The 144,179-nt window shown below is 38.5% G+C and overlaps 4 protein-coding genes across 4 annotated transcripts; 2 read left to right on the plus strand and 2 right to left on the minus strand.

Moving 5' to 3' along the window:
* Positions 1–29,194: 29,194 nt before the first annotated feature.
* Positions 29,195–45,356, minus strand: LOC145012399 (LEAF RUST 10 DISEASE-RESISTANCE LOCUS RECEPTOR-LIKE PROTEIN KINASE-like 2.1). The gene is made up of 3 exons (XM_078971198.1): positions 44,437–45,356; positions 30,648–30,677; positions 29,195–30,444 (listed from the first exon to the last, which is right to left on the minus strand). Exons 1-3 carry the CDS (start codon positions 45,212–45,214, stop codon positions 29,285–29,287), a joined length of 1,968 nt encoding a protein of 655 aa, XP_078827324.1. The 5' UTR covers positions 45,215–45,356; the 3' UTR covers positions 29,195–29,284.
* An 8,341-nt stretch (positions 45,357–53,697) lies between these two features.
* Positions 53,698–54,654, minus strand: LOC145010511 (LEAF RUST 10 DISEASE-RESISTANCE LOCUS RECEPTOR-LIKE PROTEIN KINASE-like 1.2). Its single transcript, XM_078969043.1, has one exon. The coding sequence runs from the start codon at positions 54,652–54,654 to the stop codon at positions 53,698–53,700; it is 957 nt and encodes a 318-aa protein (XP_078825169.1).
* Positions 54,655–56,252: 1,598 nt separating this feature from the next.
* LOC145010512 (zinc finger BED domain-containing protein RICESLEEPER 2-like) lies at positions 56,253–56,969 on the plus strand. Its single transcript, XM_078969044.1, has one exon. The coding sequence runs from the start codon at positions 56,253–56,255 to the stop codon at positions 56,967–56,969; it is 717 nt and encodes a 238-aa protein (XP_078825170.1).
* Positions 56,970–56,975: 6 nt separating this feature from the next.
* LOC145010513 (zinc finger BED domain-containing protein RICESLEEPER 2-like) lies at positions 56,976–58,281 on the plus strand. Its single transcript, XM_078969045.1, has 5 exons — positions 56,976–57,189; positions 57,326–57,512; positions 57,594–57,701; positions 57,743–58,175; positions 58,246–58,281. Exons 1-5 carry the CDS (start codon positions 56,976–56,978, stop codon positions 58,279–58,281), a joined length of 978 nt encoding a protein of 325 aa, XP_078825171.1.
* Positions 58,282–144,179: the final 85,898 nt, after the last annotated feature.

The following is a 144,179-nucleotide window of genomic DNA, read 5'->3' on the forward strand; positions in this document are numbered from 1 at the left end:
CACCATCAATTAAAAAATGCCCAATATGCCCCTGCTTCTTATTTCTTCCATCCCGATACTGAGAGTCCCCAAACCGCATGCCATCATCCCTCCCTAAGAACTTGCGATTACCGGTCTTGAATAAAAATAACCCAATCGCTTCATCATTTACCAAATTCTCGATCAGCCCCTGAACAAAAAAGAGGAACCCGCAATCTTTATTTCTCAAAACTTTCTCCCGCTAATCCTCCAAACAAGCCATAAATCCAAAAACAATAGTGCACAAGCAGTTCACAATAATTTCTTTCAATTTATTGATGTCCCAAACTTGACAAAAATACCCTTTGGCCCAATTGTTTAATATCACGCTTTTATTGAAATCCTTCCTTATTTTCTCCATAGCAGCACATCTGCCAACCATTCCTGTTTACCAGTTTGCAATTCAAATCAATCCCCATCAGACCCATTAAATTTTTTAATTGGTATGTTCCAGTGTTTACAAATCTCAGCATTCAACCCCAAATAGCCATATTTGAGACCAAATAACTTCAATCTAATATCTTCCATAATTCTATGAACCACAAATTCAATAGAATTGGTTTCTTTACCAAACAATCTTTTATTTCTTTCATTCCAAAGATGATAGACTGTAGCAGCAAGAGCACATTTCTTAATAAAATTCTCAATATTCTTCCTTTTTAGAGTAACTTGTAAATCTTCAATGATCTCAAACCAATTGCCTTCCTTATGGGTGATGTTTAAAATCCTCTTCACTTTACTCTAAACTTCCTGGGAAAAATTACATTCGAAAAAAATATGACAATGGGAATCACTTTGTTTATTGCAGAAAGCACAACTGAAATTACACACAGATTTCCATTTTTCCATTCTGTCTTGAGTTCTAAGTCTTCCAAGAATAGCCAGCCAAAGAATAAAACAGTGATTTGGAATTCTCTGTTGAAACCACACAAGATCATACCAGCCAACTTTCATCTCATGAACAATAAGGGTTTTGGAAACTTGATTCACAGCAAAAGGAACAGGTTCTCCTCTCTTATTTAGCCAAAAAACAGAATCCTTCTTTTCCCTAACAAGTCTAGGGATAGGAAACTCTGCAAGCTGTGGTATACATCTAATCCAATCAATTGGCCAACTCCAATCTTCATTAGAAATCACATCTCTAACTTTATCCGTAATATGATAACCAGCATTAGTTATTTCCCTATGAGTCAAAACTTAACTCAAGGGCCCTAATTGATGCCAATTGTCATACCACATGAAAGTATCTTCTCCATTACCAATCTGAGAATAAAAGAAATTCCGCAAAAAAGGTCTAATCTTCAATAGATTCCTCCAACTCCAACTCATTTTATCTTTTGATCCCACATCCCAAAAACTTCTACCTTCAAGAAGATAAAACTTAACCCATTTCACCCACAGAGAGTCTTGCCCACTAATAATCTTCCAGACTCTACTCGAAAGAAGAGCAATGTTCCAGTCTTTGAGATTTTTCAGCCCAAGACCACCATACATCTTTGGCTTGCATATTTTATTCCATGAGACCTTGGCAACTCCCTTACTACTTTGCCCACTGCTCCAGAGGAAATTCCTCATGATTTTTTCAACTTCTTTAATTATGCCTTTCGGTAATAAAACCACTGGAGCCCAGTAAACAGGAAGAGTTGCAAGAACAGCACTAACCAATTGAAGTCTTCCAGCATAAGACAGGGAATTATTTTTCCAATCATTGACTCTCTTCTTTACTTTATCTATAAGACCCTTGCAATCTCTATTAAAAAGTTTAGTAGAAATCAAAGGAATCCCAAGATATTTCATAGGAAGTTTACCTTCAACAAAAGGAAGAATCCTCAAAATTTTCCTTTTAAAAGGCTCCTTGACATTCCCAAAAAAGATGTGACTTTTAGACAGATTTGATACAAGACCTGCTGAATTAGCAAACTCATCCATAGCCTTCTTGATCACTTTTATCGACCCAGAATTTCCATGACAAAAAACCATCAGATCATCAGCAAAACACAAGTGAGTGAGCTTCTGTTCTTTGCATCTCCAATGGTATTTAAATTCATTACTCTCCTTTATACACCTTTTAAGCATGAGGTTAAAAACCTCCATAACAAGGGTAAAAAGGTAAGGGGACAAAGGACACCCTTGCCTAAGACCTCTCTTTCCTTGGAAAAACCCATGAAAACTTCCATTTATATTGATCATAAAAGAGGAAGTAGTAACACAATTCGTAATCCAGGTTATCATAGAATCATGAAATCCAAACTCTTTCAATATATTACACAAAAAACTCCAATTTACCGTATCATATGCTTTTTGAATATCAACTTTCATGGCACATCGAGCAAAACCCCTATCAATATGATAACCCTTAACAAGTTCTTGAGATAAAAGAATATTATCCAAAATTAAACGCCCTGGGATAAAAGCCGATTGATTATCCGAAACCAAACACCCAAGATGCTCTCTAATACGATTAACAATAACTTTGCTAATTCATTTATAAAGCACATTGCAACAGGAAATCGGCCGATAATCCCCAACCTTGCCTGGAGTAGGAACTTTAGGAACTAACGCAATAACAGTAGCATTGACTTCCTTTAAAATCTGTTTTGACAGAAAAAATTCCTTAACAGCAAAGCAAAAATCATTCCCCACTATCATCCAAGCTTTCTTAAAGAATTTAGAAGAAAAGCCATCAGGACCAGGTGCTTTATCATCACCAATATCAAACAGCGCAGCCTTAATTTCCTCATTTGTAACATCTTTAATCATATCAAGAGCTTGCTGATTGTCAAGTTTTCTGGAGAACAGATTATCCGGCCTAAAAATGGGAACAACATCATGTTCCACTCCAAGGAATTCACCAAAATAATCAACAATAACTTTAAAAGCTTCATCCCCTTCCTTCCAATTTCCATTTCCATCAAGGATTGTTTCAATTCTGTTCCTATTGATTTTTCCTTTAACTACTTTATGAAAATAAGCAGTATTTGAGTCTCCCTCCTTAAGCCAATGCACTTTAGCTCTTTGCTTTAAGTAACTCTCTTCTTCCCAGCTGGCATTCAGAAAAGATTGGAGGTAAATTCCTTCTTCAAATCTCAAATCTTCATTACATGGGTCTAAATCAAGACTATTCTGAACCCGACATAACTCTTCTCTACACTTAGAGACTTTTTCTGCAAAATTGCCATGAGAATTTAACAAATTCCTGAGAGGCTTCTTTAAAAGTTTCAATTTCTGACAAAGCCTGTTCATTCCAAACCCCTCAATTTCAGTTTTCCAGACACTATCAACAATGGGAAGAAAATTGTCTAACAGCACAAGCGAATTAACAAACTTGAAAGGCCTAATCCTGAACTTCTTTTTAATTGGGAACTTGATAATCATAGGACTATGATCCGAATTCCTATAAGGCTGGAAATTAGCAAAAACATTAGGATAATCTTCTATAAATTTAAGATTCCCAAGAACTCGATCAAGTTTCTTCAAAACCCCTGAAGCTCCACGCGGTCTTTGATTCCAGGTGTAATGTAATCCATTACAATTTATATCCTGGACTTCAATACAATTGATGCACTCGTTAAATTCCACCATACCCCTCGATATTTTAGAATTACCAGCCATCGAGTCCACAAGCTCCCTAGTAACATTAAAGTCTCCAGCAATCAACCAAGGACAACCAGCAACCGAACAATAGTGTTTTTCCAGAGAATCCCAGAGTTTCCTTCTGTCTATATAATAATTACAAGCATAGACAAAAGAACAAAACAATCTCTTATTCTCTTTGATGAAAAGGATTTGACAATGCATCACCTGACTATTAGCATCCAACGGCATGACAACAACTTCATCCGGATCCCATCCAATGATAATACGAGTGCCTTTAGGGCTCATGTCTTGATTCGAAATCCACATCCAGCTCCCAAAAACTTTATTACATGTCGTTTGCAGCTTATTAAATCTCAACTGAGATTCAAGAATAGCAAACAAAGACAGATTATTACTTTTGATCACATTCTTTATTTCCTCCTGTTTAGGCCTTAAATTAGAACCCCTCGCATTCCAGCAACCTATATTCATCATCATTGATCAACAATTGGGTTTTCAGTGACTATCTCCTGGCCACCACCAGTTAAAATCTCCTGGTCAATCTCATCTAAATAAGACATATCTCTTAATCCCAAATCAGCAAGAACATCAAAAGGATTTTGTGATAATATCTCATCTTGATCATCTTTTCCTGAAGTAGAACCTATATTATCAAAGTTAGAACTAACTTTAACATCCACTTGCTTCTTAGGAACATACACCTTTTTCTGGATTTCTTCTTTTTTCCCCTGCATTCCTTCTTTTCTAGCATTAAAATTTTCAATTACATTCTTCACTCTTGTCCCCAACTTTTCTTTTGGGATAAACACCCCTGTACCATTCATTTTCCCACTTTTACCCTCTTTTGACTGAAATACCCCTTTCTCTTTCCCATCTTTTTTGAGATTTCCCACAACAAATTTCGAAAAATTACCCCCATTATTTCTATTCTCGGCCCCTTTACTAATTCGATCTTCTTTTTGAGCTCCCTTTTGACTTCCTTGTTCTTCAATTTGCTTGTTTTTATTCTTTCCTTGATTATCCACATCTTTTGAATTTCCTTCATTGTTGCTGATAGTAACTCCTTCACTAGTAGGGATTGTACTTTTCTCCAAGGATTTAATCAAATCCACTTTGCCATCTTCATTAATAACCACATCCGGACTAAACTTCTGTCCTTTATTGTCATGTTTTCTTAAGGTGACAATTATCCTAATTGGGTACAAAATTTTCTTATCGAAAGCTTATGTGGTCATAAGGTCATTTTTACTATTAATGTTGACAAATTTAATATGTCACCAAACTACATGTGTCGTTTTATTGTAACTAGATACTAAGTGACAAAAAACATATTGATAAGGGATATAAGATTACTCCCACGATTAAGAGCAATACGGTGGTTTAACAAATGATGAAGATCATTATATAGTTATAATCGATGATGAAGATGAATGGTTGTCTAAAGTCCTTGAGTATGAATGAGAGCTCTCAAAACAAGCGTTATGGGGACCACATATTTATTTGATATCATCAACAATGTCAACAATGGTAATTATTAATTCATATTGTGATAAGTTATGTAAAAGTTATACTTTATATGTATTAAACTTGATTTGTCTTAATATACATAAGACGTTTGTGATAATAAAGAAATTGATGGTCTTCAAAAACGTATATATGATGTCAAAGAAGCAAAAGATGAAAAAGGAAGTGAGAATGTATGGGTTAATTTATATTATTTCTATAAAGTTAGATTATGTTTTTGTGGTATGCTTCTTATTATGGCGATAAATATTTAGAATTAGGTTGGTCATGATAATATTGAAGATCATATTTTTAAAAAGCCTATCTATATCTCTACTTTCAAGATGGTGAAGACATTCAAGTAAGTTACAATATATTGTTTAAATTTTATATTTTTCTTACAATGTGGAAATATTTTTGCTTCAACTGTTATTGTTAGCTATTCTTTTACAGTATATCATCAATAACACTAAAGAAGTGTCGGCTTGCACGATTGTGTGAGGAGTCTACTAATGATGATACTACTAACCGACTTTAAAGTAATTAAATAATAGATTTTATTTTTTTGTTTTGAACTTAAGTTCATTTAATTGTGTTATAATTAATTGCTATGCCTTCTATTTTATTGTTTTTTAATGTTTTTTTTTTTTTTTTCATTCATATGTTGTTTACTTTAGTAGCTTTGTCATTATACAATGCATGGTAACAAATTACATAATAATATAGAACAAAGTAAAATTAATATTTTATTTATTATACCAGTTAACCGTCCATGGGACATAAAACTAATTCTTTCTTGCCAAAAAGTTAATTCGAAAACACTTTTGAAAATGTCAAACATTTTTTATTTCTAAACTCCCATACACCCGGAACTGTCGTCATTCGTTTCTCATTGTTTACCTCCTTCCACTCCCTAACCGTCACCAACCATCACTTCCATTTGGAATTCACTATCGACTTGATCGGTCTTGCCGGACAGCCGTTTAATGGCAACTTTATATGGGACGGTGGCTTTAAAAACGAGACAGAATCCATCACATCTAATTTCTTCTGGGTTTTTAACCAAAAGAGCATTCGTTGGAGATCAAGACTCAAATTCCATATAGGTTTTTCACCAATTTCTTCCCAAACGGTTCCTTTCTTATCGGTCTTTCTTCCATTTTCTGGCGAGAAGTATAGTAAGAGAGATTCCAGGTCCTATAACCACGATGTGGGCCATGGCATTGTCGTAGTCTCAATGGCTACAACCGGTCAGGGGTGGGACGTGAAGTTGATAGATGGATTGAGACATGGAGAATTAAAGAAACTAATGGGGCTTGATGTATATGCGGAGTTCATCATTCCATCAACAGCGGTTAATCTTTACTGATATCAAACCTTCCACTAAATCTTAGTTGGTGCCCTGGTAATCTCCTATAATTAGTTCGATAGCTTTGTAATTGTTTGTCGATCATGCCTCCTTTGATCTACATTTCTCTTTTTCACTTTGACATGTGATTGCAAAATAATACATGGAATTCGAACTTGAATGGGGTTTTGCTATTGACTTGATCATTGTAAAGTTTAATGTAGTTATAAGTTAATTTACCCCAAAAAAATCCAATAAGTTCATACCAAATTTGGAATTATATGATCTTTCTACTTCATTTTGATGAGTATGTCCGAGACCTTTTGCTGAAAATTGAAGTACAAATGGGAAAAGTCAACAATAGCCATAGAAGATTAAACCCTAATTTCCTTTCACTCAGACAGATGATGTCACTTGGGTGTCACGAAGATTAAACCCTAGTTTAATGAGAACAAACAAGAAGAGACCGATTCAATGGTATCCTTATAGGTTTAAACCGTGAACCTCAATGACCTCTCCGGTTTACCCCCACACACCACAAGTCATATTTGTGTTCTCCCTGAGCGCTATTATGGCCATGCGCTATAAATCCTTTTCATGACCCTTTAGAAGATAAACCACTAATCTTCACTTGAGGCGGCACCACCTCTAGATCATATATGCATAGTTTTACAACATCTTCGTTGCTTAGATGTCTCCAAAACTACGTTAAGAGTCGTAACTCAACCTCATTCTCGGCAACGACGCACTATCCTACCTCACATGGATCTATCATGAATGATAGTACCTTCTATCGTTAGTGATTTCGTTGTTACCCTTTAAACTTGAAAATTAGGAGCACTAATGTCAAGTTGGGTTTCCATCACTAAACGATTCTATTGTGGTTTTAGACCCATGACTCTCATGGTAGATGTAACCAAATCTCTCGTCAGAGATTTGGTAAACGGATCTGCCAAGTTCCTACTTGTCTTGACATAGACAACCTTGATGGTACCACTTTCAATTAGTTGTCTCACAAAATTCTGACGCAGACCTACATGTCTTGACTTCCCATTATATACCGCATTATATACTTTAGACAGTGTGGCCTCACTGTCACAATACATGGTTATTGGAGGCATCGGAATATCCCACAAACGTATATCCATAAGTAGATTTCGAATCCACTCTGCCTCTTTGCCTGCTGCTGCTAAGGCAATTAGCTCAGCTTCCATCGTTGAATGAGCTATGCATGTCTGTTTCTTGCTCGCCCAAGAAATAGCACCACCAGCTAGAGTATAAATCCAACCACTTGTGGACTTTGAGTCACTGGTGTGATCAATCCAGCTGGCATCAGAATAACCTTCAAGTATTCCATTAGATGACGAATATGTCAATTCAAAAGTACTTGTCCTTTTCAGGTATCCTAGTACTCTACCCACAGCTTTCCAGTGCTACGTCCCTGGATTAACTGTATACTGACTCAACTTACTTACAGCGAATGCGATGTCAGGTCGCGTGCAGTGAGTAGCATACATCATGCTCCCAACTGCACTAGCATATTCTAGTTGGGCCACAGCTCGACCAGAATTCACCTTAAGTTTCACACTTGAATCAAAAGGAGTGTTAAATTCCTTAATGTTCAAATGTTGAAACTTTGTCAGAATTTTCTCTATGTAATGAGATTGACTCAGAGAAATCTGACCACTTGTCCTCTTCACCTTGATACCAAGAATAGTATCTACTTCTCCAAGATCTTTCATCTTAAAGTTCGAGGATAGGTATTTCTTTGTCTCAAGAATACCTTCTAGGTGAGTGCCAATGATCAACATATCATCAACATAAAGACATATAACTACTATGTAATCAGATGTATGTTTAGAGTAAATACATCTGTCAGCACTATTGTGCTGAAAACCAAAGGCAGTCACAGTTGTGTCAAATCTCTCATGCCACTGTTTAGGAGCTTGTTTCAACCCGTACAAAGACTTAACAAGTCTACATACTTTGTTTTCTTGTCCAGGTATTACGAAACCTTCAGGTTGCTCCAGGTAAATCTCCTCTTTGAGATAACCATTCAGAAAGGTTGTCTTCACATCCATTTGATGAATATACAATCCCTTCAAAGCTGATATTGCTATGAGAGTTCTAATTGAACTAATTCTAGCAACTGGGGAATAGGTAGCAAAATAATCGATCCCTTCTCGCTGCCTATAGCCCTTTGCAACCAACCTTGCTTTATAAGCAGATATGGATCCATCAGGATGATATTTCTTCTTGAATATCCATTTGGATCCTATGGGTCTTCTCCCCTTGGGTAGATCAGCTAACTCCCAAGTTCCATTACCCATAATTGAATCCATTTCGTCATTGATTGCTTCCTTCCACAGAGGAGCATCCCGAGACGTTATGGCTTCAGTAAAGGTCTTAGGATCATCATCCAAATTAATTGAAAAGATGACCTCTCTCGTCACTTTCTTTTGTGTTCCTTCGACCAAATAAGAATAGAAATCATCTCCAAAGGTTTTCTCAATTCTAGGCCTAGTACTTTTCCTTGGTTCCTCCACACTGGGAGGAGGTGGGAGTATTTCTCGAGAGGTACTTGTAAGTGTTGTATGACTAGAGTTTTCTTCATCCTTAGAAAATGTGTCCTCAAAGAATTCCACATCTCTGGATTCCACAACAATACCAGAATCAATATCTAGTAATCGGTAAGCCTTCTATTTTGAGCATATCCAATAAATATACTCTTATTAGCTCGTGCTCCCAATTTGGTTCGCTTAGGATCGGGAGTCCGATAATAAGCAACACACCCCCACACTTTCAAATAGTCTAGGTTAGGCTTTCTACCTTTCCATAACTCATAAGAGCTTGTAGGAATCACACGACTAGTGATCCTGTTATGAACATAACAAGCAGTCAATAGTGCTTCCCCCCACAGATTGTTTGGTTGACCCGATTGGTTCAACATACAGTTGACCATCTCACAAAGAGTTCGGTTCTTCCTTTCAGCCAAACCATTCTGTTGAGGGGTGTATGGTGATGTTCTCTCATGTTTGATTCCATTCTCTTCGCAGAATGTGTCAAACTCTTGGTTGAAATATTCTCCGCCTCTATCCGAGCGAAGAATTTTGATGTGTCTTTCAAGTTGATTTTCGACCTCAGCTTTATATCGTTTAAATGCATCAAAAGCTTCATCTTTTGATCTCAGCAAATAAACATGTAGATATCTACTGAAGTCATCACAAAATGTGATGAAATACCTTTTTCCTCCTCGAGTAAGGATTCCATTTAACTCACATATATCAGAATGAATCAACTCAAGTAAAGAAGTGTTTCTCTTAACTGATGGAAATGGTTTCTTAGTGAACTTTGATTTTACACATGTTTCACATTTTTCAAAATATTTTGAGTCATATTTTAACATACCTTTAGTTTGCATTTTTTTCAATGTTTTTAACATTAGTGTGAGCTAAACGTTTATGCCATAAAGAAATTGAACAAACAATATAACAAGAAAAGTTCACTGTTACAACCCCAATCCAAGGATGGCGGAAACGTCCGGGGGTGTAGAACTTTATGTATAGTATCATAACCACAATTTCAATAGTAATTTAAGCAAACACAACCAACATATATATAATTGAAAAAGTTACATCACTTGTATGAATTACATGTTTCAAAATCAATTACAATATGTTGACAAAATATGAAAAGTTTGATGCCTTAACGTCCCATCCTCAAAAGCACTTGATTACCTGTTTAGTGTTTTCCTAAGAATACAAGTTGTTTGAAAAGTGTCAACACAAAGGTTGGTGAGTTCATAAGCTTTTATTAATAAACTTAGTAGAAGTCTTTCACATGTAAATGTCGCGTTTGTTTCAGAAAAATCCGATATTTTCCTTGAAATCCGTAAAATGTAGCCTTATAACCAAAGACCAAAATGTATAAGAAATCATCATTACTTAGTAGAAATGTCGTGAGTTTAAAATGATATGGAAAGTAAATTTTTAATCAACCTAAAACCTACTTCGGTTTTATGAAATCCCGTAAACTTTATGAATTGTTAACTCCCTAGGTGAGTCGCTATAATCATACTGTGAGTATGTAAACCTACCACAACGTTTCTCAGGCGTCGCGAAAATGAAATGACATTTGTCACCCGTAGACCTGCAGGTCCCACTGTAGCTAGCAGCAAGGTGTGGGGTGTCAAACCCAATATAGATCTATATACAAGTATCACGTTCTCCTTCAAGGAGATTCTGATTATAACTACCAGGAATTATATCCCGCACTCGGACGTACGGGGAGAGAGAGAGTCTCACAACATAGGTTAACAAGTTTACGTGGAATGTGTGTGGATATAAATCTTTCTTGTATGAATGTACCCTTTTTGTACGAGTGTGTTGAGTGATGTATCATAAACTATACCTATTATAGTTTATCTAAAATGTATGTAATATATATGAATTCGTTTATGGAAATGTATTAGTGTTGTGAATTTATCAAACTATACTTTTTATAGTTACATAATACGTGTTCTAAAATGAATGGATAATATTTAATATGAATGACTTAGTTTCAGTTCATAATGATAAACTAACAAGGAAACACATTCAAATATTAGAACTTATGATTATACACTTTGCTCAACATAATACAAAGTGTTATGATATTTACATGCTGTTGGCTAACTTTAGCCATTCTGCCCTGTTTTGGAAAAATCATAGAAAAATCATACGAAGTCGAAAACTAGATCCGTAAACTCTGAGAGTTCACAAAATGTGTCTAGTTTACTCATAATTGTTATCACGATTTTTAATGACCTCCAACTTGGGTGAAAAAGTCCATAATCACAGACTGGTCCGGATTGTTGTTTGAAATGATAGGCAGTTTTGTAAAAATCACCATAAATTGTAGAAAAATCGTATGGAGATGTGCAAGTAGTCATTTTAAAGCTACAAACTTGAACTATTTGCACCTTGTACATTTTTGAAAACAAAAATGTTTAAGATGCCCAAAACAGTTCGTGAATGGAGTTGAACTTTTCTGATGAAGGCTGTTAGAAATATTTAGTTATGTTCTTGATGTTTTAACTTGTATCCCCCCCCCCCCTGAAAACTTGAGAAAACATGAAAATGTAGGGGTATGAACTCACATTAAGTGATTTCAGTAGATGATTGTTGAAGAACGGAAGTGTTTAATTCAAGAACACTTGGAGATGCCTTGAAGGTTTTCGAGAATCTAACATTATAGTTATGGAGTTTGTGTAAGCAATCAAAGATTTGAGTAGAAGGAAGTGAAATAATAATAGGGAGGATGAATTTTTACTTACTAAGAGTGGAAGAACACTTGAAATCAGCCTTGAATCTCGAAAATTTGTGTAGAAAAAGTTTGAGAGAAAAGTGGTGTTTGTTACTTAGTGGAATGAGAGAAATGAGAGAAAATGAGGAGTGTGGTTGTTTGTTCCAGCTCAAAAAACGTGGGAGTGAGTGAAATTTGAGTGTAAGGGGACATTGAAGTGATATAGGTAAGGTGGGGAGGTATGGCTGGTCATAGAGTGGGTGTGGGGTGGTTGCTTGTGTCATAAGTTAAGGCAAAGTCAACACTCCACCTTAAATAAATTCCCCATTAGACCTTTATTATTTAGATAATGATTTTCATAAAAATATGTTTAAATTATGAATATTTAGAGTTTATTATGTTAAAATATGATTTTGGGTGACAATCCCGCGTTAAAATAATTAAAAACGGGCCTTAAATGCAAAACTACGCGAAAACCGGGAAGAAAGGCATTCCCAGCGAGACCTCTCGGTCCCTAGGCCGAGGTTCGGTCCTTGCTGGGGGCTGTAGCCGGAAACGAAAGGAATAGAGGGAAGCAAAAGGGGCGAGGAAGCGAGAGGCGAAGGCGAGAGGGGGTTCGGTCCGAAGATAAGAGGCGACGCGTCCGACCGAAAGGTGCCGAATGAACAGTGGTGAACAGTACCTTCGGGTTCGGTTCTTCCAGGGCGAGGTTCGGTTCGGTTCCTCTTAAGCGGGGTTCGGGTTCGAATCTTCTTAAGCAGGGTTCGGTTTCGGTTCTTCCAGGGCGAGGTTCGGTTCGGTTCCTCTTAAGCAGGGTTCGGTTTCGGTTCTTCCAGGGCGAGGTTCGGTTCGGCTCAGGAGGGTTCGGCTCCTCCTTGCTCTCAGTCCCTAAGAGGACCTTCGGGTCCTAAGAAGCTTCTCTCTTCTTGAGAGGTTTCGGTTCCTAATGTCTATTTTTCTCGTTTTTACCCCGTTTTAAGCCGTTTTTGACACGGTTAAGCGTCGGAATGACCCGAATGATTCTAAAAAGTTACGGGAAACTTTGGAGAGGGATTTGGGAGAGATTTTACATACTTGGAGAGATTTGGGAGAGATTTGACATTCTTGGAGAGATTTCTCATACAAAGAGATATTTGAGAGAGATTTCAAGTGTGACATTTGTGAGTGTTTGGCTCCTCTAAGCAAGTTTCTTGAGCCCCGTTAAGTCATGGTTAAGGATCCCACACACTCCCAATGAGTATGCAACATGGTTTTTATCAGTTTAGTTCATTGATTAGCACTAGGGCTTAGGAAATTTTTAACACAAGACTTTTCTCAAGTGATGTTTTCCCATTAATATAGCAAGTTATACAGTATGAACATAACACAAACCCTAATACACAAGGTTTAATCGAGTTGACCGGCTTGACTTGATGACTTGACTTGACTCAAGATTGACGATTGTCACATCATTCCCCCGTTAGAGGGAATTTCGTCACGAAATTTAAATTCGACTGGGAACTTCAAGGGTTTGGGAAAAGATGTGGATACTTTTGCTTCATTTGATCTTCACGTTCCCAGGTAAACTCAGGCCCTCGTTTCGCATTCCAACGAACCTTCACTATGGGAATGCGACTTTGTTTTGTTCTCTTGATCTCTCGATCCATGATCTCGACGGGTTCCTCCACAAAGTGGAGATTTTCATTAACTTCAATTTCTTCGAGTGGTATTACGAGTGTCTCGTCAGACAGACACTTCTTTAAGTTGGATACGTGGAAGGTAGGGTGTACATTACTAAGTTCTTGTGGTAGTCGGAGTTTGTACGCCACAGGACCAATCCTAGCAAGGATTTCGAACGGACCGATGTACCTTGGGTTTAGTTTCCCTCGTTTACCGAAACGTATCATCCCCTTCTAGGGGGAAACTTTTAGTAGTACCCGGTCTCCGACCTGGAATTCTAAAGGTTTGCGTCGCTTATCCGCGTAACTCTTTTGTCGATCACGAGACGCTTTTAGTCTTTCCCGAATTTGAATGATCTTTTCTGTGGTTTCCCTTATGATTTCAGGCCCAGTAAGGGTGCTATCAGGGACTTGCCCTCTGGCTAGCTGAGTATCTCCAACTTCGGCCCAACACAGTGGTGATCTACACTTGCGACCGTAGAGAGCTTCGAATGGAGCGACTCCAACGCTAGTGTGATAGCTGTTATTATAAGAGAATTCGATAAGCGGTAGATAGGTATCCCATGCCTTACCAAAATCTATCACACAGGCTCTCAGCATGTCTTCCAATGTCAGGATGGTTCTCTCGCTTTGTCCGTCAGTTTGTGGATGGTAGGCCGTACTCATGTCTAGCCTGGTTCCCAGAGACTTCTGTAGGGACTACCAGAAACGCGAGGTGAATCTACTATCTCGATCAGAGATAATGGATGTTGGTACACCATGTAGTCGCACGATCTCTTTAATGTACGTCCTGGTTAACTTCTCCATCTTGTCTGTTTCCTTTATTGGCAGGAAGTGCGCGGACTTGGTCAATCTGTCCACAACCACCCATATGGTATCCATCCCACCTGATGTCTTAGGCAGTTTGGTTATGAAGTCCATGGTTATTCGCTCCCACTTCCACTCGGGTATATCCGGTTGTTGAAGTAGTCCTGATGGCTTCTGATATTCCACCTTGACCTTGGCGCAAGTGAGGCACTTGCTCACATAAGTAGCAATTTCAGCCTTCATGTTTGGCCACCAGTATAACCTTTTGAGGTCTAGATACATCTTATCTGACCCAGGGTGAATGGAGTATCGAGTCTTGTGGGCCTCGTTCATTACAACGTCTCGGTACCCACCGAACTTCGGTGTCCAGATTCGATTCATGAGATAACGAGTTCCATCCCCTTTGACTTCTAAGTTCTTGTCCATCCCCCTTAGTGCTTCGCTTGCCATGTTTTCTGGTTTCAAGGCTTCTAATTGGGCGTCCTTGATCTGGGTGGCCAGTTGGGAGTGGACGGTCATGGCTAGGGATTTTACTCGGCGGCCCGAGTATTCTTTCCTGCTTAAGGCATCGGCTACTACATTGGCCTTGCCCGGGTGGTAGCGAATTTCACATTCGTAGTCACTCAGTAATTCCACCCATCTTCTTTGGCGCATGTTAAGTTCTTTCTGATTGAGAATGTGCTGAAGACTTTTGTGATCAGTGAAAATGGTGCACTTGGTGCCGTAGAGGTAGTGCCTCCAGATCTTCAGGGCGAACACCACCGCTCCCAGTTCAAGGTCGTGGGTTGTATAATTAACTTCATGTGTGTTCAGTTGCCTTGATGCGTAAGCGATGACTTTTCCCCTTTGCATGAGCACACAGCCGAGGCCTTGATTCGAAGCATCGCAATACACCACAAAATCATCGGTTCCTTCTGGAAGAGACAAGACTGGTGCGCTGCATAGGGCTTGCTTTAGTGTCTGGAAGGCGGCTTCTTGTTTATCTTCCCATTCGAACACTACACCCTTCTGAGTCAAGGTGGTGAGAGGCTTAGCGATCTTGGAGAAGTTTTGTATGAATCTTCGATAGTAGCCTGCGAGTCCTAAAAACTGTCGGATTTCTGTTGGCATTGTAGGTGTTGACCAATCTTCGATTGCTTTGATCTTTGAGGGGTCCACATGTATTCCTTCCTTGCTTACTACGTGGCCAAGGAATCCTACTTCACAGAGCCAAAATTCACACTTTGAGAATTTGGCGTAAAGCTTCTCGGTTCTTAAAATCTCCAGAACTAGTCGTAGATGTTGTCTGTGCTCTTCTTCGCTCCTCGAATAGACCAAGATATCGTCGATGAATACGATGACGAATTTATCCAAGAAGGGTCGACACACTCGATTCATCAAATCCATGAACACCGTAGGCGCGTTTTTTAACCCGAATGGCATCACTACAAATTCATAGTGCCCATAGTGAGTTCTGAATGCCGTCTTGGGGATATCCTCTTCCTGAACTCGTAGTTGATGATAGCCCGACCTCAGGTCGATTTTTGAAAAGTAGCTGGCTCCTTGGAGCTGGTCGAAGAGGTCATCTATTCGGGGTAGGGGATAACGGTTCTTGATAGTGAGTTTGTTTAGTTCTCGATAGTCTATGCACATGCAAAAAGACCCATCCTTCTTCTTTACAAATAAGACTGGTGCTCCCCAGGGCGAGAAGCTTGGCCTGATGAACCCTTTGCTCAATAGTTCATTCAACTGGCTGGATAGTTCTTGCATTGCTAAGCGATATGGAGCCCTGGCGACGGGGGTAGCTCCTGGGATTAAGTCGATTCGAAATTCGACTTGTCGTGCGAGTGGTACACCTGGCAGATCGTCTGGGAAAACATCAGGGAAGTTGCATACTTCTGGAATTTCTTTGATGTCCTTCACCTCCTGTTTCTTGTCTACGATGTGGGCTAAGAAAGCACGGTATTACTTTCGGAGGTACTTTTGGGTTTTAACACAAGAGATGATTTGTAGGTTCGCACTAGGTTTATTGCCATAAACGGTGAGAACGTTGCCATTCGGCAGATTGAGGCGGACGGCCCTTTCGTAACATAGAATGTCGGCACGATGAAGGCTTAACCAATCCATACCAATGATTATATCGAAGCTTTTTATGGTGATCGGCATAAGGTCAATTTTGAACAAATGGTTGTCTAGAGTGAGAGTACACCCTATGTAAATATCATTAGCGCGCTCAACCTTTCCATTTTCCATTTCTACGATGTAAGAATCTTCTAGTGGTCGGGTTTGCCATTCGTGAAGTCTTTGTAAGAGCACTCCCTCGTACACCCCGTGCTGTCCCCATGAATGCAATTGGTAGCTCCGGATCCAGAACCGCCAGAACCATTGGTTCCCATTTGCGACATTGCTGCCACCACGGCTGCCGTTACTGCAGCCTGGAACATTGCAGGATCAAACTGCGGAGGTGGTGGTGGAGGCGGCACTGTGTTGTTGGAAGGCCTTGGTCTTTTCCTTGGTGGCATGGTTCTGTCATAAAAAAATGACCAGTCGGTAAGACTTCAATAGTGATAACGAGTCGAGTGTTACTGGTTTCATCCCTCTTGTATTTTATCAAAACTTTATTATTCGTAAACTGTTTGTGTGATCAGGTTATGATGTATAGTGCCAAACATTCAATAAATAAAACACATGCCAAATTTCATTGATAACTTTTAGTACATAACGTTTAGAGGGAAAAGTTTGACCTCATAAGGGTCTACATTACATCGTTACAAAAGATAGTTTTGGCATTACAAAAACCCTTTGAATAGTGTAATCACATAGTCGCAGGGTCGACCTACATACAAAGAGTAGCACCAACGCGTACTCATAAAATTTTACTACCAAGACGTGAGAATAGCAACGAGTTCTAATCACTGCGACCCTTCTTTGACGGAGGCTGTGATGATGTCGATGCGCCCTGTAGTTCCGCCAATCTGCGTTCGGCTGCAACCATTCTCTCTTCGAGTGCCATGTATCTTTCCCGATACTCTCTTGTTTCTGCTTGAGCTGCGAGAAGGTCTTGAATGATTTGGTCTCTGTGGTGGGAGTCTCGTTCCAGGTCTCTGGTGCGATCAGTAGTAGACTGTACGATGGCACTTAACTCCCGGACCTGATCGGTCGTCGTCCTACCACGATCATCCATACTTGCTATTCGTTGTATCGTGACGGGGAGAGCTCTGTCAGCCGGTCCACCATGAGTGAGATCATAGTAACCTTGTTGGTAGCCATATGGTGACCGCGGGCGTTGTTGTCGGCTCCATTTTCGATCGTTGTTACCCAAGGGGGTTCAGGTCCGTTGTATCCAAAACGGTGCGCGGGTACCCTTGCGATGTAGGGAGGGTTGAATACTTCTGGTGGTTCCTCTGCTTCGTTCCCAAACATGACTATCTCATCACCTTCCTCTTCTTCCTCTTCTTCCTCTTCGTCTTCCTCTTCTTCTTGGTCGTCTTCCTCTTCTTCTTCTTGTTCGTCTTCCCCCTCGGGATCCTCCTCGGGATCCTCTTCGGGATCCTCCTCGGGATCCTCTTCGGGATCCTCCTCGGGATCTTCCTCAGGATCCTCCTCGGGCTCATCTTCGATCCATCCCGCGTTTCCCTGATTGGGAAAATAGGGGTCCCCGGGTATGTGAAATCCTGCCATGTCGTCTGCACGAGAAACGGGGTTAAGAAGCACATATCGGAAAATAATAATCTGACACTATAGAAACGTACAAATACTCCTATAGTATTTTTAAATGTTTATATTTGGTTCTTAGCGTGTTCTTTATGGAGTGTAATTAGGTTATCAGATTTGTCACTCATTACGACTATTCCTTAGTGTGCGTAAGTTACTTCTTGGACGGATATAGTTGATCAGGCTATATCCCTCCCAGAACTGATTACACATGCTAAGGCGTACTAATAATGTTCGACTCCTCCTCTTTCAATTTATGTTCTCCTAAGATATGACACCATGCTAGTATAGAATGCATGTAAGTATACTTTAAAACAAGAAATTATTTGTTTTCTAAAAGTACAACTCGTTAAAGCATTTTAAGAATCAGAGACCTCTAGTCCCAAATTTGTTTATAGTTTGTATATCTTATGTGGTTTGACATACTTAATTCACTATAAACCGTGCTCTGATACCAATCTGTCACACCCCCAAACCAAGGATCGCGGAAACGTCCGGGGGTGTAGGACTTCATGTATAGTATCATAACCACAATTTCAATAGTAATTTAAGCAAACACAACCAACATATATATAATTGAAAAAGTTACATCACTTGTATGAATTACATGTTTCAAAATCAATTACAATATGTTGACAAAATATGAAAAGTTTGACGCCTTAACGTCCCATCCTCAAAAGCACTTGATTACCTGTTTAGTGTTTTCCTGAGATTACAAGTTGTTTGAAAAGTGTCAACACAAAGGTTGGTGAGTTCATAAGCTTTTATTAATAAACTTAGTAGAAGTCTTTCACATGTAAATGTCACGTTTGTTTCAGAAAAATCCGATATTTTCCTTGAAATCCGTAAAATGTAGCCTTATAACCAAAGACCAAAATGTATAAGAAATCATCATTACTTAGTAGAAATGTCGTGAGTTTAAAATGATATGGAAAGTAAATTTTTAATCAACCTAAAACCTACTTCGGTTTTATGAAATCCCGTAAACTTTATGAATTGTTAACTCCCTAGGTGAGTCGCTATAATCATACTGTGAGTATGTAAACCTGCCACAACGTTTCTCAGGCGTCGCGAAAATGAAATGACATTTGTCACCCGTAGACCTGCAGGTCCCACTGTAGCTAGCAGCAAGGTGTGGGGTGTCAAACCCAATATAGATCTATATACAAGTATCATGTTCTCCCTCAAGGAGATTCTGATTATAACTACCAGGAATTATATCCCGCACTCGGACGTACGGGGAGAGAGAGAGTCTCACAACATAGGTTAACAAGTTTACGTGGAATGTGTGTGGATATAAATCTTTCTTGTATGAATGTACCCTTTTTGTACGAGTGTGTTGAGTGATGTATCATAAACTATGCCTATTATAGTTTATCTAAAATGTATGTAATATATATGAATTCGTTTATGGAAATGTATTAGTGTTGTGAATTTATCAAACTATACTTTTTATAGTTACATAATACGTGTTCTAAAATAAATGGATAATATTTAATATGAATGACTTAGTTTCAGTTCATAATGATAAACTAACAAGGAAACACATTCAAATATTAGAACTTATGATTATACACTTTGCTCAACATAATACAAAGTGTTATGATATTTACATGCTGTTGGCTAACTTTAGCCATTCTGCCCTGTTTTGGAAAAATCATAGAAAAATCATACGAAGTCGAAAACTAGATCCGTAAACTCTGAGAGTTCACAAAATGTGTCTAGTTTACTCATAATTGTTATCACGATTTTTAATGACCTCCAACTTGGGTGAAAAAGTCCATAATCACAGACTGGTCCGGATTGTTGTTTGAAATGATAGGCAGTTTTGTAAAAATCACCATAAATTGTAGAAAAATCGTATGGAGATGTGCAAGTAGTCATTTTAAAGCTACAAACTTGAACTATTTGCACCTTGTACATTTTTGAAAACAAAAATGTTTAAGATGCCCAAAACAGTTCGTGAATGGAGTTGAACTTTTCTGATGAAGGCTGTTAGAAATATTTAGTTATGTTCTTGATGTTTTAACTTGTATTCCCCCCCCCCCCCCCTGAAAAATTGAGAAAACATGAAAATGTAGGGGTATGAACTCACATTAAGTGATTTCAGTAGATGATTGTTGAAGAACGGAAGTGTTTAATTCAAGAACACTTGGAGATGCCTTGAAGGTTTTCGAGAATCTAACATTATAGTTATGGAGTTTGTGTAAGCAATCAAAGATTTGAGTAGAAGGAAGTGAAATAATAATAGGGAGGATGAATTTTTACTTACTAAGAGTGGAAGAACACTTGAAATCAGCCTTGAATCTCGAAAATTTGTGTAGAAAAAGTTTGAGAGAAAAGTGGTGTTTGTTACTTAGTGGAATGAGAGAAATGAGAGAAAATGAGGAGTGTGGTTGTTTGTTCCAGCTCAAAAAACGTGGGAGTGAGTGAAATTTGAGTGTAAGGGGACATTGAAGTGATATAGGTAAGGTGGGGAGGTATGGCTGGTCATAGAGTGGGTGTGGGGTGGTTGCTTGTGTCATAAGTTAAGGCAAAGTCAACACTCCACCTTAAATAAATTCCCCATTGGACCTTTATTATTTAGATAATGATTTTCATAAAAATATGTTTAAATTATGAATATTTAGAGTTTATTATGTTAAAATATGATTTTGGGTGACAATCCCGCGTTAAAATAATTAAAAACGGGCCTTAAATGCAAAACTACGCGAAAACCGGGAAGAAAGGCATTCCCAGCGAGACCTCTCGGTCCCTAGGCCGAGGTTCGGTCCTTGCTGGGGGCTGTAGCTGGAAGCGAAACGAACAGAGGGGAGCGAAAGGGGCGAGGAAGCGAGAGGCGAAGGCGAGAGGGGGTTCGGTCCGGAGATAAGAGGCGACGCGTCCGACCGAAAGGTGCCGAATGAACAGTGGTGAACAGTACCTTCGGGTTCGGTTCTTCCAGGGCGAGGTTCGGTTCGGTTCCTCTGAAGCAGGGTTCGGTTTTGGTTCTTCCAGGGCGAGGTTCGGTTCGGCTCAGGAGGGTTCGGCTCCTCCTTGCTCTCAGTCCCTAAGAGGACCTTCGGGTCCTAAGAAGCTTCTCTCTTCTCGAGAGGTTTCGGTTCCTAATGTCTATTTTTCTCGTTTTTACCCCGTTTTAAGCCGTTTTTGACACGGTTAAGCGTCGGAATGACCCGAATGATTCTAAAAAGTTACGGGAAACTTTGGAGAGGGATTTGGGAGAGATTTTACATACTTGGAGAGATTTGGGAGAGATTTAACATTCTTGGAGAGATTTCTCATACAAAGAGATATTTGAGAGAGATTTCAAGTGTGACATTTGTGAGTGTTTGGCTCCGCTAAGCAAGTTTCTTGAGCCCCGTTAAGTCATGGTTAAGGATCCCACACACTCCCAATGAGTATGCAACATGGTTTTTATCAGTTTAGTTCATTGATTAGCACTAGGTCTTAGGAAATTTTTAACACAAGACTTTTCTCAAGTGATGTTTTCCCATTAATATAGCAAGTTATACAGTATGAACATAACACAAACCCTAATACACAAGGTTTAATCGAGTTGACCGGCTTGACTTGATGACTTGACTTGACTCAAGATTGACGATTGTCACATTCACTTCATTCACATTAGCAACCAATCCATCAATTACATCATTTCCAACGCTAGACACACTAGCAACACCACTCTCAACACTAGGACCACTCATATTACCCTCATCACTAAGACATAAACGATACATTCCCGAAGTGTTGTTAGCCCTCCCAACATATCTTCTGCCTTTAGTGATCACAATTTTGCCTCTCTCAAGCACCATCTTGAACCCACCCTTGTCAAACTTGTCCGCAGAAACCAGACCCTTCGAGATAGTAGGAACATGAAGAACATCTCGAAGAGTCACCCATTCACCACGTGTGAACTTCAACCGAGCATCACCCCTTCCTAGAACTTCAGCTCTATGGCCATCAACACAGACGACAATCGTCCCATGAGGCATGGGTTGGTAGGTGCGAAAGCTCTCTCGTTGCCCACAAACATGCACAGTGGCTCCAGTGTCCACGAACCAACCTCGAGCATAGATTGCTCGAGTAAGAGAGGAGATCATGAAAATCTCTCCAAGGTTCACACTAGCCACCATGTCAGTTACCTTCTCGACTGCATGTGCAACCGGTATGGATTTGCGATCTTTGCATTCTCTTGCATAGTGCCCAATCTCTCCGCAGACGTGGCAAGGACCGACCCTTTTTGGCTTTGAGTTAGAATTTTGATGACCCGGTTTCTTGAAGCTTTGTTTCTTGGGCCCAAAATTCTTCTTGTTCTGTCCCCCATATTTGCCTTTGTGGCTAGAACTCCCACCTGACACATGATGCACACTTTGTCCAACTTTACCTCGCTTGTCCCTAATGCGAGTTTCCTCCTCAATGCGGAGGTGTTTCATCAGATCATCCAAGGAGTAGTCCTCAGATTTGTGCATCATTCTCTTAGAGAAATCTTTCCACGAGGGTGGCAGTTTTGCGATTATCGCACCAACCTGAAAGAGTTTTGGAAGAGAGATGGTGAGTGCGTTCAACTTGTTGACCATGACTTGGAGTTCATGCACTTGCTCCATAATTGGTTTGTCATCGACCATTTGAAACTCAAGATACTTGGACACAAGGTACTTATTAGTACCTTCTTCATGTGCCTTATACTTGAGTTCCAACGCACTCCATAGCTCTTTAGGATCTTTGACCGGCGAGTAAAGATCATAGAGCCGATCAGATAGGGAATTCTTGATGTGACCCACACACAATTTCTCGGATTCTCTACACAGAATCCTTTGTTTTTCCAGTTCTGTAATGACCGCTGGGTCTACAGATTCCCCTTCCTTTGGAATTGGATCATCAGGAATTGGTGCTAGTTTTGGGTCCAACAAAAAGGAGAGCTTCAAGACATGAAGCATGAACTTGACCTTTTCGGCCCAACGAGTGTAGTTCTGACCATCGAATTGGTCAAGTTTGGCAAACTCTTGGTTCATGAAATGGAGGCTAGCAGTAGAGTCCATTAGTCTGTTGATTGATCACAAATTAAAAACCTTTAAGATTGTTGTTAATCAAACTAATAGACGCGCAAGGAAACCGAAAAATAATATTGAGAATTATATGTCGATTAGTTGCGAATAATAGATCCAATTATTATTATTATATTACCGAGTTTCGTCCAGAAACCAGATCTATCCTTCTCGATTAGATCCGATTATAAGAAAGGTAGAAGAAGACTGTCCTGTTATTGGACGAATTAAACACAAGACAAAAAAGTAAAACCGACCTGTTGATTGCTGACTTGATCTTGAAGCAACTGCACGGATCAGATTCCTGTCCTTAAAGGTTTTTTGTTCGCTTGTATTGGCTGTAAGCAACAGAGTAAAACCCCAGGATTTAATGCAGTTAGATCGATATTCCAACAGCACTGGAAATCGACAAACACAAAGCGACTACTCGGAAACTAGAAGAAAAAACGCAGCGAGAGGGAGAGCTTTTAGATTTTCGTGAGTTTCTATATGGCTCCTAAGGAGCTGTATTTATAGGTATCGTAACCCTAGAAGGCATCAAACGGGCCCCCATAGGCCGGCCCCAGAAACCCTAGGGCGACAGCTTGCTCTCCAAGCAAGTTGTTTCTTGATCCTTCTAGAATACTCTGACTTGGCCTCCATGAAGTCAACGGTGGTCAACCATTTGACCGAATCGGTCAAACCGGCTTGACCCGAACTCGTCAAAAATAAAAGCTCCTCAGCTCCCAGCGACCGATGCGTCGTGCGCCTAAATCGCGCCATTTCGCGCACTCGCGGCGTCGGCTAGTGCTAGGCTAGGCTAGGCGCGCGCATGGGCTTGGCCCATTCCTTTGATCCACTAAAGACTTTGAAGGCTTACCAAGGGAATAGGCTTATAAACCCACAAAAGTTTCTTCCCCCCCCCCCCCCCCACCAATGTGGGATACAAAGGAAATTGCCAACTTACAATTCCTTTATATATAAAGTTCCAACACCAAACATCATGGCTAATCATGCTGAAAGACCTGAAAAATTTTCTGGTCTGAACTTCAAGAGGTGGCAACAGAAGATGCTGTTCTACTTGACCACCTTGAACCTGGCTCGGTTCCTAACATAAATTGCTCCTGTAATTGCTGAGGGGCAGGCTGATGCTCAATCTGTGACTGCTGTGGATGCATGGAAGCATTCAGAATTTTTGTGCCGCAACTATGTGTTGAATGGGCTAACAGATGCACTTTACAATGTTTATTGTAAAGTTTCAACTGCTAAGGAACTATGGGAGTCGTTGGAAAGGAAGTATAAGACAGAAGATGCTGGAACTAAGAAGCATGTTGTTGCTAAGTTCTTGGAATACAAAATGGTTGACTCGAAATCTGTTATGAGTCAAGTCCAAGACCTTCAGGTCATCATACATGATAACAATGCAGAAAGGGTGGATCTTAATGAATCATTCCAAGTTGCATCAATGGTTGAAAAACTTCCTCCTGGTTGGATAGACTTCAAAAATTACCTTAAGCATAAGCGAAAGGAGATGTCTGTGGAGGAACTGGTGGTGCGTCTTCGCATTGAAGAAGACAATAGAATGGCCTTGAAGAAAGGCAGTGAAGTTGAATCTTCTAAGGTTCATATGGTGGAAGCTGGTCAAACTTCCAAAAGCAAAGGCAAGGGAGCTCACAAAGGGCAAAAACCTAGGCCCTAAGGCAGGAACTTTCAAGAAGAAGTTCAAGTGCTACAATTGTGGCCAACCGGGTCACAAGGCTTCGGAGTGCCCTCAACCTAAGAGGGTAAACCGTCAAGCAAACATGGTGAATGATAACATGGAGTTGGTGGCCATGATAACTGATCTCACGGCTATGGTTTCTGAAGTGAATCTTATGAATACAAATTCAAAGGAGTGGTGGATTGACACGGGAGCTACTCGTCATGTGTGTCATGACAAAAGCTCTACATGGGAAATGCTGCTACCACGGATATCAAAGGTGTTGGTGATGTCATTCTAAAAATGACTTCGGGGAAAGAAGTGAAGCTTAGGGATGTCTTGTATGTTCCTGAACTTCGTAAGAATCTAGTGTCGGGTGGTTTGTTGAACCAATTTGGTTTTAAGCTAGTGTTTGAGTCCGACAAGTTTGTTTTGTCCAAAAATGGTATGTTTGTGGGAAAAGGATATGCCTTGAATGGCATGTTCAAATTGAATGTAATGGTGACAAACAAAATGAATAATGAAAGTTCTAGTTCTGCTTATTTGCTTGAGTGTTCAAATGTTTGGCATGGTCGCTTAGGACATGTAAATTACAATTCAATTAAGCGATTAATTAAACTAGAATACATACCAAAACTTAATATTGACTCAAATCACAAATGTCCCACATGTGTTGAAGCTAAACAAACTAGATTGTCTTTCCAAACAATCAAAAGAAACACCGAACCTCTTGATTTAATTCACACTGATGTGTGTGATCTAAAGTCAATTCCTACTCAAGGTGGGAACAAATACTTCATTACATTCATCGATGATAGCACGAAATATTGCTACATATATTTACTTAAGAGTAAAGATGAAACAATAGACAAGTTTGTCTTGTACAAAAATGAAGTTGAGAATCAACTCAACAAGAGAATTAAAATGGTTAGAAGTGATAAGGGTGGGGAATATGTTTCTCCCTATGCTGATTTTTGTGCTAAAAATGGAATTCGTCATGAATTCACATCACCCTATTCACCTCAATCCAATGGAATTGCTGAAAGAAAGAACCGTACCTTGAAAGAAATGGTCAATGCCATGATAATTAGTTCAGGTGTAAACCAGTCAATGTGGGGGAAGCTATTTTGTCAGCTAACTATCTTTTAAATAAGATACCTCGCAAAGAAAAGAATGAAACACCGTATGAACTTTGGATGGGTAGAAAGCCATCGTATAAGTACTTACGAGTGTGGGGGTGCCTAGCTAAAGTGGTAGTGCCACCACCTAAGGTACAAAAGTTAGGGCCTAAAACAGTGGATTGTGTATTCATTGGGTATGCACAAAGTAGTAGTGCCTATCGGTTCCTTGTGCATGATTCTAAGAATCCTGAAATACATAAGAATACCATAATGGAATCAAGGAATGCTTCATTCTTTGAAGATGTGTTTCCTTGTTTGAACAAGGAAGTTGAAAGCCCATCTTTACCAAATAACGAAGTTGTTCGAGAGGAAGAACAAGCTCAATCCGAAGAGGAAGAGATAGAACCCAGAAGAAGTAAGAGGGCTAGAGTTGAAAAATCATATGGTGATGATTTTTTCACCTATGTGGTGGAAAGTGAACCTAAAACCTACCAAGAGGCGGTAACTTCTTCTGAGGGACCTCAATGGAAAGAAGCCATAAAAAACGAGGTAGAGTCTATCTTACAAAATCATACATGGGAGCTAGTAGATCTACCTACAGGTAGCAAGCCACTAGGTTACCGTTGGATCTTTAAGAGAAAGATGAAACCTGATGGCAGTATTGATAAATACAAGGCAAGACTAGTAATCAAAGGTTATAGACAAAAGGAAGGTCTAGACTACTTTGATACCTATTCGCCGGTAACGCGGATAACATCCATTAGATTAGTTCTTGCCATTGCAGCTATCAGAAACTTGCAAGTTCATCAAATGGATGTGAAAACAGCTTTCCTAAATGGGGAGTTGGAAGAAGAAATTTATATGGAGCAACCTGAGGGGTTCATTGCCTCGGGACAAGAGAACAAGGTTTGTAAACTTGTTAAGTCTCTATATGGATTAAAACAAGCTCCTAAACAATGGCATCAAAAATTTGATCAAGTCATGATGGAAAGTGGCTTTAGAATCAATGAGTGTGATAAGTGTATCTATGTGAAAAACACCACTCATGGATATGTCATATTGTGTTTGTATGTTGATGATATGCTTATCATTGGTAGTGATGACAAGATAATAAGATCCACAAAGGATATGTTGAAATCCAGGTTCAACATGAAAGATATGGGATTAGCAGATATGATTCTTGGAGTGAAGATCACAAGAACCCAAAGTGGTTTGATTTTGAGTCAAACACACTATGTGGATAAAATTCTTGAAAAATTTGCTAAGGGAGATACTAGCATAGCTAGAACTCCAATTGACACTAGTCAACATCTACGTAAAAATAGAGGTGATAGTGTTAATCAAGTGGAATATTCAAGAATTATTGGCAGTCTGATGTATCTAATGAGTTGTACCAGACCTGACTTAGCATATGCTGTGAGTAGACTAAGTAGATACACTAGTAAACCCAGTTCTGAACACTGGAAGAGTATTACTAGGTTGCTGAGGTATGTGAGATACACACGGGAATATGGACTGCATTACGGAAGAGATCCAGTAGTTATCGAAGGATACACGAATGCAAATTGGATATCTGACATAAAAGATTCAAGATCTACAAGTGGATATGTGTTTACACTTGGAGGTGCTGCTGTAGCATGGAAATCATCCAAGAAAACAGTTATATCTAGATCTACGATGGAATCTGAATTTATCGCCTTAGATATTTGTGCTGAAGAGGCGGAGTGGCTACGTCAATTTGTAGAGGACATTCCTGAATGGCCTAAGCCGGTAACGGCCATAAGTATACATTGTGATAACCAATCAGCAATTGGTAGATCTCAAAGTACAATGTATAATGGGAAATCAAGGCACATTAGACGTAGACATAAAACGATACGACAACTAATCTCTACGGGAGTTATCACGGTTGACTGGGTGAAGTCAAAGGATAACATTGCAGATCCGCTTACAAAAGGCTTGAGTAGAGATGTAGTTTATAAGTCATCAAGAGGAATGGGACTAAATCCCATGAATGAATAAATTCATATGAAGGAAACCTTACCCAGAAGACTGGAGATCCCAAGATCTGGGTTCAAAAGGATAACCTAATTGTATGAGTGGGGCAGGTCACTGTGGGGGAAGTTAACTTTTCATCCTAGTCCATTCCTTTATGTAGTGACCAAAAGTAGGCTAAACATATGGTTTTTAATGATTCTTGGAATCACCTATGTGAGAGAGAAGTGGGGTCGCTTAGAAGGGAATTATAGGGGCAAAAATTCCTAAAGCTCTTGCAGAACCAGGTTAGTGTTCATGACCAAAATGAACACATCTATGAGGATATGACCTTGTCAGGGAGAGTCCTGTGAGATTTACATTGTTGTCTACATAAATGGCAGCTTAGTTCAAAGACATCGAGATCTACTAACTGCTAGGAGATTAAGTGTAACTTCTTAAGGGAAGGTTCAAAGGGTAATACCTACCTATCCTATGCAGGATTCAACTGTTGAAAATTTCATCTGGAAATTGGATGTGCAGAGATCGATCTCCATTCATGTGGGGGATTGTTGGAAATTTAGTAAAAATATTTATATTTTTTACTAACTTTGGACATATATAAATATATACATATGTTGTACATATAACGAACTCTAAGTGGGTTTGTGTTCTTCTCCATGAGGACTTCAAAACGATATATTATATCTCCAAAATAGAGTATAAGTGAATGCGATATCGATACTCAAAGATGGGTATTTGAGAATAAGTTTAGCAAAAGAGAGGAATGTGAGAATGAGTCCCACATTGGTAGAGAGGCCAAACTCAACAAGGTTTATAAGCTTCATTGCATGGAAGGCTTACAAACTTGTGTCTATGGTTATGCTACGATTCCTACCCGCGCGCAGGGGGGGGGGGGTTGCAAATCTTGGTTCCGTAGACCAAAAACACCGAACTCATGCATGGACACGAATGCAACTCCGAAAACTCGGGCGCGCGCTACCCTCGTTTTTGCTAAACTTGACAGTTTTGGTCCCTATTTTTTGAATTATGTAATGGGTGCATTAATTTTAATTAATGACATTTATTGTCATTAAACACTCAATCAATTAGTGATTTGTTTCCGTTTCACAATTCGACTATAAAAGAATACCATTGCCTTCTCATTCAGACACACGAATGAATTTACTCTTCTTCTTCTTCCTTCTCTGCATACCTGCTTCCGGCGATCTTTTCAGGCAAGTGGTTATCTCCGGCAATACACAATACTGTTTAGGTTGTTGTACCCTGGGAACAGACGGCGAATCTGTTTAAGGGAATCGAGTCCAACTCGAGCCTAAGTCACATCGTTTGCATCTAATCTTTCTTTACAGGAACCTCTCAAGGACGAAAATCGAAGACGTTATACTAACAGTATCGGACCCCAAAAAACATTTGAACAAAATCAGAGCATATGAAGATATCACCAACAGTTAAAAAATTATAAATTTTACATCAATCTTTTCATCCATAAAAAACATGAAACCATCATAAAAATGCAGTTTGATTTCGTTAATATATCATGTCCTTTGTGAAATACATGAGTGCTCATCGGTCACTTCTTGCGATATGTTAAACATGGTGGTTGGTGATCGTGGTGGAGAAGAAAAGAAAGGTTTTGGTGGAATTTCCAATGCCTCAATGCTTCCTTCCAACATTTCAATCACTTCATTAATCGATGGTCTTTTCTTGGGATTAGTTTGTATGCACCATAAGCTGACTATAGTCATCTTTCTAACATATTCATTTTCTGTAGAAGATGTCACACCATCAAATAAGAATTCATTTGTCTTAAGACGGCTATAAATCCAATTTGGAAAATACATGATTTCACTCGTATCCCCAGATCCAACACCATTATAAACATTGTTCCTTCCTCCAACCATTTCTATAATGAGCATCCCATAACTATATACGTCAGATTTATGGGACACTCCACCGAAGTTTCTGTTAAAAACTTCAGGGGCAATATACCCGATAGTGCCTCTAGCCTCCAACATAGAAACAATACTATCTTTTCTCGAGTACAATTTAGCAAGGCCAAAATCTGCTATCTTTGGGCAAAAGTCTTCATCAAGGAGGATGTTATGTGGCTTTATATCAAGATGCAAAATACGAGTGTTGCAGCCACGATGCAAGTAGTCAAGACCCCGTGCAATTCCAAGTGCTATCTCATATAACTTGTCTATTCCTATGCGTTCACTTGTACTTTGAGTAACATGACCATATTTAAACTTCTCTAATGATCCATTTGGCATGAACTCATATATCAGAGCTCTTTTTTTATGGTCAAAACAAAATCCCAAGAGAGTAACAATATTAACATGAGAAGTCCTACCGATGCTTGCAACTTCGTTTATAAATTCTTGTCCGCTTGCTTTCGATGAGTTTAAAAGTTTTACTGCCACAAGACGCCCATCTGATAGTTTTCCTTTAAACACAGTACCAAAACCTCCTTGTCCCAATTTAACTTGAAATGAGTTTGTCATTTTCTTGATATCAGCATATGTGTACCTTTTTGTACTTAAGGATCCATATTGTATAACAAAGGTCTCAACACTTTTGTCGTCCTCAGTTTGATGCTTAAATAGCGCAACACAACTGCTTGTTGAGGATTTCCGAATGCAATATATTATGAATATCAACACAATCAAGAGAAGTGCAGATCCGATTCCGAAAGCTGTGACAAAGTAAAGTTTACAATTTCAGTTAAAACACCTTGAAAATCTAATAATCTTATTATAACTTTAAGGGCAGGCCAGCCGCGAATTAAATTGTCGGCAAACCCTTCGTTTAGTTTTGCTTTTTGCAAGCAATACAGACTACTTTTAATATGGGCTACATAATTGAAATTTATCATATAAAGTAATTAAATAGACTTACCAAGTTTTATTCTCAACGAAGTTGGGGACCCTACAAAAACATTGTGAGAAATGTTAATAGCAAAGTCCATCCATAGGAGTTTTAGAAGAAATTAAAGAAACGAGAAATATTCATGGCTTTAGTTCCATTTAAGCTATTTATACTCTATCATATTGTGAATTTGATGTAAAAAAAAAATTTCGAATTTTATATCATTGGAAAAATGATAAAAAGTTATGAATTTCTGTATTTTTAGTTTTTTTTTTATAAAAAATAAGTTTTAAAAGTTGAAAAAAAGATTGTTTTCTTGGTTAATTATGGTTCTCTATTGAACCTCACCCTATATATATATATATATATATATATATATATATATATATATATATATATATATATATATATATATATATATATATATATATTCAATAATCTCTAACCAATTATTTAATGTTTTATTTAATTAGAAAATTAGAACGGACCCAGTGCGAATTTAGGATTTGAACTCACATGTTTCCAATTTAAATAAGGTGACGAAAAACTAGTCGAAATATTTATTTTATCAGGTCGGATTGTCGATAATACGATGTAAGTCAAATTTAGTATAAACTTTAATACCAAAAATCAAACTTAATTTATATAAAAAAAATACAAGTAATGTCTTAGGATCATTAACACCTTTTTGTATATACAAACCTTTATATTAAACAAAAACCAACTAATTGTGTATGATTAATTTGTCGATAATTGCTTGTATGACCATACATATAGTTTTGTTTTAATAGACAACAATTCATTAGCATAACTAACGATTTGGAAGAGAATTATAATTTCTTTTAAATGAGATGAGATACTAAAGGTAGACAAGGTTTTACTATCCTACAAAATTATACGACAAAGATTCAACTTTTGGCATACGGTATCACCGCCAACACATCATATGTATATTTGAAATGATCGAGAGCCTCAAATATGCCTAAGAGCACATGACAATAATATGCATATTTGTTTTATGAAAATGTTATAGAAATACACAACAATCTTTCCGGACATTACTTTGCTAGAGTTTTAGAAATACATAACAAGAAACTTACAAAAATATTTGGTAAGATTTAACGAACTATATGTACCCTATGCAGAACAACGATAACGACAATGACAATGATGCGCCGATAATTATGTAATTTTAATTTAAAATTTTTATTATATATATTTAAAATTTCTTATATATTATAATATTTTTATTTTTATTTAAGGTTATTTTTTTGAATTAATTCTTGTGTTCTTAAATAATTAAAAAAAACATAAGTAATACGGTGACGTGCAGTGGAGAGTATTTCCTAAATAAGAGTTTAAAAAATGATGTTGATGTGACGAAATAATATTTTCGGTGTGGTGAGAATTGTAGGTATACCCAACAGCATAAGACTGGAGGGAGTGGTGCCACACTCCCTCCTCCTACCGTGTTTTTTTACAACACCCAAGGGGTGGAGAGACAGAGGACGAGATAGAGAAAAAAGAGAGAGATAGATAGATAGAGGAAGAGAGAGAGCAAGGGAGCGCTCCCAATTTCTACCGCAATCTCAAACTGCACTTCCAAAACCGTATAGAGGGGGCGGTGTTTCAGTGTCACGTCAGCTGAACCGCACCCCACACCCTCCAGCCTAATAGATCTTTTCAATATCTCATATTAATTTAAACATTTTTTTATATTGGCTTTATGTCTAATTATTATTATATACAATCAAATTTAATAAACTCATCCTTACTTACAAAAAATATATAAAATAATATATTTATTTTGAAAGGGGAAACCAAGTACCTACTGGCTATTAAGTAAGTCACTACACGAAATAACTCAATGTTTAATGTTTGAAGGCATAATGACTTAAAATGTATTATATGATTTATACCTATTTTGTCACTGATTTTTTTTTCCCCACATTTATCCATTCAACTTGTAATAATGTACACATTTAGTTCTTATGACCAGCTACTTCAGGTAAACCGGCAAAAATAACTTAAAAAGTTAATATATTTCTCACTTTGTACACATTTTGTCTTTAATATTATTTTGCATATTTAGTCATTGATATTTTTTTGTTGTAAAAAAGTCGTTTTTGGTCACATTCAGTACTTATGACAGATTTTTTTACGTTTCTCTCACGTTATCTTACCTAAGACAATCATTAATGACGTATTTGGGTTGTTGATGTTTTTGTCCTTCGCGACGTCGGCTGCTTCGTTTACTAGGACTTGTGGTTTGACTTAGATCTTATGTTTTAAACATCGTAACTTCTTCATATGATCTCGGATTTTAACGATTTTTATATCCATAGGTTTGTAATCGAGTCTACTACCACTTTCATTAAGATTACTCTTGTTAAAAAATAATATATTTTTATTTATGATTTTATAAAAAAAAAAAAAAAAAGTCTCACACATACATTCATAAAGAACATATGAACATAAAGATCACATGGACATAAAGATCGTAAGTGAAAATATATTACTTTTTATAAAAAACATATGATTATATCCATGCGTTCTTTGTGAAATTATGAATGTTCTTTTAAAACATCGCAAGTAAAAATAAAATATATTACTTTTTAATAGGAGTAATCTTAACGAAAGTTGTAGTAGACTCAAATACGAACGTGTGGATATAAAGATCGTTAAAATCTGAGATCATATGAAGACGTTACGACGTTCAGGACCTAAGTTAAACCACATAACCTAAGCAGCCAAACAACCCACATACACATCAACATCCCCAAACACCTCACTAATGATTATCCCACATAGGATGACTTGAAAAAAAGCTAAAGAAATCAGTCGTATGTATTGAATGTGTACAAAAACAACAATGGCTTATTTTGCAATAAAAAAAGATTAAAAACTAAATGTATACAAAGTGATAAATATATTAACCTTTTAAGTCATTTTTCTTGGCTTAACTGAAGTAGCCGGTCTTAACGACTGAATGTATACAGTTTAACAAATTGAACAAGTAAATTTAGACAAAAATAAATAAATAAATAAATAAATAAAAAACCCTCAATGACCAAATATATATACAAATTGAAAAATATATTACCTTTTTAAGTCATCGTCCCATGTTTAAATCATGAAGGATTCGATTAATAGTTAAGTGTGAGAGGTATGCAATGTACTTGATGTTATAAAATATTGAAGAAATGATGAACCCTTTTATGAGTTTATCTTATCTTTGTAAAAACTAGGAGCCATAATAGATGATCAGAATCCATTTATTTATTTATATAAGAATAAATTATATGAATCCCTATGGTTTGGGATACCTGTTTGGTTTCAAACTTTTTTTTTAACTCGGACCATCCTTAATTTTATTTTGTTGCGTGTTTAGTCTTTACCATATTTGAGTGAAATGACTGATAAGTCATTTTATTTTATTGGGATAATGACTTAGGAGGGTAATAACGTTTCCTATTTGTCCATTTTAAGTCTCTAACGTATTTTTTGTGTGTATTACACCATTAAGGTTATTATAACAGTTTACAAATAGTCATTTTAACAAGAAGAAACTGGTAAAAGAGATTATTTCAAAATAGTTATAACTTTAATGGTGTAATACACACAAAAAATACGTTAGGGACCTAATATGGACAAACGAAAATCGTTATTACCCTCCTAAGTCATTATCCCCGTATGAAACTATAAACCCTTATAGTAAATTTTTACTTTTTAAATAAGAAACTTGTAGCTCTTAGGGTTGGTAGTTTGGATGTTTTTAACCTCGATCTTCTTTATAAATGGAAGTGATGGTTTCTTAATGACAAGAGAGCTTTTTGGGTTAAAATTGTCAAATTTTATCATGGGGAAGGTGGTGGTTTTTCGGACAATTCGAACTGGAGGGGTGTTTGGCAAAAGATTATAGGATCCATTAATCATCTCCATGAGAATTGTTGTATTCCTTCTAATTCCATGTATAGAGTGGTGGGAGATGGGACTCAAACGAGGTTCTAGAAGGATGTTTGGTGCTTGGATATTTCTCTTAGGGAGCGGTTCGGAAGGCTCTTTGCTTTGGCCTTTAATCAAGATGCTCGAGTAAGTGAATAATGTGATTCGGGGGGATGGAATTTTCATTGGCGTGGGGGGATTAGAGGAGGGGATGAATCGACCCAATTTGATTATCTTGTGGAGATATTAATTCCTATTCGCATAGGGGAAATGTCGGATAAGTGGTCTTGGGAGCTTGAATTGTCGGGTATCTTTACTGTTAAATCAGCACGAAATTGGGTTAATGATATGACGCTTCCTATGGGTAGTATGCCTACTAGGTGGAACCATTTTGTCCCTATTAAAATTAACATTTTTTATGGTGTGTGTTTTTGGATCGCATTCTAGTAAGAGCTAAATTGGTGGGGCATGGTGATAGATTCCTTATTGTGTCCTGTGTGTCATAATTCTCAAGAAAGTGTGAAGCATTTGTTGCTGATCAGGTTTAGAGTCGGGTTGGGCATTGGCTTCATTTGGACCTTCCTGTGTTTTCATCTATCCGTGATGTGGTTACAAAATCCAATCTTGCCTTAATTTTTTTTTCTCTCTAGCTCCTTGCTAGAGGTTAACTGGATGATGTGGTTATAAAATCCAATCCAATCCAATCCAAACCTTTCTACTTTTTATTCTTTTTAATTTCAACAACTTTATATGAAATACACATATAAAAATAAATACTAAAAATTTAAAGAATATATATATTCAAAATAATAAATACTAAAAATCTTAGGAGGGTAATAACGTTTCCTGTTTGTCCATTTTAGGTCCCTATGTATTTTTTGTGTGTATTACACCATTAAGGTTATTCTAACCGTTTACAAATAGTCCTTTTAACAGGAAGAAACCGGTAAAAGGGATTATTTCTAAACGGTTATAACAACCTTAATGGTGTAATACACACAGAAAATACGTTAGGGACCTAATATGGACAAACATGAAACATTATTACCCTCATAAGTCATTATCCCAATTTTATTATGTATATGTTTTTCTGTTTTTCTTTTATTAATTTTAACTTGTTTTTAATATTATATTATTAGAAAAAGTTTTTATAAAAAACAATTGTTGTCCCACACCTCAAAGGCTCAAACCCACAATCATAATCCATTTATCGTTCACCTCTGACCTTATACCTTACATCTTGCTGCCTATCCGAGCCACCATGGGGTTATGTTCTGAGATCACCTTCTCCATGAGCCTTCTCTATCCCATATTGTTGCCGCCTCCTGTCAACCCTAACCATCTTTCTAAATGAAAGGATTATTTCTAGGCTCTAATCTTTGTATTCCCCATCTATTTGATTGAAAGATAGTTTCGGCACAATCTTTATTTTCTTGTCGGAAAAACCTCCATCGTCTTCCTGGTTAGAAAACCACTGTTAACATCCTACAACACCGATTAGGTTAGATTTTAGGTCTGATATTCCGTTTGATTTTAGTTTCATGTCTAATTTCAAATTCAGGTTCGTATTCATATTTTATTTTGAGTTTAGTGTTTAGATTTCAGATTTGATTTGGGTCCCGTCGATTTTGATTTCAATTTTTAGTTTTAAGCTTCATATATTGATTTCAATTTTTAGTTTCAAGCTTAAATTTCTCGCTGGTTGATTACACCAAAAATCATTTTGAAGATCTTGAAGCGTAACTCCGACAAGATGCAAAAATCGTGATGGGTGTTGTTTGTTGTTTTTGGTTGTCGTAGGTGGTCCTCGGACATAAGGGTGGTCGTCAGAAATGGGTGTGGTAGTCATACCGGTGGTGAATCTCCAAAGGTAGAAAAGAGGGTGGTTGTGGAGTTTTCTAAGTAAGAAAATATAGGTGGTTTGGTAGTGATTTGCTTTAGATATGGTATTGATTTGTTATATATACGATTTCGGGTACAATGGTGTGGTGATGGTTTGTCGGCGGTCTTGCCGGAGAAGACACATGGGGTGCTTGTTCACCGGAGGATGACTACAAGAAGAAGAGGGTTAGGAAGAAGAGGTTAGGTGGTCAGGTGGACCAGATATCTAGTTATCATATTTAAAAAGGGAGCTGATAAATCCACGACTTATTTTTATCGATCCATGTATTTTAATTATTCCAACGTCTTTTTGGGAGTTGATTTGATTCTCTTTCAACGCATAAACACAACACACTTAATCTTCCTCCACCAATGTTGCATGTAATAAACTCATCTGAATGGAATGCAGTGACTGAAAATTATTCATCACATTTTCCCCTATGAACCAATGTTTTTCCACCGATGATCAATCAGTTCAATATCCCTGACTAACAAACCCAGTTTGTAGATCCTCCCTCCGGTTCCTCTGGATTTCCACCCGGTTTTTGATTTTTCATTTGTCGTTTCCTATTTCTTCATGTTCTCAGGTCCATTACAATTACACAGGTCTTGAAGTAACATGATCTTTTCGATGGGAATATGCATGCCATTACCAGGTCGATCGGACTAGAAATTATTTGTGAAATAATTTATGAAGTTTGTGTGATAGTATTCCAGAGCTCCGATGATGGTGTTCTCGAGGAGAATCTTCCTAGTAAATAATTTTGGGTGTAGTTCAACGGGTTCCTGAGGGATGTTCTTCCTGGATAATATAAACCTTAAAGTTGAGCAACTGAAACGTGTTTCTAACCAGTCGTGTTAAGATACGTGACCTCTCCGTTCACTGCATTCCGTTGTTTCAGACACATATACATGGACCAAGATTGCAAAATGTATTGATCATCTGAAAGCCAACTGAAGATTGCAGCTCCACAGGAGGAAGGAGCTTTGTAAGGAAGATGAAGCGTTTAAAAAGGACGTATAGTACATCACATTTAAATGTAAAATACAGTATACAATAATATTTAAATAAAAGGTATAATCATCCGTTAACTAACATATAATGTGGAAGAATGAAAAAACCAGTGGAAGAATCAGCTGCCATGTAAAAAACAATAATAAGTTAATAGGATAAATAAATATAATAAAATGATTAAAAAAAACATCAAGAAGGATAAAACAATCTCTTTAAGAGGATAGTGACCAAAGACACAATAAAATCAAATTATAGGACGTCCTAGTTATAAAAAAAATTATAGATCAAACATGCAAACTAGTCCAAACCACATGGATCGTTCGTGTAATTTACTCTTTATTTAAGGATATATTTATTGAAAGAGTGCATTTTGGAATTACATTTGGAGTCCTAATTCTTTTATGAGTAAATTACACCAATGGTCTCTATGGTTTGGGATAATTTGCGCGTTTGATCTCTAACTTATTTTTTTAACTCGAAAGGTATATATTGTTTGTTTTTATTGCACACTTGGTCCATGTCTTACCTAAAAAGACTATTTTGCACTTGATTTTTTTAATTTATTTAAATAAACACACCGTAACCTCAACCTCAATTTATCTTACCTAAAAAGACTGTTTTAATTTATTCAAATAAGGGCATAACAATCATTTTAGGTACAATATAGACCAAACGCTTAACAAAAACAAACAGGAGTGACCTTTGAGTTAAAAAATAAATTAGGAACCAAATGCGCAAATTACCACAAAACAATAGAGACCATTTGTGCAATTTACTTTTCCATTCATGAGTTACCCCTTCTTAATCTAGCATTGCTAATCTTCTTTGGGAACAGAACGACAACCCACCACTGGAACTCGCTTTGCTCTCGCTCGGCTCTTAGCCTTCGTCTTAGAAACTGAGCTCTCACAAAGCAAGTCATTACTTATTGTTTTCACACATTTTCTATTTGGCTTAGCCTACTTCTTTCTCATTAGATCAATTAGGCAGGGGAAGACTCTGTGTACTAACTTTCTCTTCTTTCTTCTTCTTTGAAATCCTTTGCCACTTCCCTTCTTTGCTAGCATGTACCTATCTTTGCTTTGTATTCTTGGATAGTTATAGCGGCCCATAGGCGCGAGATGTCCTTTCAGGCAGTGGCCATTTAGTCCATGGTCCATTGGATGGTCGGTGCAAGGCCAGAAATTGGAACACATTGATTCCGCTCGTTCCCGTCCTTCGCTTCAGGGTCTGTCCATCGGTGTGATCAGTACTCCATACTGTCGGGCAGCGAAACTTACACTTGTTCACTAATTATGAAGGCTACCAAGCTGCACTACATCCCTTTCAATTGGTCTATAGTGTCATTGTAGAGAATCCCTGCCCTATTTTCCACATCGGCAATGTATCTCCATTAACGAGATTCAAGCTGGGGAAATGGTTGAATTTGCCAGCAGTGTGAAAGGAATAGCCTTGAATCTTGAGTCTTAATTGCTTTCTAAAGGCGGTAATCACATAGCAAGGTTGCCAGGTCGTCTCTTACTAACATAATTTCCTGAGGCTGAGTCTCCGCCCATTGAGGAGTCTCTTTTTTATTCTGTTTCGACAGCTTTTTCTGTTTTCGTTTTTGGTGTCCCACCTATAAAGATCGATTTTCTAGTTGATGGATATTAGCCAAGTCAAAGACAAAGACTGTGCCCCTCGGGTACCTCTGAAGAGGGTGCCGCCCTTCCACTAAGCCTTCCTATATATATTCAAATCAGTACAAAGTCAAGTATATATTCTATTTTGAGGGAAAAATAGAAGGAAAAGATGGACTATGCCATATGTTCGCTACAAATAAAGGAAAAGTCTTATGCGAGTGATACCAATCGGACACACTTGGAAAAAAGGAATCATCAGCTACTAATACAGCTGAATCAAAGGGTAGAGGGGGGGGGGGGGGGGTAAGGCAAATGTCACTCTATTGATACAACATATTGAGAGACCGCGATGAAGAGAGAGATGCTCCTTTACTTGACTGGAAATGATGGGTCGACAACTCCGAATCACAAGCTATTGATAACTAACTAAACTACTCCGGATGAAGGGTGAAATACATCACCTTCCTTAAAGTATACGCGCTTTCTCGAATAGTAACCACCAGAAGATGGAGTCTTTAACTACCTCTATGAACTGCCTACTCCTACAGCTTGCCTTTTTAAAGCAACTGCTTCGCTGACTTCTCGTCTACCATCTTATCCTTCCTCATTCCCTTCCCCACTTCCCTTAGCCGAACTCCCAGCTCTTTTCCCGTTGTTCTAGCTCTTTCTGTTGACCTTCCAAGGTAAGTAGCAGCTTTGTAAGGTAGTTTTCCATATAACTTCTTACTGGAGTAGTACTATAGGCATTTTCGAGTGTTTGGATGCACGTCTTTTGTTCATATTCCTGCACAGTTAAGAGAGAAATTGTCCCCAAGGAAACCACTTGTGTCTTTCTTGGATATGCTCAGTCCAGGTATATACGCTATGACGTGAAATCCAAGAGACTCGATGTACCCTTGAATGTTCTCTTTAATGGGGGCGCTTCTTTCCATAACCTAATTAATCAGCCCCGGGGGAGAATGTAATACAGTTGTTTTGATATATATATATATATATATATATATATATATATATATATATATATATATATATATATATATCTTTACTATCTTATAAAAGAAACCTAACTATTTCTAAAAATAGATTGATTATAATAATAATATTTTTTAAGACGTCCAAATGATGAAGCTGATAGTACAAGTAACCATTAATAAAATAATATTAAATTTTAACCACAATGTGAATTCAAATATTTATCATCAAATCTCCTTATATTTCTCAGCAATTTGATATGGTTCCCTCAAATCCCGGATTCATTCAAATTTTGAACCCTTTTAGATATCCTTAAATTTAGCATGTTGATTCAAATATCCCTGCAATCACATATACCTCTTTGTTCCCTCCTCTGCTATAAACCCCACCGTCCAGGAACAAAAAATGACTTCATCTCCCAAATAACACCATAGTTTGATTATTTTGTCTTCGACATGTACTTTCTTTTGTAACATAACATTTTTGTAGAGGAAACATATCACCGAAAGAATTTACACGCCCCGCCGCTTTGCGCGGGTACACTGCTAGTATATATATATATATATATATATATATATATATATATATATATATATATATATATATATATATATATATATATATCACGGATGCCTCCATGGGCTAATTGGCACCCATCATTATTCATGAACAATTGAACACCACCTCGAGTGGTGGTTATAGGGTGGTTAGTGGTTCTTAGTGGTTGTGGTCCTTTATGGCAGGAAGAATGATGGACAACGTTCAATGATTTTCATTCTTTCTCTCTTTCTCTCTCTCTCTTTATATATATATATATATATATATATATATATATATATATATATATATATATATATATATATAGAAAGAGAGAGAGGGAGAGATTTTAAATAATTAAAAAATATATTTATTTATTTAAATAATAAAAATCAAAAAGGATATGATGATATAGAGTGAAAGGTATATAAAATGTTTAGTATGATTTGATACCGACCAAGTTAGTGATCGGTGGTGTGTATTAAATAGCCCAATGCCATCCAGAGTACTTATGACTAAAAAGTAATGTGGTGTGTATTACTTCATCACCAAATGTAACCACATTAAGTTGGCATCCCACCATTACACACCAACGTATTTAATTTATTTTTTGATTATTTAAACAAAAAAAATATTTTTTTAATTAGTTAAATATAAAGATAGAGATAGAGTGATAGAGAGAGAAAAATATATGATTGAATGTGGTCATTTGTGGTGGTGACCACATTTCAACGCAACATTATGTTTTCACATTTCACTCAATATCATCAGTTACTTTCATCTTTTACCACATTACCACATCAACCACAATTATTGTTAATGGTGAATACTTTGAATGGCCTAATTGTAACTTATAACTCATTTTTGTAACTATAAATTATATTCTAGTAGAGATCCTATTACTAATCACAAACTGAAACCATCATATTCGCTAACATTTCTTCTTATCTATTTAGGGCATCCATAATGCATACAACTCTATAGAGTTTAATAAATTTTTACATTATCATTTTATATTTCATACAACTTTATCAATATTTTAACAATCCATTAAACTCTATAAAATTCAATAAAACATTCTTTAAATATTTATTCAAGAGTTAATTTTTTTTTTTTCCAATTGAAGAATTCAATGGTCATTGAACTTCAAATCCATTCAATATCATTGTGACATCTCATAACGATAGAATTTCATTCATTAAATGAAAACTAAACTTGTAATATCGTTCAATTCTCTCGTTAAACTTGATTTGTGGATGCTTTAACCATCCATTGTAAATTATCTTATATCTAATAGGCAACAAACTAAGTTTATGGATTAGTTGCTCTAAAAAAACTAGTAAAACATATACCCGGTTGCTAAAATAATATAAAAGGTTTTTGTGGAGATCTAATGCATCGTCTTGTTCATATTGATTCTAGTTGTTATTTAACATTCTTCGTTATAACTACTTTTTATATAACCCTCAGGGAGGAGGGAGTCATTCTCTCCCAACTCACTGAACCCACTGCCACATCATTTTTTCTCTTTTATTTTTTTTCATCTTTCCCAACCCATAACACACGGAAACCCTATCTTTTTGAACTCACTCAACCCATTCAATTAAAAAAAATACAAAACAAACAAGGTAAAATCTTAATTAGCAATAGAGTTACTGTCGGTACCACTCCCGCTTCAACTAGTTGTTTAATTGGTTTCAGTAACTCATATTATCACCTCTCTCTACTTTCTCTCTCATTTTCTCTTGTACCATGTGTTTTAAAACTTGCACCTTACTTTTTTTTATTTTTTTAATTGAGTGAGTTGAATCAGTTGAGAAAAAATATGATTTCCGTGTGTTGTGGGTTGGGAAAGATAAAGAAAAAGAAGAGACAAAAATTAATGTGATAGTGGGTTGGGAGGGAATGACTCCCTCCACCCTTAGAGGAGTTAGTTGGTAAACTATTAGTCATTGTTATTTTTTGTCAACTGCTAATTAAATAAGGGAAAACTGCAATAAAGTCCCTACATATTGGTCTCATAATCGATTTAGTCATTATATATTTTTTTATTCAATTAAGTCCCTAATACTGGTAATCGTATTTAATTTAACCCTTTGACCCGGTCGACATGTCATCCAACTTTCAAAAATTACATTTTTGGCCCAGATTTCAAAATTTATTACAAATTTGGTCCAAAATTTACACTTTTGGCCCAGATTTTATATTTTTTTTACAAATTTGATCCAAAATTTATCCTTTTTGCCCAAATTTTAAAATTTTATTATGTATTCATCATAACTTTAGTTTTTTAACAATTTTTTTTCTCAAAAATTTGTTTCTAATATGTTTTTTCTTTATAAACTCATTTTTATACAAAAAAAAAACATATTTTCACATAAAAATCTTATTTTTTCTATATAAAAACTTTTTTAAAAAAGTTTTTGTATATGAAATATCTACTTATAAAAATAGGTTTCGATTATTTGTGTGATTTCTATTAAAAAATCAATTAAGAAATTAAAAGTAACCTAAAATATACTATCAAATTATAGTTTGTCAAAAACTAGTTACACTCATTTTAATATTATTTATTTGCTCTTTAATCACATTTATAAGACAAATAATATCAGTTCTTAATTGTAGTTCATAGAAAAAAAAAAACATTTTATTAAAAAATTTCGACATCATGTTTTTGAGTAGGTTGTGATACTTTCTTTGTGAAGCTCAACTCAAGCATGTTTCAGGTGTTTGACTAATTTTTTTTACAAAACTCATGTGTAAATTCTTTAAAATTTTAGTTAAAGTATTCTATTGTATTATTGATAGTTATAATATTTTATATATTTATGTTGCTATTGTATTTTTGGTCATTTCTCACTCCCCTAAAAACATGTTTATCGATAATAAATTGCAATCGGTATTCCATATAACAGACATAAAAAATAAAGGAAATACAAGATTATAAATAATCCAAGTAAGAAGAGGTTGATTGACAATAAAAAATCACAACCTAGATCGGACACGTGCCATGAATGAATATGTTTTATTTAGATAATATATTTATTAAAAAGTTATAAAAAATATATCAAAGTTATGATTTTAACTTTTTTCTTAAAAAAATTCTTACGAATAAAATATAATATTGTTATATTATATATATATTTTAAATTTTCATATATAATGTAACTAGTTTAAACTTTCATATAAATGTGATTAAAGAACAAATAATCCAAACCTGTTTTTATAATTTAGGGTTACTTTTAATTTCTTAATTGATTTTTAAGAGATATCAAACAAACAATCCAAACCTATTTTTATAACTAGATATTTTTTATACAAAATACTTTTTAAAAAAAGTTTTTATATAGAAAAAATAAGATTCTTATGTGAAAATATAATTTTTTTTTGTATAAATATAAGATTATAAAAAAACATATTAGAAACAAATTTTTAAGAAGAAAAAGTTGTAAAAAAAAAAACTAAAGTTATGATGAATTCATAATAAAATTCTAAAACTTAGACAAAAAGGTAAATTTTGGATAAAATTTGTAAAATAAATTTAAAATCTGAACCAAAATTGTAACTCTTTGATCAAATTTGTAATAAATTTTGAAATTTGGATCAGAAATATATTTTTAAAAAATTAAATGGCCTATTAACCGGGTTAATTGGTTAAATTGAATAAATTTACTGATATTTAGGATTTAATTGAATAAAAAAATATATAAAAACTAAATCTATTATAAAACCAATATATATTATTTTATTTAGTTTTCCATTAAATAATCCAAATAAATATTAAAGAAGTTTGAGCTAATTAAATAATCCAAATAAATATTAAAGAAATTTGAGCTAATCCACAAACCTGAGCCGCATACCAATCTGGAAACACCATCCGGGCAAATGCAGGAAGGGATGGAGGAATTCAAATTGGACCAACACGACCCACCAGATCTCTGACACCGGGAGCAAATTTCGCCGCCGTCCACCCTGTACTCCATCTGAAAACCCATCCACAACAACTCCTGCAACGGCATCGTTTCACTCCGGTTAAAATCCTCAAACGCCGTCCTCAAAACCGGTACTCCAATCACACGCTCACATGCATCCCCTACAGCAATCGATCGATTCCCAATGAAATTAGCTCTCCCTTCTTCATCACCGGAACAATTAAACCTGCTCCTATTCGGAATCGAACTAACCAAATCCTCCAGACACGAAAAGTATAGCCCTTGAAAAATAGATCCGTCGGGAACGTAACTAAAAAAAGTGTACTGAAACGTGGTCAGGTCAATTGATTCATTTGGTCTCAACAAACAAGCATTAGGTTGATCACCCTCCCAGAGATCATCAAGGGCGAGGGTGAGTTTATTATTGTTTTGATCGATTCGTATAACACGGAACGTTGTGTTCGTGATTTGGAGAGTGGTGATGTTGTCTTCTCTGCAAGTAAGTTCGAATCCCACGAGTCCACAGTAAGAAGGACGACCGTTTCCCCAAAAGGGATAGCTGATATATGTGATCGACTGATCGCAAGCGTATAACTTGGTTGAGCATTCGTTAAATTGTTGGATGTTTCCGAGAGAAAGAATTGGGAATAGAAAGACGAATATACTACTAAAGGAAACATCGGTTGAAGACATACAGATGGAGATTCAGCAGATAAAATGAGAATAAATTGGATGGCTAATGGAAGCTTCAAATTTCTATAAAGTATGAAGGGCAAAAACGTAGAGCTGCTAGTATTGGCTTTTCGAATTGTTGATTATTCAAATCGAAATTAATTTTGAGTTTCTGAAAGTATTGACTTTTCGACTTTTCAACTCATATTATTTTGGCTTCAGTAAACCTATTAAATTATACAGTATATATTAAAGAATTAAGGAGTACAATTACCAGAAATTACCAGAACGGAAATTCTCAAGGCATGTTAAATTCAAGACGTGTTAGTTGTTGCATTAAATAAAACTAGTTTTATATAGGTTTTATGAACGGTTACTATTTTACTTTGGAGAGATTGGTTTAAGTGGCTTGTACGAGCAGACCAAAACCATTTGCAATACAAAGAATTGCTTGGATCAAAATACTGGGAGTCCCACTACCACTATGAGACGAAAACAACTTCACCATTGCACGACGACCCGGCAAAGTTATCAACCCATTCGACAACATCTCTAACAGAAGCGACTACTCCATGGGAAAGGTTGGAGTAATAACATCATCGAGGAAATGGATCAATGAAGAAATAACAATCGTGGTTGAGCGTGTGGAATACCAAGTCGGGGTAGTTGAATATACAGACGATTGGTCTCCGTTCAAACCTTCACCATTTGACAAGGTAGAGGAATCCGATGAAGAGGAGGATATCGAAAGCGTCTCAGACAGATGAAAGCCGATGAACAGGAAGGAGAAATTTGACCGGTTGATTAATGCAAGAAGCAAGTAGGAATGTCATCACCGATGGCTATCAACGGTAGTGAAGGCATGATTGGAAATCCGGATAATACAGGGGCGGCCGAAGTCAACCCGCGGACAACGGAACAACCGACAGATCGACGATGACAACATTAATAGCAAGGCTCCTCTTCCCAGATCAGTGGCGCTGATTGAAATTCCCCAAATCTAGGGGTGTTGATCGGGTAATTTTTTCAGGTTTCGGATAATTCGGGGTTTTCATTTAAAAAAAAATACCCGTTACCTGACCCAAATTAAATTCGGGTAGTAGGTCGAGTTTGGGTAATTCGGGTATTACTCGAAATATATATATATATATATATATATATATATATATATATATATATATATATATATATATAGAGCTAGGTTCAAATGTTTTTGACAACTATTGTGTGACTGAATGCACCAATAGGAATTGAGGAAATAATAAATCATTAAATAAATAATTTAAGTTTTGTAATCTATGCATATTTAATTATGATAATTCTTTAATTTCCTAAACCCTATTCTTCTCCCATCTTTATCTTCAAACGATCGGTTTCAAAAATCTGTACCCTCACTTCAACAGGCAACTTCACTGCCGCTCCTCTGCCAGCCGACCATCACCTTCTTCCTCCCTCTCCATCGTCGGCTTCGTATTCCATCACTGAAATAGGTTTATAGCTTCCGTCGTACACCAACATCCTAGTCCTGGTATGTTCTTGAACTCAATTCTAATTTTTAAACCTAATTTCTTATTTTACAATCAAAATTCTTTTAAGAATGTTGATGTTACCAAGTTTTTTCCTACCAGAATCCACCATTGCAGGCAACAGATTGAAAGAAAAAGAAACATCGAAAAAGATATTACTACAGGTAATCGCCTCCTTTTCAATTTGTATTCTTCAACTTTTATCCCCATAATTTTCGCACATAGTAAGCTTTAAAGACTCTTGATATCTTAAAATGAAATTAAAATTGATCTTGTTGAATCAAGAGTAATCACAATCATTTTCTAAACCTAAGTTTATATAAACCATAAAGAATCACAATATGTGGTTTAGTTTTTCTGATTTCGCATGGTGGGACATTACACCACTATTATTCTCTCTTTTCCATTAATCGAAGTAAATGATTTTGTAGTTTATTGATTTCTACGGCATAGTAAAGCTAATAAAGCAGGTGTAGGTAATGTTTTGCTATTTACTGTATAAGTATTTAAAACTTTTGTATTTTTAGTCGAAATTTTATGTTGGTTGGATAAATGGATGATCAATGTTCATACGTAAAAGTAGTGGCATTTTGGTTGGCTTTATTTTCATTAAAACTAATAATATATCCCATTTGATTTTGTTTTAAAAAACTCTTCGTTGTGATTTATAAAATTTGTTGATTATTGTGATTAACGAGTTATTATAATTATGTTAGAATTCTTATGGAATTTAAGTTTAAGCAAGAAACAAAATTGAAATATTCTTTTAGAATTGACGTTAATATGTGTAGTTACGTTATTTAGGTGTTTTTATTTTGAAAAAAAAAATATGTTATAAATTCTATAAGAATATAAGATAAAACTTCATCGCGGCTACTTAATTCTTCCATTATTCACTATAATATTTGATTTTCGATTTTTCTACTTATTGATTGCTTGCAATTCTTCATCTGAATGCTAATGATTTACGATTATTCACATGGATTTTCCATTTGATTTATTCACTGATTTTTCTTTTTCTTTCAATCCTTACTTGAGCTTTCTATTAACTTTTTTCCCCTTGTTCCAAGTAAAATGATTATATTTTATTCTGCAAGAATAGTTTATTCTGTAAGAATATTTTTTTTGTATTCTGAAAGAATTGCAATTAATTATTTGTATGCTTAAGGTGTAGTTGTTAGGATGATGCAGGAATGATGAGGAAACTTATGAAAAAAAGATATATGATACTTCATTCTCAAAGAATGAAGAAAAACAACAATATTCTTTCAGAATTTCAAGATTCAACATCCAAAAACAGCAATATTGTTTCAGAATTCAAGAATTCAAGAAGAAAACATGGCACACGATAGTATTCTAGCGGAATGTTGTTATTTTTTTTAAGAATGTTATTCATTTTTGTTTGTATTCTTTTAGAATTTTTATAACTATATTAAAATGTATAGGACTTTTAGTCTATAAGAATATGTATGAATTTGTATTTAAGTTCGGATGTATAAGAATATATTAGAATGTTTGTTATTTAAACATCTTATTCATGAATTTTGTTTTTCTTCAGTAATATTCTATTAGAATACAATTCTGAAAGAGTATCATTCTAACAAAAAAAATATTCTGATAGAATAAAATCGGTAAAAATTGAAATTGAATTAATTAAAAAATTCATATTTTTTTAAATTAGCAAAATTAATCATCCCTAAAAATCCGAAAATTTATTTTTATAAATGTAGTTAATTGTCCAAAATACGCTTTTAATAAAAATTGTGTGATTATATGATACATGCTACCCTATTGTAATATCATAGACCCTCAGATCATGATTGTTGATTCTATTCATCCGATGGTCCAGATCTGTGCATTCTGGCACACAATAGTTACTGGAAACAATATAACCTAACCCTATATATATATATATATATATATATATATATATATATATATATATATATATATATATATATATATTTATATATATAGGATATAGATCCGGTAATAATTTTTTTTTGGTAGGAAGGTAAAAAGTTTTTTTTCTACATATTTTTTTGACGAACAAAATAAATGAATCACTAGATGATTCATTTGTAAGATGATTCACAAGAAAAAATTCTCAAAAAAACATCTTTATGATTCATTTTTAAGTAAATTAAGAAAAAATTCATTTTTATGATAATTTTAGTGAATAACAACAAAATCATTGTATAAATGAATCATCGATATGTTTTTTTGAGAATTTTTTCTTGTGAATCATCTTACAAATGAATTATCTAATGATTCATTTTGTTTGTTCGCGAAAAAATATGTAGAAAAAAAACTTCTTACCTTCCTACCAAAAATTTCCTTCTTATTTGATCTTGACTCTCTCTCTCTCTCTCTCTCTCTCTCTATATATATATATATATATATATATATATATATATATATATATATATATATATATATATATATATATATATATATAAATGTCTTAGCTTCCTACCCAAAATTTCCTTCTTATTTGATCTTGATTCTCTCTCTCTCCCTCTCTATACATATATATATATATATATATATATATATATATATATATATACATATATATATATATATATATATATATATATATATATATATATATATATATATATATTTGAATGGCACCTAAAAAATAAATTTAATGAAATAAATATGCCGTACTCTATTAGTCTTGTTTATATAAACAAACGTGACATAAACGAAGTTACTCAAACTTTGAACATCAAATAATCTTTTAACTACTTAATATAATCTAATAAGATGCTAATAAGATGTTAAAAAAACAAATACTTAAAGATCTTAGTTTAAAAGTTTAAAATGTTTAAGATAATTGTAGCCATAAGTTTTGCTATGTTCTGAAGCTTCGTCAAGATAATGAGTTTATTAGTTGCAAAAAAACTATAATTTAGAAAACAGTTAAGTTTTAAAGAACATACTGACATATAAACAATTGTTTTTAATATTGTTGGTGCCATACTGCCATAATAAAAGAGATTCATGTTTTACAATTATGATAATTAATCTAAGCGTGATCAAATACTTACTGCTACAGGGTATAAGCTCTACAAAAGATTTTTTTTTTTTTTAAATAATTCGGGTATACCTGAAACCCAACAAACGTACCCTATATACCCGACCTAAAAAAATCAGGTTACCCTAATACCCAAAAAAATTAACTCAATACTCGATTTACCTGATACCCAAAAAAATCGAACGGATAATTCGGATATCGGGTATTTTCGATGCGCTACCAAAATCCACACATTGGAACCCAAAATTGCTTTAACGAGAATACAGAGCACATGATTCCAAAATCAGTGGCACCTCCCAGTAACTTCCCTGGCCTTGGGTCGGTCCACAATTTTGTACCCGTTGGTTCCTGTGGCCCAACGACCCAAATTCATGAGAGTAGTGATGTTGTCTTCTCTGCAAGTATGTTCGAATCCCTCGAGTCCACAGTAAGAAGGACGACAGTTTCCCCAAAATGGATATATGTGATCGACTAACCACAAATGTATAATGTGGTTGAACATTCGTTAAATTGTTGGATGTTTGCTAGAGAAAGACTTGGGAGCAGAATTAAGATGATGTGTAATGAAACATTGTTGTGAAGAGGAAGTAATGGAGATACAGATGAATATTTAGGGGATGAAATAAAGGTATGAATGGTCAATAGAAGTATGGTAGCTGAAATTTCCATGGTGGGAAGGGATGCGAATGAAAGAACGTCTCACTGCTAGTTTTGACTTTTTGGATTATTGATTATTCAAATAGCAGTTGCATTTCAAATCCTCTCTAATAAATGAATATTTTTTTGCCACTTGTTACACTCTCATTCAATTTGCCAAGTGTCATTTTGTGGTTTTTTGAATTAAGTTTTATTTTCCCACATATCGTTTTATGAGTTTTTCTATTTTATTAAATTTCACATAATATTTTAATGTAATAACTACAATAAATGTAGTAATAAATGGATATTGATTTCCCTAATAAACTTACCTTTTAATTTCAAAATTTCCAAAATTAAAGTTTCTTTTCTTTATTTAAATTATTTATTTAAATTTAAAACATAAAAAAGATTTTCATTATAATAAATCATTATTTTTCTTATTTTCTTATAAATTCAGAGTTCTCAAATATTTTGACATTTATATTTAACATTTTTTTTTTAAATTAACCCATGTAATACATGGGTCTCACAACTATTAAGGATAATATGATGATGTAAGTTATAACATATGGTTTGACTTATGTAATTTTCATACGATTGTTGTTTTTTACTTTTACATTTAGTCTATTTGTGCTAGGGATACAATGTTTCTGACAACACCATAAATTTTTTATGACTGATTCAAAAGATGAGGAAGACAATTAAGTAAGTTATAACAAATTTCTTATGTTATAAAAAGCATTATAAATCAATTATATTCTAATAAACTTTTGTTTCATTATATTTTTCTCTTATATCATACATGTGGTAACTAAAATAGCAATATACTTTGTGAGACCAACGTAAATATCAATTTACTTTGTTAAGACATTTACGACAATGAACAATGTATGAATGAATTTGGGATGTAATTTAACAATAGCTTTGACTTTTTCTGTTTTGAACTTGATTTCATTTATTATGTTTTAATCTATTGTTATTCTTTTGTTTTATTGTCTTTTAATCTACTGTTATTATTTTGTTCATTCATATGTTGTTTAAATGGGTAGATTAGTTATTATATAATGCTAATATGAGACCAAATTAGTAGAATGGTGATATACAATAAAACAAAAACAATTTTTTTTTATTACATCCGTCACACTGTCCACCGGATAGGTATAACACTAGTTAAGAGATAATTGATTGAAAACGAGATTTCGATTCGTTATTGAAATCTTTGATTATAAAAGATTATAAGAGATAATATTATGTGGTTGCAAACAGAAACAATAATATGAAAAGTGTACATTACTAACTATTAATTGTTAATACTACAATTAAATTAAATGCGACTTTAGATAATGATGTTTCGTTCTTTTAAAATTTACAGAATAATATTGATTAGAATACACATTTAGTTCTAGCATTAGACCATCTCGTATGGTCATCATGAGACCTCTCGTAGTATATGTAGCCACTAAGCACAAATATGAATACCATCTCAAGATGTTAGTTGTGGCTACCGGTAAACAACTTTCGTGGTCAATAGGGGTTGGTAGTGGCGAATCTAGAACCAAAAACCATATGGCTTCTTATGTAAATAAAACTGAAATAGGTTGGTCTTTTAGCAAAAATAAATAGATCTTTTAGTAAAAAATGATATAGTTCCTACATATTTTCTACCTACCTTCTACAAGGTTAGATACGCCCCTGGTGGTGGGAAGCACGAACCATCGCACTCAATCAATCTGTTTCACTCTCTAATTTTCTGTATCTCTCTTTATTTTTCTCCATCTCTCTATAATTTAACTAATTAAAAATATATATAATTTATTTTATTAATAAAAAATAAAAAAGACAGTGGTGAGTATCTCAACCTTAGTGGTAGTTAGTGGTGATTATGTCACCACCACTATAATTGTTTGAAGGTATAACCGATGATCATTTGTACATGTTTAATTGTTTGAAGCATCTCATAGATTTCTAAGCAAATAAAACATTGTTGTTTCTTTATATAACAACGTTTCATATTCCAATTTATAGAATAAAGTTTCAAAGAAATATAAAATCAGTTTTCACTTGAGGACCTTAATGTATAACGATTTAGTCGCAACTTATTTAGTTCGTGCCATAACTTATTTAGTTATTTAACCTTTATATAAAATAACATTGTTATCAAATTCGTATCATTTAATAAGTTCTACGAAAGTGATTTTTTTTCTTTTACTGTAAAACGCTTGTTTTTAACAAAATATACACCCACGGTTAATTCTTATCACAAAACCGTGCACAATTTCAGTTATAACACATTTAAATAATTGAAATATGGTTATATAAATAAAATATTAATAAAATATAACTTTTTTCTAATTATAATAATTAATATTTTGGCATATTAAGTAAACTTTTTTATATTTTAGTAAGACGTATTGACCACAGCACGACTTACAAATGTGTAGTCATTAACTATTTCTATGTGTGAGAATTAGAAAGATGTAAATTACCTGGTTGTTAAAATGGTGTTTTCAATTGTAAAATCATACGACTTTACGATCCCACACGTGAATATCGGTTCCGATCTCATTAAACTTGTTTTTTGTTAGAATCGTAGCGGAATCATATAATCAAGGCATAGAATTGTTCCACACTTACATTTCCGCTATTTTTCTCATTTGAGCGATGTACTTTACCTTCCAATTTTAAACGACTATAACTTCTTCATATATAGTCGAATTTTAATGATCTTTGTTCAACGAATTCGTATTGGTGTTAGGTCCAATTTGGCAAAAGACTAGAATATTTTTACTTTTAATACTAAAGTTTTAAATATTTTAGAACTTGTGGATGCCTCGTTTGTTATGTAAGATTAGATTGAAATATATGTATTAGCTATTGCAAAGCAAAATGCTTTGAACATTTTAGAACTCATTGACAATCAACTTATGGATAAAGAGTATGTTAAAAACTGTTTTTATTTCCTAAGAAAATGTTTTTAGAAAATAAAGTTGAATTTTCATTTTCAGTTTTTAATGACATTTAGAACTCATTGACAATCAACTTATGGATAAAGAGTACGTTTGGTTGTTAAAAACTGTTTTTATTTCCTAAGAAAATGTTTTCAGAAAATAAAATTGAATTTTCATTTTCAGTTTTTAATGACAACGCATTTGATTGTAAACGGTAGAGTTTTCATTCTCCATCTTAGAAATTTGGAATACTGTAAAACTCACTTTTCTAACTTACATACAATTTGAAAAATTGAAAATTTTCATTTTTTAGAAAACTTTGGAAAATTAAACGAACCAAACGCGTTTTCAAAATTTCAGTTTTTCTTTGATTTTCTTAGAAAAACTAGAAATTTTTTCACAACCAATCGCACCCTTTGTTTGTGATTCTGATTTTGCAAATCCAAAAACCTTCCGATTTAAAATCCTAATTTTGCCAAACTTTGTAATTATTCCCAAAACAGGGTTAAATGTGGGATTTAACTTACACGTACCATTCTTACACTGACCCGTCTTGGTTGTCCCACCGGAGCAAAAACACATGAACTCTCTTGTATCATTATTGTAACCGCACCGGCCATCGGAATTTTCACACATTTCGCAATCCTCTATTTCCCACCATCGTAGCTCGAATCCTCCCCTCAATGCTCTGATGAACTCTATCCCCAGCTCGTTTATTGAACGAAATACATCCAACACCGTCGTTACAATGACATTGTCATCGCATGAGTACGCATCCCAATTGAAATCCGCTGGCTCGGAATGCACACTATTAACGCACGACTTATTAGTCCGGGAACTCAGACACGGTATTTCATGAGCAAAATGAGGAACTCCGTTACAATTAAAGTGTATACTTAGGTTCACGTTCTGATCCGAGAAAATGAAAGGCAAACTTTTGATTGTGATGTTATGGTTCATCCTCGGGCAATGAACGGCAGTAAAAACGTCGTAATCTTGGAGGATGATACTTCTTGTTCCGTAGGTTATATTTTGGATATAGTAAGATTCGTATTCCAAATTAATAATTGGAATATCCCGTTGATCACCGTTGTTGGAGCAATTGATTCCAAAACCAGGGTAACCGCAGAACTGGGTGGAGGTTTCACTGCCGATCCTCCAAAAAGGGTAGCTAATATTGATGTTCCCGCAGTTGTATGAAGGGCAGTTGGGGTAAACTGAGTTACTGGATTGAGCATCAATGGAGATGAAGAAAAGGAGGGAGAGGAAGAGATAAAGGGAAAGAGGGAGGAGAAGGTCCGACATGGTTTTTGGAATGTTGAACAACGACTATAAAACACTCGATTGTATTTATAACACAAGATAAGATTTTAGATTTGAGGGTTTCTCGTAAATTTCATACAAGACTAGGCTTTTGCTTTTAGAGAGAGTTTCCACAAATTTGATTAGTCTACTGAAAAATTGATACCCACTTTCTGGAGTTTTTGGTTCATGTGGTTTGCGTGGTCATATTTGTTCTAAAATTGTCAATTTATTATTTCTAGTATATTGAATTTAGTCAATGAAAAGAATCAAAGATCACTGGGTGTGGTAATATGTCACCCCCATATTATTTTTCTTTATATTTTCCTGATAGTAATGGTACCACACTTTATATATAGGGCTGTAAACGAACTGAACGTTCGGTGAACAGTTCATGAACCGTTCGGCGGGAAGTTCGTTTATTTAATAAACGAACGAACATGAACAAGATATCTGGTTCGTTTAGTTAAACGAACGAACACAAACAATGCTCTTGTTCGTTTGTTTACGTTCGTGAACGTTCGTTCCTTTACGTTCGTTTATTTATGTTTGTTTACGTTCGTTTGTTTATGTTCGTTTGTCTATTCATGATTATTCAATTATATATATATATAAAATCAAATATTGATTACGTAAATTTGTGTACATGCAATAAAGTACTCTACTGAATTAGTTATAGGTTTGAAAAAGAAAAATGATTTTTTTGTAAAAGTGTCTAAGTTAAGAGACCATTGGTTACAAGTGTTTAAAAGTAACGTGGCTAATTTTGATTAAAAGAAGCAGGTGAAAATATTCAAAATATTCATTACGCTCTTTTGTCTTCGTCAAATTCGTTAGGGTTTGCTTCCTCACACGCCGTCTCCGCCTCAGACGAGACGATCAGATTTGTCTTCAAGCCGTCTACACCTCAAACGATAGAACTTCGTCACGAGACCATCAGACTTCAGGTCACGCCGCTTTTGGACTTCTTGTGAGCATCTATCATAGACCATCGTCTCGTACTCTGTTTTCGACTTCTACTCAGACATAGGCAGTTTCATCAGCAGGTAAACATCTACTGAAGCTTTTTAAGCTATATAATTATGTTGGTTATTTTTTTAACACTTCCATGATAAGATTTGATTATTATTGCATGGTAGATGTCCGATGTTTCTTGTAATCGACCGCCTCTTTTTGATGATGATCAATATTTAGACTCACACTCGCCATTCGAATCGACAGAATTTGAATCAAGTACAAACACTCCAGTGATGGAAGACACTCCTTGTCCTGATGTTATTGTTATTACAGCTGATGATGGAGATGTCGATACAGCTGCAGCAATGGATGACCTTGTTGGTGGTACAGAACAAGCAAATGCAGCTAACAATGAAGAACAAATTCCATTTACTAAAAGAAAACGGAAAAAGACTTCAGAAGTTTGGGAACATTTTCTTGATATTAAGTTGGAGGATGGAACAGAAATGTGTGAATGTATCCACTGTAAAGAAAAAATAAAGAAGCTTAAAGAAGGAACAACCACACCATTGCTTAGGCATGTTGCGAAAGATTGCCCGATTTTAAAACGAAAACGAGAAGTACAATGTTAGTTAAATTTAAAGATGTTTCCAGGAAAGTCGGATGCTTCGTCAATGGTTAGAACTTTGAAATTTGATAATGCTAGGATGACAGAGGTTATTTCTCATATGCTTATGGTCCATGAGTTGCCTTTTAACTTTGTTGAGTATGATTTGTTTAATGTGGTAATGAAAGAAGCTAATCCCGCGTTTAACAAGATATCGCGTGCATCAATTAGAGAAGATTGTATTTCTAGTTATGGAATTGCAAAAAAAAGAGTTCAGAAGTTGTTGAATAATGTCAACCGAGTGAGCATCACTACTGATATGTGGACATCAGGTCAAAATTTTCATTACATGGTAGTGACATGTCATTTTGTAGATTCTGATTTTAAGCTTCATAAAAATATCTTGAGTTTTGTTGATGTGCCTCCACCTTATTCCGGAGTATGTATATATGATTCTCTCTTTAAGTGTCTAAAAGAGTGGAATATTGAAACAAAGGTTGCTACGTTAACGGTGGATAATGCTAGAACTAATGATGTAGTGGCTAAGAAGTTGAGGGAAAACTTAAATCTTCAAGAAAAACTTGTTCTTGGTGGAACGTTGTTCCATGTACGATGTTGTGCGCATATACTCAATTTGCTTGTTCAAGATGGTCTAGCAGAAATTGAACCTATTATTCACAATGTTCGTGAAAGTGTGAAACATGTGAATGCGTCCCCGGGTCGATTGCATATCTTTAGTGAGCTAGCTAAATAACTTTCAATGTCAAAGAAGCATTTGATTCAAGATGTTTCTACTCGATGGAATGCTACATATGCTATGTTGTCTAATGCTTTGGAGTTCAAAGAAGTGTTTGTAAATTATGCCGATCAAGAGTCCACATATAAAAATTTGCCAAGTGATGAAGATTGGAAGAAAGTTGAAGATGTTTGCTCTTTTCTAGCACTTTTTGAGGAAACTACAAAAATCATTTCAGGTATTATTTATTTTTATATGTTTTGGTTTAATTATCACTTTTAGATTAAAAACTAATCTGATGCCTATATCATACATCTATGTTTATTTTGACTAAAAAACAATCTGATGCATGTATGTAAGTTTATTTTTTATAGGTTCTGAATATCCTACATCCAACTTATTTCTTAGCGAGTTGTTTGGAATAAAGGAAGCTTTGGATGCAGTAGCTTTAGATGGAAGTGAATATATGAAATCAATGGCCATTAAAATGAAGACAAAATTTGACAAATATTGGGGTGATTGTAATTTGTTGATCTCAATTGGTGCGGCATTGGACCCAAGGTATAAAATGAATTTAGTTGGGTTATTTGGTTTTATTTGATGTTTTTTTTTTAATTTTAATTGTTACTCTTTTTGTACCAGGTATAAAATGAAATTGATTGACTTCTCTTTTAAGGCCATATATTTTGACAATGAGGCTCCTCGACAAATGCAAATAGTTCGGGATACTTTGTATCTATTATTCGAAGAGTATGTTGATGCCCATAAAGCATTGTTGTTGCTTCATCAAGTAGTGGAACAAACAGTGGTGTTGCCGCTCCCAAGAGTAGTTTTGCTTCGTTAACCAGACGATTGGGTAGAGGTCTTAAAACTGGGACAGCTAAATATGATCAACATATTAGAAGTGTCGATAGTTTTACTGCTTCAAAATCAGAACTTGATACTTATTTGGAAGATGGAGTTTACATTGGTGAACCAGGTGCAGATTTTGATGCATTGGCATGGTGGAAAGAGAACAATTTGAAGTTTAGAATTCTTTCCAAAATGGCTGCCGATATCTTGGCAATTCCGGTTACTACTGTGGCGTCTGAGTCTGCTTTTAGTGCTGGTGGGAAGGTTATTGATCCACATCGTTGTTCTTTAGGAAGAAACATGGTAGATATGCTTATTTGTGGAGCTGATTGGTATAGACATTATTATGGGTTAGAGAGAAAGAAAAACAAGGTATATTTCTTATTATTAATTTTTTAATATTATGGATTTATTGAGCTAATAACTTTTTGGTGTGAAATAGAAAAATGAGGATATTGTAACTATTGAACTACCTTGAGGAGGAAGATGATAATTGATGTTCTTGATGGTAAATGTAAATAAATTGTTTATACTTTAACGCTAATTACTTTTTTACTTTTTGATATAACTTTAATAATTTTGATATGTTTTATGTTTTTTTGTTAGTAGAATGGATGTTGAATTGAAAGGATGGATGTTGGATTGAAGGATCGGCTAGAAGGGAAATGGTTTTCTGGTCTTTTTGAAGTATTATTTGGTTATTTTTGTATGGAATGGAAAACAACTAAGTAAAACTTTATTGTAGTGTTATGTTTTTGGTGAACAACTAAGTAGAATGTTATTATTGTATGGAAATATTGAAGACGTGTTTGTTTTCATTTAAGTTCATGGTTGTTTATCTATGTTCGTTTAAGTTTGCTTGTGTTCGTTCATATATGTTCGTTTAAGTTTGTTTGACTTTGTGTTCGTTTATGTTCGTTTGTGTTTGTTTATGTTCGTTTGTGTTCATTTATGTTCGTTTGTGTTCGTTTATCAACTAAACGAACGAACATAAACGAACACGAACACCCTAAATTGATTAACGAACGAACACGAACATAAAAAGTTAGTTCGTTTAGTTGTTCGTGTTCGTTTGTTGTTCGGTTAAAGTTAAACAAACGAACACGAACAAGCCTCTGTTCGTGTTCGTTTGGTTCGTTTACAGCCCTATTATATATATATATATATATATATATATATATATATATATATATATATATATATATATATATATATATATATACATACTAGTCGTTACCCGTGCACAGCGGCGGAGACAAATAGTTTCTTTCAACGATATTTTTTTAAAGAAAAATGTTATGTTCCAAAAGAAAGTTCATGTTGTGGGTGAGAGGAAGGGTGGTAGTCGTGATAGTGGTTGGTTGAAGGCGGAAGGAGGCAGAGCGGCCGTGGTGGTGGTGGTTATACTGTCTTGGTTACTGGTTACGGTTCTTCGAGAGAGTGTGCGTATATTTCTTACTTTGAAGGGATTATGAAGATAGATATTATGAGATGGCTTGTTACTAATGTGAGAGAAAAGATCCTCTATAAATTGTTGACATTCACCGCTTCAAATGGCTGAAGTGTTGAGATTGTCGGGTTCAATTTGCAAATGAATTCTTTTATTAATTTGATACGAGATTTTTAGGGGATAAAAGATAGAGTTAAAGTTTTAATCTTATTATATTATAAATGGGTTGTAATTCAAACTTAATAGTTTGGATGTATTAAAAAAATTATATTATTATATTCAATCTATTTATAGAAATAGTTAGATTTCTTTTATAAGTAGTATATATATATATATATATATATATATATATATATATATATATATATATATATATATATATATATATATATACTAGTCGTTTACCCGCACCAAACGACAGGTGTGAGTAATTTCTTTCATAAATTAGTTTCTAGAGGCGATTAGTTTTTTTGCGCAAATAGTTTATTACATTTAAACAGTAATCAGTAAGAGTCATGATAGTAGTGACAAAATAAATTAAGAATTAAAATAAAAAGTTAGGATTGTTTATAATTGTACATGAATAGATGATTGATTGTGTATTATTAATCGTACAACATTTATTTACGCACCATATTTGATGTTTAGACTTAATTGTCATTGAATTGTTCTTGAGATTCCACTGATACTTTTGTATTGTTATTGATACTTTTGTATTGACAAGTATCACTAAGTATTTATTTGAATTCACCGATTCAGTTTTCTTTTCGACATGTGGTTTTTTGGAATTTTAAAACAACAACTGATTAAAAAAACTCTTATTGTATTTATAACAAATGATATAACTAAAAAAAACTCTTATTGTATTTATAACAAATGATATAACTGATATTCCATCCTCTAAATTTTTTATTTTAGGGTTACGACAAAGGAAAAAAAAAAGTCGCATGATAACTTTACTAGATAAAAAAAAATAATAATAAAAACACTCGTTTTAAAAAATAAAATCATTTTATTTAAATTATTATATTTTGGATTGTACGATGATCATATATAAATAACTTTTTTAATTGAATTCTATACGACTATACGTAGACTCTCAGCAAACATGAATATTGTTGTTTAAACATCATTTCTTAGTAACCCCGTGATTTATATATACTATATTTTAACAATAAAAAGTTGAACCTTTGTTTTAACGATTATAAATTCGACATACATTGTATATAAAAAAAATTACAACGAAGAATGTATAAATCTTCCACAGAAAAAATCTTCGACATACATTGTATATTAGGCAAGTCAAGAAGTATATTTAATTATAAATCTTCCATTGAAAAATCAACCTTATTGGTTTCTCGGAAGTCACGGGTTACAAACAAGTCTTCTCCAAAATTCTTCCACGCTGTTTTCTATGCAGCCACTAGATTACAAGCAATATAAAATTATTGAATACCATGTCCAATCTAAAAAAACAAATAATAGTATTTTTGTGGTCAAATATAAAATATTACTATATCCCTATTATATTAACAACACAAAATATAAAAGTTGATAAAACACCCGAAGAAGGCTGCGGTGAATTCGAAATTGGATTATCAGCAATCGCTTCGGCGGGTTCAAACGCCTACGACTGTCTTATTTCCTTGGGGTTTCTAGGCTCCATCCAATGATTTCTAACGAGTGGACTACTATTCATGGAAGAAAATGTGTGTCCGTGTTGGGATTCCGAGCTTAAATGTGTTCTGGTCATGTATTGAAATTTAACTTTGTATAGGTCTTACGGTTTTGTAATCTTATGCTTCGCACTTTGTTAGTATGTGACAAGCCGTCGTTAGCTTAGGTGTCCAAACCTCATTGGTCAGTGAATAGCTACATTGGTCGGTGAATAACTGTTTCTCTTCTCACACAGTATACATAAGAGAGTTAGTTAGATAGAAAGAATAATTTTTGCTAGATTTGTTCTTTTGTTCATTATATCAAACTTATCTTTGCTCTCTAATGAAATTGAATATCTTATTTACTTTCATGTGTTCATCTAATCTAATTTGATCTTTGCAAAACATAAATTCTTTGGTTTAGAATCTTATCGTTCCTATCAAGTTGTATCAGAGCGGAGCATGACTTTTGTGAACTATTTTTCTAATCCCCAATTTGTTTGAATTTCTTCGAGTTCTTAGATTTTTACTTTAAATCTTCGATCGATCTTTCATTTTGCAAAATCTGTTTGCAATTTGATTGTTTGGAATTTATTCTTCACTCATAGATTTGATTCTAATCAAGAAAACTTTTTTCTTTAAATTCTTCTGAAAAATATGTCAAAAGACAATTCTCCTTCAATTTCTTTCAATCTCCCTAGCAGCATTGTAGCTAATACTAGGTATCAAATTCTTTTCCCAGTGTCTTATGAGGGTTGGGTTTCATTTTGATGACTACATTCTTAGAACCGGAAATCATAGATATAACATTTGGCATGTTATTGCTAATGGTCCTTATTCATACTAAAAAACAAAGGACGTTGTCAAAACTCAAGAGTAGCTGAATGATATCATTGCTAACACTGATATCATAGAAGATGAAAATGAAAAACTGCAAAACAATTTGTGAGCAAAAATGTACCAACCTAAAAAGCATGACAAAATTTTTCATTTTAAAACAATATATGAATCCATAAATCATACAAGACATTGTTTCCAAGAGTTATAATCATCAATCAAAGTATCTAAAACTTTTAGGTAATAAATATCGAGGATGGTGTGCACAATCATGCATTCGCCTTGCCCCTATCCTCATATGTACCTGAAACCATAAAACCAAATTGCAATCCAAATCTTAGCGAGTTTCCCCAAAGTATCTGTAATACCTGTGGATTCGGGCTAGTCAATTTAGAGATAATAAGCATTAAAAATGACTGTTTGATAGAAGATTATTTATGACAAATAATCTTAACAAATGTTATGGTATATGTGACAATGACCCCATACATATAAAGAACCCTAAAATCCGACTTCGTATGAAGAAGTTATGCTTCGTCGAAGTTTCCTGATTAAACTGGCACGACTTTGTATATCGTAAAAAGTAACTTTTTGATAAACTACTTTTAGCCTAAGTGGTATAAATGAAAATCATAGTAGTCATTAAACCGAGAGTGTACATATAAAGAAAGTCTAAATCTGACTTCGTTAGAGGAAGTTGTGATTTTTCTAAGATTCAGCTTAATACTATACAACTCAGAAATCGAATTTTAGATCGGTCGATTTTTAGCCAAATAGATCAAAACAAGAGTTAAAGATCTCATTAGTAGGAGTTCAACAATAAAAAGACAGTACAAAACGGAGTCTGTATGTACAGTTTATGAATTTTACACAATCATTAGCAATGTAATCTTCTCAGACTGTTAAATTTAAGATCGATCGAAAATTAGCTAGTGGGGTCAAAAGGAAAGTTGCAGTACTCAGAAATACCTATGCGTGTATATAGAAAATGTCTAAAAGGAGCTTGTATGCGAATGTTATGAATTTTTTAAGATTGAAGTTTTACATGTGTTTTGCTTGCTGCCCACGCCAATACGTTGGGTGTAGCGCTAAAGTACGTTGGGTGTAACTCGAAAGTACGTTGGGCATACTCCGACCTGGAAACCTGTATATAAGTGGCGAAAATCGCTCATTTGCTCACATTTTGCAAACCCATTTGCTCCAACACTTCTTTCCTCTTGAGTCCAAGTTCTTCTAGTCCTTAGGGGTGTTTAGAAAGGCTCAAGACATCAAAGAGCCCGTCTAAAAGGAGCTTTAGGGTCTAGATTCTGCCAGCATAATTTCCGACTTTTTGTTAGAAACTCTATAAATTAAGTTGCACTTACTGTGGTTTCACTGTAACATATGTTTAAATTCATTATCATTATTATGAACACATAAACAAGATTTATCAGTGATTCCAAGTTGTTATACTGATTGATGTACTTACGAGGATGATGACAAACCCATATTTTGTGAGGTGTTTAAAGTGGGATTTCCAAACAATATACTTTATATATCAAACAGAACCTACCACCGACATGATCCTACCTGGTTAGCCCTTATCAGCTATAGATTAGTAGACTTTGAATTAACGACGAATCTAAACTAATAAGTAGTCACAAGAACTAATAAACTAAAACTTAGGGATAGTTGAACTTGGATTACATCAAAGGAAAGGATAAGTGTTGAATCGAAGCGTTGCCCAACTTACCAGTTGTCACTTCAACTAGTGAGTGCGCACTTACTTTCAATTTACATATAGATATGAAGTATCTAGATAATTACATGCTTATGTGCTTATTATATGTTCTGAGAATTTTATGTGTTAGATAAGATGTTATGAGATGATGTTTAACTTACTTAATCATATGATTATTATACACTTATAAATGTGTATTGGTTAGTACTAGGTCATGGTATATAGGAGATGATAAGTATGTGATGGTAGATATGTGATAATAAAAAGGTTTTCAGCTTATTTAAGCTCATTAAGTCCCTAAGTTCTTCACCTTATCAACACACATTGTCTTTTTGACCAAATCTCAAAGTCCTAGCCATCTTGAGAGCATTCTTGAGTTTACAAAGAGTTTTTGGGTGTCCTTTTGTGATCTTGAAGAAGAAGAAGGCTTGGGGAGAAACATTGGAGAAGAAGGAGCTTGTAGATCCAAAGGTTGTTCATCATTTCTAGCTCATTGGAGGTATAAAGTCTGAAACTTGTTCATTCTATGTCTAGATCTTGGTTTGGGGAAAAACTTAGCATTTTTTGGTCCCATAACTTGGTCTCGTGGAGTATAGACTACTCCAAACCATTTGAGTTGTCCTTTTGGGCTCTTAGGGGTGCATGAAGTCATAAAAATTAAATCTTGGAGGGTAGAACTCAACCATGCATAAGTTGGTTACCACTTAGGGGAGATAAAAGGTTTGATTCATAGTTTGAGTCCCATTAAGTCTTTCAAAATCTTAAAGTTTTCAACTTTATGTCTTAATACACCTTAATGAACTTGGATCTAAATTTTGGATGTTAAAAGCTTAATGGGTTAAGCCTTTTGGGGTGGTTTGGCTATCCGACCAGTATGCCCGACATACTCCTGAGTACACTGCACTTACTAGGCCAGCACCTCGAATTCGGATCAAGCAACGTACGTCGGGCGTAAGAGTCAGGTACACCGTAAGTACCAGCTTACGTATCCCTTTGGATTTTGGGCTCAGGATTAGATGGGTTGTGTTTCCTTTTTTGATTTTTGGCCTTAGGCCTACTTTTGGTATCAGTTCATTTGTAGGCTTTAGGTCATCCTAGAGCTCTAGGGCCTATGTTGGACCTTAGGGTCCTTTTTAGTTAGACTTAGAATGTCCTTTAGGCTAGTTTGGATTTGGGTCTTGGTGATTTAGGCCCAATAAGGCAAGGGTTAAGCAACCTTTTTAGGGTTTGGACTCTCGTGTTGGATTATTGACCTAATTTATAATTAGGGTTTTATACTTGCAATCTAGTGAGTGGATTCCACGAGTCAGTAGCTTGAGTGTGATTTTATACCTTCAGTTTGAGGTGAGTTTCCTTCACTGTATACGAGGGGTCGAAGGCATTAATGTCGGCCCACTAGATTATGTTTGTAGTATAATGATTGTCTTCATGACAATTACATATTATGCATGTATATGTTTGATGTATCTATAACTCTTAGTGTTATGATTATATGTGTTAGTGGTAGGGGTGAAATAGACCTGATAGTGGTTGAAAGATACCGAAGGGGGCGAAATAGACCCGGTACCGGTTGAAAGATATTGAAGGGGGAGGGTGAAATAGACCAAATTTGTTTTTTTGCTATATATATATATATATATATATATATATATATATATATATATATATATATATATATGGTATGGGTATTTGGGGGAATTTACTAAGCTTTGTGCTAACGGTTTTCAGTTTATGTTTCAGGTACTTCCAGCTCGAAAGGGAAGGGCCTAGCCTGATCGAACTACATCTTCCTATGTTATTCCTCATCACGTGATTTTGGGATTTTTGTACTCTCATAAAATTTTACCATGGACATACTATTAACTGTTTTGATATGGTTATCATATGATTGGAATGAATTTAAAAAGAAAATTTTATTTGAAATATTTAGATGTTACAATGTAACAGCCCAAAATTTTCAGGTATTTATTATTAGTGTATTTTTGGAGAATTGTGAGTGGACTCGTCGAGTTGGAGCTCAAACTCGCCGAGTAGGATCACGATTTTGGACGCGGGTTCGCGTCTGGACTCGGCGAGTCCAAGAGTGGACTCGGCGAGTCCACGCTGTTTAATGAAACCCTAATTCCCAGGGTTTGAGACCTATTTAAAGGGGCTTATGGCCGTCATTTGCGGCCACCAACCCCTAGAGAGAAACCCTAAAGAGATTTGAGCATTTTGGGAGAGAAAAGAGGCCATTATTGACCTTTGAAGCTTGGTTTGGCAAGGCAAAGGAGATTCTAGCTAAGAGAAGGCAAGGCAAGTGGACATTCTTCGATTGTGGAGCTCATAGCATCATCTTGGAGGTATATCTTGGCTTCCTTTTCCGGTTTGTATGATGAACATGGGGGTTTAGGGTTTCTTGACCCCTTTGTTGGTTAGATTTGATGTCCATTTCGTCCCTATTCATGATAAGGCTTGAGATGAGATCCATAGAGGTCCAGAAGAGCTGTATTGCTTAAGCTTTATGAGGGTTCATGAGATTATTGGCCTAGAGTTATGAGATATGGGGCTAAACATCATTTATGAGCAAATTGTTGTTGTTTGAGCCCCAAGATTTGGACTTTACGTGATTATCATGCTTGGGGAGGCCAGATCTATGAATGTATGGAACAGATATGACCTTAGGAGTGAGTTTGAGTTGATGCATGACGTGGACTCGCCGAGTCTGAAGAACAGACTCGGCGAGTAGCATGAAGATTACCCAGCACCACTTAGCGAGTGGTCTTGCCGAGTTAAGGGATTGACTCAGTGAGTCCGGGAGAGTCAGAGTGGGTTGACAGGTGGACCGAGTCAAGATGGAACTCGCTGAGTTGTTCTTGAGACTTGGCGAGTTGAGTTGTGGAGGCCCCACAACTCATGCCAGGTGGAACTCGTCAAGCTAGGAGAATACTCGTCGTGTCAAGTGAGGATCCCAGGGAAATAAGTGTATGCGCATAGACTCGCCGAGTCGCTATAGTGAACTCGCCGAGTCCAATCAAAGTTGACCGTTGACCATTGACCAGTGTTGACCTATGTTGACTTGTTAAGGGATAGTCAACCTTAGTTGTGAAGTGTTATTTAGAGACGTATTGTGTTATAGGAGGACTATAGATCGGAAGATCGAGCACGAGTGATTTTAGGGACTTACGAGTTACCGAGATACGCGAGGTGAGTCTTCTCACTATACTTTACCTTGAGTAGGTAACTAGAGTTATGTGATACAGTGTTTGTATGCTATATATGTGTTATGTGCTGCGCTGCATTATTCTATGTGATTTATGCTGTGCATGTTTACAGTGTTAGAACCTGAGGGTTCACAGAGTTTGGGTGCATGGACCCACAAAGTTATAGCCTCGGTGGCTAATATGTGTTATATGTGGTATTTTGGGGAACTCAATAAGTTTTGTGCTTACAGTGTTTGGTGTTATTTGTTTCAGGTACTAGTGATGACCGTGGGAAGGCGCCAGATTGATCAGTACACACGCATGAGATTTTATGATTTTGAGATCTTCGGATTTTTGTATTACTTGGATTAAATTTCAAACATGGTTGTTTTATGAATATTAAGTGAATTATGTTTTTATCGAGAAATTTGTTTCGAAATTTACGGTGTTACAAGTTGGTATCAGAGCCAGGTTTGAGGGATTCGGGTACACCTTCAGGAGTATTTGAACTCAAACTGAGTATTTGGAAAATATTTTCAAAAGAGAACCAAATTTTCTAAAAGTAAAAGATTTCTAGAGAAATTCGGAGAAGAAACGTGTGTATGATCAGTCAGTGCCCGAACGGTGATTTCCCAAAATACCCTTATATTATATGTTTATGAGATGGTTATGATGTATTCTCTTGCTAGAGTAGGCTAGGTATTCGTATTAGGACTAGAGTGCCCTGATTTGTGATGCCTTAGCCTAGGGAGGGGTGAGCTGCTATTAGAGGCTTGAGAGTGAATAGGTAGCAGCCAGGAGCTTATGAGAGATCTGTTAGAAAGTGATAGAGTACTTGGAAATTGGGATTCGAAGAGGAGAATTTGGGGTGTATACTGAAACGGTGTGGACAGTAGTATTAGGCCCGTACTACTGAAAGCACCGGGGTGGTGTACGGTCCGGGTAAGAATCTTCGGAATGCCAAGGATCAAGGAGGGATGAGTTGTCGAGTGTGAGTATACTCGAATGGATTCTAATTTATCGTATGTTGTATTTCAGAGGTTGATCATGGTGAGGACACGTCATATGCCGCAGGGCGTTGGGGCTAGTGATGAGGAGATCTGTCAAATCATTCACGAGGAGGTGGCTGCGGCCATCAGGGCAGAGATACCAGAGATGTTTGGGTCTATTAAGACCACGCTGATTGAGACTTTCGACGAGCGTTATGCTGCTCTTTCTGAGGGTGCTGTTGCGGCAGCTACCGTAACTATTGATGCTGCGAGGCCACAAGGTGGTGATGCGTTGCTGTTCCGGGAGTTCAACAACACGAAACCACCAGAGTTTGATGGGACCCTGGACCCGGTGGCGGCTATGAGATGGATTTCTGACATAGAGGGGTGTTTCTTCACTTTCTCATCTCTTGAGTATTTGAGAGTACGGTTCGCGCTGAACCAGCTTCGCTTGGGAGCGAAGGACTGGTGGAAGTTTGTGATATCGTACTTTTCGCCTGCTGAGCTTGCGCGGTGACCTGGGAGAGGTTCACTGCCATGTTCCGAGATGAGTACGTTCCCCAGGTGGAGAGGGAGCGTTTGGCCCAGGAGTTTCTGACCCTCAAGCAGGGCACTGAGTCTGTTACGGTGATTACCAGGATGTTCCACGAGAGGGCGATGTTCTGCCCTGAGCACGTGTCCACTGAGCAGGCACGTATGAGCCGGTATTTGAGTATCTTGAGGCGAGAAATTCGGGAGTTCGTGGCGAACTCCTCGTACCGGACATTTGCTCAGCTTCAGGCAAATGCCCGGAAGAGGGAGATCGAGCTGGAGACTCAAGCTAGAGAGGAAGCTGAGTCTCAGGGGAGGGATCGGCGACCGACACAATTCCAGCCAGCAGCCAAGCGGGCCAAGCCCGCTGATCCCAAATCAGGGATCCAGAAGGGCCGCAGTTGTGGAAAGTGCGGCAAGGGTCATGATGGAGTATGTAGAGCTATATCTTGCTACAAATGTGGCAAGGAGGGGCATATGGCCAAGGACTGCCCCAAGGGGTTTGCAGTATGTTTTCAGTGCAACCAGACCGGACACCGGAAGGCGGAATGTCCGCTATTGCGGGGATCAGCTCAGGGAGCACCTCAGGGATCTGCCCCTGCCGCCAGTGAAGGCCGAGGCGTCGAGGGCACGCGGGAGAGCCTTTCGGTTGACCGCAGAGGAGGTCCGCGCAGCGCCCAATGTCATGGCTGGTATGTATTCTTTCGTGTATTTATTGTAATGTTGAGATATTATGCTTATATTATGTTATGCGTAGGTACTTTTCTTGTGAATTCTGTACCTGCCTTGGTACTATTTAACTCAGGTGCGAGTCGGTCTTTTGTATATTTGGCTTTTAGTCAGCACATTAGTGTTAGTTGCGAGGCGCTGAGTCGGCCTCTGAGAGTTTCCATAGCTGATGAGAAGGTGATATATGCAACGGAGGTGATCCGTGGGTGCGTACTCGAGATTTTTGGTTTTGAGTTCCCGATTGATTTGGTTCCTATTGCCATGGGGGATGTCTGTGTCATTGTGGGCATGGACTGGTAGAGCAGGTTCGGTGTGATTATTGACTGCGAGCGACAGCTAGTGACCATACGAGACCCTAGTGGGGGAGTTCTTACAGTGTACGGCGAGGGTACCCGTTCTGGATCAGCGTTTTGTTCGGCCGCTAGGGTGAGGCAGTGTCTACAGCAGGGCTGTAAGGGTTTTGTGGCGTTCGTGTTGGATACGCGGGTTGATTCCAAGAGGCCGAGGTCAGTGGAGGAGGTTCCTATAGTGCGTGAGTTCCCGGATGTCTTTCCAGAGGAGTTATCGGGTGTGCCTCCCGTGAGGCAAGTAGAGTTCGGTATCGATTTAGTCCCGGGGGCCGCGCCTATTGCTAAGGTGCCTTTGTTGGATAAGGTGTCTAAGTCCATAACTTATTTGGTATATACTTGACCCGACCGGCATGGTCCATTTGGGTTGCATCTCATCCAAACTATTATGGATAATTTTATGAGAGTTATACACATATGTTTATTAATATATTATGAGTTAGAATATATTAATATGAAGTTACGTTATTTAATTAGTTTTAGTCTTAAATTAATTATGAATTAATTTAGAGATTAAAAGGAATACTAATTAAATTATGGGCTATTTGTTTCATATAGTGTGGGCTAATACTCATTTGTTAATGGGCTAGGCTTATGTGGAAGTCCATGGATGATCCATGGAGCTTTTAACCCATGGATCCTTGGAAAAGGAAAAGACATGGGTTATTAGGGTTTCACCCTAACCATGCACACTATATAAGCATGCTTATGGAGCATGAAATGGAGCCTAAGAGAAAACTAGTGAACTAGTGTGTGTGTGCATGTGTGTGGCCGATTTTATACAAGGTGTATACTCTCTCAAAGTTTTCCAAGAGTTTGTGGTGTTTGTGATTCCATTTGAGGCATTCACACTATTGGTGCTTGGCCCTCAAACTCCTTAGAACCAAACTCACCAAAAGGTATGTAATCTCTTCTAACTCTTTTATGTTGAAATGTTCCCCATGCCATGTTAGATAGGTTATAAACCTTGGAAAATTATTATTTTGCATGTATTTAGACAAACATAGATCCAAGGTTTATTAGGGTTGCATGCACACTTAGGAAGTGTTAGATTGCTCAAAACCCAACAGCCTTATCGTCTTGCACCCCCAGAGATGCAAGAGTTATCCTCGCAGCTTCAGGAGCTGCTGGGGAAAGGGTTTATTCGGCCGAGCAGCTCACCGTGGGGAGCACCTATTCTGTTTGTCAAGAAGAAGGATGGTTCACACCGGATGTGCATTGATTACCGGGAGTTGAACAAGCTGATGGTCAAGAACCGTTACCCATTACCGAGGATCGACGATTTGTTCGACCAGTTGCAGGGAGCATCTTGGTTCTCCAAGATCGATTTGAGGTCTGGCTACCATCAGGTGAGGGTGCGAGATGAGGACATCTAGAAGATAGTGTTTAGGATGCGTTATGGGCATTATGAGTTTGTGGTGATGCCTTTCGGACTCACCAATGCCCCGGCCGTGTTCATGGATCTCATGAACCGGGTGTGCAGGCCTATGTTGGATCGGTCGGTGATTGTATTCATTGATGACATTTTGGTATATTCGAGATCTATAGAGCAGCATGAGGAGCATTTGAGGGAGATCCTCGGAGTTCTGAGATCGGAGAGGCTTTATGCCAAATTCTCCAAGTGTGATTTCTGGTTGCGAGAGGTCCAGTTCCTAGGACATCTTGTTAACCAGGAAGGGATATTGGTCGACCCGGCCAAAGTTGAGGCGGTGATGAGTTGGAAGGTGCCGAGGTCAACCTCAGAGATCAGGAGTTTTCTAGGGTTGGCCGGTTATTATCGGAGATTTATCAGGGATTTCTCTAAGATCGCAGTGCCACTCACTAGGTTGACCCGAAAGGGTGTCGCTTTTTCATGGGGCCCCGAGCAGCAGGCCTCCTTTGAGACGCTTTGCCAAAGGTTATGCGAGGCCCTGGTGTTAGCCCTCCCAGAGGGAATGGAGGACTTTGTTGTATATTGTGATGCATCGATCTTGGGGTTGGGAGTGGTGCTGATGCAGAGAGGGCATGTGATAGCATATGCATCGAGGCAGTTGAAGCCTCATGAGACGAGGTATCCCACCCATGACCTAGAGTTGGGGGTAGTGGTATTCGCCCTCAAGATTTGGCATCACTATTTGTATGGGGTTCGGTGTACGATATACACGGACCATAAGAGTCTGAAGTATTTAATGGATCAACAAAACCTAAATATGCGGCAGAGGAGGTGGTTGGATGTGGTTAAGGATTATGATTGTGAGATCCTGTACCATCCGGGCAAGGCTAATGTGGTAGCCAACACCGTGAGTTGCAGGGCGGAGAGTACCCCGTTGCGAGATGTATGTTTGCGATTGACCATCATGAGTCCGGTGTTGGACACCATTCGAGGAGCACAGGCTGAGGCAGTGAGGTCGGAGAACCAGAAGAGAGAGCACGTTGTTGGGTTGGTATCGGAGTTCGTTACCGATGGTCGGGGGTTTATGACTTTTCAGGGGCGTATTTGGGTACCGTTTGTGGGAGGAACGCGTACCATTTTGATGGAAGAGGCTCATCGGTCGAAATTCTCGATCCATCCTGGGGCCACTAAGATGTATTTGGATTTGAGGAAGGAGTATTGGTGGCCCTGTATGAAGAGGGATGTTGCGTGGTTTGTTGAGAGGTGCTTAACCTGCCGTAGGGTTAAGGCCGAACACCAGAGACCGCATGGTAAGTTGCAGCCGTTGGAGGTTCCTGAATGGAAGTGGTAACAGATCACCATGGATTTCATCACCAAATTGCCAAGGACTGCTAGGGGAGTAGATGCAATTTGGGTGATTATGGACAGGTTGACGAAGAGCGCTCACTTCCTTGCTATCAGCGAGAGTTCGTCTGCAGAAAAGTTAGCAGAGATGTACGTGAGGGAAGTGGTATCTCGGCATGGGGTGCCGATCTCGATTGTCTCAGACCGGGATGTGCGTTTCACTTCCAGATTCTGGAAGAAGTCCCATGAGGAGCTGGGTACTAGGCTGCATTTTAGTACCGCATATCATCCCCAGACAGACTGACAGAGTGAGCAGGCGATTCAGATGCTCGAGGAGATGCTCCGAGCATGTGTATTGGATTTTGGGGGAGGTTGGGATAGGTATTTGCCCTTGGCCAAGTTTTCTTACAACAATAGCCATCATTCGAGCATCAGTATGCCACCCTTTGAGCTTTTGTATGGGAGGAGGTGTCGGACCCCCATTTGCTGGGGAGAAGTCAGACAGCGCGTTATGGGCAACACTGAGATCGTACTTCAGATGACAGAGCAGATCCAGTAGGCCAGACAGAGGTTATTGACCACTCAGAGTTGACAGAAGAGTTATGCGGACAAATGCCGGTCTGAGCTTGAGTTTCAGGTCGACGACTTTGTGCTTCTGAAGGTCTCTCCTTGGAAAGGAGTGATTCGATTCACGAAGAGGGACAAGTTGGGGCCCCAATATATTAGTCGATTTCGGGTGATCGTGAAAATAGGCAGGGTAGCCTATCGATTGGAATTACCAGCAGAGTTGGGACAGATTCACGACACTTTCCATGTGTCGCAATTGCGGAAGTATATAGCCGATGAGTCGGCAGTGGTTCCATTAGAGGATATTCAGGTGGATGCGAGCTTGAATTATGCTGAGAGACCAGTGGCAATCAGAAATCGGAAAATCAAAGTTCTGAGGAACAAGGAGGTACCTTTGGTTTTGGTTCAGTGGCAGCATCGGAAGGGGTCCGAGATGACTTGGGAACCGGAGCATGAGATGCGCGAGCAGCATCCGGAGTTATTTGTAGAGCGAGACTTCGAGGGCGAAGTCTAGTTCTAGTGGGGGAGAATTGTAACAGCCCGAAATTTCCAGGTATTTATTATTTGGGTATTTTTGGAGAATTGTGAGTGCACTCGGCGAGTTGGAGCTCAAACTCGCCGAGTAGGATCGCGATTTTGGACGCGGGTTCGCGTCTGGACTCGGCGAGTCCAAGAGTGGACTCGGTGATTCCATGCTGTTTAATGAAACCCTAATTCCTAGGGTTTGAGACCTATTTAAAGGGGCTTATGGCTGTCATTTGCAGCCACCAACCCCTAGAGATAAACCCTAATGAGATTTGAGCGTTTTCGGAGAGAAAAGAGGCCATTATTGACCTTTGAAGCTTGGTTTGGCAAGGCAAAGGAGATTCTAGCTAAGAGAAGGCAAGGGAAGTGGACATTCTTCGATTTTGGAGCTCAGAACATCATCTTGGAGGTATATCTTGGCTTCCTTTTCCGGTTTTTATGATGAACATGGGGGTTTAGGGTTTCTTGACCCCTTTGTTGGTTAGATTTGTTGTCCATTTCGTCCCAATTCATGATAAGACTTGAGATGAGATCCATAGGGGTCCAGAAGAGCTGTATTCCTTAAGCTTTATGAGGGTTCATGAGAGTATTGGCCTAGAGTTATGAGATATTGGCTAAAACATCATTTATGAGCAAATAGTTGTTGTTTGAGCCCCAAGATTTGGACTTTACGTGATTATCATGCTTGAGGAGGCCAGATCTATGAATGTATGGAACAGATATGACCTTAGGAGTGAGTTTGAGTTGATGCATGACGTGGACTCGCTGAGTCTAAAGAACAGACTCGGCGAGTAGCATGAAGATTGCCCAGCACCACTTAGCGAGTGGTCTTGCCGAGTTAAGGGATTGACTCAGTGAGTCCGGGAGAGTCAGAGTGGGTTGACAGGTGGACTGAGTCAAGATGGAACTCGCTGAGTTGTTCTTGAGACTTGGCGAGTTGAGTCGTGGAGGCCCCACAACTCATGCCAGGTGTAACTCGTTGAGCTAGGAGAATACTCGTCGTGTCAAGTGAGGATCCCAGGGAAATAAGTGTATGCACATAGACTCGCCAAGTCGCTATAGTGCACTCGCCGAGTCCAGTCAAAGTTGACCGTTGACCATTGACCAGTGTTGACCTATGTTGACTTGTTAAGGGATAGTCAACCTTAGTTGTGAAGTGTTATTTAGAGACGTATTGTGTTATAGGAGGACTATAGATCGGGAGATCGAGCACGAGTGATTTTAGGGACCTGCGAGTTACTGAGATACGTGAGGTGAGTCTTCTCAGTATACTTTACCTTGAGTAGGTAACTAGAGTTATGTGATACAGTGTTTGTATGCTATATATGTGTTATGTGTTGCGCTGCATTATTCTATGTGATTTATGCTGTGCATGTTTACAGAGTTAGAACCTGAGGGTTCACAGAGTTTGGGTGCACGAACCCACATAGTTATAGCCTCGAGTGGCTAATATGTGTTATATGTGGTATTTTGGGGAACTCAATAAGCTATGTGCTTACAGTGTTTGGTGGTATTTTTTTTCAGGTACTAGTGATGACCGTGGGAAGGCGCCGGCTTGATCAGTACACACGCATGGGATTTTATGATTTTGAGATCTTGGGATTTTTGTATTACTTGGATTAAATTTCAAACATGGTTGTTTTATGAATATTAAGTGAATTATGTTTTTATCGAGAAATTTGTTTCGAAATTTACGGTGTTACATACAAGTTGGTATCAGAGCCTTGGTTTGAGGGATTCAGGCATACTCTCGGGTGTGCCTGAAATGAAATTGAGGATTTGGTAGATTTTCCATAAAAAGGAAAATTTTAGTTAAGGAATTATAATAGAAGAAAGGGTGCGATGCGTGCAATCTGCTGAGCTCAAGTAAGTCTTTCCAAAATACCCATACATGTTGTATGTTTTATGCTATGATATAAGAATTGCATGCAAGATTAGTGCTAAGGATATGCTCAGGATTCCATGATAGGATGCTAGGAGAGATATGCCTTTATGTGTCTATTGTGTGAGCTTATATATTTTCATGCTAATATGAGATCAGTCACTCAATAGGATGCCATTGTTAGGTTGTGTTCTAATTTGAATGACTTAATGCTCGAATGTTGTGAGCTTCACCCTTTTAGTAATTTTATTAGTACCAGCTAACTAGTGGAAGAATGCGTTTGGTTACATATTATTTAGATTAGATAAGTTTAGAAGGATAGATTTAACTATATTGTGCAACTCTGTTTGAGTCTAACCGTTGTAGCGTGGGACCTTTCATTCAAAGAATTATCTAGTACCGATAGTATGTAATTAAATTCATGTGGTATTTAGATGGTATTAGTAAGAGTTGCTTCTACAACTGATAGTAGAGAGCGGTGAGGAAAGGAACCCAAGGAAGTCCCTAAATATCTATTTGCGAGTTGGATACCTTATAATATGAGGATAGTATTAGATGGGAAGGAGTGACTTGGAGGAGTCGAGGTAGTCCTTGAGGAAGGTATAAATAGGTGTGGAAGGTAGTATTGGGCCTGTACTATTGAAAGCACATGATTTATACCTGGGACTTGGAAGACCACGATGAATCTACGAAGCTTGAGAGTGTGAACCTATTTTTATATTTATTGATTGTTTACGTGCTTATGTTTCAGTATGGTGGTGACACGCAATGGAGCGAGTGGTTCAGGATCTGGATCTAGTTCGGGCATGGGCATCAAACCAATTGATGAAGGATTACGCGAGTTCATTGCGTCAGAGGTTATTAGCGGCATCGTTGATGCGTCCCCGGTGATGTTTGGGTCGATCAAGAAGTGTATCATGGAGTTGATGGAGGATCACCTTTGTATCTTCAGAGTTGATTTGGCCGTTAGCCAATCTGGCCCATACTCTCTCCTTCGAGGATTTCAGGGGATGTGGGGCACCATAATACTTTGGGGTAAAGGACCTATTGGCACCCGAAATTGGATAGCAGATATTGAGTGTGCCAAGATGACAAGCTTCCGCCCGAAGGGGTCGAAGGTGAGGTTCGTTGTAGGATGTCTTATGGAGCGAGCTCGGGATTAGTGGGAGGATATTGGTTATACCTTGGGAGCGCCAACCATTGAGGGCATGATCTGGTAAGATTTTGTGACCTGGTTCTAAGCGGAGTTTGCACCATTTGTTGAGGTACAACAACTAGCTAGGGAATTTCTGGATATGAGACAGACAACTAAGACCGTAGCGGAGATCACCACCAAATTCCAAGAAAGAGTTTTATTGGCACCCCAATATGCGAAAATGAGGAGATGAGGAAAAACCGGTACCATGACATGTTAGGACCTGATATCAGGGAGTTTGTTAGTTTTTCTGCCTGCTTGACTGTAAATGATATGATATCCTGGGCCCGAGAACAGATGATTGATTTGGAGCACATAGGGAAGAGGAAGGCAGACCAAGGGCAGGCAATTGGAATTTCGGCAAAGAAACCTAATAGCTTCGATTCTAGAACAAAGGGCCAATAGGGTCGAAGCCGTTGTGTAAAGTACGTTAGGGAAGATGATGGAGTTCATAGATCCGATGGTTCGAGCTGATACAAGTGCCATAAGACGGTGCATTTCAATAGGAATTACAGTGTTACTACCAGCACCATCCAAAGATCAAATTTGATTTGCTTCCACTGTAATCAGAGGGGACACTAGAAGGCCAAATGCATGAGTTTAGCATCAGGAGGACCTGTAGGAGCACCAGCTCCAAAGACTCTAAGGATCACTGCTAGCCACTAGGTCAATGCGGAGGCCCCAGTTTTTCGAAGTAGGGCATTTCATATGACAGTTGAGGAGGCTTGTGTAGCACCCATTGTGTTTACTAGTATGTATCTTCTCTTTACCTTCTTATTTATGTTATTTATTATGCTTATATGTTTGTATTTCTTCTTAGGACCGTTCCTTGTGAATGGTATTCCTGCATTGGTCTTATTCGATACGAGGGCTACCCGATCTTTTGTATCTCTTGCTCTTAGCAAGAGGTTTGACGATGTTCCGGGGGAGTTAGATTATCCACTAGAGGTTGAGATTGTTGATGATCACCCGACACGAGAGTCGATAGTTCACTGGGGATGCACTTTGAAGTTATTCAATGAGCCGTATCCGATTGTTTTGTTTTTGATTCCCTTACGCGAGAGCAAGGTCATTATGGGAATGGATTGATTGAGACCCAATGGGGTGATGATTTTTTGTGGGCTTCAGTTGGTACTTGTTCGGACTCTAAGTGGGGGAGATTCGGTGATTCACAGTGAGGGTGCTCAGTGTGGGTCGACTCTCTAGTCGGCAGCCAGGCCAGGCGTTCTCTTCAGCAAGGATGTTCTTGGTTTGTATCCTATGTGATGGACACCCGGGAGAAGGGTGAGGTGACCATTTATGATGTACTGATTGTTTGGGAATACCCGGATGTGTTCCTGGAGGATTTTTTTGGGTGCCTCCAGAGATGCAGGTGGAGTTTCGAATTGATTAGCTTCCACGTATGACTTCGATAGCCAAAGCAATTTATCAGTTAGCACCTCTAGAGAAGTAGGAGTGGTCTATGAAACTACAGGAGCTTCTAGACAAGGAATTTATTTGGTATATAGTTCACCATGGGGTGCACCGATCTTATTTGTTAAAAGGAGGATGGGATGCATCAGATGTGTATTGACGACCAAGAGATGAATAAGCTTACGATGAAGAACCATTACTCATTCCCAAGGATCGACAATTTATTTGATCAGCTTCAGGGCGCATATTGGTTCTCCAACATTGATCTGTGTTCAGGTTATCATCAAATGAGGTTTAGGGAGGAGGACATGCGGAATACAGCCTTCTGAACTCATTATGGTCATTATGACTTCGTGGTGATGTCTTTCAGGCTCACCAATGCTCCAACCGCATTCATGGATCTCATGAATCGCGTATGCAGACCCATGTGTGGATCGATCTATGAGTTTTTGTATTAATGATACCTTGGTCTATTCCAAGACCCGGGAGCAACATGAGGAGCTCCTGAGGGAGGTATTGGAGACTCTGATGAGGGAGAGATTATACGTGAAGTTCTCCAAGTGTAAGTACTGGTTACGCGAGGTGCAGTTTCTAGGGCACCTTGTCAAACAGAATGGTATTATGGTCGATCCAACCAAGGTTAAGGCGGTGATGAGGTGGGAGATTCCGAGGTTTCCATTTGAGATTCGAAGATTCCTTGGATTGGCAGGTTACTATTGGAGATTCATGCAGGATTTCTCCAAGATAGCGGTTCCCTTGACCATGCTGACAAAGAAGACTGTCTCATTTCGTTGGGGGCCTGATCAGTAGGCAACTTTTGATACCTTGAGGATGAAATTGTGTGAGGCACAAATTCTGAATCTGCTAGAGGGTGTTGAGGACTTTGTTCTAACGACCCAATTTTCAAAGTAAAATTTTCACTTTTTGAATAAGCAACCATGATTTCATACATTAAGAAATCCAGTTATAATTCTTTTTAAAACATAAGTCCAATACAACTTTAATTGCAAACATCAGAGTGTCCTATAATCTGCGAGAGAGTGCACGCCACGCCATCACACCTAGCCCTTGACGCTAGAATATGAGGTACTTGAAACCATAAATAAACATGTAAGCATGGAGCTTAGTGACTTCCCCAGAGCATACCTCACTTACAAACCACAAAACATGCTGGCCATAAAAGCTACCTCTACCACATACACATATCAATTAGCTATGAAGCTACCTCTAGCACATAACACATATATCAAATAACTATAAACCTGTCTCTACCATTAGCCACAAAGGTTATCTCTACCATCAGCCACATGGCTATCTCTACCATCATCCACAAGGCTATCTATACCATCAGCCACAAGGCTATATCTACCATCAACCATAAGGCTATCTCTACCATTAGCCAAAAAGGCTATCTCTACCACATATCATGCATACATACATATCATACACCTTTACATAGCAAGTATACCAACTATCATAAAATGGGTCGGCCATGGTGCCTTAGACCCATTGGTATGGTGAGAAGACTCACCTCGAATGCAGAAGCTTCCTGAAGAAATCCTTAGTGGTTGCCCTGACCACTTCCTTACCATCAATACCGAAACAATATACCCAATTAGCAACTGGGGCCCATACATAATCCTTAATCCATGCATGGGGGTAAAATGACCATTTTACCCCTGGTCCAGTATGATCCAAAACTAAGGCCTAATCCTCAAAATAAATCCCAACACTAGGTAGGCTTTCCAAGCCCACTAGTGGTCCACTAATGTCCCAACTTGCTTAATTTGGCCCAATCCATTTAATGGATCTTACCCTAAGCCCAAACATATTCCCGACCCAAAACATCTCACTCCTAATGGCCCACTGAAGTCCAAAGACCTAAAGTCCATTGCTTGGCCCAACCCAAGGACCAAAATACTACAAGCCCAAAACTAACGAGTACGCAGGGTGTACTTCTTATGTACGCTAAGCGTACTAACTGGAAGTGGTGTAGCGGCATGTACTTGAATGTACACCTGATGTACTCATTTGTTAAGCTATTTTCCATTAAGTTCTTAATACTCGGGATTTCCAACATCAAGCATCAGATCTAGGTCCATTAAGACGTCTTAAGGCATAAAGTTGGCAACTTCATGCCTTTGCATGCTCCATATGCTCTCAACAACCCATTAAGACCTTTCCAAGGGTCTTGATCCATGCATGAGGTTAGAATACTCATCAATATTGCATTTTTATGAAGTAGATAGACCAAAGGACCTCAGATCTACTCTCCCTAAGATCAGGAGTTGATCAACTCCCAAGAGATAGTCCAAAAGCTCACAAAAACACCAAACAAACCCTAATCTAGATCTCAAGCTATAAGATAACAACGTAGAAAATTTATACCTTCTGAGACTTGCAAATGAGCTGGAGAACCTGGATCCAAAAGCTCCTCCCTGATCAATGAAACAACAAGATGATGACTCCTCTTCAAGAACACCAAAATGCACTCTAAGCTGGCCTTACAAGCTTACACTCTCACTATTAGGGTTAGGGTTTCGAAGAAGGGTTTAAGGATGAGAAGGAGGCTGGCCCTAGAGGGTGTAATGTTCTTTATATAGTGACATACCCTAAAATTTAGGGTTTTGTGACTCTGAGCATATGTCTCCAATCACCCGCGACCATTTTCTCCATCTACGCTAGGCATACCCCCAGCTTACGCTGGGCGTACTCTCGAGCTGGCCACCTTGCATGCATGGGATCATCTTGTCACTAATTTCCATTAGGTGCTAAAATCGACAATAAATACCAAGTGTCATAACTCCTTTATTCCAACTATGTTTCCGACGAACTTTATATCCATGCAAAGGTAGCGGGAAGCCCTAAGCTCCCCTCGACACCTCCAAGCCTAAAACCTTTTGGATAAATCTCGGGACCCATAAAAGACCGAATCGCCTCTACCCCTTTGGTTTCCGAGTCCCCAACCGAGTAATTTCAAATAGGGCGTGACATATTTTGTATATTGTGATGCTTTGATCATGGGTTTAGGTGCAATGTTGATGAAGCAGGGTCATGTGATGGTGTACGCCTCAAGGCAGATGAAAGCTCATGAGGCGATTTGTTGGATTAGATGTCTAAGCCCATAACTATTATTGGTATGTACTCGACCCGAGAGTAGCATGGTCCATTTGGGTTGCATATCATCAGGACAATTTGTTAGGATAGACTTTTGAGAGAAGAGGTTATATATGATTTATTAGTATATTATAAGTTATAATATATTAATATGAAATCATATGAGTTAATTAGGTATTCATCAAGAATTAATTTGGAATTAATTTAGTGATCAAAAGAGACTAATTAAATCTATGGGGACTAATTATGCTAATTAGTTACATTTATGTGTATTGGGCTTATGATCCATGTTGGACCAAGTTTATATATGGATACATAAAGAGTTGTGTAACATCCGGAATTTCAGGTATTATATTTATTCATTTTAATTTGAGTTTTGTGGAAGAACTCGGTGAGTTGGTGCACAGACTCGCCGAGTAGAGACACGATTTCTCATCCGGATTAATGATCGGACTCGACAAGTCGCATTGGTGGACTCGGCGAGTCCGCGCTGTTTAATGAAACCCTAATTTCTCGGGTTTGGGGCCTATTTAAAGGGCCTTATGGCCGTCATTTGTGCTCACTTGTCCCCAGAGAGAAACCCTAGTGAGCTTGAGCGTTTGGAGTGAGAGAAGGAGCCATTGTTAACCTTGGTGGTGTTGTCTAGCATGGGAAAGGAAGCTATAGCCAAGAGGAAGCAAGAGGGTTAACTTCCTGAAGATCCGAGGTCCAGAACATCACATCTGAGGTACCATTTTCGAACCCTTTTCTGTTGAGGTGGTGTTCATATTGATTTAGGGCTTATTGAGCCCTTTTGTGGCTTGGTCTAGTGCTCATTTGGTCCCTTAAGCGAGTTAGGTTATGGATCTGGACCCTTGGAGGTCCAGAGTGTCCCTTTATCCAAGATTTTTATGAATCCATGGAGGTTTTGGCTTGGGATCTTTGTGCTTGAGGTGAAAACACAATTTATGAGTCATTAGGTGTGATATGAGCGCCAAGACATGAACTTTACGTGATAAATAAGCTTGGAAGGACTGGATCTATGAGTTACTGGAAAAGATCTGAGCTCAGAAGGTCGTTTGGGGTTGTGCATGGAATGTACTCGCCGAGTCCATTGGCATACTCGATGAGTTGGTGTGGGTTGTTCATGGATTTCGAACCAGGGGTTGAGTAACCGAGTTGGGTGAGTGACTCAGTGAGTCGGAAGGGACTCAGAGGAATTGGGTTCTCGTAGGGACTCGGCGAGTCCATGCCAGACTCGGCGAGTTAGGTTGACTGTTGACCATTGGCTAGAGTTGACCAGTGTTGACTTGATAGAGTTAGTCAACCTTAATTGGGAAAGTGTTAATTAGAGATGTATTGTGTTATAGGAGGACTATAGCTCGGGAGATCGAGCAGTAGTGATTTCAGGGATTTACGATTTACCGAGATACGCGAGGTGAGTCTTCTCACTATACTTTACCTTGAGTAGGTAAATAGGGTTATGCGATACAGTGTTATATATATATATATATATATATATATATATATATATATATATATATATATATATATATATATATATATATTGTTTGTTGCATTGCATTCTTCTATGTGATTTATGCTGTGCATGCTTCCATAGTTAGAACCTGAGGGTTCACAGAGTTTGGGTGCACGGACCCACAGAGTTATAGCCTCGAGTGGCTAATATGTGTTATATGTGGTATTTTTGGGAACTCACTAAGCTTTGTGCTTACAGTGTTTTGTGTTATGTGTTTCAGGTACTAGTGAGGATCGCGGGAAGGCGCCGGCTTGATCAGTACACACACGGGATTTTGATGATATGAGATCTTTGGATTTTTATATGTTATAAATTGAGTTTCAAACAATGATGTTTTTATGATTTACAAATGAATTATGTTTTTATAAATGCGAAAAATTGTTTTGGAAATTTATGGTGTTACAAGTTGGTATCAGAGCCTTGGTTTGAGGGATACGGGTACACCTTCGGGAGTATTTGAACTCAAACTGAGGATTTGGAAAATATTTTCAAAAGAGAACCACGTTTTCTAAAAGAAGTAAAAGATTTTTAGAGAAACACAGAGCAGAGACGTGTGTACGATCAGTCAGCGCCCGAACGGTGATTTCCCAAAATACCTTATGTTATATGTTTATGAGATTGATATGATGTATTCTCTTGCTAGGGAGGGCTAGGTATTCCTATTAGGACTAGGGTGGCCTGATTTGTGATGCCTTAGCCTAGGGGAAGGTGAGCTGCTATGAGATGCTTGAGAGTGAGTAGGTAGCCGTGAGGAGATATGAGAGATCTATAGAGAGTGGATTATGCATAATAGAGTACTTGGGACTTGGGATCCTAAGAGGAGGACTTGGGGTGTACACTGATACGGTGCGGACAATAGTATTGGGCCCGTACTACTAAAAACACCAGGGCGGTGTACAATTCAAGTAAGAATCTTCAGGGTGCCGGAGATCAAGGAGGGATGTGTTATCGAGTGCGAGTATGCTCGAATGAATTTCTAATATATCATATGTTGTATTTCAGAGGTAGATCATGGTCAGGACACACCTTATGCCAGAGAGCAGTTAGCCATAGTCAACTCGGTTGACCAAATGGTAAAGAGAAAGGCTAAGTTTGAGATTGTCCCATGTACCATTCCCAAAAGGTCCACTTGTTCTATTGCCAAAGAATGGGGAATTGGTTGCGAACCTGCCAAATTTACCTGAAAGATCATAAGGATGGTAAAGTCAAAAAGTTTGACTCTACTTCAGGTTAATTCACTATCTAACTTTGTAAGTTCCTATTTGGAGATTCTTATTACATGATGTGATTGGATCACATGTTGAAGTTTTAAGAATCAAAGAAAAGTGAGGAAGTATAAAGAAGAGTAATTTGATTCTAATCGTGAAGATGGATTTCGATCGCATGAGTCGATGATCCAAATTTTGAGTTGTTGCTTAGGAGTTATGATATATTTCTTAGGAATAGATAACAACAAGTTACATATGTATTTGCATTATAAGGATATTTTTTTCCGCAAGTTTTAAAATAAAATAAAAGTTTTGATTTTATTTATTTTAAGTATCCTTACAATGGCATTTCTGAAAAATTGTCGTTTATATGATTTCATTGATAGCAATATTGAAAAATGGATTTGATTCTTTCATTTGTGGTAGTGTCATAATTTACCAAATAAGGAAAGATTCTCATCACCTAAGTTTTAGTTGGTTAGAAACTTGGAATCATGCAAGTTGTATTGTGTGATGAATGAGAATTTTCATATTTAGAAATTAAGACTAAGTCCGTGTTCACATGTATGTGTGAGTCAAGTAAATGATTGGAGGATTGGTACACTAGGTTGTGGGCTGGTCAGGTGCACCACAATGGATAATAAGGTTATTCATTATGATTTACTAAAGTTTAGTAAATATGGTTATGCTTACAAATTTAAGTGTAATTCTGAAACACTGGAAAAGTTTCAATGTATGGCAGGACGGATAAGAAGAGTCAAATAAGGCAGAAAGATAAAAGTTTCTCCAATCTGAAGAGATGGGAGAGTACTTTAGTATCATGTTTTATGATTATCTTAGTGACTATAAAACCATATCACAATTTATCTTCTAAGGACACCTTTGTGCATTTGTTTGGCTAAGGAGAGGAATCATGAATTGTGGAAATGATCAAATCAAAAGATAAATCATACGTCATTCCAAAAATAAGTGTTGGAGTCATACTCCAAGGTTGTAACTTGAGTAACATAATCTTTAGAAATTTTATAACATTTGTCAAATGTAGAGTAACATGTTTCTTGATCTTGTGCATTTGAAATTGGTAAGTTGTGATGTTTTGAATAAGACAAAGAACAACTAAGGCCAATTGGGAGAAGTGTTTTAACTTCATAAGAATCCGCACTAACTCTTGAATATTTGTTTTTGTCAAGGAATGATTCTTGACAAGAGAGTCATATATGTCAATAGGACAGTGGGAGTCTTAAAAGATCTTAAGATAGTTTCAAGAACTAATGAAGAGTATTGTTAATCACTAGCACACAACTCGAGGTTTGTAACATGTCGTGTTGACATATTACTGTTTCTATGCCCATTCCAGTCAAAGTTGACTGTGCATGTGAGTTCTATGAGTTCTTAATTGTTTGTATAACAATCTGGAAGCAATGGTAGGCCCTTGTGCTGCCAGGTGGCAAGAAAGTGATATTGGGCAAGTTAAGTCCATATGAGTTTGGATTTGTCACTAACATTGTCTTGAGATTATGGTTATGACAAATTCACATGGATAGGAACACATACACCAGAAAATCTAAGTGTCATAAGGTTTCTCTCCGATTCATGAAAACTATGGTGAGGAAATGCTTTCACTAAGTAGGTTTTAAGTAGATAGAAAATGTGATATTTGCATTCTCAAAGTCGTTAGTGGAGCGTGTGTGGGTAACCGGCACACTAACATAGACTTGTGAGAAATGGAAAAGGTCTAAATAATTGAGACTATAATTATGAAATCCCTTTTCATAGTTCTAAAACTGTTTAAACACACATGTAAGCTATATAAGGAAAGGTGTATGATTTTGATAAAGTCTTATAAAAGCATCTCGTATCAGAAAACTAAAATTTGGTAAGAAAGTCAATAAAGTATTGATTTCTAGATGTCCAACTGATTTCTGGATACATGTCAAAGCTAGTGGGAGCATAAAGTGTTATGCTAGTTAAATTATAATTATCATGTTAGTGGGAGCATGATTATTATGTTACGTGTTGCAGGTTAGAAATGCTAGTTATAGAAAACAAAAATTTCAATTCGCTTGGAAAAGTTGTTTTGCTATAATTAAGGGAGAGGATTTTATACTTCATTACAATTCTACAATCTTAGATTGAGATTTTAATCAACTTTAGTCAAAGATATATATGAATTTTATGTTGGAATGGTTCAACATAAGGAGATTTTATATATGTTGTGTTCTCAAAATTCGATTATGATTACGACATCCCTCTTCATAGTTCGAATAGTGAGAACATGGGAAATAAAAAGGAATAGAACTAGATATGACTAAAATGATTAAACAATTGTCAAGGACGATCTGAGGTTTACCAAAGATTGGTTGATCGTGTACAAATGGAAGTATAATGTAAACTTTGGACCATATTAACATATTATGAAAAGAGGAAACTGTTGTTCAGAAGTGATAGTCAAAATGGTAATATGGAATTGTTTTCATAGGTGGAAGTTATTCTCTAAATCTGTGTAAGATTAGAAAACTTAATGCTAAGAAGGATGTTCAAAGGAATGTACTTTGAATATGAGACTTCGACTCCGTGGAATTGATCTCCGTTAGAATACTTGTAATGTCTATTGCCAAGTCTTTGTGACGTTTTGTGCATAGTCATTACAAGAGAATCATTGCATATAACTTTAGAATCTAACATATTACAGTAAATGACAAGAGTTTGGTATTCTTACATTTACAAAAGGGACTGGGATTGTGAAATGAGCATCACTGGAGTCGTGTTCAACTGATCTATTTCACAAAAGAAAGGACCATAAGTAAACATAGTGTGCATGCTTGAAGCATGGCATGACTATTGTTTTAATTCAAGTATTAAGTTGATAATTTGAAACATGACATGAATAATGAGTAATCAATATGGTGCTTAGATAAAAGGTGTTTTTTATTTACTCTCAAAGTGTTGGGGCCATATAGGATTAGTATAATTCTTGTGTTTCACTTTGCATGTTTTGACTTCCCGAATAACTAGGTTATTCAAACCGTCCACAGTCAATCATACTTTGGAAGTAGGTATTGAGGCAAGACTGCCATGAATGGGTATGTAGTCTATTTAGGTGGCTAGACTTAGCTGCAGTATTCATGAGTGCTTCTGAAAAAAGATTCGAGTATTGGATTAAACTCACACTCATTTGAATCACTTCATTGATTTTATCACGAGTGAATCATGAGACGATAATATCTTATATTCTTTAAACCTAGAGATAGGATTTGTTGACTATGAGTTGGTTATACATTGATTGTACGAAAACGCATCAGTAACTTGATGTCATAAAACGTGCCTTTGTCTATGATTCAACAAGTAGTTAGTACAAGCATATGAATCAATGTTTATCCATTCCTTTTACCTCATAAGGATAAAAGCGATATTTGTGGGCCCCTCGATGATTTAGTGATGACACCCGTAAGTGCTTGGCCAAGCCTTGACTGATTGATTTGTTCAATTAGTCAGTTATCATCAATCGAAAATCAAGAAACAACAAATGGACAGAGAGAATGATTATAATCCATGTCTCAGTCCATATGATATCTATAATGGAGGAATATATGGTCACTTATATAATGGACGCATCATTGATTTGTTCAGAGTTTGATAGTGGCTTTAAGAGCTACGATTGCTAGTCAGGTTATGAAGTCATACTTGCAATAATAGTTTTAGACTTATCCAAGTGGGAGACTTTTGAATTAGATGTCTAAGCACATAACTATTATTGGTATGTACTTGACCCGAGAGTATCATGGTCCATTTGGGTTGTATATCATTAGGAAATTTTTTTAGGATAGACTTGTGAGAGAAGACGTTATATATGATTTATTAATATATTATAAGTTATAATATATTAATATGAAATCATATGAGTTAATTAGTATTGATCAAGAATTAATTTGGAATTAATTTAGTGATCAAAAGAGACTAATTAAATCTATGGGGACTAATTATGTTAATTAGTTACATTTATATGTATTGGGTTTATGATCCATGTTGGACCAAGTTTATGTATGGATACATAAAGAGTTGGGCCACATGAACCATGGATCATAAAACCCATGGGTAATGATTTGGGTTATATCTATGACTCTTGAAATCTCACATATATATACATACTCCATTGCCCAAAATCGGAACAAGTGTATTCTTGGAGTTCATGGTGTTTTTGGGTGCATGGAATTCTCTCTCAAGTTCCTCCTTTGTCCATGGTATGCTGTGATTCCACTTGAGGCTTCCACACTATTGGGGCTAAGCTCTTTAAGGCTAAATACATGAAGATTCAAGCTCCATCAAAAGGTATGCTATCCTAACTAGTATTTTATATGGTTTATATCAAATGCATGCTAGTTGTAGGTTTAATACCTTGGAAACCATTTTGTTGGGATTACAGTGTTGCGTCATATGGGCTTATTTGTTAATATTTTGATTACCCAGTTTGGGCCTGTCCAACCGTGGTTTAAGCATTAGGGTTAGCTTATATAATATGCATGCATGTATAGCTTTGAGGTTAAGGTTTTCATTAATCGCGATTGTATTGTAACCCTAACCACACCTCTACAGCCGAAGTTCTTCATCGAGCTCTTCTGAGGTGTGAGATATTAATCATTCGACACCATTTGATCCATTCTCTTGTTCTTTGCTTTGTTATTCTTGTTAATCTATTTAGAATCTTTTGATCTAATAGCGCAATTCTCATTAAATGGTATCAGAGTAGGAGACTGTGTAATTAATGCGCATATCTTCTGTTTGAAGAATCTTTTAGGGTTTCCGCTTTTATCGAATATAGAGAAGTTGTCTTCTTCTGATCGACGGTGTATCGTGTGTTTGATAAAACCCTAAGTTCATCTTTACAAGTCTGATTCTAGCAGAGATAGGAAAAAGCTCATCATGTCTCACGATGATTCTCAATCCAATCCCATTAGCATCTCCAATAGTATTAGATCCACTAATAGGATTCCATTCTCTACAGTCAAGACTATGAAGTGTGGGTGCACCACTTTGAGGACAACATCATTGGATCTGAAGATAATGACTATCTTATCTGGGAGGCAATAACGATTGTTTCGTTTGTTCACTCTGGAACGAATAGAACTATCAAGACTCAAAAAGAGTAAAATCAACTCTTGATTGACGTAGAAAGATCCCTAAGAACGAAAAAGGCAAGGTGTTATGTAATATTAAATCCATGAGGATGACCATATTCGATTTGCAAGTCGATAATTTACGTTTGGTGAGCTCATGCACAACAGCTAAAGAAATATGGGATAGGTTGAAAGAATTATATTCAACTAATGAGCATCTAGAGCACTCGATCCAAACCCTATTGCTCTCTGAGTTCGGTGCTTTCGAACAAAAACCTGAAGAGAAACTCATTCAGACATTCGATTGTTTCAACCATCTGCTTAGCGAGATGATGAATCATGGAATTGGAAGGGAAGTGATCGAACAAAAGGTTACCTTTATGAATGGTTTAAGACCTGAATGGATGGCAGTGGTCTCGACTGTAAAGGCACATGAACAATTTAAGTCCTACTCGCTTGCAAAACTAATGGGTATACTCAAATCTCATGAAAGTGTGGTGACTAAGGAAGCGAAGGTAGTTTCGGGTGTTGGTTCTCTAGCCGTTGTTTCTAAGAGCAAGAATGTGGTAGAAGAAGAAGAAGAATCTGACATGCTAGAGTGTGATCTGACTAATGAAAAATATGCAATGATGGTTACAAACCCAAAGAAGTTTGCTTGTAAGAAGTTCCCTGTCAATAAGAATCGAAATTGGCAGGGAAGCTATCAGAAGGATGATGAGAAGAAGGAGAGCAAGCTTGTGGGAGATTCAGGATATGACTGCAACTTCTGTCATGGCAAGAACCACTTTGATAATTATTGCATGCTGAGAAAGATGTCTGAGAAAAAGGAGGATGAAGATGATGAACCATACCCCATGCGAAAGTTGTGGGAGATAAAGAAGAAGAAATCAACTAACGTTTCTATGAATGCTTTAATTGTGCAGGAACATGTTATTAATGATGAGTTTGGTGGAGTAGAAGTCTGGTATACATACTCTGAGGATGAAGAGGTACGCATACCCTAGCATGGAAGAGCTTATGTGGCAAGAGAAGAAGTTCCTGAGTTGACTGGGAGCTGCTTAATGGTGACAACAAGAGTGTCAGGATATACAACTTAAGGGAAGCATGAGGAAGCGAAGCTTAAGGAAAACAAATGTTTCACTGCCAAGCCTGTAAGTGAAAAGATCAGTGATTGCGATTAGTTGATCAAAAAGGTACAATCCATCCTTGAATTACATAAGATACCCGTATCAAAGTATGAAACAGAATTAAACGAATTAAAATTCAAGTTTTCTAACTTAAGTGGTAATCTTATGCAAACTCGCTTAGCAAATTCTAACCTAACTGACCAACTCAACAGGGAGTCTTCCAAGAGTGAGGAGAGAAGGATGTGGATATAGTAGAAGGAGTCCGAGTTAGTTAGGGCTAGAGATGAACTTATTTATGTGCAACGAGACAATTTGAAGTTTTTAAAACTAATAAATCTTTTCTGTTTGATTGATAAACGTTTGTACACTGATAGCACCCAGTTGCATCTAGATTGTGAGATAGGTAAAAAGATTCACAAAATGATTTTGCCTTTCCTTGAATTTAAGGAGGACGAAGTGATTGCAGAATGTGAATCTATAACGTCCTCAGATGAGATTTCAGTAACCTACAAATATGGACTGCACAAAATTGAGTCTTTTATCGATTCCAAAGAACATAAATGTATGTTAAAGAATTTGTTGGACAAAAATGATAAATAAAAAATTTAAGATCGAGACCATACAAAAGTTTGACTCATCACATGCCAAATTAAGTTGAGAACATAAGATGAGCATAGAAAACAGTTCTAAATTTGATGACGACAGTGAGATGAGCGAAATCTTAGTAGAAGACGAGATCGATTGTTCAGAATTTCTTAAGAGCGAATCTGAGTCAGCAAAACCACTCATTTCTGAAAATTTTGTTGAGTTCACTCGAACATCAAGGACAAGTCCAAGGTTTTCAAAGAGAAGGCGGTTGTCTATCAAAAGTTACAAATGGTGCCGAACCAAGTATATACGGTTACAGGTGTAACTAAGAAACAAACAGCAGAATTGGCCTCCTTGGTTGATGAAGATAACGCTGAAGGTTGTGACGACTACTTCTGGTCTGCACCCATCGACAATGCAGACAAAACAGTTGGCCTGTCAGAGCTAACCTCATGGAGAGTCAAGGGTAGATACGCGGCTGAACCCATCAACAAACCTTCAAGTTTGATAAGCCAAGTTCAAGTGGCACAAAAGAAATATCAAATGAACCAATGAAAGCATCTGGTGCATCTTCAACCACAATCAAAGCGAGAGAAGAGAAACCAAAACCAAGAGCGAATATTCATAAATATATAGAACAACTTGATGAATAGAAACGCCAGAGGAACAGGAGATACATGAAGAATCTCAATGAGAGAAAACATTTTTGGCAGTCTCAAGTTGAGAAAAAGGCAGCTAACCTTAGGAATCCAAAGAAAAACTCAACTGAAAAACAAACTAACAATAATACTCCCCAACAGAAGCAATATAAAACTAAAATCAAAGTTTTCACCATCAAACGAAAAGATGAAACCACATTGATAAAAAGAACATATTTGGTTGATCTTTGTGTTGCAATTCCCTATTCTTTAAAAGACTCACCAGGGCCTAAGAGACATTGGGTTCCTAAATCTGCTTAATTTGTTTGCAGGTTATTAGTAATAAGCAGTTCGATGACGAATGATATATTGACAGTGGCTGCTCTCGTCACATGACATGAAAGAGGGAAGAGTTAAGGGAGTTTCAGTCCCTTAAGGATGGTGGATGTGTAAAATACGGAAACAGCTCATATGGTACGATCAAAGGATATTGGATGATAACAAACGGAGAATTCTTGATTTTTAAAGTAGCTTACGTGGAAGGATTGCAACATAATCTAATTAGTGTCTCTCAACTAGTTTTGGGAACTGGATTAAAGGTTTCGTTTGATGACGAGGGTTCAGAAATCATTGAGAAGAAAACTAACAAATTTGTGTTGAAATCCATGCGTAAAGGCGAGATGTATCCTCTGAATCTCAACCCAATAAGAGGAAAGCCAGCTGTGTGCCTATTGTCAAAGGATAACTCAGATGAAAGTTGGTTGTGGCACCGAAGACTCTCGCACCTGAACTTCAAAGATATTAATAAACTGGTGCTTGGGGATCATGTGCGTGGACTTCTTGTTTTTAAATTTGACAAGGAACAGTTGTGCACAGCATGCAAGATGGGTAAGAAAAGCCAAAAATTTCACCGCTCTCGTATCAATACAAAAATCATCGAACCGCTTGAGCTACTGCACATCGACCTATGTGGCCCTTCGGCTATCGAAAGCATCGGTGGTAGTAAGTTTATACTTGTAATTGTAGATGATTTTTCACGCTTCACCTGGGTTTTATTTCTTAAACAGAAATTAGATGCAACTCCCAAGCTAAAGGTTTTTATCAAGCAAGTTGAAGTACCGCTGCGAAAGGTGGTAAGAAACATAAAGAGCGATAATGGTCTGGATTTCAACAATAAATAATTTTAAGAATTTCTGGCTGAAAAGGGAGTGAATTGAAACTTATCTGCTCCTTACACTCCACAACAGAATGAAATTGTTGAAAGGCGAAACTGTTCATTATGTGAAGCAGCTAGAACCATGCTGACTTTTGCTTCTCTTCCAATATACTTCTGGGAGGACGCAATAGCTTCTGCATGCTACACTCAGAACCGATCCTTCCTCAACAAGTGGTTTTCCATGACACCATACAAGATCTTAAATAATCGCAAGCCTAATGTGAAGTTTTTCCACGTGTTCATTTCAAGATGCTTTATTTTCAACTCAAAAGAGAACCGAAACAAGTTCGACGTAAAAACTGACGAAGGGATCTTTCATGGTTACTCGCTTACTTCAAAGGCATATAGGGTTCTCAATAAACATACAAAGAAGATTGAAGAAACCTGCTATGTAACTTTTGATGATAACTACATGAAGAAGATTCAAATAAGTGAAAGTCCAACGAAGGAAATCTTTCAAGAATCAGGTCAAGTCTCGGTTCCTATTTCAAATTTATTTGAGGAATATATGAAACTATTTGATGAACCAGAGAAGGAAGTCCACGCGGAAGCGAGAGTAGCAGATAACAAAATCGATCACTTGAAGAAGCTCATTGACGAGGATGCAAAAGACATGGAAAGCGAATCTCTAGTCAAAAAGTAGACACCAAGCGAACCTATCAAATCAGGCGAAAGTCTAGCTTCAACTGTCCCTCCAACAGGAAGCTCTACATTCCAGGGGGAGGGGTCCTCTTCACCAAAACCAACCGAATTGCCTTTCCAAGGGGAGAATCGATCACAAACCTCAACTCACGAAAGTCCCACCGAGAGACAGGATTCTGATTGAAATATAGGATACACTTTGCCATTTGAGGGGGAGAATGAAAATACAAATGACGAAGAAGATCAATCAGAACATGAAGAAGATATCAACGCTGAATTGGATCCTGCCTACGATCCAAATTACCCTCCTCTCATAAAATGGAAAAAGGATCATCCTAAAACTCAAATCGTTGGTGAATCATCTGAGGGTGTTCTCACACGATCTCAACAGAAGGCGAAACAAGCTGCTTTATTATATCAAGTAGAATTCTGCATGTTTAATTCGTTTGTCTCCAAAATTGAATTGAAAAGGTAAATGTTGCTCTTGATCACTCTGATTGGGTGCAAGCTATGCAAGACGAACTTCATGAGTTTGAACGAAATCGTGTTTGGAGGCTGATTCCTACACCAAAGGATGCATCTATAGTCGGTTTAAAATGGTTTTCAGGAACAAGTTTGATTAAGAGGGTAATGTAATTCACAACAAATTAAGGCTTATGGTGAAAGGATATTATCAGGAAGAAGGAATATATTATGAGGAATCCTTCGCTCATGTAGCAAGGTTAGAATCAGTGAGAATTTTTCTAGCATATGCTGCACATAAAAACTTCGAAGTTTTCTAAATGGATGTTAAATGTGCTTTCTTGAACGGAGAACTAGAAGAAACGGTTTATGTTGAACAACCACCCGGATTTGTGAACGAGAGGTATCTTGATGATTGCTACATTCTGGATAAAGCAATCTACGGCTTGAAACAAGCACTAAGGGCCTGGTATGAAACTCTAACACACTTTCTTAAAATGTCAAAATTCAAACAAGGTTTAGTTGACCCAACCTTCTTTCACAAGAAAGAGGGAGAACACTTAATGAAAGTTCAGATTTATGTCGATGACATCATCTTCGGCTCCACGAATCCTAGCTTAACAGCTGAATTCAAGAAGTTGATGGAGACTAAATTTGAAATGAGTGCAATGGGTCCAATTAACTTTTTTCCTTGGACTGAATATTAGACAGGGACCAGAAGGCATATTCATTAATCAGGAAGCTTACACGAAGACTCTATTGGCGAAGTTCGGCATGACGGGATATTCCAAAGTAAATGTTCCAATGGCATTTAGCACGAAGCTGACTCCATCTCTTGAGAAACTTGCTGCTGGATATGACTCTCTATTGTCAAATGATAGGGTCATTAATGTATCTAACGGATAGTAGATCGGACATAATGTTTTCTGTATGTTATTGCGCCAGGTTTCAAGCAAATCCAAGAAAACCTCATATGGTCGCAGTGAAAAACATTTCCAATATTTGAAGCGAGCCTCGTCTCTCGGACTCCGGTATCCTGCTAAATCCGGTTTCTTTGTTCAATCCTTTTCCGATGCTGATCTAGGTGGGTGTGGATTAGACCGAAAGAGCACAACTGGTGGGTGCCAGTTCCTTGATGGGAAAATTGTCAGGTGGCAATCAAAGAAACAAACCTGTGTGTCTCTTTCCATAGACGAAGCTGAGTACATAGCTGCAACATCATGTACCTCACATGTCATTTGGATACAAAGACAACTTAGAGATTATGGCATAAGTATGAAGAAGATTCCCCTCTACTGTGACTCCGAAAGTGAGATTCGAATATGTCACAATCCAGTGCAAAACTCAAAGACTAAACATATTGAACTAATATACCACTTCAATAAGGACCGCGTTGAAGATCGAAATGTTGAAATTCACTTCGTTTGGTCCTCAGATCAACTGGGGGACATCTTCACTGAGGCCCCACCGGAAGCGAGCATTAGTAAAATTCTACAAAGCTTGGGAATGATGGAAGCTGAGTCGGTACTGAAATCTCTTCCATTTCACTGAAAATTGGAGAAGCGAAATAGAGCGAACGCTCGATCTATTTTGGTTCCGGAATTGTCCGGGACCGAAATGACTCGAACGCTTGGCCCATTTCGCTTTATCTTTATGAAGTTTGGTTTCGGTTGTATATTTTTTTATATATTGTCTATCTTTTCGCTTACTATTTATTTCCCTTTTATTTTTCCGAAATTCCAAAAACTCCAAAAATATCTTCTGTTTTTATTATTCTTCAGAAAAATCCAAAACTTCAAAAACATTTTCTTTTTGTGTTTCGTTTCGTGTTTGTTTCTTTTCTTACTTAGGATTGATGATCACAGCTGTTACATCATATGGAGTTAAGGCAGGTATATCTCTTTTTATGTATGTATTGGTTAAGAGTCTCTAGAAGCATGCTGTTGTATGTGGACTGAAGCCTCCTGGACTCTAAGTGAAGCCTTAATGATTCGATCTACACCTATCGTTTCTTCCAAAATAGGCTGCTAAATTCACTCAAGTCTACCTTACTCTTCTCACATTGAGTTAAGAGTTTTCTTGTTTTTCATTCTTAATTAGTAGAGGTACTTTCGGTTCTTTAACCACCTCATTTTTCTCCATCACATTTTGCTCCACAATTGTAACCCTTGAGACTCTCAACAATTACCACTGAGGTTTATGGTTACACAACATCTGTGTTAATGATCTTAGATACGTTCACCATGTGATGAGTGAGACCTAAAATCCAACACCTTGAATGAATTAACGGTGAACTCTAAATTGTTCAAGCTATTACTTGTTACCTTGATGAAATCTATTTTTATTTTTTAGTGGTCTTTATGAAATTGTCTAAAACTAAGACGTTTCTTCCCATAAGATACAATTTCATTTTTGTTTTTGAGATTTCTCGTAATCACCTAGTCACTTTATATTTATCAAACATACTTGTTCAACAGGTCACATTGGTCTCACAAGTACTTAATACTACTTTCGTTCTTATTTTAAGTATCGAAGTTCGGTTGAAGATAACCCACCTACTAAGTCCTATACTTGAAAAGATTCCTTTCAATGTTTCTTAACAAACATTTGATCGTATTTCAGGGGAAACCACATAGACACTTCTCGGTCTCTCTTTACTTTGAAGGAAGAGATTCATGCCCGAGATCATTCATTTCATGTCTTCAAAGACATCACATTTATCCCACACACGTCTTGCTTTATTTCTTTTTCTTTGGCACACTTTTACACGAAGATCTTTATGATTTTCCATACTCTTGTTTGTGGTACTAATGACACTTTTCAGATTTGTGCTTTCAATCTAAAGGCTAATGTGGCTTACTTTCTTATGGAGGAGTGAAGGTTGTTTAATATGACGAGAATGACTAAGTCTCATTTACAGCTGGTTGTACATGACTTTGAGGAATTGAGGAGACGGTAATCGGATAAGAATTCCACATGGGATAAGATTTGGGCGCATGAATTTGAAACATTTCCTATACCCACGCCTGCTGACGTGAACCTAGGAATTCCAAGCTGTCAAATTGCGCTTTTTCAGGCGTCGTTTAAGAGATCGTATCATCATCACAATGGATAATTTCTCTATCCCGGTAATGGTATAAAAGGGGTCTCACACGTGTTGTACCTTCTTCCCTTCTTCAACCTCTCTCCCAATACAAATGTTTATCTTCTTCTTCACTACAACAATGGCGAAATCATCCTCTCTTCAAGAACAAACAACTTCATTCACTTTCCTTTCGATAAAACCCAATCAGAATCTAATCATTCAATTGAACCCTTTCGTTTATGATTCATATATGCTTCACGTGGTAGAATGTCTAAAGTATTCTCCATTGGTGATCGCTCTTACACAAGTCGAGTCAGTACTGATGTCCCTTATTTCCTAAGTCTATTCAACGACTTCATACGACAAAAACAAAGAACGGATCTTCTTTGATATCTTTAATCACAAAACCTATGTATCCAAGTCATGCTTTTGTTCCCTTCTAGGGCTTGCTACTGATGCCTCTGTAATCTCTCCGAATTTTATCACAACACTCAACTGTTTTCGATGTTCTATGAGATGGGTTACACAGACGTTCTTACTACCGTGACGAAATTCAAGAAGTTCTGTTTACCTCCATAATGGAATGGTTTGTTTACACTGATCTACAAGGGGTTAGCAGAAAGGGTTGCAGGATCTGATGGGGCGAGTATACGCTTCATGACCATTCTTTATTGTCTCTATAATGGAATCCATTTGGATTATGGATCTTTAATCTGGTCACAGCTGGTACAGAGCCTCAACTCCTCCTCTAAACATTCTGAGATATCATGCAGACTTTTTTGAACGATGTCACCCGCAGGCCCATTGAGACTTTTCAAATTCTAGTCATGGCAGATGCTCTTCTATCTTCTGTCACTATGTTTCACACAACGAAAATCATTTTCTTTGATGGAATGAAGTTTTTGTATGTTGTTTCTATTCCGAAATTGATTAGTCGTTGTGTCTCAAGCGAAAGCAAAGTCATGGGTGATTACAAGAAGTTGACACCTTCAGGTCCACGCCAACTCACTCCTGAGATCAGAGCGCTTTGGATGTTGCTGATAAACCAGCTAAGAGGGGGAAGAAACACTAATCTAATAAAATCGAGAATGAAGGTCCCTCATCTCCGAAAAAGCGTAAGGCTGATAAAGCTGCACCTTCGGCACCCAAAAAGAAAAAGCTGAAGAAGATGGTCAAGCGACCGAAGGTACCTTCGCCTACTGATTCCAATGAAGAGGAGCAATCCACTGAGGAAGAAGAGAAGGTTCAACATGAAGGCTCACTAAGGGGAAACACTTCTCGTCGATCTCCAACTCCTCAGGTACAAGATGATGTTCCTACTCCTCCTTCTCCAAAAGAAACCATAATAACAATCTCAGTTGCTCCAATTCCACCGCCTGTCACTTCTCAACCAATTTCTACTGCTCCACTATCACCTCCAGACCTCTCTCAAGAAACAACAATAACCACTACAACTTGACCTTCAGTGAGTGTCAACGTATCTGATACGGGGGCACATACCGTTGGTATTTCAACCCCTGTTACCACCAAACCTCCATCACCATCCTATTCAACAGATTCTGAGCCTATTATGGGAGGTGCAAACTTTGAGTTTGACTCCACTTATTACAGTCCTTATCGCCTTCCCAATGAAGATGACGATGAAGCTCCAGTGACAACGCAACACTTACATAGTCTTCATGAAAAACTTGATAAATTGCTTGCTTCCCTATCCACTTACTCTGATGTGGTGTTGAAGGCTTTTCTTGATACTACTCTGCAGCAATATACCTCCTCTATTGACAAATCAACTGATGCGGTAAAAGCCTCCACATCTACTTACAAGAAAGTGATATCAGAAGTGATAGAACTTGTTCAAGAATCAAAAAATTTCTGGACTCGTTCAAGAGCCATGCTGATTCCAATGCAACAAAGGTTAATGCCTCTGTGGATAACCTCTCTAAGTCACTTCAAGAAGAGAAACTTAATTTGATTTTGTTCATTCTTAACTTCAAGCAGATCACCACTCTCTTCTCACCTTGGTCAACTCTCGCCTTGAGAAACTTCAGGCTGACCTGGCCATTGACAACAAGATTAAGGATGACCTTGATCAAACAACCACACAACTTGAAGTCCAATCTGCTCATCTTGCTCATGCTCAAAAGGAGATTGCATCACTTAAAAACTGAGCGGGCGGTTCTTAAAAGCTGTGTTGGAGATGTTCTTTCTATTCTGAGTAATCTTGTGGATGCTCATGATCCTATCCTCACCCTTACTGTCCAGAATCACTTCACTGCCAAACTTCTTCCTGCTATTTAGAGGTTAAATTAGATTCAGGGTGCGACGGAACCAGTGGTCGATCCACAACAAGGGGAGAAGCTTAAAATCCTCTAACTCTATCTAAAATCATTATGCAAACCGAACTGAAGGTTAATGTAGCTTCGGGTTCTGGTCATGAAAAGTTGAAAGGTATTGTGAATGATGATGATGATGATGAGGAAGAGACGACTGTAGAGGCGTTAAAGAGGAAGAAAAGGGATAATGAAATTGATGAAAATTTGAGGATAACTAGAGCGAGAGAAGAGATAGAGCGAAAACAGAAAGAAGCTCATGATGCTATGGTTTGCATACAGGCTCTCTTTCCTATCTGGACTAGGGAAAGACTAATAAAAGAAGCGATTGAGTCTCCTAGCATCAAATGGCTAGAACCGGTTGCCTTATTTGAGTGTGACAATACGAGGGACTCACAGTTTGATATGCTCATCACTTGTAGGGAATTTGTTTTCCATTGTTTCGATCCTACAGCTGAAGTTCCTTCTCTTCATCCGAAGGTTGATCAAGATTTAATTGATTATTATCTTGAGTTTGCTCAGCCTTAATACTTGACATGGATTGCTCATAAGATAACCTCTGTCAAGGTTTTTAAACCAACTGTTGCTAGGAAATTCATTAATGTGAAGTTCAGAGTGACCCGGGGTTCTGATGACTCGGTGCATATGATCTCATTGGCTGATCTTCCAAATCTAAATCCACATGACTGGATTTTGCTGTTCAACATTCTGCTCAATAGTTAGGAACAATATGAGCCGATCCTTGATCATATAAAGAGAATGTTGGCTTCCTATATCCATGAAGTTGCCCATATGGATCAGGGAGTGGCAAATGTTTTGAGAAAGAAACCAACAATAAAGCCCATTGGAAAGCCAAGTGATCTCAAAAAGATGAAGATGGGTAAGATTGATCCGACACATCTCACTGTCATGTTCAGAAGAGGGGAAGGTGAAAAATTCCTTTTCACTCTTGTTGACAAACATCTGTTATCCACTTCCTGCTTGGAGCAAGTACTTGATATCACTCACAGATGTAAATACAACAATTATTTTGATAGGAAAAACTTTTCTTACATGCTTCGGTGGTATATACATTTTCATAACACTCTTGTGGCCATTATACCGAAGGTGTTCAAGACGGTGAAGAAGTCTGCTCTTTCTCAGCCGAACTAAGATCTCGCCCCTATTGACGCAAAGGGGGAGATTTTTGGGATGAGAGTGTAGCGTCATATAGGCTTATTTTTTAATATTTTGATTAACCGGTCTGGGCTTGTCCAACCGTGGTTTAAGCATTAGGGTTAGCTTATATAATATGCATGCATGTATAGCTTTGAGGTTAAGGTTTTCATTAATAGCGATTGCATTGTAAAACTAACCACACCTCTACAGTCGAAGTTCTTCATTGAGCTCTTTTGAGGTGTGAGATATTAATCATTCGACACCTTTTGATCCATTCTTGTGTTCTTTTCTTTTCTATTCTTTTTAATCTGTTTAGAATCTATCGATCTAATACAACAATATTATCATCATATTTGCATGGATAATTAGTGAAAACATAGATCCAAGGTTTTAGGGTTGTATGTGCACTAAAGGATGTTGTAGTATACTAAAACCCAATATAATTACCCTACACACAATTTGGAGTTTGGGGGCAGTGGTGTTTACCCTTAATATTTGGTGAAATTACCTCTTTAGGATCCACCTTACTATTTACATGGATCACAAGAGCCTGAGGTATTTAATGGATTAGCCAAATCTGAACATGAGGTAGCGCAGATGGTTAGATGCCGTGAAGGATTGTGATTGTGAGATCCTTTATCACCCGCGGAAGGCCAACGTGGTGGCCGATGCTCTCAGCCGAAAGGCAGTCACGACTCCGATCCTGGAGCTATGTCTGAGGATAACAGTGATTACCTTATTATTAGAGTAGATTCAAGAGGCGCAGATTGGGGCTATGAAGGAAGAGCACTAGAAAAGTGAGCGTATCAGGGGGTAGGTGGCTTCCTTTGACTTTGATAGCTTATTGACCCTCCAATGGAGGGTGTGGGTTCCGTACTGTGGTGGTGTGTGGCAGATTTTGATGGAAAAGGTGTACAAGTCGAGATTCTCTATTCATCCCAGAGTTACCAAGATGTATAGAGATCTTCGATCTGATTATTGGTGACCGTGCATGAAGCATGATGTAGGATCATATGCAAAGAGGTGCTTGACTTGCAGGAAAGTCAAGGTTGAGATTCAACAATCCTGTATCAAGAGTGCACATGGATCGATTGACCAAGAGCGCACATTTTATCCTGATCCAGGAGAGTATCTCTACAAAGAAGTTGGCAACCATCTACATTTGGGAGGTTGTGGCATGCCATGGGTGCCAGTTTCTGTGGTCTCGGATAGGGATGATCGGTTCACTTACGTGTTCTGGAAGAGATTTCGTGAGGATTTGGGTACTCATCTGCACTTCAAAACGAATTTTCACCCATAGACAGATGGTCAGAGTGAGCGAACCATCCAGACATTGGAGGATATGCTGTAGACATGCATTCTGGATTTTGGTAGTAGTTGAGATATGTAATTTCCATTAGTGAAATTTTCGTATAAAAACAGTTATCATACTAGCATCGTTCGACCTCCTTTTGATGTGCTCTATGGGAAGAAGATTAGGACCCCGATATGTTGGGGGTGGGGTTGGTCAGCGGGTCATGGGGAGTACCAAGGTGGTACTCAAGACGACCGAGATGATTCAGCAGGTCCGTGATAGATTTCACACAGCGCAGAGTCGGCAGAAGAGTTACGCAAATAGATGTCAGACAGACTTGGAGTTCTAGGATGGGGATATGGTACTCCTGAAGGTGTCACCTTGGAAATGTGTTATCTAGTTTAGGAAGTGGGGCAAGCTGCGCCCCAGGTATATTGGTCCTTTCATGGTTGTAGCCTGAGTGGGTAGAGTAGCATATCGATTAGATCTTCCAGAGGAGCTCAGACGTATTCACAGTACTTTTCACATCTCTCAGCTATTGAGGTGTTTGATTGATGTTTCCCTAGTGGTTCCATTGGAGGATATTCATGTGGATGACCACCGGAATTATATTGAGAGACTGGAGATGATCCTTGACCAGGGGATGAGAACCTTAAGGAACAAGGTCTAGTGGTAGCACCGGAAGGGTTTTGAGTTGACATGGGATCTTGAAGAAGAGATTATGGAGCATGAAACAGGGTTATTTGGGCAGCATACTTCGAGGACGAAGTCTGATTCAAGTACGGGACCCTTGTAACACCTGAATATCCAGGTAAAACTTTTGTAATTACTTTTATTACTCATGGATTAGACCCTGAGCATGCTGGGCGTACACAAGGTATGCACGATATATGCCCATGCAGACGCGGGGCAAGAAGGATCTCCAAGTACGCTGGGCATAGCTATGCATACGCAAGCCATGGGAAAACCCTTATTTATTGGGTTTTTGACCCGAGTTAATCTCATTAAGTCTCTAAATACTTCACCTTATCACCACTATTTCCTTTTTGAGCTAATCTCGAAACCCTAGTCATCTTGAGAGCATTCTTGGGCTTACAAAGAGTTTTTGGGTGTTATTTTATGGTCTTGAAGAAGAATGAGGCTTAAGGAGAAGTATTAGACAAGAAGCAGCTTGTAGATCCAGGGTCTGTTCATCATTTCTAGCTCATTAGAGGTATAAAGTCTTACACTTGTTCATTCTAAGTCTACATCTTGGTTTGGGAAAAAACTTAGCATCTTTTGGTCCCATAACTTGGTCTCATGGAGTATGGACTACTCCAGACCATTTGAGCTGTCCTTTTGGGCTGTTGGAGGTGCAGGAAGTCATAAAAATAAAATCTTAGAGGTTAGAACTCAACCATGAATGATTTAGTGGCCACTTAGGGAAGATAGAAGGTTTAATTCATGGATTGAGTCCCATTAAGTCATCCAAAACCATAAATTTGCAACTTTGTGGCTTAGTACACCTTTATGACCTTGGATCTAAATTTTGGACATTAACAAATTAATGGGTTAAGACTTTTAGGGTGGTTTGGCTGTCTGACCAGTACATTGGGCTTACTCCTGAATACGTTGCATGTATTGAGCTAGCGCCCCGATTTCGGATCAAGAAATGTATACTAGACATACGAGCCAGATACCCTGCACATATGAGCTTTAGTGGACCTTTGGAGTTTTGGGCTCAGGATTATATGGGCTTTTTACCTTGATTGTGTTTGGGCCTTAGCCCTATTTATGGGATCAGGTCATTTGTGTGTTTTAGGTCATCATGAAGCTCTTAGGCCTATGTTTGGCCTTAGAGTCCTTTTTAGGTGGACTTAGAAGGTCCTTTTGGCTTGTTTATATTTGGGCCTTGGTGGATCTGGATAAATAAGGATGGCATGAGCAACCTTTTTAGGTTTTGGACTCTCAGGTTGGATTATTGACGTAATTTCTAATTAGAGTTTTATACTTGTTGTTTAGTAAGATTATTTCACGAGTTAGCAGCTCGAGTGTGATTTGATAGCTTCGGTCTGAGGTGAGTTTCCTTCATTGTATATGTGGGTGGAAGGCACCAATTCCATCCCATTAGATTATGTTTGCTGTAGCATGTTTGTCTTCATCACAATTACCTGTTATGCCTGTATCTGTTTGATGTCTCTATGACTCTTTGTGTTATGATTGTATGTGTTAGTGGTAGGGGTGAAATACACCAGATACTAGTTGAAAGATGTCGAAGGGGGTAAAATAGACCCAATACTGGTTGAAAGATACCGAAGTGGGTGAAATATTCCCAACATTGGTTGAAAGATATCAAAGGTGGTGAAATAAACCCAATACCAGTTGAAAGATACCGAAGAGGGTGAAATAGATCCAATATGTTTTTGTATGTTATACATGTATGGTATGTGGTAATTTTTTTTTGGGGGGAGGGGGGAGGGGGGACTCACTAAGGTTTGCGCTTATGGTTTTAAATTTATGTTTCAGGTACTTCCAGCTCGAAAGGGAATGGCCCGACCTTATTACACTGCATCCTCTTATGTTTTTCCGCATCACGTGATTTTGGGATTTCGTACTTTGATGACATTTTACTATGACATACTCTTGACTATATTGATATGGTTATCGTAACGTTGAAAGAAATTTAAAAAAAATTGTATCTTTAATTTTTGGATGTTACACTCATAACCTTTACGTGATGAATTACGAGTTCATGCGATGTAGTAACTACGTATTCATGAGATGATACTCTAACCCATACTAAACACATATTAAGGTTGTAATCCTTGAAAAAGTACTATCTATGCAATGTAGGCGACAATCCTTAGAAAAAGAATTTAACAACAAACATACAAGGAAATGCGATGTAAGGCGATGACAGGTAAATGTGATTTAGGGGATGACCCTTAGGATAAATCCTTAGAATAAATAAAAAAACAAGGATGGGTAATCGCGTTAATTGTTTGACATGAAATAAGTATATAAACAAATTAACTATATTATTGTGGGTTGAAAACCCTATTTATCTCACAATGTTATCTAACCTTACCCACTTAGTTTATTTGTATCATATGTATCGATATGAAGATACATTACTCGACGAGTTGAAAGCAAAATGTCCTAGCTGCTATGAAGAGGAACTCGGCAAATTCAAGAATGAACTCAGCGAGTTATGAGTGAAATACCATGACTCTATATGAAGGAGAACTCGACGAGTCCAAGGAAGGACTCGACGAGTTTAAACGAAAAGTCCCGATTCTATCATAAGGAAGAACTTGATGAGTTAAAGGGTAATTCGACGAGTTGGATCAGGAGTTTGAGATTCTTTGATTTATGGAACTCGATGAGTTGATGGACCAACTCGACGAGTTGAGTCAACCAGATGTTGACTTTAACCAAATGTTGACTTTGACCAGGATGTTGACTTTGACCAGGGTGTTGGCCTTGACTTTGACTTTGACCTAAGTTGACGCTTAAAGGAGTATGAGCATAAAAGGGTAATTAAGGAGATTTTTTGTGTATGAGCTTGAAGAGAGTTGATCCCATAGTCGAGGATAGTTTAGCTACTTCACGACATTGAGGTGAGTTACCTTCCAGTAGGAGTGGGTCGAAGGCACCAATGCCGGCCCACTAGCAAGTGATTATAGTTGAGATGAATGTCTTTGTGATAATTGTATGGTGTGCCACTATTTATTATGTTTTATGTGCTAGTGTGCTATGTTATTATATGGTAGTGGTAGGGGTGAAATAGTCCTCGATTACTAGTTGAAAGAGACCGAAGGGGATTCCAGTAACCAGATATGCTAGGCAATATGCTAGGGTGTTATGCTGTAGTAGTAGGGGTGAAATAGTCCCCAGTTACCGGTTGAAATAGACCGAAGGGGAAGCCAACACCCAGATATGCTAGGCAGCTACTGGTTGAAATAGACCGAAGAGGAGGCCAACACCCAAATATGCTAGGCAGTTACTGGTTAAAAGAGATCGAAGGGGAGGCCAAAACCTAGATATACTAGGCATAATGTGTTTATATGGTATGTGGCATGATGGGGGAACTCCCTAAGCTTTGTGCTTACGGTTTTCCGTTTTGGTTTCAGGTACTTCTTCCTTAAAGGGAAAAGAGCCAGCATGGTAGCAGCGCAACATACATATAATTTTCTGCACCAGAGATCTATGGGATTTATACTCTGATATGTTTTTGTTATGACTTGTTCTGACTAGGGATACATTGGCTGATATATATTAGTACTATGTGATTTTCAAATAAATGGTTTTATGCATATTTAACTTAAAATGAAATTTTTGGTCCGTAATTTTGGGATGTTACACTCTATGTCTTTGGATAAATCAGATGACTCTCCTGACACCAGGAAGAAAAAGGATGAGTGGAGAGTAGCCAAGATGGTCGAATACGTGTGCCCAACCCAAGGATTTGACATCCAAATGGAGGAGTCATTAGTCCATTCATAGGTAAACCCTATGCAAATACTTTTAGATACAAACTACGTCACTCATTTAACATACACTGAACCTCCCATCGATGGATATTGGGATACTCCTTTATCTCCAAATGCTATGTACTTCCCAGTCTTTCAACCATTTGATCTTTGCATCCCAGATGACTATAGGATTCCCATGGAGTTCAAGAGATTGAACTTGTTTCACAAAAAATAATGGAAAGAAAATTGAAGAAATATGGTCAAATGATGCCCCCAAAGCAATCAAAACATTAAAATCTCACTCATTCAAAGGCACAATCTTCTATCAATATTCTCCCTCTCTCTCTCTCTTTCTCTCTCTCTCCCCTCTCTCTCTCGCTCGCTTCAAGAAGGAATAACATCACACTCAAGCCGATTTCGTCTTCATGAATCTGGAAGAAATCTTTGCAATTAAAAGGGTATTCAAGAACAAGATAAAAAACACCACAATATGAAACCAGCATATGCAAGAGCCACTTCCTTCCTCAATGTTCTATAATGTGACATCGCGAAGATTGATGCCCAGATACACCCTGTCCATGCTGAAAAGATGGATTGTTTTTCCTTTTGAGCATGATCCATTTATTACCAAAGGAATTAAAGATATAAGCCTCAGAGCCACAAGATTTCTTGGGCTTGGCATCATCTTTAAAATTTCCAGAGATAGTGAAAAACACTTCATTCCTTCCACTGCGTTTCATCGATGCTGAAAGAAGCAACATGAAGACAATATCTCTTATGTTGAAAAATCCAAGTTCACCATTAACGACTAAAGTTTGAAATAAAGAGAAGAATTAAATGTATTTTTGAAGTCAGTAAGTTTTGGTGGATAATCATTACGTTTCTTAAACTTTATTAATGAAGAGGACAACTACGAGGTCACTTAGGGGAAATCGTTAATACATGAAAGTGATCCTCGGAAACTATGAAGTGTATCTAGAAGCGAATACTTGTGTGAATGGATAATGGAAAGTTTGGAAGCGAAGTGATAGAGAGGAGTTAATTGCATTGTCTTGACTAAAGACTGGAGATAAGGAAATGCGAAGAGTTCAAAGCTTTTGTCTTTTATGGATACCGCGGTGTCATAAAAGTAATGATCACCTTTTCTGATGTTGTGTGTTATGTCAATTTTTCTAGTCCCAAGTATGGGAACATGGCCTTCTAGATCAAAAATGCTTTTGTATTATCTTATTTATAGACTAATAGTATTTCTTACTATAAATAAACAATCTGGTAGTCGTTTGATTGTGTTTCTAATTCCATTCTTCATGTAACTTTATCATATCAAATACAAGTCACGTTAGCATTAATATCTCTTTGTTCATACTTTTTTGTTCGTCATTTAATAACTTGTGTTTGCATGTAAACCAAGTTAAGATTCAACAAGAATCTCTTTATCTTTCTTATATTTAATAATGTATGTTGTTTTTATGTTTCCTTCATAATTCCACTATCTTTTATTCGTGAGATTTAAAAGGATCCATGGTATTAACTCAAATGCCACATTATAATCTCTTTTTCACTTAAGTTCTTCACTTAATAGAGATGTCGAATGTCATAGCTTCTTGTTCTTCTGATCGAGGAAAAGCTCCATCATAAATGTGCTTGCATCGAAGGAAATTAATAGTGCTTTTAGACTTTCGCTAAAGTCCTCTATTAGATGTAGTAAATGTATGACAATGATATTTTAATACAGATGGGATGTTAAAAAAAAGGTTGTTAGTAGCAACGTACTAAGATTCTCTAATAATATTTAGTTATACATGTGCGGAGTGCATTCCTAGACAACATTGTGCTTTACACGATCTTATCTTGTTTCGGTCGTGATATGTGAAAACCACTTGTGCTGGGCACAAATAGTAGTATTATGATGAGAATATCGAAGGTCATTGGATATGACAACCAAGAGTTTCTTCATAGTAAAAAAGGAGCTACAAATCACATAAGGAGAGCTAGCCTGCGCTTGATAGGTTATCAGTAACAACAGATTATCGGTCGAATCCAAGTAGGGTAGAACTAACCCTTAAGGCAAAAGTGCAAAGGGAAATTCAACTTTCGACTTCGATATGAAGGCCGAAGAGAGTTGTGACACCAGTGGAAGAAATTTGTTAATTTGATATCGCTATATGGGTAAAAGGAGAAGGAAATCTTGTACAAGAGTACCCATAGATTATAAGTTCTTGATGTGAACCTCAATAAATGTTTAGATCTCCATCCCAAGCGATATGTAGTATCCATGAAGTTGATAGAATTCCCAGATATGGCTCAGATAGCAAAGAGAACCCGATAGGTTCGTACCCCCAAGGATGTGAGAATTATCCTTGCAGTATAGGAGCTCCTAGACAAGGAACTCAGTAGGTTACATAGTTCACCAATAGAAAGCATGAAGTGCTAACGAATCAACCTTGAAGACACAATGTCAATTTAAATGATGTTATAGTCTCAAATTTTAAAAAATAGATATATTTTGATCAGTAGAGGTCAAGGAAAGATGATGATTGATTTCCTTCAGGACATTCGAATAATGGTTGTCAGTCTTTAAGACGACTACAGGGTTGGCCATGAGTCTTTAGGACCGATGGAGTTGAGAACAAGAACAGTACAACGTCGTAAACCCAGTAGTTGGATAGTATCACAACATGTCATGATCATGCATAAGAACGAATTACTCGATCAATAGTCATACTTTGACATATGAAATGTAGTTAAGACCTTACAAGAAGGCTATTAGAAACTTAGTATTCATTATGATATATTAGATTGAAAGATGAGCAAGCCATATAATTAGTCTATCACTAATATTAGAGTATTGGTTTCATATTTTTCGAACCAACAAACCTATTATAGTGGTTTTGGTTAAATTTTAGGATCTTGGAACACCTGAACTAGGTAGAAAAACCACTTGAAATCTAGATTCATGTGTGTTTTAAGGATATGACATAAGCATTCTTGGAGGGATGTCCCGAATAGTAGATTTCGTTAGGATGTCGTAGATAAATTTTCATAGCTAAACTACTCTATAAATGAATCGGAAATGTTCTTAGTCAAGGGAAAAATCGACATTGTACATCTGAAGGCAATCGTCAGTAGTATAACATACATTTTGGAAGTATAGACCGATGAATTCCCGGTTTTAAAAGATTTCACGAGAGGTTTAGGAGTACGTGTAAGGAAGAAAACGAACATCCACGACTAAATAAGTACATATAGGCCAAGTCATTGCAACAACGTTGGTAAGATCCTGATTTGATCTCGTGAAACCCAAGTAGGATAATGTGTAGGCATTATCCTAAGGTGTGCTAGGAGTAGGATTTTTGCGACAAAATCTCTTTAAGTAGGGGAGCGTTATAACACTGTTATCATTCTATAGTAGAACTAGATATAAACTGTTGTTTATAAAATTGAAAATAGAAATATATTACTTTTTATCCAAAGTAGTCATTATAAACACGTACAAAATATAAATTCGATTTCCATAAACATATGGAACACTTAAATCTGATTTTGTTTGGAGAAATTATGATTGTTTGAAGTTTTTCCTTCAGCCTTATATGGCAAAGCGCATTGTAAAATATGAATTGGATGTAGATAGCTTATTAGCCTAAGTAATATAAGCAAAATTCGTAGCAGTCATAGTGCATATAGAGAACATCTAAATTTGACTTCGTATGAGGAAGTTATGATGTAACATCCCAAAATTCAAGGCCTAAAATTTCATTTTTAAATAAGTTATTATAAAACCATAAGTAATAAAACATCCATAATAACATCTAATGTCAAAAACCAAGGTGTCAATAGTCAAACATGTTATCATGAAATAATATTAGAGTGTAATCCCAAAGATCTCATGTGCGGAAAACATAGTGTGATACGCTGCGATCGAGTTGGCTCATTTCCTTTAAAAACAAAGTACTTGAAACCAAAACTGATCTTCGTAAGCACGAAGCTTAGTGAATTCCCCCATCATACCACATACCATATAACAAACATACTGCCAGGGAATTCTGGGGTGCCCGACCTACCTATTTCAAGCAATTTCAAGGTGCTTGACCTGTCCTGCCAGACAATTCTGGGGTACCTGACCTACCCATATCAAGCAATTCTAGGGTTCTTAACCTACACTCTGGTTTATCTCAACCGGCTACGGGGAGTATTTCACCCCTACCACTACCACATAACAACATAACAAATACATATTTTCAGACATATCTGGGGTGCCCGACCCACCCTTTGGCCCTTACGATCGTACTCGGGGACTATTCCCCCTATTACCTACTATCACATAACATCATATAATGCTAACACATAAACATATAAGGTAGTAGAAAACCTAGATGATTGTCACAAAGACAATCATCTATCAAACAACTCTACTAGTGGGCCGACATTGTGGCCTTATACCCACTTCTACTAGAAGGTAACTCACCTCACACTGTTGATGTCCCGCAGACACAACCCTAGTTGCTGGATAACAGTTTCCCGAACTGTTAATATCAATACATCACCCAATTAATAATTGGGTCCCAACACATAACCATAAGTTCTTGGAGTAATAGGCTACATTACCCAATCTTGGATTGATTCAAGCCTAAGCCCAATCCAAAGGCCCAAAAGTCAAAGTAGGAGTCAAAGCCCAACATATGGCCCAATTTTCCAAGTTGGGCACAAACGTTTACATGGTTTTTTTTAAAGGCCCAACCATTTAGTCCAGTCCAACATTTGGCATTTCTAATGACCCAATTTCTCATAATCATGTAGGCCTAATTATGGCCCACCTATGGCCTAATTTTTAAAATTGGGCCCAAACCCTCACTTATGGACCTTACCCTAAAGCGCATCCAATTATTCTAGTCCATATGATTATTCTTGAATGGCATATTATTGGCCCGATCACCACGAAATCTTTCATTTTATCGGGAATATTTAAGCCCAATGGAAAGGCCTAACAAAAAGCCCAAGTGAAATTAGAGTTTCACATAAAATGACAATTAGGGTTAAGTGCTTCTCACTTAACCTATTAAGAACTTAATCCATTAAGTCCATCACTCTACTAGATAAGTCATATGGTGTGATTGGGTGTAATTCACAATTCCATTCCAATGGCCCAAATGTGGGTCCCGATAAGTCCAAGGCCCATATATCCAAAATTAGGGCTTCCAACCCAATCATAGCCCAATAGGCCCAAAAGTTAAGTTCTTGGATCCATTAGGGTTCATTAAGCACACTAGGGCTTCCAACCCAATCATAGCCCAACACAACGGTTAGTGCCCGCAATAGGCGGCAACCACCACCTCACGGTGGTGGTTTTGAGTTTTATTTCTATTATTCCGACACGATTATAGTATACAAAGAAAAATCCCCAATAACACACACACACATAAACACTAATACAAACACACACACACACACATCCACAACCACCCTAATGGTGGTCGGCGGTTGTACGTGGTGGCAGCCACCACCTCACGGTGGTTGTTGTTCTCGAGAATTCCGTCCAAGAAAAACCTAACAAAACAATTCAAATTGGATAACATGCATAGACAAAATTGGACACATACACACACAACACACACAACCATCTTTCATAGTGGCTGGTGGCGGCAGAAGAGCATTCACGGCGAAAACCACAATGGTTGGCGGCCGTGGTGGTCTTCTTGCATCTTCCGGCCACCTAAACGCACTCACAATGTGATGTAGATTAAAATTAACACCCACACATCAGAAATCATCCACTAAGGTAGCAGAAGCCTCACTGTCGGAGGAAGGTGGCAGCTGGAGAACCCACGAACGTAAAACGGAAGCAGCGGTGGCGACGCAAGATGGCGGTAGTTTGCAGTGGCTGGAGTAGTGTAATGAGTAACAGAACCAAGCCAAACAACGGTGGTGGTCGTGACTGAGAAGAGACCACAATGAAATGAGGCAACACCGGTAGCAAGAAAAAAAGAAGAGAGGTGGCGATCATAACTGCCCGACGAACGGTAGCGGCGGTCCACATGAGACACTTCCGATGTAGAAGGTTTGTCTCCGGCGGCTGGAAGGGAGCGGGAGGAATAAGGGTGGAGAGGTGGCGACTGTATCTAACTCTACGGTTAGAGTTTAGATTAAGAAGCCAACGGTTATATACCCTGTCCCATATCACATCTTTTCCCTAATGACGCTTCTAGTCCTTCTTGTATAAAATCTTTGCAAAAGAAGTCTATAATTTACCATTTAAACCCTGCCACCTGAATTCCTTTACAAGTTCAGTCCAAATTTTACCAAACAACCCCTCCTCTACAAATTCTTTTCAACTGAAGTCCATATGTTACCATTCAGCCCCTAAGCCTCCAAAATCTCTTCAAATTAAGTCCTAATAACTTACCAAGTAGTCCCTGTCTTCATAATTATTTACGAATCCAATCCGAAACTTACACTTTTAACCCCCGACTTCTAAAATTATGACAACTAATTCCTCGAGACTAACCCTTGTTATATAATTATTGATTTTAGGGTTGTTCGTTCATTAATTAATTAATTTAATAAAGGGGTGTTACATATGCTTTTTAGAAGTTTCAAAGCAGTAGTGTGCTATTGTAACATCGTGATTTCTGAGGTATAACATTTCGATATGTAAGCATGAGTTTGCTTGGGTGAATCGACGAGTTGGTGCCTCAACTCGTCGAGTAGGGTCGCGACTTGGTGACGTGTTAAATGGATGAACTCGACGAGTCAGGTATCTGACTTGTCGAGACAGTGCTACTGAGGAAAACCCTAATTGTCCACGTTTTAGGCTTATTTAAAGGCCCTTATGGCCTTCATTTGCGGCTATACATGCCCTTGAGAGACCTTAATGGAACAGTAAGCATAGAGAGAGAGAGAGAGAGGAGGAGGAGGCTAATTTCTTCATTTTTGTGCACTATTGCAAGGAAGAACGAGGGAATTCAAGCTAAGTTGTCTTGAGGGGCTCAGATCTTCTACCATTTCGTTCAAAGTTGCTGCTTAAGGTATGGATCCATGCCCATTTTCTTATGAGTATTAGATCTCTTGAACCTAGGGTTTATTTCCCCCCTTTTTAGTTGAGTTATGGAGTATGAAAAGTCCCTTTGAGGCATAAACATCAGATCTGGACCTTGAGAGGTATAGAGAGTCCCAATCATCCAGCTTTATGCAGTTCCATAAGAGTTTTGAGCCTAAGTTATCATTATAAGGGTTTTTTTTTTGTCAAAAAGAGTTAAATGTGTGATGCATGATCATAAAGGTCGGACCCTTACGTGACTTTTGGGTGTTAGGAGGCTACATCTATAAGTTAGGGAAATAGATTTGACCTCAGAAGGTCATATGAGTAATGCCATGGAGGAAACACATTGAGTCCATAAGATGACTCGACGAGTCGGATCGAGTTGCTCCACAATTCGTGACTAGTGGTAACCCGTCGAGTTGGGAGGATAACTTGAAGAGTCGAGTGAGGCCTTAGAAGGATTTACAGGATACACATGAACTAGCTGAGTCAGACGAGTGCACTGGACGAGTCTGGTTAAAGTTGGAACGTTGAGTGGAGTTGACTTCAGTTGACCTTAGAGTTTGGTCAAACTGATTAAGAGGGCGGTCAGGGAAGGGTAGAATGGTCTTCTACCCATTCCCTAGGAATGAGGATGTCAAGACACTATTGATTAGAGTTATTATTATTGTGCTAGGCGGAGGCTAGAGCAAGGATATCGAGCACGAGATTTTACTAGACATCTTACGAGGTGAGTCTTCTCACTATACGTTACCTAGAGTGATATTTACGTGTGACCGGAAGGTCTTATGTACTTACTTGAGTTATGCATCTTGTCTATGTGATATTATGCTATGAGTTATTTAGACCGGTCCGGAAGGTCCAACGATATATATGGCCGGAAGGCAATCAGAGTTATGGCAAGAAGGCAATCAGAGTTATGGGCCAGAAGGAAAATCATGGTAGGACCAGAAGGTCTACCAGAGCTGTGGAGCCGGAAGGTCCACTGAGACACATTGGCCGGAAGGCATCATTGAGTAACAGCCTCAAGTGGCTAGTATGTTGTATGTGGTATTTTGGGGAGCTCACTAAGCTTTGTGCTTACCGTGTTTTGTGTTACGTGTTTCAGGTTTCTCAATATCACGCGACGGCACCGACATGATTGTACACACCAGAGGAATATTTATGTTTGAGGATCCTAGATTATTAATGGAGTTGTGTTTTGTAATTTGAATAAACGAGATTTTATGCAATATGTTATGAAAATTATGCGATTCTAAAATGAAAAATTTGTTTGAAAATTTACGTTGTTACAAGTTGGTATTAGAGCCTTGGTTTGAGGGATTCAGATACACCTTCGGGTATGTCTGGACTCAAACTGAGGATTTGAGAAAAGTTTTCAAAAGAAACGATTTTTCTGGAAACGAGTAAAATATTTCAAGAGAATTCGAAAAAGAGGAGTGTGTACAATCAGCCAGCGCCTGAATGGTGATTTCCTAAAATACACTTACTTATGTGTTATAAGATGTTATAAGATATGTTATGCATGATAGAGAGTAGGCTAGGCATTTCATATTTTAGGACTAGAGTGGCCTGATTTGTGATGCCTTAGTTTAGGAGCTACTGCTATCTGTGTTTTGCTTTTGAGTATGTGCAGAGTATGAGAATCTAGCAGGAATCCTTTTTAGAGGGATATGAGTAGAGGAGTAATCTAGGAGAGATACCTAGATGAGCATTTGAGGAGCCTACTGAGAGAGTAGTCAGATTCCCGCAAGGGATGGAGTTGCTTGAGCTTGGTGATACCTTTTTAGTATGAGTATGGCAAGCAGATTTGTAAGCTAGAGTGGTTTACATACCGGTTGAGATTTTCGATGCCCGAATGCTGCTTGCTTCATGCTTTGTGGAACTCTCGATGATGGGAGTAAGCTATTAAGCGAATATGAAGATATTTAGGAGGTAGATGGCTGGCATCATTAGGAGTTCTTCAACAGCTAATGGAAGAGAAGTGTGAGCACCTAGGAAGATGCCTAGGGGTAACCGTGGTCAGATGAGTGCGCTTGCAGGGTAGAGCATTTCATCAGGGAGCGAACACGTGTAACATGATGGATGAACGAGAAGGTTGAGTAGTTACTTAGGAAATCTGGGCTGGTTCGTGATGTGGTAGGTAGTATGGGCCCGTACTACTGAAAGCAAAGGACCCATAATTAATATAGGGAGTATTCTGGAGACTCTAAGTAGTAGGTTGGGAGGTGATTTCATGGTTCGAGTACCATGATTGGTAGCATATTGATTGGTGAAGCCATGGTTCGAGTACCATGATTTGTAGCGGATTAAGAAGAAATAACATGGTTCGAGTACCATGCTTTATAGCAGACCGAGAGGTAGCCACATGGTTCGAGTACCATTATTGTGGTGGTTAGTTTTATTGATTCTACTCGTTATTCTTTGTGTTTGGTTAGACTGAGATCGGGTGCGATAGAGCATGAGATCATAGGGGCCATGTGGAACAAGTTCCAACGAAGCATCCCTTGTAAGGGAAGTTGAGATAATTCCAAGGTATTTTTAGTGATATGTCATATGAAGTTGCAAGACTCAAGGATGAGTAGAGATGGCGTTTATGGAGGATTGCGACCTGAGTTAGGTGATCAGCCGATAATGGAGATGTCACCTTCTATGACCAGAGTGGTACTATTTCTGTTACCTGTGGGAAACATAAGAGGTGTTGAGATTTTAGTTTCTGAGCTAGGGAATAAACCTTGCGGCTTAGCATTGATGGCAATCTTCCCCCAAAGTTTCTGGGCAATATGTCTGCCGCAAGGTAATGATATAACATGAGTCGGTTGTCAGTGGGGACTAAGATAGTTGAGGACAAAGGTGCACTCTATTTGAGTATAGTAGGGCATGTATCAACTGCAGCGTCAGACGCATCAAGAGGACGATATCGGGGCGGTGGCTCTTATTGTCTATGATGGGTATCAAGTGTGGTAATGAGGTCTCCGCTCTTATGATAACTCGTGTGATGGAGCGTTGGTTGAGGAGTCAAGGATGAGGGGTATGATAGCTCATCATTGTCAGATTATGAGTCAGGGTTACTACTAGACAGTTGAGATGTCCGGTAATGGGATGGAATGATATTATGTATGATTAGAGGCAATCATGATGAGATGTTTATGAGGATTTCATCTGAGATTCGGGAGACTTGTGGTTTCCGAAGGTGTATCAGTCTGAGGCCTCAAAGTGTCTAGAGGTAGTATTTCGAGATGTTGTCAGGGACGAGATTTTTGGGAATCGTTTGGTTTCCTTGGGAAAGTACTAGGGATGATTGTGTAATATGTTCAAGAGTAAAGTGTGACATAACTAGTGAGACAGTCTAGTGAGTAGATTGTGGATGTGCCAATTAGTGATTGTTTAAACCTTGAGTGGGGGAGAATTGGCTTTTCAGTAAGGGGATCAACGATTTGTTCAAGTACGGTTGGAGAACGGCTACCGACACCTACGGTTCGAGTGTTTGAGGCCAGCGTTATTGGTGGTTGAGGAGAAGTGTAGAGCACGGTAATGCAGGATGTACGTGTTCAGGAAAGGACGAGTGTCCCCACAGCAGGTGGCCATTGGATAGACACCATGTGGTGATTAGAAATTCTATAAGGTTGTAATGGTAAAAATTGAGACGATTAGGTCTAAAGGATAACTTCGGCGGTAAAGAACTTCGAGCTTAGCGTACGGGTTGTTATGTGCATGGTGGAAAGGGTAGAAGTGGATTAGGTAACCAACTCCAGATTCGGTATGTGCAAACTTGCATGGGTTGGGGGAAATAGAAGAGGAAGTTTCGGATGTTCGCCAACGCATTTTGAGTCATTGACGATTCGTACGTGAGAGCTAGAATATTCCAAAATTGTGTGTTGTGGGGAAAGAAATATTAGATACGAGATTCTGAAGGAATTCATGGTTGTGTCTGTCTATGATGCCATAAGTAAGAGATCAGTGGTTGGGGTATGACATCGTGAGTTTCTGTGATGGTCTACCGATGTATCCGGGTATGATGTCCTTAATTCTAGATTATTTTGAGTTCTGAGTTAAGAGATGGAAAGCGGTGTAGCAAGTATCTATGGTTCCAATGGGAGCTCTTCGACTAATTGATGTCAAACGAGATTATTTCAGAATGTGATTTACAGTGGGAGAAGGATTTTTGTCATGACGGTATCCGTCAGGAGAAGTGATGTTTATTCCTGGGTGAGTGTGTGTGTGATCATCTGTCTATGATTAGCCGCGGAACATGGGTTAATGGATGTAGAGAGTGGCGTCGACTTTTGGATGAGATCGTGAGATGGTAAGAGAAACTACTGTAAGGATGCAGGGAGTTGCAGCATTCGTGAGTCAGTACGAAGGGGTGTGCTGACACTACGGGGAGCCGTGGTCTTCACCAGTCAGCAAAAGGTTGTAGTGGTACTATGGGGAGCCGTAGTATTCACCAGTTACCAAAAGGGTGTGGTGCCACTACGGGAAGCCGTAGTCTTCACCAGTTAGCAAAAGAATATGGTGATACTGCGGGGAGCCATTGAATTCACCGGTTGGGAAGAGGTTATGGCGGTACTACGGGGAGCCGTAGTATCCGCTAGGCAGCAAGATAGTATGGTGATACTTGGGGAGCTGTGGTACTCGTCGAGTAGTGAGGAAACATTATGGAACTGCAGGGTGTCATAGATATTAACGGTCAGAGGGAGAGCACTGTGAAATTACCGGGGGGGGGGGGTAGTTTTCACCAGCTAGAGCATGATGAAGAAGAGTTCTTATGATTGTGTAGCCTTATCAAGTGAGTTTGTAGGATCTTGTTGGTTGAACCAAGGGAGAGACTGACGTCTCCATATTTGTCAGGAATAATTATATTCAAAAGTGAGTAGTGTTGCCGCTACCAAAAGGAAGTGAATAAGTGAGGTACGCGCGGGTTGCAGATCATGAGTCACGAGTTGAGTGCTTCATTGGGACAAGTGGCTCCAAGTCTGGGTCAGACTAAACTCTCGAGTTTGAGTTTGGCTTTGGTGGTGCGTTGGATAGGCGAGATGATATTCTAGATTTTGAGGTAGGTTCCCTTTTATAGGGTATTAATTATCATTTGACGTCTTTGACCTGTGTAGGTCAGTACTCGGGTACGGGGAGTACTGCGAGATGCATGGAATTATGAGCAGTAGATGATAGAGGTCGGGGTTGAGTCAATTTTCAATTGGATTGTAGTATTCGTTTGGGGTAAAGATAACTTCGTGACTTGTGTGTCACAATGGACCGAGATGTGTTAGGGCAGGTGGTGGGTGACCTTTGGAGGTCCAACTATGGGGTTGAGAGTAGAACAAAATGTTAAAAAGAGATATCTGGTAGAAAGTGAAGGATTACGATTCTTAGACGTCTGGGGACTTCCGAGCGAGCATGACTATATTTTGTTCTTGTGTCGGAGAACAGGGTGTTGAAAGTTATTGTTCGAATGGGTTCTGATTATAGTTTGGTGGATGAGCCCTGGTGAGATGTGAATCCTTTCATCCCTTAGTGCGTGTTTCAGATCGTTTTGTACGTTTGATACGAGTAATCGGTAGCTGATTGTGGGATTTTGTCTTATGAGAATCAGAGGAGCAGTGGCTTATTAGGGTTTGATGATGCAAGGAGCAACTAGCATGTTGATAGTTTGAATCGGCAAGCTGGAGGCGAGACATGCCACTGGAGTTTCTAGATTTCGGGATTGTCAGGAAGAAGTATCTTAGTGACAGAAGGGTCGGTCTTGTTCCAGAATTGGAAATTTTGTGTGGATTCAGGTGACCATGGAAAAGACATCGGTATGTTATGAGATCCTTTCAGTGGTGCCTTTCGGGTTGTTGGATTTAATTTATGTGTGGTTAAGGATCGATTTCGAGGGCGTAATCTAATTTAAGTGGGGGAGAATTGTAACATCCTAATTTTCGATGTATAACATTTCGATATGTAAGCATGAGTTTGCTTGGGTGACTCGAAGAGTTGGTGCCTCAACTCATCGAGTATGGTCGCGACTTGGTGACATGTTAAATGGATGGACTCGACGAGACGGATATCTGACTCGTCGAGTCAGCGCTGCTAAGGAAAACCCTAATTTTCCGGGTTTGAGACCTATTTAAAGGCCCTTATGGTCTTCATTTGCGGCCACACATGCACTTGAGAGACCCTAATCGAACCAGAGAGCATAGAGAGAGAAAGGGAGAGGGAGAGAGAGGGGAGGCTAATTTCTTCACTTTTGTGCACTCTTGCAAGGAAGAAGGAGGGAATGCAAGTTAAGCTTTCTTGAGGGGCTCAGATCTTCTACCATTTCATTCAAAGTTGCTGCTTAAGGTATGGATCCATGCCCATTTTCGTATGAGTATTAGATCTCATGAACCCAAGGTTTCTTTTTCCCCTTTTTAGTTGACATATGGAGTATCTGAATTCCCTTTGAGGCATAGACATAAAATATAGACCTTGAGAGGTCTAGAGAGTCCCAATCATCTAGCTTTATGTAGTTTCATAGGAGTTTTGAGCCTAAGTTATCATTATAAGAGTTATTTTGTCAAATAGAGTTAAATGTGTGATGCATGAACATAAAGGTCGGACCTTTACATGACTTTTGTGTGCTAGGAGGCCAAATCTATAAGTTAGGGAAATAGATCTGACCTCAGAAGGTTATATGAGTAATGCCATGGAGGAAACTCGTCGAGTCCAAGAGATGACTCGACGAGTCGGATCGAGTTGCCCTGCGATTCGTGACTAGTGGTAACCCATCGAGTTGGGAGGTTAACTCGACGAGCGGAGCGAGGCCTTAGAAGGATTCTATGACAACCCAAAATTTCCATCCAATTCAGTCTAACACTTCTTTGAAAGTCAAACTCATTGTTGTTATCCTTTAGCACAGTTAAAGGTTTATTTGAGCATTCTGAGCCATGTACACTTAACGAATAAGTGTCGGGGTTAATCAGCTGAAGTTTTAGCTCAAAATACGACCTCAAACACTCATGCAAGGAGTTCATGGCCAACACATGGGATTTTACGGCCGTAAACTCCATGTGGGCCGTAAACTCTTGCTTATATGGTGAAGAGGTGGCAATTTCTTTATTCCTTCCTTCCATTTGGCCCAAATCCTCTCAAGTATCATCCTGATTTTCGTCCCCAATCTTCAAAACTCGTAAGCTTATTGTCCTAACTAGTTGATATCTTGCATGAACTATTAATCTTCCATGATTTCATCCGTGAAATCATTCCATTTTGTAGATCTTTTCACCAAGAACACCAAGAACACACACTCGTGTTCTTGGCCAATATCGACCATTTGAGCTCGTAGATTGTAAGTACTCTTGATCCAACTCATTGTACACTATGTTTATCATATTTAGAGCTTAGAAAACATAAGAAATCATGGGATTCAAGGAATTTATGGCCAAGGAATGTTCTTGGTCCGTAAACCCCTTTTAAGGGTGCAAACGACACCCTAACACCTTAGTAAGCTTTGGTTAGTGACAAAGAACCTTACCCCATCGACCTAAGGACCAAGATTCACTAAATGGTACTCCTTACCATGAGTTTACGGCTGTAAACTCATGGGGGAGTGGTCCCAGGGCCGTAAACTCATGGGGTAGTGGTCCCAGGGCCGTGAACATCAAACAAGGTCATTTTAAGACCTTAAACCCACCCAAACACTTGTTTAAAGCTTTGGAGCACTTAACCACTTAAGCCCTTAGAGTTTTAAGCCCCTTTTGGTGACCAATGGAGAGTTTACAGCCAGGAGTAAACTCCCCTAGGCCGTAAACTCCAATAAAGATGGTCATTGGACGATTAACTCCCGTATGAGGCTTTGCACTCCTTTGTTGCAACCCGATAGCCTCCTAGCACTTGAACAAAGTTTTTTTCCTTACAATAGGATGTTTATAAATGTTTAATTAGTGTTAAAATCACTAATTGTTTATATACATATGTCTTCATATGTAATTAGGATCATTGTGTGTGTCTAAGTCTTCACTTGACACCAAGCACTTGTCCGACACTTCCTTCCGATCCGCTCACTACAGGTAAGTTCATACCCCTTGAATTAACCTTTTAATTATTTTCAAATGTTTATAAATAAATGCTTTATGAGGGGAGGGGGGGGGGGAATACAAGTTGAATCATGTTTAGTTATTATATCAATCACATGCGATTAATAATTAACATGCAAATGGCTTTACTTCACGTTAACTGTTTTACCAATCAGATTTCTTCAAATGTTTATCTTAAACGTTTTTAAGTGTTTACAACACTTAATTAAACTATTTATTAAAGACTATAGGTTTCATTTGCAAACCCTGTTACATTTGTGTTACAAACAAAGGTTCCTTTATACTTAAACTATTGTTATCAAACAAATACTTTCAAACCGTTTTATAAACTGACATCGGGTATTCGTCTGAAGGTCGTTTAACTATCATTTATATATCATGTATACATATAGAGACATAAAAATTTTCCTCAGTCAGTTCAATACCTTTGAGTAGCAAAGGCATTACTTCAGGTTATACATCTACATGGTTAGTAACTATTATAGGTATTGTTAGGAGATACCACTTACCATTCCAAGAACAAGGAATCACACAAGAGTTAGTTCATTCATGAGTCTATACTAGTACATTACATGATACATGAGTACGTTTACATAGTTACGTTTACATGAGTGCGTTTACATAGATACGCTTACGTGAGGAAGTTTACATAGATACGTTTATATGAACACTTTTACATGAATACTTTTACGTTGATAATATATGATGAGTTACTATTACATATTATATGCATAGATACTGTTATATAATTCTCCTTCTTATCTTTATTTTGTGATTCAATCACATAATCGACGAGATAGATTGGACCTTATATCCCCGTTCCAAAGGATACTTTGCGGGACTAACCATTCCTAGAACCTCTGTTAGCTACAGAGGTAAATGCCCATCTACGGATGTCTACGGTTGATACCATTACAGGTATACTTTAAGGGACTAACTATTCCTACACCCAACTGTTAGCAACAGAGGTAAATGTACATCTACAGATGTCTTAAGTTAACACTGTTAGTTATCCTTGTACAACAAGGATAATACTTAAGTTATTATGTTATTTTCTTCCTTTAGTTTGTGACACATTCACATGAACGACGAGATAGGATATGTTTGATATAGATAACTATTTTCCTTATTACCTTTATATTGTGACTCATACACATAAGCAATGAGGTATACTATAGTTTTATACTAATAGTTAAATAGGGAAAAACCATCACATTTACACAGATGCGTACTTTCAAAACAGTACGGTCTTGGTAGAAAACTTCTTTTATAGGGATCATAGGGATTTCTAGGGTTATTCAAACTCTTTCCATTACTTACCAATATTTACATACTTATATGAGTTTTTTTTTTCAAAACAATGTCAAGACTTTCGTTACAAGTTTTACAAATCAAAGACACATTAATACTTATGAATTCACCAGCTTTTTGGTTGATACTCGCTTTCAAAATAGCTTGTATTCTCAGGTCACAAATAGACAAGTACGACGACCAGGTTTTGTGAAGACGGAGCAGTCAAGACTCCTCTTTTATTTTGATTTTTCATTATGTCGTCTTACACTATGAATGAACACTTGTAGTTAAAATTATACTATTAATGCAATGGATGATGTTGTTGCTTGTTTACTACTTTGCATTGTTGTGATACTATACATGACGTCCTCCACCCCATAACATTTCTGCCGTTCTCGGTTTTTGGGTGTGACAGATTGGTTTCAGAGCATTGTTTATAGTGAATATAGTATATCAACCCATAAAAGATATACTAACTATAAATACATTGGTATTAAAACACTCTGTCTAAGAGTTTATACTTTTAGATAATAAAATATTTAACAATGTATACGTGCCTGCATTCATACTAAAATTCGTGTCACAATGATAAGAACAAAAGTATTATGATTGTTGAATATCACAAGTAAGCTCGGGGATGTATGGTCAGTCTTGGGAGTGGCATAGGCTGATCAACTATGCTATTCCGAGGGGTGATTAGCACATGCCCAAGAATGGTTGTGATGTGTCAACAAGTCTAAAAACTTACCAACACCACTACAATGAGAACATTATAACAGAACCTAAGTCTAAAATACCATAGGGGTGTTTTGTGTTACTATGATTACTTACTTGAGAACTAAGAAGGATCTTCATTACTAAGTTGATAGTTTCTACGTGGATACACTAAGGCTATATGTAACTAGGATGTTATAGACTTAGAATCTATGAAATTTTGCTTTACCCCTATTCCTTGTGAATTTGGAGTTAAGGTCACTTATTCGAAGGCCTATCCTGTGTTGATTACATATGACTGGTATGCACTTTACAAATAGCGATGTAACCAATGAAGATTTTCTAATAATTATCTAGATAGTTCGTCTAATAATTATTTCCTTACCCTAATTCTCGTATAGATAACATGGCTAGACTCCATCCCCACGACAACCCGTACCTTCCGAACGAAGTCATTGCTGGATGGTTTGGAGAAGAACCAGAGAATGATCATCCGATTCCTTTGAGTGATCACCACGCTGAAGACCTCACGAATGATGATAACTCCGAACCCGAAGTTGAGAACCTACCCCGGACAGGTCCCTTTCCAAAGGCTTTTCATGGCCCGATGCCTCCTTGGGTAGAATCCTTGGAAACATGGAGCCAAGAACAGGATCATCCCATGCCATTTAATGGAGACCGAAGCTTTTATGACCTGAGCAATGGGGGATCAGCAGACAGAATCTTGCCAATCCTGGTCCACAGAGTGGCCCAAAATGAGATTCAAGGCAGGACAACCCTACATCAGATCACCGAAGTTGGCACCAATGCGAGAATGCATAACCTTCGCACCATTCGTCTGGAAGATGCTCGTGAGAGATCTGCAAGAGACCATGAAACCCTACTTCAAGCACTGGCTAAATCACGAGCCGAAGTCATAGAACTCCGAGTACGCCAAAGGGTGTACGAAAGACACCTGCTTCATATGGAACGTCAACTGGCTGAGCTAATAGCTCACCAGAGGGATGATCGTCACCAGTGGGAGATACTTTATTTTCCTTCTTGTTTTAAAGAACCGTGTTCCTGTCTATGTCATATGTGGCATTTTCTATGGAACTGCCTTGTATTGTAGGTACTTTTAGTTAGGCCTTTATGCGGCCAAAACTTTTACTACTCCGGATATGATGTAAGACGTTTTTCAAGGTCAAATTTCCCTGAACTTATTACATCTTAAACATCGATGATGTTGACAGTCAGCTAACTTCCGTGTCACGTTTTTGTTCAAATACTCCCATCATACTTTCATTGGAGTCTATCAGGAACATGCTTTAGTCAAGCCATTTGGACTATAGTAATTTAACACTGAAGATAGTTACAAGTCTCTTTTAGTGGTTGGATCATGATATTCACCAACCAACGATACCTCGACTTGAATGAAAAATGTCTTGAGACCATTGTACGAAATTACTTCCACTCTTTACTAGGACTGCATCATAGGGATGTAGGTCAAACTTTCGAGAACCTACACTTACTCTTCACTTGAGCGATCGAAGTACATCTAGGTTCAACCCAAAATCGCTCACAAAATCTTTATCTTTCGTGATACAGAATCATATAATCGTCCGGAAGCAGTCAGCTGAACAACGAAACCTCTGCCTTTAATATAGACACCGCTACTTTCCAAGCCGCAGTTACAGCTGCCGTGATGGATGCCGTGATAGTAGTCCTTGAAAACCGTAACGCTATCAACGCAAGCAATGCTTGCAAAGGGTTTGAAAATCCCGATCGTAGTATCAATCCAGGAAGCCAACAAATGATAACAGTTGTAGGCTCGCTAAGTCACAACTCAGAGTTCAAAAAACGGAAGCGTCAAGCCCAAAAGGAACGCAAGCAATATAAGGGAACACTTCCAATGTGTAACAAGTGTAGTTATCATCATAAAGGAGCCTGCTGGGTATTGCAATGTAACAATTGCAACATTGTAGGGCATGTTGCCCATTCCTGTGGAGCCACCCCCACCACCAGAGCTGGCCAGGGTTGCTATAACTGTGGTGAGACTGGTAACTATAAAAGGGATTGCCCAAAACGGAAGAAAAACGAAAACACCCGCATCCCCGTAACTCCTACTCAACACTTCACATCCACTACCAATGCTGACACTAGCCAGATGTGTCACTAGTGCGGTGAAATTGGACACCTCAAGAAGGATTGTCCAATAACAAAGAACTCTGACGCAGACGGCAAAATTCTAAGGATCACTGCCGCAGGAGAAACTACTCCGGACCCACGTTAAAGTAATTAAGGCGTTTCGTTGTAACAGACTTATAAACTACTTAAAACTAGTGCAACTCGAGTCTTATCTTTTGCGAGATCCTGTCAGTTAAGGGACCCTCGTGCTGCATATACTTGTCTTTTGTAGTATACTTTGTTTGCAGCAGTATTCCTATAGTTACTCTAAAGTACTGTAACCCTGTTAAAAGTGGCACTGTTGTGTTTTATCCGTAACACTTTTATGTCCAAATCAAATGTCTTTTACTTCTAAGTAAGTCCGACATTATCATACAACATGAGTCAAATCGATCCACACAGTAACCGTCTCGTGCGTACATCTCTTTCTCCGAAAACATCTTTCTAGCGAAGCCGTCATTCCAGAACTCCGAAGTACCCATGCCAGAAGTACCTCATCTTCAGAGACCTCAACAGGACTTCCATTAGAAATCATTACTCTCTGCCCCGCATAGATGAATCAGTTGACCAACTGCAAGGAATGATGTACCCTGCAGAAATGGACCTAAGATCCGAATATCACCAGTTGCGAGTGTTAGTAAAAGATGTCCCAAGGAAAATCTTCCAAAAATCGACACGGATACTACGAGTCCGTAGTGATACCCCTCGGATAGGACCAATACATCCGTAGTATTCATGAACTTAATGAATAGGGTATGCAATTCTTACTTGGATCAGTTCGTCATTGTCTTTTTAAATGACTTACTTATCTACTCTAGTAGTAAGAAGGAAATCATAAAGAGCATCTACAACAAACCCTAGAAACATTACGATCAGAGGAGCTTTACGCGAAGTTCTCTAAAATACGAGTTTTAGATTTGAAGAGTCGAATTCCTAAGACACATTACCAGTAATGTGGGAATTCTTGAGGACCCTGCCAAAAAAATCAAAACCGCTAGGAATTTGTCAAACAATGAGGATGTCGATAGGAATTCGCCAAATTCTAGGTCTCGCTGACCTACTGTCGAGAGTTCACTCAAGACTCCTCGCGGATTACAAAACCTCTTATGAATTTGACTCAGAAGGGAGTGACCCTTGACTGGGAAGACAAGCAAGAGGAAGAAAACCTCGGAATTTCAGGTGGGAGGCCAAATCCTTTTGGAAATCTCACTCTGGGAAGGCTTGATACGCTTCGGAAAGCGTGGTAAGTCAAATCCAGAATAGTTAGGACCTCCGAGATTCTTTCCAGAATTGGTTGTGTAACTCACAAACCCAACCTACACCATGAACTCAGTAACATACATTTTACCCTTCACGTCTCGAACTCGAAAATGTACATTTCTGTCAGGACTCTCGTAAGTCCACTCAACGAGATCGAGATCAACAAGATCCTCGCCTTCGTGGAAGAACCGTCGTGACCCTTGACCGAAGTGGTCAAGCGGACGAAGAAAACGCCCTCGCTCAATTGTGAAGGTTCGTTGGAATACGAACTGAGGACCCAAATTCACCTATGAGAGTGAGAACCAATCAATTAGGAAGTTTTCCCACCTCCTTGCTCGATTATTCATGCCTACCCCTTTACCAAAATTCTAATTTCGGGACGAGATTCCCTCTAACGGGGGGATGATGTGACAACCCGAAATTTCCATCCAGTTCACTCTAACACTTCTTTGAAAGTCAAACTCATTGCTGTTATCCTTTAGCCCAATTAGAAGTTTATTTGAGCATTCTGAGCCATGTACACTTAAGGAATAAGTGTCGGGGTTAATCGGCTGAAGTTTTAGCTCAGAGATATGACCTCAAACACTCATGCAAGGAGTTCACGGCCAACACATGGGAGTTTACGGATGTCAACTCCATGTGGGTCGTAAACTCTTGCTTATATGGTGAAGAGGTGGCCATTTATTCCTTCCTTCCTTCCATTTAGCCCAAATCCTCTTAAGTATCATCCCGATTTTCATCCCCGATCTTCAAAACTCGTAAACTTATTGTCTTAACTAGTTGATATATTGCATGAACTAGTAATCTTACATAATTTCATCCGTGAAATCATTCCATTTTGTAGATCTTCAAGTTTCACCAAGAACACATACTCGTGTTCTTGGCCAATATCGACCATTTGAGCTCGTAGATTGTAAGTACTATTGATCCAACTCATTGTACACTATGTTTATCATATTTAGAGCTTAGAAAACATAAGAAATCATGGGATTCAAGTAGTTTATGGCCAAGGCATGTTCTTGGTCCGTAAACCCCCTTTGATGGTGAAAATGACACCCTAACACCTTAGTAAGCTTTGGTTAGTGACATAGAACCTTACCCCATCGACCTAAGGACCAGGATTCACGAAATGGTAATCCTTACCATGAGTTTACGGCCGTAAACTCATGGGGGAGTGGTCCTAGGGCCGTAAACTCATGGGGGAGTGGTCCCAAGGACGTGTACATCAAATAAGGTCATTTTAGGACCTTAAACCCACCCAAACACTTGTTTAGAGCTTTGGAGAAGTAAACCACTTAAGACCTTAGAGTTTTAAGCCGCTTTCGGTGACTAATGGAGAGTTTACGGCCATGAGTAAACTCCCTTGGGCCGTAAACTCCAATAAAGATGGTCACTGGACCATTAACTCCCGTATGAGGCTTTGCACTCCTTTGTTGCAACCCGATAGCCTCCTAGCACTTGAGCAAAGTGTTTTCCTCGCTATAGGATGCTTATACATGTTTAATTAGTGTTAAAATCACTAATTTTTTATATACATATGTCTTCATATGTAATTAGGATCATTGTGTGTGTTTAAGTCTTCACTTGACACCAAGCACTTGTCCGACACTTCCTTCCGATCCGCTCACTACAGGTGAGTTCATACCCCTTGAATTAAACTTTTAAATGTTTTCAAATGTTTATAAATGCTTTATGGGGGGGGGGGGTGAATACAAGTTGAATAATGGTTAGTTATTATATCAATCACATGTGATTAATAATTAACATGCAAATGGCTTTACTTTACGTTAACTGTTTTACCAATCAAATTTCTTCAAATGTTTATCTTAAACATTTTTAAGTGTTTACAACACTTAATTAAACTATTTATTAAACACCATAGGTTTCATTTCAAACCCTATTACATTTGTGTTACAAACAAAGGATCCTTTATACTTAAACTATTGTTATCAAACAAATACTTTCAAACCGTTTTATAAACTGACATCGGGTATTCGTCTGAAGGTCGTTTAACTATCATTTATATATCATGTATACATATAGAGACATAAAAATTTTCCTCAGTCAGTTCAATACCTTTGAGTAGCAAAGGCATTACTTCAGGTTATACATCTACATGTTTAGTAACTATTATAGGTATAGTCAGGAGATACCACTTACCATTCCAAGAACAAGGAATCACACAAGAGTTAGTTCATTCATGAGTCTATACTAGTACATTACATGATACATGAGTACGTTTACATAGTTACGCTTACATGAGTGCGTTTACATAGATACGCTTACGTGAGGAAGTTTACATAGATACGTTTATATGAACACTTTTACATGAATACTTTTACGTTGATAATATATGATGAGTTACTATTACATATTATATGCATAGATACTGTTATATAATTCTCCTTCTTATCTTTATTTTGTGATTCAATCACATAATCGACGAGATAGATTGGACCTTATATCCTCGTTCCAAAGGATACTTTGCGGGACTAACCATTCCTAGAACCTCTGTTGGCTACAGAGGTAAATGCCCATCTACGGATGTCTACGGTTGATACCATTACAGGTATACTTTAAGGGACTAACTATTCCTACACCCAACTGTTAGCAACAGAGGTAAATGTACATCTACAGATGTCTTAAGTTAACACTGTTAGTTATCCTTGTACAACAAGGATAATACTTAAGTTATTATGTTATTTTCTTCCTTTAGTTTGTGACACATTCACATGAACGAGGAGATAGGATATGTTTGATATAGATAACTATTTTCCTTATTACCTTTATATTGTGACTCATACACATAAGCAATGAGGTATACTATAGTTTTATACTAATAGTTAAATAGGGAAAAACCATCACATTTACAAAGATGCGTACTTTCAAAATAGTAGGGTCTTGGTAGAAGACTTATTTTATAGGGATCATAGGGATTCCTAGGGTTATTCAAACGCTTTCCATTACTTACCAACATTTACATACTTATACGAGCTTTCTTTCAAAACAATGTCAAGACTTTCGTTACAAGTTTTACAAATCAAAGACACATTAATACTTATGAATTCACCAGCTTTTTGGTTGATACTCGCTTTCAAAATAGCTTGTATTCTCAGGTCACAAATAGACAGGTACGACGACAAGGGTTTGTGAAGACGGAGCAGTCAAGACTCCTCTTTTATTTTGATTATTCATTATGTTGTCTTACACTGTGAAAGAACACTTGTAATTAAAATTATACTATTAATGCAATGGATGATGTTGTTGCCTGTTTACTACTTTGCATTGTTGTGATACTGTACATGACGTCCTCCACCCCATAACATTTCCGTCGTTCTCAGTTTTGGGGTGTGACAGATTCAGAGGATACACATGAACTCGCTGAGTCACACGAGTGCACTCAACGAGTCTGGTCAAAGTTGAAATGTTGACTGGAGTTGACTTCAGTTGACCTTAGAGTTTGGTCAAACTGATTAAGAGGGGGTCAGGGAAGGTTAGAATGGTCTTCTACCCATTCTCTAGGAATGAGGATGTAAAGAGAGCATTGATTAGAGTTATTATCATTGTGCTAGGTGGAGGCTAGATCGAGGATATCGAGCACGAGAGTTTACTAGACATCTGAGGAGGTGAGTCTTCTCACTATATGTTACCTAGCATGGTATTAATGTGTGACCGGAAGGTCTTATGTACTTACTTGAGTTATGCATCTTGTCTATGTGATATTATGCTATGAGTTATTTAGATTGGACCAGAAGGTACAATGATATATGGTCGGAAGGCAATCATAGTTATGGCCGGAAGGCAAATCGTGGTAGGACCGGAAGGTCTACCAGAGCTGTGGAGCCGAAAGGTCCACTAAGACACATTGGCTGGAAGACATCATTCAGTTACAGCCTCGAGTGGCTAGTATGTTGTATGTGGTATTTTGGGGAACACACTAAGCTCTGTGCTTACAGTGTTATGTGTTATGTGTTTCGGGTTTCTCAAGATCGCGGGATAACACCGAGTTGATTGTACACACCAAAGGAAGACTTATGTTTGAGGATCCTAGATTATTAATGGAGTTGTGTTTTGTAATTTGAATAAACGAGGTTTTATGCAATATGTTATGAAAAGTATGCAATTTTAAAATGAAAATTTTGTTTGAAAATTTACGTTGTTATAGCAATACAGTAACCGAAATTTAAATCAGTCGATTATTAAGTAAAAAAATCTTAAAAATAGTTGAACATCTCATGAATAGAAGTCCGTCGATATATACACAGTCGAGAACGAAATTCATATGAGCAAGATATGATTTTTATATAGAATTTAACCGTCTAAGCCTATTAAAATTATAACATTCAAAATAAAGTGAGAATTAGCCAAATGAGTGTAAATGAAAATTCTAGTATTCATTAATATCTACGCATAGATATTAAAAACATAAAAATGGAGCTCGCATGAGAAAGATACGATTTTTTAAATTTTTTCGAAAAGTGCCTCGCACACGTAGGCGTGGCATGCACTTCTAGAAGCAGGGGGCACAGACCGCATGGATGTTGACACGTGGCACCACCTAACACCACTGAAAGGCGTGCCACACATGGTAAGAGGCACGACACGCCGTGCCAGAATTCTTTTATAAAGAGTAGATTTTAGCCCTTCACTTTATCACACCAATAGATCTCACAACTCTCTCAATTATGACTTTTGAGGGTTTTTCGGAGGTTTTGAGAGTCGAGGGAAGTTCAATTTAAAGAAGCTATGGAGCATTAGAGAGCCCACCGAAGAGGAGCTTTCGGGTTGGAGTTTTGTCCACATAATTGTTCGGTTTTTGCTAAAAATTCTTGTGAGTTAAGCTGCAATTACTACGATTTAAGTGTAACTTATATTTATATTCATAGTCTCTATTATGAATGTCTACATAAGATTTATTAGCAATTCTAGTTATAATATTGATTGATCTACTTACGGGAGATTTGTCTAAAATGGTCACGTTGGCTTTTTTGTAACGTCGTAAAATTTCCAAGCAAAAATTTTCATTTTTACAACCATCAAAACATGAGTGATAAGTTTAGATTCCAAAGTAACAATGTAGTCACAACCGATTACATAACAAAAGATAAAAAAATAGTTTCCCCAAGTGTGTGTACGGTTACGCTGGCGCCTTCCCACGGTCCTCACTAGTACCTGAAACACATAATACAACAACTGTAAGCATAAAGCTTAGTGAGTTCCCAAAATACAACATACGCACATACGCCTTTCCAGGCCTTGACCTTCCGGTCCATGTGTCTCAGGGGACTTCCATCCCGACTGGGTAAACCTTCCGGTCCTACCCACGTCAACCCTTACAGTCCATATGACCACGCCTTCCGGCCCATATCATGTTGCCTTCCGGCCCAAATCAAACATATCATACATGGCACATATAACAAATAACTTAACACACATAAGGCATATATTTCATATCATATTCGACCTTCCGGTCACACAGTCAAAACCCTTCCGGGTACAGTATAGTGAGAAGACTCACCTCGAATGCCTCGCTAAGTCGCTAATCGTGAATCCTGAAATCACTCGGGCTCGAACCCTCGAGCTGCAATCCTCCTATGATATAATAAATCTATAATTATTACTTGTACCACAAAGGTGGGCCATCCTTATCAAGTCAACACAGGTTAACTTTGTCACACCCCAAAACCGGAACGGCGGAAACGTTCTGGGGTGGATGACGTCATGTCAAGTATCACAAAACATGCATTATAGTAATCAAAGTACAACAAAACATTGCATTAATAGTAATAGTTTTTACAAGGTTACATTACAACACTTTAAAGTAATACAAGTAATAGTATAAATACAGCGTGGTACAAAGCTATCTTCATCAACAGCTTCGGGGATGTACCTGTCTAATGCTAACCTGAGAATACAAGTTATTTGAAAAGTGAGTATCAGCATTTTTACAAATGCTGGTGAGTTCATAAGCATTTAGTGACATTTCATTCAAATAACTTAAGAAAGTAGTAGTTTAAAAGATTTCAGTGTACTAGAGTCCTTTCCAGAAAATCCTATATTTTCTTTAATAAAAGCAGCCTTCTACCAAGACTGGTCAGCGATGTAGAGTAAAAAGTAGTTTTCCCTAAATTGCTATCATTATCAAAATACTGAATTCGATTATTGAGGAAAGCAACAACATCAGGGAATATCATATGCCTCAGCAGTGAGGACTACTGACTAAGGCAAAGAACCATAGACTCCAGGAAAGTATCGAACATACGACACGCCTGGTTCAGTCTAACAAGTGGAGACACAGACCCCAGAAGGTACCAAATGAAAAGTACATCTCGCAAGGTCAAAACAGTGAAGACAGACCGCAGACGATACCAAATGAAGGGTACATCTCGCAAGGTCAAAACAGTGAAGACAGACCGCAGACGATACCAAATGAAGGGTACATCTCGCAAGGTCAAAACAGTGAAGACAGACCGCAGACGATACCAAATGAAGGGTACATCTCGCAAGGTCAAAACAGTGAAGACAGACCGCAGACGATACCAAATGAAGGGTACATCTCGCAAGGTCAAAACAGTGAAGACAGATCGCAGACGATACCAAATGAAGGGTACATCTCGCAAGGTCAAAACAGTGAAGACAGACCGCAGACGATACCAAATGAAGGATACATCTCGCAAGGTCAAAACAGTGACTACAGACCGCAGACAGTATCACATGAAAGACACGTCTAGCAAGGTCAAATAGTGTGACTCTGAAAAAGGTAACATTAGCATACAGTGTAAATTGCTGACGAAATACCGTTACCTTAAAGCCATGAATTATAAGGCAACCCAGGATACTCGTAACCATACTGACTAGAGTACTAGACGCCCTACAAGCATCTATGTATTGTGACATTTGTCACCCCTTGGCTTGGTAGGCCGTGGACTGTAGCTAGCAGTCAGGGTGCGGGGTTGTCAATCCCGTATAGGCCTATACACACAATGTACGCTCTCCCTACAGGAGACTCTGGTTACCAACTAGACGACGGAGAAGGCCGCGTCCCGAAGATGCATCCCAAATAGAGGATAGTGTGTTACTAGGAGGGAGTGGGTTTCTTATGTAAGTGTAGACTAGAGGTATAGACTCTTAACTGAATTGACTGAAGAAAACTCGTATGTCTATGCTCGTATACGTAATATATAACTAATGAATCGAACGAACTTCAGATGGACATCCGATCCCACCAGACCACATCTCAACGAAGAAAAGGAAATAGGGCGGACAAGCCTTCCTAAGTCCTTCAATCATTATTTATATACATCTATACAAGCATGAACATACATCTAACTACGCTTGAGTGTGTATCATACGGTGAAGTATAAGTGTACAGTGGAACATCTGAGTCGTGAAGTATAAGTGTACAGTGGAACATCTGAGTCGTGAAGTATAAGAGTACAGTGGAACATCGGAGTCGTGAAGTATAAGAGTACAGTGGAACATCTGAGTCGTGAAGTATAAGAGTACAGTGGAACATCGGAGTCGTGAAGTATAAGAGTACAGTGGAACATCTGAGTCGTGAAGTATACGTATACAGTGTGGGATAATCAAACCATGAAGTATAAGCGTACCAAGTATAAGTGTATCACGAAGCAGAGACGACAATAAGTGATGTAAGAACGTCTATCAAGTATAAGTGGAGTAAAGTCGTCATCCAGTATAAGTGAAGGAGAATCGTATCACTAAGTAAGAGCGTGAATAAGTATAAGCGTCATCAAGTATAAGCGACTATAGGTATAAGTGAAAGTGTTACCGAGTCAGGGTATAAAATAAGTATAAGTGAAGCAGCAGTGTTTAACAAGTAAAAGTATACGTCAAAAAGGGAAATCTTTAATGAAAAGCCTTTATGTACAGAGAAAATCACAAATTGTATTCCTTTGTAAAATACGTTTAAAACCTTAGAGGATCTTTCATAAATCAATTTAGGATGAATTTGAATAAATCAGTATAAGTAAAAGTTATGAAACAGGTAAAAGTCATTTTAGTGTCCCACTCGGTAAAACAGTGTAAAAGTGGTAAAATCTTGTGCATGCGGGTTATCAATCATCTGCGATTGACATGATAACTGGCATGTTTAACTTGTATTCCCCCCCTATAAAACATTTAAAAGCATTTAAAAGGTTCATTCAGGGGTATGAACTCACCTGGTGTAAGTAGGTCCGACGAGAGTGCCGTTTGGGCGTTCGGTGCTACGTAAGGACTCGAACACACACAATGACCTATTTAACATATGATAACATATGTTTACATGCAATTAGTATATTTAATGCTAATTACACAAATATACGCGCTCAAAGGAGCGGAAAACACTTTTGGCTAAGTGTTTGGAGTCCCGGGTAGCGTTTAAGGGTGCTAAGGGCCTCCTATCAGTTGTGGAACTTTGCTATACTCACATATCAAGTGTGTAAATGGATTTAAAACACCAACATGGACCAAACAAGGAGTTTACGGCCCAACCTAAGGGAGTTTACGGCCGTAAACTCGCAAGGTTCTATTCTTGGGTGTTTGATGCTTCTAGCTTGTTCATTGAATTATTCTAAGCATTTTTCCTAAAGGGCATGAGTGGATTTGAGGCCTCTACGGGTACTAAACAAGAGTTTACGGCCTAGGAACTCTCCCAAGGGAGTTTACGGCCGTGAACTCTCAACCTTTGAGTTTAGTGAAGTTTTAAGCCCCTATTGCCTTCCTAAAATTTTCTTATGAAGTTTGATGCTATTTTGGGTGATTAAAACCAACATTTGAGGGGGTTTTGGGGAGTTTACGGCCTAGACACTTGCTTGGGCCATAAACTCCAAATCAAGCCTCATTTCATTGTGTTTAAGTCCTTAAATCCTTCCTAGCATTTTATAGAAATAGTCTAAGGCCATTTGGGGGACAAAAACCAACATTTTGGGCATGTTTGGGGAGTTTACGGCCTAAGCATGTGCTTGGGCCGTAAACTCATTTTTATCCTTCATTTTGATGTGTTTTAGTGATCTAAACCCAAAATACCAAGTCCCTAAATTATGTATGAAGCCTAAGGGTGGTTTGGGAGTGTTTTTGGGGCCTTTTAACATGATTTTGAGGTGTTTACGGCCTAAGCTTGTGCTTGGGCCGTAAACTCTCTTTTGTCCCCTAAATCATTGTGTTTTGATGTTTAAACACTCCTAGGCAATCCCCTTAATTTATTTCCAAGCCTATAGGGACAAGTTTGGGTCATTTTGGCCTCATTTTGGGTGTTTACGGCCTAAGGAGGTTCTTAGGCCGTAAACTCCTTTTTCATTACTTCTAAGTCCGATTTTTGGACTATAAACTCAATTCAATATGTTTAGAATAAGCTAGGGTAAGCGGACTTACTATTTGGAAGCGTTTGGTTGTGGTTTCGGGGCGAAAACGGGTCTAGAGAGAGAGTGTAAAAAGTCTCCAATAGACTCCACTCACCCTTATATAGGGTTTTGAGTTGGGACACAGTGGAAGTCTACCCGATACTGCCGTTAAATGGGGCTTTTGGTCGCACCCGATTTAGTGGTCGTAATAATAAACTAATATTTTCCAAGTAAATGGAAATATGTGCTATGTATTTTATTTCCTTTTCTCACGACTTAACGGCATATAAACATACACAATTGAAATGTTTATTAAACTTGAAGACTTCTCATTAACGGAACTTTTGAACAGTGGAATATTCCGTTAACGGTAACGGAGAAATGTAACGGGACAACTTGGGTTGTCACAAACTTGGTCAATCGTCTTTAATCAATTTGGAGCGGACTCGGCGAGTGCACACTAGTGACTCGGCGAGTCTGCGCATTTTAATCAACTATCAGGGTTATCCCCTTTTGACTCGTCGAGTACTCCCCCGACTCGACGAGTTCCCCCTGGGCCTGAATCACAGGGCCACCGCGACTCAACTCGCCAAGTCAAAGGTCAACTCGGTGAGTCCCAACCTGACTCGGTCCACCTGTCAAAAACTTTCCAACTCTTTGCGACTCACTGAGTCACCCACAACCCGGTCCGGACTACACACAAGATGGTCTCAAAGACAATCTTCAAGCGACTCGTCGAGTCTGTTCTTCAGACTCGACGAGTCCATGCCATGCACCAGCTAAAATTGGCTTTTGCGGTCAGATCCGTTCCATACATACATAGATCTGGCCTTCCCAAGCTTATTTGCCACGTAAAGTCTCAGTCTTGGTTGCCATGCAATGCATACAAGGCTTATTTTGAAGAAACAACCTCTAATATGGCAAGTTTAGCTTCTAACTCAAAAGAATGGACATAAAGCTTGTCATAAGGGGTCTCCTGGACCTGCTAAAGTCCAGATCTAGGTTCCATATCTCCATGGGACCTCTCATACTTCTTATTCAAGCCAAGAAATGCAAGAAGAAACCCTAGATTTGGCACATCAACACAAAACACGAAGTTTGGCTCTGGAAATTACCTCAAGAAGACTCCTTTGATGAAATAGCAACAGATCTAAGCTCCCCAACACTTCAAGCTTGCTCCTCCCCCTTCTTTCCTTGCAATATCACACAAAATGATGAACAAATGGTCTTCAAACACACTCAAAAGGGCTTACAGACGTATGGAGGCTCTTAGGGTTCAAGGTGGCCGCAAATGAGGGCCATAAGGTCCTTTAAATAGGGCTTAGGGCCGGGAAATTAGGGTTTCATTAAACAGCGCGGACTTGCCGAGTCCATCCCTTGGACTCGCCGAGTCCGGACGCGAACCCCCGCCCAAAACCGCGACCCGACTCGGCGAGTTCGACCTCCAACTCGCCGAGTCCCCTCACAGAATGTCAAAAATATATGAAATGAAGATACCTGGGGCTCCGGGCTATTACAATTCTCCCCCACTAGAATAAGACTTCGCCCTCGAAGTCCTGCTAGGCAAAAAGCTCCGGATGCTGCTCCCGCATCTCACGTTCCGGCTCCCAGATCATCTCTGATCCCTTCCAATGTTGCCACTGAACCAATACCAGGGGTACCTCCTTGTTTCTCAAAACCTTGATCTTCCGATCTTTGATGGCTACAGGTCTTTCAACATAGTTCAGGCTTGCATCCACCTGGATATCCCCTAACGGAACCACCGCCGATTCGTCGGCTATACATATCCTCAGTTGCGACACATGGAAAGTATCGTGAATTTGTCCCAACTCTACTGGCAAGTCTAAACGGTAGGCTACCCGGCCCACCCTTGCGATCACACGGAAATGACCAATATATCGGGGCCCCAACTTGCCCCTCTTCCTGAACTGAATCACTCCTTTCCAAGGAGAGACCTTCAGGAGTACGAGATCACCAACTTGGAACTCAAGCTCGGACCGTCGCCTGTCTGCATAACTCTTCTGTCGGCTCTGAGCGGTCAACAAACTTTGCCTGACCATCTGAATTTGCTCGGTCGTCTGAAGCACGATCTCCGTGCTACCCATAACCTGCTGTCCCACCTCACCCCAACAGATGGGGGTGCGACACCTCCGCCCATACAACAGCTCAAAGGGCGGCATACCAATGCTCGAATGATGGCTGTTGTTATATGAGAACTCTGCTAAAGGTAGATAGGTGTCCCAGGTCCCTCCGAAGTCCAACACACATGCCCGAAGCATGTCCTCGAGCATCTGAATTGTCCGCTTACTCTGACCGTCTGTCTGAGGATGATATGCCGTACTGAAATGTAACCTAGTACCCAACTCCTCATGGAATTTCTTCCAGAACCTGGAAGTGAAACGTACGTCACGGTCTGAGATAATCGAGATCGGCACTCCGTGCCGAGATACTACTTCCCTCACATATAACTCGGCCAACTTCTCCGCAGAAGAGCTCTCGCTAATGGCTAGAAAATGAGCGCTCTTTTTCAGCCGATCCACGATCACCCAAATCGCATCGACTCCTCTCGCCGTTCGCGGTAACTTGGTGATGAAATCCATAGAGATTTGTTCCCACTTCCATTCGGGAATCTCTAGCGGTTGTAGCTTACCGTGCGGTTGCTGGTGTTCGGCCTTGACCTGCCGACAGGTCAAGCACCTCTCGACGAACCAAGCGACATCCCTTTTCATACATGGCCACCATTACTCCTTCTTGAGATCCAAATACATTTTTGTAGCACCAGGATGAATCGAGAATTTTGATCGATGTGCTTCCTCCATCAAAATAGTGCGCGCACCGCCCACAAGCGGCACTCAAATCTGTCCCTGAAAAGTCATAAGCCCTCGACCATCCGTAACAAATCCTGATACCTGACCTACAACCCGTTCTTTCTTCTGATGTTCCGGCTTCGCAGCCTCCACCTGAGCCCCTCGAATAATATCCAGGATCGGGGTCATAACCGTCAATCTCATACAAATGTCTCAGATCGGGGCGCTATCCGCCCTACCGCTCAATGCGTCGGCTACCACATTAGCCTTGCCCGGGTGGTACAGGATCTCACAATCTTAATCCTTCACCACATCCAACCACCTCCTCTGTTGCATATTTAGATTTGGCTGATCCATCAAGTATTTCAAGCTCTTATGGTCCGTGTAAATCGTACACCGAACCCCGTACAAATAGTGTCGCCAGATCTTGAGGGCAAACACCACCGCCCCCAATTCCGAGATCGCCCACCCAGAAAACTCCTGATCTCGGTGGGCGATCTCGGCACCTCCCACCTCAACACCGCCTCAATCTTGGCCGGGTCGACCAATATCCCTTTCTGGTTCACAAGGTGCCCGAGAAACTGGACCTCTCGTAACCAGAAATCACACTTGGAGAACTTGGCATACAGTCTCTCCGATCTCAAAACCCCAAGAATCTCCCGCAAATCTTCCTCATGCTGGTCCCTAGTCCTCGAATACACTAAAATGTCATCGATGAATACGATCACCGACCGATCCAGCATCGGTCGGCACACCCGGTTCATGAGATCCATGAATGCGGCCGGGGCATTGGTGAGCCCAAAAGGCATCACCACAAACTCATAATGTCCATAACGAGTCCTGAAAGCAGTCTTTTGGATATCCTCCTCGCGAACCCTCATCTGATGATATCCCGACCTCAAGTCAATCTTGGAAAACCAAGATGCCCCCTGCAACTGATCGAACAGATCGTCGATCCTAGGTAACGGGTATCGGTTCTTAACCGTCAACTTGTTCAACTCCCGATAATCGATACACATCCGATGTGAACCATCCTTCTTCTTGACGAACAAAATCGGCGCTCCCCAAGGCGAACTACTCGGTCGAATGAATCCCTTTCCCAACAGCTCTTGAAGCTGCGAGGATAATTCCTGCATTTCCGGTGGAGCAAGACGGTAAGGCACCTTGGCGATGGGCGCCGCTCCCAGAACCAAATCGATACGAAACTCCACTTGCCTCTCCGGAGGCACACCTGGTAACTCCTCGGGGAACACATCCGAAAACTCGCATACAACCGGAACGTCGTCAATCGAATTGGGCCTCTCCGCGGTCACACGAGTATCCATCACATAGGCTATGAATCCATTACAGCCCTGCTGCAAACTCTGCCTTGCCCTGGCAGCCGAACAAAACGCTGACCCACACCGGGTCCCCTCGCCATAAACCGTGAGCACTCCCCCACTAGGGTCTCGAATCATCACCAGTTATCTCTCGCAGTCAATGACTGCCCCAAACTTGCTCAACCAATCCATGCCCACCATAATGCAAAGATCCCCCATAGCTATAGGGACCAAGTCTATAGGAAACTCGACCTCAAAAATCTCGAGCACGCATCCTCGAATCACCTCGGTGGCGTATACCGCTTTCTCATTCGCTATAGCAACTCGCAGGGGACGACTCATCGTCTCCCGATCGATAACGATGTGCTGGCTAAAAGCCAACGAAACAAAGGATCGACTAGCACCCGAGTCGAATAATACCAAAGCAGGAACATGATTCACAAGAAAAGTACCTACGCAGATAGTAATATAAGCATAATATCTTAGCATAAACGTAAATACATGAAAGAATACATACCGACCACAACATCAGGCGCCGCGCGGACCTCCTCCGCAGTCAACTGGAAAGCTCTCCCACGAGCCTTCGGAGCCTCGGTCTTCACTGGCCGAACCTCAGGAACCCTGGCAGCAGGCGAAGATCCCTGGCGAAGCTGGGGGCACTCGGCCTTCCGATGGCCAGTTTGGTTGCAATGGAAGCAAACCATAAATCCCTTGGGGCAATCCCTCGCAATGTGCCCCTCCTTGCCACACTTTTAGCAAGCACCCGATCGACATGCCCCCTCGTGACCCTTGCCGCACTTCCCACAAGTGCGGCTCTTCTGTCCTCCGGATCTCAAATCAGCGGACTTGGTCCGCTTGGCTGCCGGCTGCGACTGAGCCGGCCGCCGATCCACCCGTTGAGACTCGACCTCCTCCCTGGCCTGGGTCTCCAACTCAATCTCACGCTTCCTGGCATTCTCCTAAAGCTCAGCAAAAGTCTGATATGACGAGTTCGATACGAACTCCCGGATGTCTCTCCTCAGCACTCCCAAATACCGGCTCATCCGAGCCTGCTTCGTGGACACCTGCTCGGGGCAGAACATCGCCCTCTCATGAAACTTCCGCGTGATCACTGTAACCGAATCATTACCCTGCTTGAGGGTCAAGAACTCCTGAACCAACCGTTCCCTCTCCACCGGGGGAACATACTCGTCTCTGAACATAGCAGTAAATCTCTCCCACGTCACGGCTGAAACCTCCGCAAGAGTGAAGTTCGCCGTCACGAACTTCCACCAATCCTTTGCTCCCAGGCGGAGCTGGTTCAAGGCAAACAGTACCCTCAGATGCTCCGGACATGAACAAGTATAGAAGCATCCCTCGATATCAGCAATCCATCTCATCGCAGCAATCGGATCCTGTGTCCCGTCAAACTCTGGTGGTTTCGTGTTGCTGAACTCTCGGAACAACAATGAGTCACCCCTCTGTGGTCTGGCAGCGGCCACAGCTGCGGTAGTTGCAGCGGCGGCAGCCTCAGACAACGCGGCGTACCGCTCATCAAATGTCTCCATCAGCGTGGTCTTAATAGACCCAAACATCTCCGGAATCTCGGTCCGGATCGCTGCAGCTACCTCCTCATGAATCATCTGACGAAGCTCCTCGTCAGTCACTCCACTCGTACCAGGTCTGTGTCGTGGTCCAACCATGATGTCTCTGAAATACAACATAAAAATATCAGAGACTCTATCGGGCAGAATCACACTCGATAACGCAGTCCTACTCAGTCTCCGATACTCAGGGATTCTTACTTGGGCTGCCCACTGACCCGGTGTCCTTGGTAGTACGGGCCCAATACTACCAATTACACCGCGTCGGTATTCACCCCAAGTCCTCCTCCCCAAACCTCGAATCCTGAGTACTCTATTCTTGTCATACTCTAGTTACCCACTCGCTCTCGAGCACCTCATAGAAGCAGGTTTCCCTAGACTAAGGCATCACAAAATCAGGCCACTCTAGTCCTAATATGTATACCTAGTCTACTAGCATGCATATCATAGCATATCATATATCGTAACACATGTAATAAGGGTATTTCGGGGATTTTTACCGTTCGGGCGCTGGCTGACCGTACACACTTTTTCTTCTTTGGTCGTCTCACTTACCAAAAATTTATTACTTATTTATTTATTTATTATTTTTTTTTAAATTTTTCTCAAATCCCCGGTTTGAGTTCAGTTACGCCCGAAGGTGTACCAGAATCCCTCAAACCAAGGCTCTGATACCAACTTGTAACGTCGTAAAATTTCCAACCAAAAATTTTCATTTTTACAACCATCAAAACATGAGTGATAAGTTTAGATTCCAAAGTAACAATGTAGTCACAACCGATTACATAACAAAAGATAACAAAACAGTTTCCCCAAGTGTGTGTACGGTTATGCTGGCGCCTTCCCACGGTCCTCACTAGTACCTGAAACACATAATACAACAACTGTAAACATAAAGCTTAGTGAGTTCCCAAAATACAACATACGCACATACGCCTTTCCAGGCCTTGACCTTCCGGTCCATGTGTCTCAGGGGACTTCCGTCCCGACTGGGTAAACCTTCCGGTCCTACCCACGTCAACCCTTACAGTCCATATGACCACGCCTTCCGGCCCATATCATGTTGCCTTCCGGCCCAAATCAAACATATCATACATGGCACATATAACAAATAACTTAACACACATAAGGCATATATTTCATATCATATTCGACCTTCCGGTCACACAGTCAAAACCCTTCCGGGTACAGTGTAGTGAGAAGACTCACCTCGAATGCCTCGCTAAGTCGCTAATCGTGAATCCTGAAATCACTCGGGCTCGAACCCTCGAGCTGCAATCCTCCTATGATATAATAAATCTATAATTATTACTTGTACCACAAAGGTGGGCCATCCTTATCAAGTCAACACAGGTTAACTTGGTCAATCGTCTTTAATCAATTTGGACCGGACTCGGCGAGTGCACACTAGTGACTCGGCGAGTCTGCGCATTTTAATCAACTATCAGGGTTATCCCCTTTTGACTCGTCGAGTACTCCCCCGACTCAACGAGTTACCCCTGGGCCTGAATCACAGGGCCACCGCGACTCAACTCGCCGAGTCAAAGGTCAACTCGGCGAGTCCCAACCTGACTCGGTCCACCTGTCAAAACCTTTCCAACTCTTGGCGACTCACTGAGTCGCCCACAACCCAGTCCGGACTACACACAGGATGGTATCACAGACAATCTTCAAGCGATTCGTCGAGTCTGTTCTTCAGACTCGGCGAGTCCATGCCATGCACCAGCTAAAACTGGCTTTTGCGGTCAGATCCGTTCCATACATACATAGATCTGGCCTTCCCAAGCTTATTTGCCACGTAAAGTCTCAGTCTTGGTTGCCATGCAATGCATACAAGGCTTATTTTGAAGAAACAACCTCTAATATGGCAAGTTTAGCTTCTAACTCAAAAGAATGGACATAAAGCTTGTCATAAGGGGTCCCCTGGACCTGCTAAAGTCCAGATCTAGGTTCCATATCTCCATGGGACCTCTCATACTTCTTATTCAAGCCAAGAAATGCAAGAAGAAACCCTAGATTTGGCACATCAACACAAAACACGAAGTTTGGCTCCGGAAATTACCTCAAGAAGACTCCTTTGATGAAATAGCAACAGATCTAAGCTCCCCAACACTTCAAGCTTGCTCCTCCCCCTCCTTTCCTTGCAATATCACACAAAATAATGAACAAATGGCCTTCAAACACACTCACAAGGGCTTACAGACGTATGGAGGCTCTTAGGGTTCAAGGTGGCTGCAAATGAGGGCCATAAGGTCCTTTAAATAGGGCTTAGGGCCGGGAAATTAGGGTTTCATTAAACAGCGCGGACTCGCCGAGTCCATCCCTTGGACTCGCCGAGTCCGGACGCGAACCCCCGCCCAAAACTGCGACCCGACTCGGCGAGTTCGACCTCCAACTCGCCGAGTCCCCTCACAGAATGTCAAAAATATATGAAATGAAGATACCTGGGGATCCGGGCTGTTACATTTTTTTTTTGTTGGATTTCAAAAAAACTATATGTCGAAATGGCTTTGCTCTCAACTATCCTGTCTGGCTTATCTTTATTTGAAAGAACTCTCCGTATTAATTGGGATTAGTGAAAGATCTAGCCTTCATTACCAGATTCGCATAGGAATTAATAAATTATGGAGTTATACGTTAGTACTTGTTAAGCGGGTTGCTTGCTGGTTGGATCGCCTAAATAACTGTAAATCATCGGAGTAATTATCTAGGTGAGTTATCTCACTATATTAATTATATATTATATTATATATCCATGTATCGTAGGATGTAAGACCTAGTATGATAGTCTCTGAATGCCTACTGACAGTAGAGTAAATGGTATAGTCTCTAAGGTGTCTGTATAAATAGAGTTGAATGTGTAGTCTCTATGTGTGCAACTGTTATTGTACTCATTATGGTTAGAATCGAGGTTGATGGTGGAATGGTGATAGGTCGGGAGACTATAGACCCAAATCTAGAACACATATTATTGGTGGATCGACAAAAAGTTGTGAGCCAATTATTGGATCAGTGAAAGGTTATGAGTAATTGTTTGTATTCATGTATATATGTTATGGTATATGACATTTGGGGAACCCAATAAATTTCATGCTTTCTCGGTT

The sequence above is a fragment of the Lactuca saligna genome, chromosome 8 (assembly GCF_052625555.1).
Source record: "Lactuca saligna cultivar CGN05327 chromosome 8, ASM5262555v1, whole genome shotgun sequence".
In the NCBI taxonomy this organism is placed as follows: Eukaryota; Viridiplantae; Streptophyta; class Magnoliopsida; order Asterales; family Asteraceae; genus Lactuca; species Lactuca saligna.

Bases quoted from the DNA above. Each gene is read 5' to 3' on its own strand.
- LOC145012399 (XM_078971198.1), bottom strand. From the start codon at position 45,214: ATGTCTTCAACCGATGTTTCCTTTAGTAGTATATTCGTCTTTCTATTC. The intron at 30,678-44,436 runs GTTTGTGGATTA...ATGTTTTTGTAG, and splicing joins CAGATTGGTATGCGGCTCAG to GGTCCCCAACTTCGTTGAGA. The intron at 30,445-30,647 runs GTAAGTCTATTT...ACTTTGTCACAG, and splicing joins TTCGTTGAGAATAAAACTTG to CTTTCGGAATCGGATCTGCA.
- LOC145010511 (XM_078969043.1), bottom strand. From the start codon at position 54,654: ATGTCGGACCTTCTCCTCCCTCTTTCCCTTTATCTCTTCCTCTCCCTC.
- LOC145010512 (XM_078969044.1), top strand. From the start codon at position 56,253: ATGTTTCCAGGAAAGTCGGATGCTTCGTCAATGGTTAGAACTTTGAAA.
- LOC145010513 (XM_078969045.1), top strand. From the start codon at position 56,976: ATGTCAAAGAAGCATTTGATTCAAGATGTTTCTACTCGATGGAATGCT. The intron at 57,190-57,325 runs GTATTATTTATT...TATTTTTTATAG, and splicing joins AACTACAAAAATCATTTCAG to GTTCTGAATATCCTACATCC. The intron at 57,702-57,742 runs GTATGTTGATGC...TGCTTCATCAAG, and splicing joins TTGTATCTATTATTCGAAGA to TAGTGGAACAAACAGTGGTG.